The 144179-nt window shown below is 37.1% G+C and overlaps 2 protein-coding genes across 2 annotated transcripts; both read right to left on the reverse strand.

Moving 5' to 3' along the window:
* Positions 1-9385: 9385 nt before the first annotated feature.
* On the reverse strand, positions 9386-83800 carry COBLL1 (cordon-bleu WH2 repeat protein like 1; the record flags this gene model as incomplete). The annotated part of the gene is made up of 14 exons (XM_079539237.1): positions 9386-9472; positions 12471-12656; positions 14197-15815; positions 16395-16480; positions 19053-19311; positions 24439-24507; positions 25100-25241; positions 31268-31501; positions 31643-31740; positions 32586-32624; positions 33982-34210; positions 35247-35448; positions 41313-41492; positions 83616-83800. 14 exons carry the CDS (start codon positions 83798-83800, stop codon positions 9386-9388), a joined length of 3615 nt encoding a protein of 1204 aa, XP_079395363.1.
* Positions 83801-107598: 23798 nt separating this feature from the next.
* SLC38A11 (solute carrier family 38 member 11) lies at positions 107599-127951 on the reverse strand (the record flags this gene model as incomplete). Its single annotated transcript, XM_079539026.1, has 12 exons — positions 107599-107844; positions 110010-110141; positions 110765-110877; positions 111840-112001; positions 112369-112439; positions 118911-118990; positions 119530-119636; positions 121994-122059; positions 123401-123535; positions 124643-124717; positions 125137-125254; positions 127907-127951. 12 exons carry the CDS (start codon positions 127949-127951, stop codon positions 107599-107601), a joined length of 1350 nt encoding a protein of 449 aa, XP_079395152.1.
* Between the last annotated feature and the right edge of the window lie 16228 nt (positions 127952-144179).

The following is a 144179-nucleotide window of genomic DNA, read 5'->3' on the forward strand; positions in this document are numbered from 1 at the left end:
TTTTGGATCCTCACACTTTTGTAATGCTTTGGAAATGAGAAAAGATTAACTTTCTCTGCAGAGGCTGGTAATCAAAACAGTGGGAATACTTGTTTTTTTTTTCCTTGTCCTGCACAGGACACCATATATAAGCTCAGACAGATACTGAGAGAAAAGTTGAAAGACAGCATCTACATTTTCTGTACATTCCTTCCCTCTTTGTCTGCTGGTATGATCACACTCCCAAAGCTCTTGGTCTACCTTGCTGTACTCTATATGCAGACTGAGTAAGGGATGTACTAGAAGGGCCTCCCAAGAGGAGTGAACTCTGAGTCTGCTGAATGAAGGTGATATGCCACAGTAGTGGCAGTAGTCATATAGAACAACTGAGGTATTGCCATTATTTCCAGAGTTCAGAGAGTGAATACTTTTCCAGTGTCCAGTTGCTGCATAACTAAGGAAAAAGAAGTAATCTAACAGGTACTGTAATTTGTTTTCATACTGGGATTCCATTTTTCAGAGATAATAGAATATATCAAATTTTGACCCTTTGCAAACAGGCTTCAACAAATTAATTGTTGAGTAAAAAACTGAATTTAATATTTACAGTGTAATTTCTCACTGGAATGAAGACTCAATTAGAGTCTCAATGATTTACTAAAGACATTTTAAACATAATGTCCAAATAATGCTACATACATTAAACATGATGTAATTGAGTGAACCGCTAAGTGGCTCATCACTGTTGATTCATGTGGAAATCACGCAAATTTTACTGATCATTATGCATTCATTCAGTATTAATACAGATACCACATGTGCTTTCATAGTGATTCCATTGTTACTCAGCATTCATTAAGTTTTAATGTACCATTAAGAAGTTATCAAAAGACTCATCTAAAAATAACACCACAAAGGTAGTTCATTTAAAGACAGTTAAAGAAGCATAATTCACTTTAATATTGAAATACAAATAAAGTCAATAATGAATCAGCAGAAAAAAAATTTAGGCTGTTTAATTGCAAATAAGACCAGAAAAAATATTTGAAGTAAAAGCATTCTCCATGTTCCAGATTTCTGGACAGCTAGCAACATTTCTATGCAAAAGTGATCATGCAGATAAGTACATGGCCTTCCTTCAACTGATGCTGTACACTAACCTTCAGTATAGTCATTCACTACAGTGGAAATACTATTTTTAAAAAGAGAAGAGTACAAATTATGGCCAGATTACCTATCATATTCAGTTTGTTGGATGGGGAGCAAAAAGACGAGAAAACTAGAGCAATGTTAGTAGCTTGTGCAAAGCACCCTCTTTTTTTCATTTTTTGCCTGCTAGGCCTCACAATGTGCTTCTGCTAGCAAAATGTTTTTTCACAAGTGAACTCTAACATGTAAGCACAGGTCGGTCAGTCTCACCTCAGTGCTTGGCAAATTCATGGAGCAGACCCTCCTGAAAACTATATTAAGGCACATGAAAAACAAAGGTGATTGGTGACAGCCGACATGGCTTCACTAAGGGCGAATCACGCCTGACAAATTTAGTGACCTTCTGTAATGGCATTACAGGATTGGATAAGAGAAGATCAACTGATGCCATCCACCTGGAGTTGTGCAAAACATTCGACATATAAGCACATAACATCCTTTTCTTTAAAGGATTTCAGAAGGTGAATAATCACCTTCATGCAATTCCTGCATGAAATAGGGTCAACAGAAATTTCCATCAGAAAAATTGATTGAAAACTCTTATGTAAAGGTGGTACATATTAGTCGAAGGGATGCCCTTATTGTAAGTTGGAGCTAATGAACAACTATCACAGTAAACCCAGCAATGTACATACCATAACTTTAAGTTTTTAAATATTTTGTTCACTGGCTAGATGAAAAGACCATCTTTGAATCAGATGATCACAGCTGTGACTAAATACGACTTAGCAAGTTCCAGTTCAACTGGATACATAGCAATTTAGAATCATTACATGGAACTATCTCTCATAAACTGTTGATCTTGGAAGGAGACAAATGTATCCTACAAGTCACTCATTATAGAAAATAGCCTTCTTTCATTATTTGCCTTAGAAACACGCAATTGTTAGCTTCCCTCAAACAAGGAAAAGCCTCACCTAAAAACTGTGCTGTACATCCACGCCACAACAGAAACCATGATATGAGAAATCACCCTTGTGTAAAACCACTTATTGTACATGAAGACATGCATGGCACAGACTGAATTGGGACTGGTGATCAATGCCTCTTTCGGTAAAAGAATGAGAAAGGATAAAAGCTAGAAAGTGGAAGTTTACAACAAACAAACAAGACAATTCTCCAGTTAACATGTGGTTAAGGTAAGTCATTGCTCAAAGTTTACAAGAGTTGAAATAATGAATAACCAATTCTTGATCAAGAAAGCTTATTTAGGCCTATGAAGTACATAGAAGTAATTTTCACTGTGGAATTATCTGAGCTAAGAACTGTTGAGATCATAGCTAAAGTAATTATTCTTTGTGTGTGCCATAATCTTATGCTTTTCCCTAAGTATCAGTTTTGATCCTTGTGAAGAGCTAAGAAATAGGCTTTGCAAACATTCAGTTTGACCCATACAGCTTTTATTCTTTAAAGTTGAAGCAGTTTATTGCTCGAAGATAGCACTATTACCACCTGCTCTGGTGGAGCAACTTTTGTGTGTGAAACATGGTTATGTCATTCTAACCATACTTCTTTCTTTAAATAAAAAAAACAAAAACAAAAAACCATTAAACCAACACTATTTCTTTAATCTTGATTAGTTACATTATCTAAAGATCCTACAGTTCTTGTTCTATTCTCTTGCTTACCCAAATTGCTTAACACTTTCAGGTTATCAATCTGAAATATCTGCTTTTCATCAGGTTTTTCTTTGTTTGTTTGTTTTTCCTTTCTGAGACAGAACTGTTCCTGCTGGATTCAAGCTTGAGGTCTGCTATACTGCTTTCCCTCCTGATTAGTAGTGCTAATTAGCAGTGCCTACTGATTAGTAGGCAACTAACATTTCCCATCTTCACCAAATTCTGTTATTGAATGAATGTAGTAGTTTCTGCAGCCGGCAACAGCTCTTCCTGCCCAAATTTACTGTTGAAGAATTAACCTTATCAGTACTACAGCTTTTGAAAAGGGTTAACAGCACACCCATCCTTGAAGTGAGGCACCTGACCACGTAAGCGCTTGGATGTCCATTTTTCTCCCAGTCCTCTACAATTTAAAAGGAAGTAATTTGTGATCCACTTCTTCACCTTTGTTTTACCCTCTTTGCATCACACAGGCATTGGGAGTTTAGAACTGCAGCAGTTTAGCACGCTGTAGGGGCTTGCTTTGTATGTGAACATTATAAATGCAAGTGTACCCTGATGTGGTCCATATCTGTGTGTCTCAGTAAGTTTCAGATTCCAGAAAGCATTTAACTGACTTGCAGCATTTGAAGAAATTGAATAGTTTCTGCTGACCAGATCAATCATGTTTAGCCAAAGTGACCAAATGCATCTCTCTCTATATTTCTGTTTAGTTCAAACGTTTCATTTAGAAAATTGCCACTAATATTACAGAAGATGATTTTCACTTTCTGTTAAATCAGAGATAAATTTATTTCACAGTTGCTTAAGGATTTATGTTTTTGTTCTTACTTTACCTTTTCAGTGTAGCCATTGAGTCTTAGTTCTTGCTCAGGAGCATACATTAAAGTAGAAGAGAGGAAACATACAGGCAAACATACAACCAGCTGGGGGGAAACAACGTTGACTCCAATAGTAGCTTATTCATTATTTTTGTCAGTAGAAATATATCAACCATTAAGAAGTCTGCTAGTGGTTAATGTGCAGTAGCACTAGTACACTAAGTACACTAGCACTTGGCAAGTAGCCACCAGATTTGGCCAGATTTATACAACAATTTCTGCAGCTGCAGCTTCTGTGGTCTTAGATCTCCCCCTGCACTGAGATAGGCATCAATTCTTTACCCCGTGGATATTCAGTATTGCATAAGAAGGCCCATTATTTAAAATTCCCGTTCTTGTATTTTATCACATTTCAAAAGTAAGTTCTATGCACTCTGCTGTGTTACTGTGTTCTTACTGCTCTGGCTATGATGATATTAAATATTACAAGCTAAGCAAGGTCAGTCCAGCTTAGTACTCAGAGCAAAAGCTTCACGCAAGCATGTTTACCCTCTGTGTGATACAAGAGACACAAGCTTTGAAGACAAAAATAGGAGGTCTAAGAGGTCTATTCACATGATGTGACAATTTTAGTTATGCGGAGGTGAAAGCCTCAGCTCTCCAGAGAAACTGTATTCTAAATAATTGTATTTTCCATATCTTTCAACATTTGCAAAAGATTCATCTATGTCATTTTAGTGCCACAGTCTACACCCGAGAGATACGTACAAAACACTTATCTACAACCACATCTCAGTTTCAGTGTTTCAAACCAGTGGAATCCTTATCTGAAAGTAAAGGCTATCAGCCAGTAGGGTTCTTTAAAGCCCTCACATAGCCTATGTTCCATGTTTTCTCCTTTGGACCTCTGTATGAAATTATTTCAATTAGCAAAATTCTCTAATGAGCACATTGATGTAAAAAAAAAAAAATGCACTATTCTTTTTTCCATTCTCACCTATTAGAATTTAAATATTTGAATGCTACATGAAAGTAAGATACTATTTTAAACCACCAAACCTTATGCAGTAATATAACCTCATGCAGTAATCTCTGCATCAAGCTTATGATTTATGATCTTCACATATACAGTATAATGACTAATTCAAAGTTTTTTTGTGGGAAGTTGCTTTAATGGTTAATTTTTCTCTCTTGTTAGAAATGTTGACCTTCTTATGCGAGTCTTAGAGCTTCGACTCCCATTAGTGTCAGCAGCACACTAATTCATAAATCAGAGCAGGCTTAAATTTACACCTAAGAAATGAACAGAGACAGCTGTAAAGGAGTGATGACTCTAGTAAAAGAGAAACAGCTTAATATTTCAAGAATCACTGACCCAGTATAGACATCCTTAGGTGCTGTCCTAGTTCATTTAGCAAGAATGTCTAATCAAAGCCCCTGTGTACCTTAGGTGACATTATTTCATTAATTAATAATCTGATTAGTCCTCCTGACAGCATGCTGCGAGACATTCAGGGATCCTTCACACTCGAAGATGTGAAAATATCTTATCAATTGCACATTTGTTCAACAGTTAAGTTCAATATGAAATTCAGATATGAAGGAAATTTGCAGAGAATTGTAAAACGGCAATGCACCATTGCTTTGACATCATGTGAACACAGCAACAGTAAAAACAGAACCCCTTACACTGACAATTGCCCTATTTTTAAAGTTTAAATGGAAACCTTCTCATCTTTGAAGACTAAGGGAATACTTAATGAACATTTCTTAGCACACTACAAATTTTCATCTTCACAGTAAACTGAATTACAGAGACTTCTGCAGATTTATAGTTCACTTAACTCAGTGCAACTAGATACCACAGCTGCATAAAAATGCAGACAAATCAGATGGTTAAATTGATAAGTGTTTGATAGATATGTAAATACTTTTGAATATTCAGGTGATGATCTGTCTCCAGTTTTTGACACTAAATTACTAAGGGAATATAATATTTAATTCATACATGGCACACAGGTATACTATGAAGAATCATGCCAATGCAATGAAATTAAAATAATAGTTAAGGCTTTGCATTTTAGATATTTCAGTTTATTCTCTCCAAGGAGAAGGACCAAGGGAAAGGTCAATCAGCATGCTATGTTTTTCTGGAGGAGTTCAAACTGATCTTAAAGCTTCCCCTTCCTCATCAAGAACTCCGTTGCCTTTTTACTAACGCTTGGGTCACTAAAACTAGCAAAATCTCTTATATTTCCCAATTCAGTTATACGTAAGTTGCTCTTAAACGAACGCCTTAACTTACTTCCATGGAAACTACAACAGATACAAAAGCACAATAGCACTGCTTGATGGAGCAAATTCTCAGTTACAAAACATTACTTTTTAACATAATCACCACCATTAGTTATGCGTTTTCACCAGTGATGAACATCCATTGCCAAGCATGTGTGATCCCATGCCTCATGGTCCATATCCACATCATTTTAATGACTGATGGTATTCCTTTATCTTAGAGATCTTCATGCTATATGGTACCATATAGTATCAAATCACAAGTAGTGAGCAAAAACTAGGGCACTGATTACTAAATATATTTCCTAGAATAGCAGCATCCAGTGGTTTAACATCTTTCAGCTGCAAATATGAGAGCTCTTTTCTTGGCCTCAAGGCCTCTAGTCACCACTGATGATTTCCAAGTATTCTCTGGTGATGAATTAAACTCTCCCATCAAAACAGCTTCCCTTTTCCAGGTAGCTCTTAATTGTATTAATTAAAGCAGTTGTCTTGATTTTATTCCTCTGCAGAGTGAATAAAAGAATAAACTTTAATAACTAAAATATTTGTTTTAACTACTAGTTTTTCTCCCAGCCATCCATTATTTACAAAGCCTTAAAGGCAGAATCAGAGCAAGATCCTCTTGTGCTATACCAGTATCTGCTGTTTCGTGATGAAAGAAAACTATGTCTTTACTAGGGTCTGTTATTTTGTCTATTCAATTATACTGACATAATATTTACTGCAGAGTCCTTCATTTTCTTCCCCAAACATTTTGTTTACTGTTCAAAAGCAGCAAAAGGTATGAGAAATAGTTGCCTTGTGTTGGAAAACATCTCTAGTACCATTCCCCAAACTAAGTATTTTTGGGCCAAAACAAAAACATACAGATATTTTCCATGCACATAAGTCATCCACAACAAAAATCTACTTCTGCCAAGCTTAGGCTTGCTGTTGCTAGAAAAACTTGCTTTATTACTTAAGAAGATGTTTTCTTGTTTGAACAATTAACAAACACATCAAGTTAATCACCAAGAGTTTTAATAGAAGAGTTTAAGAAAAAAATGCATCTCTAGCAATATAATAGCAAAATATTAAAATCTCTTACACGTATGCTGGAAGAAGGGAGAAAGGGAAAGTTTTGCTAAGCAGTCTTGCCAGCTAGTAACAGAAAATCGTATTGACAAATTTCACAGTATTGCTGCATGTAGACATTTAAGCCAATTACCAAGCAAGTTCAGTTACACAGATGAGAAACCCTACAATTCAGGAAAGATGTTTTTAGTCTTAATCTCTATTACATACAAATTTGTTTGCCTTCAGGAGTTCACATCAAAGGGCAGCATAATTTTAACATGGAAGTGAGAAATACAACAGTAGTACAGTAGCCAAATGCAAATAAAAGAACAACAAAGCAAGGTTATTTAATCTTTCCCAAAACCCAGAATGTTTGGACTCCACACACTTGGTTGAAATAATGAACTATCATGTAGTCTACAGATGGAGATTACATTGTAGAAAATAAGATTTAGTCACCTCCAGCAAACAAAAGTTTGAGAGCAAGTATGTAACCCTCTCCCACCCAAGATACAAACAACTACTTTGCAGTGCAACCTCTCTGTGCCAGTTATAGATCAGCGTGTTGTACAGGAATGCTTAAAAAACGGAATTCAAATATCACAACAAACACAGATGCTTTGTAGATTGCTAGGAATGTGTTACCATCTTCAAGACTGTCCCTCAAGACAAAGAAATCTAGAAAGTACAACCGAGTTAGATGCTACAAAGCAATTACCTCTTCTATCTCAATAATTTCAAGTGAAAGACGAAGCGGTGTTTTACAGACAGATCCCAAAACAGGTCTTTTGAACTACCATGTAAGGTTTCTCCTTGGAATCAGCCCTTAACTGGAGGCAAGAACTGGGAGGAAAAGGAAGTGATGGCAAGCACTGACAGAGGACTAAGTTGTAGGTATGAAAATACAAGAGAACAGCAGCGAACACATGTTCATCAGTTCTCTTTATGAACTTTATTCACTAAAATCTTCGACGGGTTTCAGCATTAGGTTAACACTGTTTTACTTGTGATCAGTAATTGAGCCTGTATTAGAAAAGTAATGGGATTTCTGAGATTATTGCACAAAAACCTGGCAGCAAACCACCAACAACCTGTTGAAATGCACATACAGATCAGTTTCTGAAAATGAGTTATACAGTGACTCTAAAGTATAAAATAAATATGTTGTTAAAGAATAGAAACTAAATATAATTATTTTTATTTAAATCAAATCCAGCAAGAAAATATTTTAATATGGCAAATATCCCAGCTGCATATCCATAATCTAGCTATTTCATCATGAACGTGACCCAATACCCACTCTCCCAGAAAGTCTCATCTTGACAAGAAATGCAAAATAGATAAAATATAATAGGAAACATTTTCTTTTTATATATTTATATATATATATTCATTCCAATTTTGGTATTTAACGCTTAGTCTCTATAAATAGAAGCTCTCTGACACAAGAATGCTTTATAAGTGTATTATCATGCTGTTTTAAGATTAAAATATTTTATATGAACAAGTGCAAAGTTCATTCTTATTCAAATACCCAATTATACATTTTTAAAATTTCATTAAGTATCAAAATTGGAATTTGCATTTTATCCATAAGTGACTGTATACTGATGAACATTTAAAAATATATCTAGTTCACAAAAGGCGTTGTTCATCTGAGTGCTAGGGAAACAGTATATACAATTACTCAAAGAGAAGATTAGAAACATCATGTAGTGCTACTGTTAAGAAAACTTTAAGTAGTACAAAAATTGCCAATAATTTATGCCCTGATTTTTTTTTTCTTTTAATATATCCTACCAGGAAAAAATTCAAGGAGATTTAAAACCAAAATACTTATCCCAACTACATCAGCTGCAGGAACAAAATCTTTTTCTTTTTCTTTTTTTTTTCCTTTTTTTTTTTTTTTTTTTTTAAAGAGAAACAAGTGTCACATATAGTTTATCACATATAGTTTTCTACTAATTACAAATTTAATTTAACAAAGTAATATGGAGGCAGCATGTGGTAGATTTAAATTCATACAATCTGTTAAAGTAATATGCAACTGAAAATTAATGATCTAAAATCCTTAGATTGCTTTAAATCTGTAATTTCAGCATACTGCTACATTTGTTCTGTCTTGAAGGCTGAAATCAACAAATTTTTGACATTCATTCCCACATAAGCAGAGCTCATCTGCACCTTCTCTTAAACCTTTTTAGCAGCATAATCAGCTTTATATAGAGAAAATTATTACCATAATTTATATATTCTAATAATCTTTTCCAAGGCATCAAAGGAACCCAGTGTCATATTCCTATACCAACTGATAAAAATATACTAATCACTTTCAAAAACTGGTAGTTACTGTTAGGGTGGCCTATGAAGCAGCAGTAAAGTGCAAAATATTGGGTATAATATCTAGTGATTCGCTTTCGCTTCTGTGGAATACAAATGGTTACGCCTGGCTCTCCCATTGACAGATACAGCGTTTGATGGAGGACCAACCTGAATGGAGGGAAAAAAGAGAAAAAGGAAATATTAACCTAACTTTTAACATGCTTCTGTCTGGAGGGTGTTATAGGGTATTAATTGAAGAAAAGTGCGATACTGTTCCTTCAGTTAGTGCTCTTCTCACACAATGAACCACCTCCTACATCATCTCTGAACAAAGCACATATATGCTGCAGAAGTAGGATTAAATGTTTTTAAGTAATTTCAAACACTTCTGTCAAAAACTTCAGTGCATAACTATTAAAAACATGTAAGTTTTTGTCAATCTCCAGACCTGGTTGAAAAGAAATATATGAAAAAATCATTCAAAACAAATATTTTAAATAAAATATTGAATAGAACTGATTTTTAACAAAATCTGACAGTCATTTATGACATAGGTATGTTTCTTGGAGCAAACAACTTTAAGGATAGATAGCAAAGATCTGCTTTTCACTGTAGCTGCATAAACCAGTAACTCCAGTTGGAGTTAATGAGAGCCATGGGAGCAGCATACCACAGCACGGAATTTACTAAACAAAATGAAAACATTTTGAAGAGGAAAATAGTTAAAAAGAGACCTCAGTTGACCCATTTTAGGTTCGTAATTACTGAGGGTCCTATTCAACGTAAAAGGACAGAAACACAAAGGGCCACAGATCTTGGCGTTGCATACTGACAACTTATTAAGTAAAACAGAAAAAAGAGGATTTGGATAGTGGTGCCAGCTTCCCCCCCACTTTTTACTAAACGACTCCCTCATAGAGCTGAAAGAATAGAGAATATGTTGAGAGGTAAATACAGAAGCAGGCACCTGACAGATCTTTCCCCGCTTTTTTTTTTTGTTGCTTTCTACATTACAGCATGCTTTTATTCATGCTCACAGACTTTCATTCTAATTGGTTTTCCTGTCTTTACCCCCAGTCTCTACAGATGCTACATGGGGAAAGAACATCTCCCACTCACAGGAGAGTGAGAGAGGGACAGGGGAAAACAGTTTTTAGTCATCGCTTCGCTCTTCGTAATGCCATGCACACCTCTACGACTGGTAAGGACTATGTGGGTCAAAGATACACTGAAACATCTCTATTAGAAAATAATGAACAACCATATCACTTTTTTTTTGTCTTTGGTATGTTCGGTAACAACAGATTTCTTGAATTCTGAAAAGCACTTCACAAATTTATTTTTAAAATACTTGCGAGTTACTGTGTAGCCTGCAGATATTTCCCATAGAATCATAAAACAAAGTTATACACTATGCAAAATAAATAAAAGTATTATTCACAGTGTCATTGGAAAAAATACCTTAATAAAAATGCTTGAAAATATATGAGCTGCTCTGAAAGCAATGCCTCCTATTTTATTACACTGGCTCATAATATCAGAGGCAGATGTTGGTGGTACGGTTGAACCTTCCCACCTATCTTCTGTTACATTTTGTTGTCACGTGACAGATAGCAGCAGAGGGGCAGTCTGATCTGAAAGTGCACATGAAGCAGAGGTGTATCATTAAGATCTTCCTCGCAGAAAAAATGGCATCTATTGACATTCATCAACTTGCTGAACATTTATGGAGACCAACAGTGGATACGAGCACAGTGAGGTTGTGGGTACTGCATTTCAGCAAGTAGTGACAGTGGGTCTACTCCACTGGTGCAGATTATTACGAGCATAGCCTTATAGGTTCCTGTTCATTGCTATTGAAAACGTATAGCTGATGGTTGTACTTATGTTGAAAAATAGAGTTTTGTAGATGAGAATTTGTTCTATTAGATACTATTATTGTGTTCTTTGTATGTATTCTAGTTTCCATAGAAATAAATAGAAGGCATTACTTTCAGAGTGGCCTACATGTATTTGTGCAATCAAATAGGTATAGAAAAAAAAAAAATCAGATGGAACAGAGAGACATAACCTTTTAAGCTCCTCTGAACAATACAGTATTTGCTTCATCTGAACCTGTTTTTAAAGTGGCTTGTGGTTAGTGATATACAGAGGTTAGAAACAACACTCAGCGCATTATGTAGCATTCTTACTGACTACTAGTTAAGCATGCTTATCTAGTTGTGGACAAACTACGCATTTTTATAACCTTTGTAGGAAACAATTTTCCTATTCAGCATAGAAATACCAGGAAATCTGTGTCAGAGAGACTGTTGCAGTGCAATGCTGAATCAAAATCTCAGGTATTTAAAACAGGCGATTCTAATATCTACCCATCAACTGACATATTTTGATCATAGGGGAAATATAAATTTCAATTAACAATAATTTTAAAATACCCTCACATCCACTCACAACACTTCACTTGCTTTTATTCAAATTTCAAGTGGGAAAGGGAAGGAAAACAAAACCTACTGAGTTACTTAAGTTTCTGCAATGAGAAGTTATTCTTCAATACAGAATGCAAAATATTAATGCTGAGTCAAGAGAGTTTTGTGTGACACTATCATTAAATTGTCTGGTTACAAATCTAAAACAATAGATTTTTAAAGTCTGCACTATTTTACCCTGTGAGAGTGCATCTTAGGAGGCAGAAACCAAGCATCATTTTTTACCTGAGGGAGTGAAGGAAAACAGTCCTACCAGGACTATCGACAAAATATTGAGAAATCTCTTACTAATGATGCCAAGCAGGAGGCTTGAAATACATTTACTAAGAATTAGGGAACTGATAAAGTCTAATAACTAGAAAAAACAAATATTTGAAACTTCTATCTACCTGACTAGAAAAGACTGCAGCTAAGTTGAGTCTAGGATGAAGCTGCTTAGCATGTGCTTAAAATCATATATTTGTGCTATCTGAATATATGAACGTACAAAGCTGTGTATACATTCACCAGTTCATTCTGTAAAACTGAACTCTCCTCCCACCTCCCTTCCCATTAAGAGACCCCATTCATAGCACTTCATGTCCAAGCTAACTGCATTTGGTGTCAGGCATTAATATGGTAATTTTGAAGGATGCACCATGAGTTCATTGTTATGGATGCAATGATGGAAAACTCACCCTTTTCAATCTGGCAGCGGCTTCTCCAGAGCGGATTGCAGCCAGCAAGCTCTGGTGGATCTGTTCTGGGTCAGAGCGCTGGACTGGCATCGAGGTTTGTCTCATAATGACAGGGCGTGAGTGGTCAGCTGAAGCACCTGACTGTGCCTGAATCTGTTGCTCATTATTGCTCACTTTGCTGCTTTTCTAGAAACAGAGGAAGTGAGAAGGACAAAAACAAACAAACATCCTTTAATGTTCATTAGCTAATTAGCAGCAAGGAAAAAACTAAGTCAACTCACAGGAGGTCACATATCAAACTGTGCCACTATAATATTTGCTTTGTTCAAGATCTCAGGTATTAGCCACATTTCTACTATAGCTCTGGGAACAGATCTTCAATTTAGCAGCAACGAAAAAGATATAAGCCAAAAGGAACTTATGAAACTTATTAAAATGATGAAGTAATTCCTTCAAGATGAGCATGTGATACCACAAAGTGATATGATATGGAAAAAACATTCCAAAAGGAAAAATAAATATAAAAATAATAAATCAAGCACTCAAAAAACCCATGATTTTATAACTTGAAATTATATCTCAAGTAAATAGGATTCAATAATTCAATAATTCAAGCATTACAACTGGTTGAGATCCATTGGTTTTTTGTTGTGTTTTTTTGTTTGTTTGTTTTTTTTTGTTTTTTTTTTTTTTGTTTTTTTGTTGTTTTTTTTTTTCTCCTGATGACTTGACAGGCTTTTGTCACCACCTAAATTTAGGTCCCTTGACACCACACTATAGCATAATTAAGCACTGCTTGAAAATTGAAATTTCTAACAAAGATCAGTTATAAAGTATTCCCAGATAAGTGCCATAATCACCTCAACATTTATTTTACCAATGCATTTGTATGAAAAATCAAAATTTGACATAAAACATCCCAGAAGAAGCCACTCTGGAAAGTTTGTCAACGTGTTTTGAACTGCAAGCAGAGAGGAAGAAAAGCATTACTGTATTTTGAATCTACCAAACAAAGATTAGCCTCTAACTTCCATGCCTGAAGAAAATGGTCATTATAAAAACAGAGTTTTGAATAGTACTGCTTCTTGTCAGAATACTGCAGAACTGTACAGAATATGCAAGACAGCCAGCATCTACACATCACAGATTTATGGATGTGTCAAACTCCCAGAACAGCTCGAAATGGCTCTCTGAATTATGGTATATTTCCACCTACACATTTGCAACATTAATACCTTAGTTGATTTTTATGACTTTTTTTTTTTTATTTTTTAAAGTTTCTCTCACTCAGTTCTCTCACCTGGTTCAAGTGTTTCTGCCATGATCACTTGAACCAAAACTCATCACATTACTCAAAATTAAAGAAACCAATGTACCAAACCATAAAAAACACAAACCCTCTGAACATGAAAACAGGTATATACAGTATAAGTAAATGATTGTTTAATTCACTGCTCTTCCAAGTTTTAGATGCTAGTTATGGCAAGAAGTAATTATTTCTAGTACTCAAAATGAGACTGTTTTCATCTTAGCTAGCATTCCCTTTTTTCTAGTATTTCATTATAATGCTGTGCTACTCCCAGACACCAGAGGTTGTTCACACTGTATCAGTACAGCACTTTCTGATAAGCAAGCAGTTCAGAGATAAGCCAAAGTCTCTGCTCTGCTGAAGATGACATTACAGCGGATCACTGATAAATATATATATATTAGTAATAAAGTTTACCATATCCATTACACTATTCTGTGGCCCTCCCGTGATGCTGTGTAAGGAAGGGTTTTTCACTTGAGGCATGGAGGCAGCTGAGGAGAATTCAGCTGTAGAAGAGGCAGACGAGAGTTCAACAGGAAATTCTTCTCTTGGTGCCAGGCTAGACGTTGTACGCGTTTTATTGAATGACTGTGATCTTTTGACTGCTGAGGAGACAGCAAGTGCAAAAGGGGATGGCCTCGAACTGGAGTATGGCTTTGGAACTGCAAAAGTTCTTAGAGTTTTTAGGTTCAATGGTGCTGGCTGACAGGAGGGAAAACTGGGTGGTTTATTGTTTTTAACAGGAGAAGTGGAGGATTCAATTTTTTTCCCATCATCATCTTTTTCTTCATCTGCTGGAGAAGAGGAGCTACTTGTTGTATGTAATGAAGAAGTTTCATCAGGTGATGAGATATTTTTTTTCATCTCTGTATTTTTATCTTCACTTTGAATGGAATTAGGAGCACAAATGGTACTTCTGGCAATTGCAGATGACACATAATGACCTGAAACTCTGCGCTGCATCTGCAGATAAAAAGAACTAGGCTTAGTTGTAGGACTTAGTGCATTTGACTTCTCCTGAGTCTCAGAAGAAGCATTTGAATTACTTAAGCTTAGCATTAGTGGAACATGCTGTTTAGAAGACACTGTTTCTATTTGATTGACCTCAGTGGTAACCCTAGCTCCAGATGGCACCCCATGTTCAGATATGCTGTTCACTCTGTGCAGCAGATCATTTTTTGCAGCAGGTATATTTTGCAGACCAGTCTGCAAGTGACCTGTACTTTTTGGAAGATGAGGAATTTCAGTTTGCATGATGAATTCTTTGGCGTCTTCATACTTCAGAGAGTTTTTGGAAGCAGCTACCTCTTGATCCTTACAATCTCTAGCTTCTGATTCCCAGCTCTTCATTGTTTCCAAGGATTTTGGAGGAGGCACAATTTTGTAAGTAGTCATTCCAATTTTTGGTATGTAATCTCTTGTAATTTCATTAGCAGGCTTAGGTTTAGGTTTCATGTCTTGTCTATAAAGAGGGTAACCCCTTACAGGAGACCCATCTGGAGTTTTTATAATTGTTTCTGGCGAAGTAACATTACTGCCATTTGTACAAATATGAATTTCATCTTTCATGGGTATTGTTTTTTCATATGAAACTTCTTGTCTCTGAAGATTTTGTTCTGTTGAAGTTTCTTCATTCTTACATATTCCTTGCATCACCCGAAGACCAGGGTTGTTTGTGTCTGTATTGTGTTGAAGGACCATTCCTTTGAATGTGGATGATTCACAGTCTTGGGGGACAAACATTTCTTTCTGCGCAGTCCTTTCCAAATTGCTAACCAATGGACCTGTCTGAATTGCAACATCCTGAGTTTTTACGGTGTCCAGGTTGGTTTGACTTGCTTTCTGATCTTGCTTTCCTGGAATCAGTTGAGTGTAATTCCTATGACTTATGGCAATGTCATTTTTAGACACCTGGCAGTTTGATAGCCTGTCAACTTCAAGCTTGCTTTCTCTAAAATCTACTGCTTTAATTTCTGCTGTTTGCTCTTCTCCCCCTTCTTCATTTGTTGTAAGGAGTGTTCTATCACTGTGATCTTTAAAAGAAAGATTCCAGAAATTAATACAAATGCCAAGGTTTAACCATCCTACTTATATCACTAAGTTTCAAACATCCAACAAATTTAACTACAAGGACTAGCTCCTCACTACTATTATTATTTTCCTTAATACTTACTTTTAAAAACTATAGTTATATTTGCCTAATATTGCTGAATAATTCTCTTCTTACTCGGATACTCTTCCTTTATTATCAGCCTTCTGGTGTCATGCATGAATTACTACAAAAATCTACTATTGGATCATTTTAAAAAGTGCCAATAAATTTCGGTTGATTATAATAGGAACCAGTAAGGTGAACTCAAAGTCTATTCAGTATTAAGTTAGATGCAATTTTTATTTAGTTCCATCTTTTTGGCTTCCGTTACATGATTTTAATATCAAAAGTGTTTTGTTAACTTTACAACAACAACAAATGTGCTACCAGTTCTTATCACCTCATCTCAGATACACCAGAGATAGAGGAAGTACAAAGAAAATAATTTCATTATCACAATTCTTTAACTGTCTTAAAAGGAATAGAGTTTTCTTCAATAAAACAAGTGGGAACTACTCACCATAATTTTTATTTTGTTCCAAAATTCTAAGCTTCCTGTCTATCTCAACTGCAGCTTGGTCACTGCTTATCTGAGTCTGTAGTTCTCTGCAAAGCGTAACAGTACATTAAATATGTTGGTATCATTCATTTCAGTAAACAGAAAAGATGCAAGAGAACTGGCAATGTTCTCCAAACACAGATGGAGAAATCATTCTGCCAAACACTGGAGTACTAAACAGAATTATTTTTATTTTTTTAAGCGAGAGGAAATGCCGCTATGATATTTTACCAAAATGACATCAGCTCTTCACTCTGCCATGTATGCATAACATGATCAGTTTTCCTTTTCCTCGTTGTTTTGTTGTTTATTCGTTCACTCTGAACAAGCCCCATTCTAGTTAAAACTCAAGTTACAGTGAATCACTGAGGCAATGGCTTATCATTCCTTAACAACGTTTTTAGTGTGAAGTCTTATGACATCCTCCAACATTTACAACATATTTGATTTTTGTCTCCAGCATAATCTGCAGGGAGCTGCATGAGACACCAATTGCATATGAACTGTGCAGTACAGACTTTTTGAAATACTAATGAAAGATCATAGAATCATAGAATCATAGAATCACTAAGGTTGGAAAAGACCTAAAAGATCACCCAGTCCAACCGTTCACCTATTCCCAATAGCTCCTACTAAACCATGTCCCTCAACGCAACATCCAGTCTTTCCTTGAACACCCCCAGGGTCGGTGATTCCACCACCTCCCTGGGCAGAATGCTCAGATGCTCAGATGCTCTGTCCCTTTCAAGAAATATGCATAAAATATCTTACTTGCATACTAAACATTTTGCAAATGCATGCAATGTTTGTTGTATGATCAGAGGGGACAAAAGAACTGTGTAAGTGCTCAAAAAACATTCTTCTGTTTTCAGGAAATAATGAGTATTTGACTTCAAAAGTTAGGTGAAAAATGCCAGCACATTTAAAATTTCTCATTAAAAAAAAGTATCAGAACTTCAGACTTTTATCTCTGTGATACTTTTATTTTCTGTAGTAACTAATACTTCATCATGAAGATTCGAATTCATTTGCCACATCAAATGTATCATTAGGAATCACTGTCATTAAATGAAGCATCTGCTTTGAATCATTTCAAAAAATGAATTATCCATCCTCATGTTGCCTGTACAGTCCAAAACGTACTGTAAACGTCCAACAACAGCTAAACAGAAGCTTTCAAAATATGCTGGTAGAATGTTAAAGCTCAGTCCTGCCCTCTGTACTCTTGCCTATCTTCATTTCCTTGAACAGAGCTAAGGGACTGAATGACAACCATTTGCAACGGGCTGAACTGTTTAAAAACAAACCAAAAAGGAAAAAGGAAAAGAAAGTCACAAAATGTCAGAATATCAAAGTCACCTGACCTATCTTAAAACATCTGAATTAACAGATTTTCATAAACAAATGTCACAGAAACATTAGCTCTCATTCCCATCCCTGTGATATTTCATGAAGGAAAGGATTTCTGAACTTTGAAACTATGGTGCAGTGCATACTAGATGATACTTAACAGTATTATAGGCCACAAAAGGCTGTTACAAGTCAGGGGAGAGGAGTGAGAAAATATCCCCATGACATCTGTCCAAACTGGCACAGTAACACAGCTCAGATAATTTGCAAATAAGAGAGAACTTAAAATGACGCTTGGCTGAGGAGCCACCTCGTAGTTCCTCACTGAGCAGACACACACAAACAACTGGCACAGCACTCAGGACACAATACCACAGAATTTGCGAAGACCAACTTTGCTCTGCATTGACAGAAAGACCCTTGACATTCAATTCAAGGCTTTCTATATTATCTTCAAAGTTTCTAGCTACTATAGCATTCACACATTTTGGTTTCAGTATAATAATTGAAATAATTCTTGCAATTTAAATCGGGAACAGTAGCCAGTTCAGCTGCCCCAGGAAACACATAAATAGTGAATTACACTAACACAATGGGACTTCTTAGGACAATCAACACTGATTTGAACCAGGCACTAAATCATGTTGGGAACCTGCAAAGTAGAAAAGAGGTTTAATAAAAATGCTACAAGGCAAAGTTACAGCATCGCCAAAAGAAAAAAGGAGTGGTTAAGGAAAATAATGAATCAATTCTTATTTTTCCTGAGAGCAGATGAATCCAGACAAGAGGCTAACAGATGAAAAAAAAATAAATAAATAAACAAATACATAGAGCAAGATCACAGATGAGCAATAGATCACCGTAGCAAATATACCTGTTTTCCACCAACTATATGAATGAACTTTTAAATGATAATTAATCCACGTCATTCTACTCCACTCCATTCCCTTCCCCTCCACAGCAAAGTGCTCTAGTAATAATGCTAGATGTTTTAGAGATGGGTTCAGCTGTTCCAGAGTCAGGGTGTTTTAGTAGTAACGAGAAGACGGTCTAACCAGAATAGCCAGCAGAACATTTTGTGATTTATGTTGAAATGCTTCATGAATTACTGCATCCAGATATGTGCTACAACGAAAGCTAAGCATACTGAGTTCATTCCTTTCTCACAATTCTCTATTCTACGCTCCACAATGAAACAGTACCCTGCATTTTATTTGCCTCCCCCATTCCTTCTCCAATGCTCCTTTCTTTGTCACAAAGCGTACTTACTTGCCATCTGTGCTCATGTTTTCTTGTTTTTCTTCCTTGAAGCTTTGTGAGTTGTCTACAGAAACAGTGCCAGGAACAGGAACTGATGAAGCACGATCATTTCTTTCAGTTTCCAGTGGTACCTCTGTAGAGCTGAAGGCTGCAGTAGACTCTCCTGTCCTGAGAGCGGTATCTATACTTCCCTTTTCTTCTCCCTCTTGCACACACATCTCTTCCTTTTCATCAATTTCTTCCAGGCTGTATTCTGAGGTCCTTGCACCTAAACTCACAAAGAATAGGGAGAAAAAAAAAAAAAAAGAAAACACACCTTCAGTGTATAGATAAAAAAGGACTGTGAAGCCAGCTTAAGTAGTTTGATTTAGTAAAACGGGAGTTCTCTTAATATAGGGAAGATGGGGAGAAAAAAAAAAGGAAAATAAAAAGAATCCGTTTCAATTTCATGTTAGTTCTTTTTCAAATATCTCTTTTTGATGAAGATATGATTATTGTCATGCCACTGTCCATCTGTTTCTGCATCTGTAACTACTGCATAATGTTTTCCTTTGTTTAATTCAAGAACTGAATTAGTATGGATAAAAATATAGATAACAAATATCATGAAGACAGGCAGTTTATTTCACACAGATTTCTAACAGCTTTCGTTAGCTCTCCAATGAGGTTTAAAATAAATGGTTCCTTTTTATCAGATTAAGTATAGTAGAGAACTAAAAATCAACTTAGTCCATGTTTTGAACAAGCTTGTTCACCACTATCAAAATTTTCCCATAATCATCCCAAGGATATCAAAACACATTTAGATGAGTCTTGTGCACTGTCCTGTGCAAAACAAATAAATAAATAAAATTTACAAAATACATGGAAAAGCATTAATTCACAAAAATAATGGAATTTTCAGCTAGGCCATAATTTAAAAAGTTTAGTTACTGGTTTAGGACACACAGGACAATGCAACTGATGTTAGGCTAATAAATCTAGTATTTTTGATTTCCAGAGGGACTGTCTCCGGCTTTCCTTTCCTGCCAGGAATCTTCCTACACCAAGATGCTGATTCACATTTGTCAAGTATTAGTGGGTAGACCATACACCTAACCTCTCAGCTTTGCAACTCGCATTCTGCAAAACAAACAACATAACTACAATTTCATCTATATATGGCAATATGGTGACATGGAAAGCTACTGGAAATAACAGAGGCACATATAAGCAAAGCACTCTGATCTGAGCAGAGTATTCCTGTTAGCTTTGCATACATCAATACCTATTAGATAGAGGCCTAGCAGTGGGCTGAATCAGCAAGTTTCAAAGTGCAATCCTACTGCAAAAAAGGCTAAGATTAAAAACAAAATACTAGCTTAAAGCAAGCAATCCTGGAAATGGGCAGAACCCAAAGCATATTTCTTTAATAAAAAACATCTTAGATGAATTTTACTGTACAAAACATTATCCTTCAGCAGACCCAGTATTTCTACAGAAGTATCATTGAAGAAAGAAAATAAAAACAGAGAACTGTATGTGACTTGGAAAAAGTCTTCACTGAGAACAAAAACATTTCTTTTTCCAGCACAGTCATTAGCTAGAGTTCAGCAGTGGCATCACTGATCTCATCCACAGTTGCAGAGCAACTACTGAAGTCAAAAATTTTACTATTTAATTCTAGTTAGTTTTTCATAGTGCTCTCTTGTAAAAATGCTTTGCAGCTGCAGACTAAGCACTGTCACCAATGTCATGGAGCTGAGTGCAGAGGTAATCTAGATCTCCAAGGAAAGAGGAGCAAGATTGCAAAATGGTGCAGGTGAATCTCCTTTCACATTACTTAAGCACATGTGTTGATATCAAAGGGATTTCTTCAGACTTCACAACCAGTAAGGGCCTCTTCCTTCCTCCCTCACCCACAACTATTTGAAATCTAATTGTGGAACCTATTGTGGAATCTTGACTTATACAATAAAAGCACAGCCAGGATTTCTAACAAGACAAACAGAATAATTCTGGAGTTGCTATGACTTTATGCCTAATCAATGCAGTCATCTCTGTCATTCTTGCTCCGAAGAAGAATTATAAAGGTGAAGTTAACACGCTAAATTTCTATTCTTATACTGATGGGATGGGAACTTCGCTTGGCTGGGTAGGAGATCCTACCGATTTTCATCTTACATGAAAGTCCATCCCTTGCTGTGCTAGGATCACTTCCAAATCTAAACTACAAATGCATAATTCCAAACAATAACAAAAACCAATCCTACATACTTTTTTATGAAGTGCCCTTTGTACTGCATTGTCAGCAGAGTATCAGACTTGCTTAGTCTCGCTTAGTTTCATCTAGCAGTTTTAAGTCTGTAACTGTTGCTAGCAGATCTGGGCTGCCAGTGCTGCAGCAGAATGAAGTGTTTATATACCGAATTCATTCGCAACATATAACAGCCATCCTTTACTTACATCATGCAGATGAACAGTTTGGATTTTATGACTTGTTTCCAAATCTCTCTTTAGAGTTTTATATGCAGCATATCACTAAGAATTACTTCTGGCAACACCGGATACACATTGCACTCTTATTGCCTATGTATTCTCTATGTAAACATGTATATAACATAAACTGTACTTTTGTCTTGTGCAATTGATTCTCTATGAACATTAGTCACTGAGTTTTAAATAGTTCTAAAAGAACATTGTTAAAATCTACACAATGGCACTGTGAATACCTGATGACTGCATTACCAACTGCATGTATCCTTTAAGTCTGTAAGAATACAACAGATAACAGAATGACATTTCTCTCCGTGCCTTTTTACACTTGCAAATAACAGCCAGAAAGCGTGACTACATCATGTAAACCTGGCAGTGGTTTTGCTCAGCCCTATACTCCTTTGAAAAGTTTAAGAGAATCTGTAACCAAGAACATTATACCAAGAGATTTGTTTAATGGGAAATCATGTGAAAATCTTCAGCTTTTTTCTTTTTAAAAATTTAACCTTTTCCTTAGAAAAAAAGAAAAAAAAAAGCATTAATTAAGCTTTGGTAAGGGGAACAAAAAATATAACTGAGAACAAATTGTTCTTTATAATTCCAAATGTTCAAATTAATTCTCTTTAAATGTTTATTCCGTTAGATGTCTTCATACCAGTTTTGTCAAGGTGCAGTCTGCTTTCAAATGTTGCCTATTCTGAACTACACAGCAAAGTTTCCAATTAATGTACACAGCGCTGGTAGCCATGCAATACTACGACACCAAATAACCCTTACTGAACACTCATAATGGTTCTTTATAGGGCAGAAGGTAACTCTACTTTCATAACTTAAATTTCCTTACTTGCTAAAGGAGAAACGTGCAACATAACTGCTTTGAGAATGTTAGTCACAGCTGATCAAAAACTCAATGCTTCTGGACCCCTGACACTTCAAGTAGTATTAACAAGAACAGAGGAAACTACTGAGTTAATGTAATGCTAAAATTACATCCAATTTAACAATTGAAGAGATACTGACTATTCTATCTTATCTATATTAAAAAGTGCCCAAAATTGATAAATAATTTTCAGACTAGGATTAACTCAAGAGTTGCGAGATTAATTTGGCTGCAGGTGAATACTGGTTCTCACAGCATGTACTAAAAGGACCCTTTATAAAGAGGCCTCTAGACAGTTTCAGAGATGCCACCAGAGAGCAGTAGTATCCCATGAGGAAAAAAAAAAAAAAAAAAAAAGAAATGAGACAATGCAATGTAACCCATCTCTACATTAAAGAAAATGCATTGCACTAAGTCTTCGGCAGAGGATATTATAATACAAGACACCACAAACAGAACTAGAGAATGAAAAATGTCAGTAACTGTGGAAGTAAATCTCAAGCCTCACACAGACTGTTCTAAACCCAATAAGGATGATTATTTTTTTCCATTTCTTTCTATATTACACAATAAATATTTAATCACAAGAAATCAAATACCTCAAACACAGGTTACTAAGTCTACAGAAAAGTGATCAAGCTACTGCTAAGAAGCTCAAGACTGCTTATTTGTGCAGCACTTAAGATATTATACTTGTGGAAAATTAATAAATTCTATCTATTTATCTTAAAACAGAAACAAGCTCAAGAAAACAACAAAAAAGCTTAATATTAAATGATAACCTTGCTCTTCATGTTAGATCCATCCCATGTAGATGAATAAGGTTTTGAACACAGAAAACTAAGTACTAATAAATATTAAGAATGATTCACTAAGTTATAATTCACCACCTTTCTTCTGCTACAACTAAAAAAACAATACTCAACAATTTTCAAATTCAGATGCACAACAGAAGCTAATACTTTCTATTTATCAAGTATACACTTTATTCTTCGAAGTGTTTGCTTGCTATTGTTTCTATTAAATGTCACAAACGGAGACCAAATTTACTGATGACTGATCTTTCTATTTTTTTTTTTTCCCCTTCACCAGAGACCTAAGGAAGCAGATGACATTTTTTGTTCTTCTTTTGGTGCATTTATGTTTTGTTTTGTTTTTTTTTTTCCTTAACCACTCCAACCACCATTTTGACTGACAATTCCAATGAACTAGTTGGAAAGCTATTATACTTGAGTGCCTATCAACTAAAACAGAACCTCATACACTACTCATGTAGTTCCACATGCTTAGTGTTCATGTATTTCATCCTTAGTGAAATATACAGAAGACTAATTTTTCCAGATTGCACTGGCAGTGCTTATTCTAAATGCTTTACAAAATTGTAGAGGATCTAGAGGTCTCCCACCTTGTATCTGAACTGTACTTCCCAATAGCAGTACTTAGTAGTACAAACAAGAAAACCAAGACCTTACAGTAAAATACTGTTCAGCAGCCTAAGGAATTGTATTTTGAATAGCTATACTTATCATATTTTTCCACAGTACCCAACAAATGAAATAATTTATAAAGAACTATGTATACATACAGTCGATAGTTACATTTATAACTTATGCTTTCAAAGGCTGTTCAGATGCAAACCAAAAAACAAGCACAAATTTTCTCCTACCCCTAAGATTGTGCATGTTAAGGGCAGCACAACAGGATTCTGGAAACAAGACTGTGTTTTAGCTTTTGAACGTTTTGTTATGGGATATACAAAAGTCACCAAGATTCTAGCTTGTTCCTGCCTTGTCTTGTGGATAAAGAGGGGATGCTTAGTTTCTTAAATGTGAAGCATAGAAATCAATACAAAATTTACTGTATATCTTTGTTACAGAAAATCCTATTCATCTTTCAATTGAAAAGTTAACTGATTTGAAGCACTGAAGTTAGTATGTACTTATCTACATGTCTGTATCTACAGTATAGTAATTTATTATTATGACTTACAATGGTTTATTATGACATACATTTAACTGATACATTTGGAAAAAAGCCAACCTGTTTCAGACTGCGTTTCACCAGCTCTTCCTTCCACTTCAGTAGGGACTGATTCTATTGACTCTGTTACTGAAAAAGTAAAATACAACACGTCAGGTAACAAGTATCGTCTCTCCACTTCTATGTTAAACTAATATCTTACAGACTGCTGAGTACTTCAAGAAATGCACCTTCTCTTAAGTAACCAGGGCTTGTTATCATATTTCCCAGGTTTTTTAATATTAAACCTTATGTATTTTTGAACCTCAGAAAGTTGACTTCCTGATCAAATGAAAGAATTATAAAAGTCAAGAACAAAATTTTTCCTTCTTGGGCCATTTCCTATTAATTAGGCCCCTCTATTAATCCCTCTCTGATGCAGAGAAGCAAATCTTCTCTCCTCATATGTGTAACACAAAAACAATTGCTATAGTTAAGCTAACAATAACTAATTGGGTGAGCGTGCATATTTTATACTAATCTGTATGCCCTAAAACTTGTGTTTTTCACACTACATCAGTCAATGTCATAAAGTAGCATTACTATTTCCCTAAAATTCAAAGATCTTTAACACTCATATTTTTACTTAAAGTTCTTATCTTATTGGGCAGTATTTCTTTAATATTTAGCCAAATTGCCATGCCTTCTGTTGCCTCCTAATTAAAGAGTATAAAAAGATTACCAGTCTCATTACTGCTTTCACTTTGATCTTCCGGTGTTCTGGAGGGTGGTGAGGGTGCTTTGCGCTTCATCCTCCGTAGAGAGTTCACAGAAGCTGTGTCACTGAGCGGCAGAGAACCTTTTCTTACTAATCCCGAAGGGGCCTATGAAGGTAGACATGGTGGAAAATGATTATTAGTAATGAAAGACAGAAAAATAGCTCTTGTCATTATTCTCCGGAAGTATTTTTAATATATATTTGGACAAGAGAGAGTGTCCACCTATTACCAAACATATGATGGTTTCTCACTTTTTTACTTCAATTTAAAAATAAAATAATGAACTAAAACAGTACTTTCTAGAGAAACTGAATATATACATAGAGATGCAAGACAGCAGAAAAACAGTCAGTTATTATGTATAACATAAAAGATAATTTTTTTCCCTTTATAACCTACTAAGGCCATTCTACAAAACTCAAACAAACCTCATAAGTAGGTGAAGTAATTATGAAAGAACGCTTCCTTCAGCTAGACACAACAGAAATTACACAGTGTTTTCTTCCCTGTTCCTTCAACAGCATACTTAATTATGTATGTACTTAACTAGACATGTAACTAATAGGATTTTGTTACTCTACTTGAAATACTTGAACTTTTGTAGAAATTTCTCTAATGCTATCTTTCAGAAGTTATATTGGAAAGCACAACTGTCTCATCTATTTATGTTAAATTGCAGTAAATCACAATAAAAACAATTATACTAACCACCAATGTTCAACTGTAATAATCCCCTCATATTATCATAGCAGAAGACGGAGTTCTTAATTTACAAATAATCAAAAGCATTAAAAAAGAAATCAACGAAGATTACTTATGGGGTACCTATTGAGGCTTCTGTTTGTATGCTCCAACAGTCCAATTGATCTTTAAATTGTTATCTAAATACACTCCAATTCCAAAAGACAGCAGCTGTAAATCTGCCCGCCACTTTTAACTGCAGTTTGCCTCATGCTGAAGAAAACTTCACTTTTATTTAGTTTCTCATTCACCATTCCCAAACAGTTCTACAGGAGATTAAATTAATAGTATTCAGCATCTGAATTTTTGCAGGATGGAATGTCAAATTTAATATTACTTCCACAAACAAGGTTTTATTATTATTAAACCATCTCCCGTCTTGCCATTGGGTTGGTTCTGTTTCTTTCCTTGTGGTATCTACTCTCCAGGTTGAAGCCCCTCTGCTCCGTTCAGAGGTCTGCACCCTCAGCTGCTTTGCACAGCCTCCCTTCAGCTGCTGACTCAGCTGGCATGGAGCTCTATGCTCATTCACTCAGTAAAACAGATGTCACCAGTGTTCCACCTGCATAAGAAAGGGTGTATGTGTAGGGGGGAGAATAATGTTCTCAGTATAAGAGCACAAATGCTCCTAAAAGATTTTTATAAGCCTCTCTACTGCCCTTTGCATTCAAAGAAATAAACGGTTTGCAAAGAGATTTCGATAAAGTACCAAATGTTCCAGTTACGGTTCAAGTGCTGAACAGATTTTCTAAGGAATTATTCAACATATGAATATTAAGAGCTTTTAAACCCTAACAAAAACTGTAATGTGAAAACAGTACTTTAAACAGATGGAAAAAAATAATGGTATTGAGATATATTTGACAAAGTTTTAGAATGTACATCTGGGTGTTCATTTGTCATACCAGCTAAAGCCAGTGCTTTATCAGCTGAACTTTAATTGAAATTTAGGTTAGCATCCCTGAAGTAATTAAAGGAGAAACAGAAGTGAACACTTTTGTCTTAACTTCCACAACAAGAAGAACATTTCTACTTTCCACACTGTACACCTTCCTCATTCTGGAGAAAACAAGCATGGATATGAAAAGTTTTAGCCTCAAATGTATGTAGAGGCATTTGGCACCAAATCCCACACCAGCTTAAGCCAACACTTACAGAGAACATTGTTTCCCATGTTCCAGCCTCTCTAGGCTATGGCAGACATGGTGCTGACCCTTTCTAACATTTTAAAAAAAGCAAAAGAAAGCCAAATAAAATAGTTTGCAGCTGTGATAGAAGAAAAACGCTAAGTACAGGGGAAAAAAATAGAGTGGAGCATTTTCAGTGTGTTTAAAAGCATACCATGCAAAAACTGTCACTATGTATGTATTTTCGTATTACCAGCACCCCTCTTGTTCCAAGGTTAAGTATGTTTAGAAGAGGCCATACAGGGGAAGAACATGTCAGAATATATTAGGAAAAATACAGTAGACAGTGTTCTGCACAAAAACCCAACGTTACTCATCGCTTGCATGATTTGTCTGAATCATACACCTTTTCCCTAGCTCTAAAACTCGCTAGTACAAGAGGTAGACAAAACATAAGGGGGACAAAGTCAGGTATTTATATAGAAGACATAGGTGATGCAGTATCCACATCAATTCCAAATCATTTCAAAATGGTATCAGATGGTCTTCAGGCAAACTTAAGCAAAAGATAACAGGGCAGCTCAGAGCACTGCCATCCCACAGTGAGCACTGGCTCTACTGAAGTACTCCTAACGCTCATGGTGCTTGCCGTGTCCTTGTTTTACTGAGCTTCTGATCTAACTTCTGAAGTATGGAACTCATCCTCCTTAGCAATCTTCCAAGTTGTTCCATGACAGTGACTAATAAACCTCTTCAGGAACACTTTATGCTTTAGTTGCTTTCTAACCCCTTTATTTTACTCCACCAACTCCTCCTTTCCTTTCTTTTCTAACAGGGAGACTGGAGATTTCAATTTCTTTGGGATTTACAGTTGAGTAAATAAAAGCTAGCTGTATTTCTACAGTTGTGATGTTCTATCAATCATTTCAAACCGTACATGTTTTGACTAAAAACATTCATCCCTATCCAAGCATAGCTTATGTATACTTCTTTACAGTAACTGGAAACAGTGTAAGATGACAAATACTCACGAAAAAGAAATACAAATATATCACTATTTACTTTCTATAAATAAAGCATTTGGAGGAAAAATAGCAACTTAAAAGAAATGCTTTTCTTTTAAAAAATAGCTATTACTAGAATACTGCGTCCACTTCTATGAATACAAAAGATAGACAGACTGCATATATGTTTAAACGAGCTAGCTCTAAACATATTTCTGGCAAGAGCCACCTTGCCCAAAATTAGAACCAGTATATAAGGGAGAGGTTTTCCATTTTGATTTAACATTGGAATTACTGGACAAAAATACATATTTAAGCTGTACTAGTCATCTTCTGCAACTTGCAAAGAATGAACAACTCATGCTACCCTAAATTGTAGAATCTACAGCCTTACAGCCATCATACTAATTTCTCACCTAAAAGTAAGAAAACATCTTCAAAAACTACTTTGGTAAACATTCTGAAACTGAGGCAGGAAAAAAAAAAAATCTTATTTTCATATCAGAGTGCAACTGTTCACGTAAAGAGAAAGCAGTTTCTTTTTTTAAGAGAAGCAAAGAAGGTGAAGGAAGTAAACATTAAAACCCTTTTTTTTTTTTTTTTTTATCATGAGAAATTGGACTACAATACACTGTGAATATGCAGAAAGACAACAGTGAGAACACCATTCCCTTAAAGTTGGCTCGTTTCACCGCTGTCTAATGCTACTACTTCGGCATGTTGCTATCAAGACCAGGCAAACAGTTTATCAAGATAAAACTGATGTTTCAATCTGCCTTCTTGGATGTGACCCATTGTTCCACAGCTGCTATGAGGGCATTTCTGCTAGGAAAATGTTGCCTGTGCAGTCCATTCTTCTTTGGCACAAACAGAAGGAAGTCAGAAAGCACTAAATCTGGACTATGTGGCAGGTACAGTAGGACAGTCCAGCCAAGACTGACAATATGTTCCATGGTCTTCAAACTGGTACGAGGCCTGTTATTGTTTTGCAAGAGAAAGGTTGTTGTCTTCTGTGGCCTGACTATGGAAGTTCAAGCCTTCAGCTTAGTTAGCATCATGATGCAGAGGTCAGAGTTGAGAGTTTGTCTGAGATGCAGGAAATCTGGAAGAATCACACCTTACCAATCCCAAAGCACATCACCTTACCCACTGAGGGCTGCATCTTGAACTTTTTATTCAACAGGAAATTCACACATTGCCAATTTGTGGACTGCTGTTTTAACTCTGGCTCATATTGGTGTTACCACATCTCAGCAAAGGTTAACAATGCAATCCAGGGAACTATCACATTCAGCTTCATATTGGTTCAGTAGGTCCTGACAGACTTGCAGATGGTATTCTTTCTCTTCTGCCAGGAGCATCTGTGGGACCCACCTGGTGCAATCTTTGCAATATTCCAGCATTGTCATTGTTGTTTCCAATTGCACTGAAGTTGATATTCAGTTCCATAAACAGTTCCTTGGTCACAGTCCACCAATTTTCATTGATGAGCATATCAAGATGCTCTTCATTTCATGGTGTGACAGCTGCGCATGGCTGCCAAAACATGGGTTGCCTTTATCATCACAATTCCCACTGCTGAAATGTACCACCCATCACCTCACTGTGCTCACATCCACTGTCTGGTCTACATAAATGTACAGCAAGAGAAAATGACTGCCAATGTGTGCAATTTTTTCCCCTCATGGAGGAATTATATGACACACCTTTGCTTCATATGCACTTCCATATCAGATGCTATTCTGCCAAATTGCCCCTCTGCTGCCATTTGTTGCATAGCCACAAAATGTTATGGAACAGCAACAGAAAGATTCAGTTTCTACTGCCATAACACCAACACCCACCTCTGAGGTTGCTGATCAACATAATAAAATAGGAAGCACTACTTTAGGAGCAGCTCTTACAGATAGCAAAAAGAAATCTTACATGAATTAATAAAATTCAAACTACAGCAAATCTTCACATACACGTAGGTCCCAAGCTTTGCAATACACAATAAAAACAGTGTAATAACAAATCAGAATTAAAAAGGAGTCATTTCAAAGGAATCTTTTTCATGAGTTATTCAATTTCTGTCAAATCACTTTAGATTAATAAAAAAATGTCAGTATGAAATAATAAATCCAAGTTATTTCATGGAGTGACAGATTCAAAACCAACAGAATTTTTTTTTTCCCCCAAAGTTCCTTTTATTAGAATACAAAAAGAAACAGTTGTCTCTTAATGTTAAAACTTTTCAGCAAGATAGAATACGCAAATTCAGAATGTATGTTAAACAGTGCTCTCTTGTGGTCCTGTGCAACAGTAAACAATCAAATCAGCATATAAACAAAGTCACAGCTTGAAATTTCTTTCTTTTCCTTCCAAGTGTAATAAACAATAAATCCCTCAGACTTGCATTTCATTTAGTTCTATAATTTATCTTTCTAGCATGCAGATAAACTCATTTACTGAAGACCATCTTTAGATTCTGGTTTTAAAGAAAAAAAAAGAAACAAGAAAAAAAAAGATTATTCTCAATTTAAAATGATAATTTTAGTCTTGAGCTTTAACTGGAATTCCTAACTGGCAATAGAGGTAATATCTTGACATTGCATAATGTCTAATTTTTTCCCCAAATTCTATTGGCTAAATTTCTGCAGTGAAATGAGTATATGGGTAACTTAATATATATCCAGCACTTCATGGCTTCAATTAAATGTATTCCCATTTCACTAAAATAAAACTTTTACTTGCTGGAAGCACAAGATTCTTAAGAGTCCTTCCCAAGATTTTCACCTTTTTCAACCTTTTTCAAGTAGCATGATGAACAAACTACTCTTTATCATATATAATTGAAACATTAACAATGACAGGAAAAGAAATCGATTACAAAACATGCTAAAATGAGACCACATAAAACAAAAAAAAAAAAAAAAAAGAGAGAATATCTGTGTAAACTTTATGTAAAAAAATATACATATATTATTCATCCAGAAGAGCAAGAAAGTCCTCACAGCTTATGCAGCTGTGATATAAAAAGTTTATTTTGCTTTTTCAAAATAGATCAGCTACTTTGGACATATGGCAAGGAGACCAGAAGAAACACATCTTCCAATTTCTGCAGTTATTTTCAAACTAAAGTTTTCAAAAGCAAATACTACAGCTTTATTTTTCGTTAATTTCAAGCATTAATTTCAAGGCAGATATATAACAAGATTATTGATGTTATCAGCTCTAAACTTCTTGTTTTAGAAGAAGTGAAAGAAACGCTACTAACCTGCTCATTTCTGTCAAGGCTGTTAGATTTCACAGTACCAGCTTCTGTCCTGACTTCTGCAAGTTCCTGGGGGGCACTCTGAGAATTTGGTATAGGTGGTAGAGGAGCTCTCCGTTTCTTCGGCATTTCAGATGGCAGAGTGTTGGAATCATACTGCTTGCTAACACTGCTAGATCTTGTGGTAAATGTTGGCCTTGGCTTGCTTATTAATGGAGTTGTTGGGGCACTGGCAGTCTTGGGATTTGGGTGGAAAAAAAAAAATATATATATATATATATATATGTTACTTAAACTTTCTGGAGAACATTCAACAGTATTGATGGATCACTATGAATATGTTTATAGCTTTGTATAAGCAGAACTTTTATATCTTACTTGTTCTCTTTTTTTCTTGCTTCGTTGAAAAAAGCTGAAAAACCCTTTGTTTTCTTTCTCTTTTAAAACATCTGAGTTTTCAGACACATGATAGGAGTCTAAAATAGGAGACAAGAGTTCTAGATGTTATTTATTGCAGAGATTATTTTTCCTGCATTCCTACTTCTTCTCTGCCTGTCATAAACCTTCTGGTGTAATATACAAAGCTCACCACAAATCACTTATACTAATAGTTTTACTAAAAGCTGCAAAATGAACATGTTTCTTACCATCAGTGTTCTTATCCTTTCTCAGAGCTCAGAATAGATGAGTTTCAGCTGCTATTAATACCTCCAGAACTTACCCCAGCCCATCCCACTCGTCAAATGCTACAGCTCATATGAAAAGGCTATGGGAGGGAAAAGAGCATCAGCTCTCCCCAGGTCACAGTTCCTAACAGCTTAAATACAGAGCGTGGTGTGAAGCAAGGCAGGACAGGTACAGGCCTCCACTTGGCATACACCACCGAAAGACCAGGTAGGTGCTGCGCATCTAACAGGAATGGCAGTCATGGTAAAGATAATCAAATCTTGCTTTATGTGCCCTTATTCACATCGACATTTTGTAAATATAGAGGTTGTCTTTCTGTAATTTTTACTAGATTTTATTTCGATAAGGAAATCCCACTGAATGCAAGTGCAGTAACAAACAGAAGGCAGTAGCAATACACCACAGGGTAGGATGAATGCAAGCACGAGTATAAATTTTGAAGCAATCTAAGTAAAATCATACAAAAATACTTTATACATAGTTGGGTATATACACTTGTACTTTTTTTTTAATATGCATTTATGATAGGTCAGAGATGATTGCTGAAGTCACAGTTAAGCAGATATTATTACAGGAAAGAATGATAACGTCATGTAAGTTATACAGTTTTACAGCCTATTTCAGTAAGGCCTACCTTTCAAGGATGGCAAGTTTAAGTCAACTGGTGATGTGGCTACAAGACAGACAAAAAAGAAAGACAGAAAATACCCAGTGGAATGAAGGATGCAGTTTTAAGTTACAAACACAGAAAACCAAGCTGAATCTTATGTTAGGAAAAATAACTGAAGAAAATAATGCATATATTTATCACTCAATGCAACGTAAAATTTAACAGCAAGTCTGAAGGCATACAATGCAGACTGCAATGCAGACTGCATGGAGAGCAATGAATATAATGAAAATATAGTCTGAGTAAAACATGATTTAAATTGTCATATAAAGGCACACCTCACCATTTACTTTCATTAAAAAAGTGAAAAATTCAGAGCTTTTAAGTTGTATGCGAAATGGAAATGCTAAACTACTTAGTATTGAATGAGTTGTAGAATGTCTGAACTTCCTAGTGGGACACTGTCTTGTGGGAATTGTGTCCCCCCCCCCGCATTCTCTCCTAAGGATTTTTGGCTGTTACTTCATTCAAATGACACACAGTTTATACCACAAAGGCAGCACTGCCAGTCTGTAGAAGAAAGTGGTAGTCAGATGACAAAGAAGATAATTCACTATAGGTGCACGCAGTTCAAACAACACATTTAAACAGTAGGTTTTGTTGGTATTTTTTGTTTTTGTTTTTTCCCTGTGACAAAAAAAATATTCCGGTTTTCTCCATGGAAAAGGGGCCTAATTTCCAAATCTGACATTCTCCTGCAGTTCAAGATAACTGGTCTTTGGGAAGTATTTTTAATCATGGTAAAATAAAGATAGTCTTACAGCTATAGTGAAAACCAGAAATAGAATGGAAATAGAATGTGTACACAAATATAGGCAAGTTAGTTAATACTGTTCCTGTTGGACCATAATTAAAAAGATAATTATTGTTCCTTCATGACCTACACAAGAAATTACCAAACAATACTCAAATTACACTGAAAAGCATTATCACAGTATTCTAATATTTCAAAATTATAGAACAAAGCTATGTTTCTATAATACTTCTGTTCTCAGCTTATTACAATCCTACACATTCTCTATAAGCTAAGGGAAATTCAGCATTACTGGTATGTTTTGAGAAAAGGCAGGGGAAAGAAAGGGATTTTTTTTTAAAGGATGCTTTGTACTTGACAACCTATGCTCTTTTCTTGGGATAAGTAAAGGTACAGTTGTCCCAGTTTCAATTTTGTGGCATATCAATTAAGCACATACTGAATTGTGAGAGACTAATTTCTTCATGAGTTGCTTTCCTTCTTTTTTAAAAATAAAATAAATAAATAAAACCAAGCCAAACCCACTCACACCAAAGCAAATGTTAAGGAAATATTATCTAATTATCTTTTCAATAATAACAAGTTATCAAAGATATCTTTTCTTACCTCGACTGATATCCATGGCATATAATTCTCTTAGTCCAAGATCATTAAGAGATTTTGTCACATCAAGTACTTCTTGAGACTGATAATTCTTCAGTAAAACAGTGTTTGAAGGATCAAATTCACATTTACTACAGATAATTGGTATGAGTTCTTGAAGAGGTGAATATGGACTAACTCTTACTACCGTCTTCTGTGTCTTCTTGTAGTTTATCACTACTCTTACTGTTTGCTGAAGAGAAAAGAGTTCCAATAAATATCCTACACAAATTTTGAAACAACCAGCATTTTCATAACAGTCTTACAGTAATCATCAGAATTATTATTAGGCCAGATTCAATGTTATATATTCAGTAACAACACAAGAGAAACTAAGAAATCTTTTGTAATTCCTTTTTTACCCAATGAAAGGACACTTGAAATAGCCTGCTCCTTTAGCATCTGTCATTTGTCTGTCCAGCAGGGAACACACATGGACTAGGACAGCATACCATCACACTAGATAGCTAGAGAAGACAGCAAATGAGCACCGAGAACCTGCACAACGTGTGTGCACAGAACCAAGTTAAAAGGGCAGCTGAAGAGGATCACGACCTCATGTAAGTGCTTTAGATAGATTAAAACAAAAATAGAAAACCCACCAAAAAAATCAACAACAACAAAAATCACGGTATTCTTCTATAGTGACAGAGAAGGACAGACAGACTTAGGCAACTCCCAGAAAGTGCTTTAGCGCTTCTAAAAGCCCCTGATTTCTTGAGGGTATATATTAACAACAACAACAACAAAAAAGCAAAATTATTAGAAACATGTAACATGTTCTATGTAGCATGTAACAAAGGAAAATGAATGTCTATTCACAAGGTTGTATGGGTACTATATTTTTTTTATGTCCATAATCTTGTACACAACATGACAGAAGTTACAAGTTTTTGATTTTCAATTTGCAGAAGGATGTATTCAGCCACACTCCATCTTCAAAAATGTTCAGATGCACACTAAGGCCACTAAGACATAGGATCTCAAATAATATTGTGATGTTTCTTTCCTTTGGCAGCAAAGATGCTTGACAGAACAAATTAAGATATATTTTTACTTTAGGAGGTCATCAATAGTACATTGACAAGATTTTCACAGGGGTGCATAGTGAGAGGATGAGAAATAACAGGAAAATGTGAAACAAGAGGCTGATCTATCAGCTTAAGTTGTTGAATACAATATACAATAGTAATTCTAGTTTCTCAGTACGCTATAATTTTAGTCCTCACCTCTGGTATCACTGGAGCAGGTTTCTTCTTATCCACTTGTTTTGGTTTCAGAATCACCTTTTCCACTTCAAGCATTCCCACTGGTGTATTAGGTTTGAATTTAATCTGGCTGTTTTCTGCTGATATCAACTCTATTGTGTAACTTGAGGGGTTTAAATGATACTGTGCACAGAGAAAGATCAGCAAGTCCATCATGGGCTTCCTGTCAAATGCAAATCAAACAGCTACAACAGATGATAATTAAGCAGGCTATTAAACAAAGTATGATGCTAAGCATTTATCCTTCCATGACTAAATAGTTACTGTCAGGCACTGATTTTAAATATCTTCAATTACAACAACAAAATTAAAAACAAAAATGAATTTTTTTAAAAATCACTAAAATGAAACAGGTTATATAGAAGTATAGCAAGAGCTAGAGCAAAGGGGAGCATTTTTGCTTATCTAAAGTGATGCTTTCCTGAGACCAGCATGGAGATGCGGATTAGCCACCTCATCTGACCATTAGTGGGAACTGCAGTAGTTGTGATGAATGCCCTTCTATTCAGTAAATAATATTCTTCCACAGCTTAAAATTTTTATATCTACTCTGAGGTTACAAGAGACATGAATTTACAGAAATTCTCAGCACGAGCCATGCAGAAGAAGCAGGTGAGATGAAGTTTGAGGAAGTCACCTTTCAAGGATTTAGGGTTTGCAAAACAAGAGCCATGCAGATGAAGGTGAAGAAGCTAAATCACAGTACAGTAGTTGAATCTCATTTTCGTTGATAAAATCTGTGAGATGCAACAGATGTCCTTTTCACAGGGAACCAAGTCCAGGCGCATTTGACATACATGATCGCTATCAGTATGCCCTTTGCTCTTAGTGAGCAGTGGGGAAAAAAAAAAAAAAAAAAAAAAATCACAAAACATATTAAGATAGTCTGAACATTCCCAGTTGCTACTGGAATGAATTTATTGAAGTTGTACTTCAAACGGAAGTATAACAGAAAGATTAAATGCACTGAAGATAAGGAGAGTATGCCAACTTTGCACACTACTGCCAACTGAATACAGTTATAGAATTACCAGGTCACTGGAGCATGAGTCCTAATTTTTGGCACTGCATAATCATTTGTAAGGAGTATTTCATGTGGACATCCTCCACATTTCCCAGTTATAATTACAAACAGGGGAATATATCACCTACTTTGTCTCACAAGGATATTATGAAAATAATATAGAAGTTTGAAGCAATCAAACGATACATTGGAAAGAATGCTGAAGTGTCTAAGTGAAAATTAATGCAAGACTTGGCTAGCATGTGTTTATCAAAAATCTTAAATTCTAGATGTAATCTTATAACAGATGGAAGTCTTCTGGTAGCATAACAGAATGTGGAAATAGATATCTGAACAGTCATCAAGCTAAGCAGAATCCTAGACGACAAAGATTATGAATATATTTATACATTAAGTATGAATTTTAACAGACTTTTTATACAATCCAGTTCTGAAAAAAGAATTAAGAATGACTGAAGCTTAAAAATCTTTGCAGCATTATTTTTTCCCCTTTAATAAACCCTACAATTTAACTCCTATTTTCATCTCTTCTTAAAGAATAATCCTGTGCCTCCCCCTAAGCAGACTGTCTTCTAAATTCTAGTGGCTCAGTTGGACTCCCTGGTGCACACACAACTTCTTCCAGTTACTTCTTTTTCAAGAGAAAGCTTCTGCCTAGTTAAGTGGTAGAAGAGATTCCTTGCCTCAGGAGAAAAAGGCAGGTGGCATAACAAAGCCAAAATACATGGAGAAATACTTCCCCCATAAAGTGACAGAAAACAGCTAACAAATAGTCTGAAAAGATATAAAGAATGTAATTAACTCCCACGTCTTCATCTAGATGATGTATATCAGCCTAAAAGTACCATGAGAAATGCAGTGAAAACTAAATGAAAAACAAACAATGACGACAAGAAACTGTTTTTTCATTTAATAAAAAGAAAGACTTTATTTCAGTTCTTCATTTATATATCACAGCTTGGTTCAGTCACAAGGAAGAAGGACTATTCCATTTCTCTTACTTCTAACCCTTAACAAAACAACTGCATCCATCTCACTCCCTTTCATTAGAGAAGATAAGGAGCTAGAAATGCACATTTCACTGGGGGTGGGCTGGTGTGGGAGGAGGCAGCCAGAGAAAGCACCACAGAGAAGTCACCACTAGAAGTACTGTCTGCCTTCTGGTTAGCAGGCTATCCAAGAAGTTTACCTTTTCTCCCAGCAGGAGCAACATAGGAACGCTGAAGATGAGCAGGATAGGAATTCATAGGCAAAGGTCACAGAGAGCCCTTCAGTGGAAACACACCAAGGTGAAGGGGGCAAGCCCTCACCTTAACCAGTCACAAACAGTGGCAGGCAGTAAGCAAGAAACACAGCTGCCCATAAACAGAGAAGTACATGCAAATTAGTACATAAGGGCAATGTTTCCCTGTAAATTTGCTTTCCACTTCCAAAAACAACTTGCGTGACTAAAGGATGTCAGACTTTAAGTCTCCCCACTCTGCTGGAGGCCAAGATGCCAGCCACGAGCGCTTTACATTTCCTTAGAATGATACAAAAAGCAAATTTTCGTAATCACATTCTCCAAAACTCATAAAACTACTTTTTGTTAAACTCTTCCAAGAACGAAGGTACAGAAGTACATGTAATACAGTAAATTTAACAGCTTTCAAATGAGTAAAACTAAGAGGAGCCTAGCAGCAATTTTGGAGTATAATATCTGCTGGTGTTTATTAATCTCATTTCAGTAAAGTTATTATTTGCAATTACTTTAAACTCATTACATTACTTAGTTTTCTGGAAATCTCTCATCACAAGTGTTCTTGCACTCCTCCATTCCTTATCTGTTTTCCTCTGGTTATTCCCATATGACTATATGATAGCAAGAACTGGCTAATAGTTGTCCCATTTATGATGAGCTTCCATCTAGAATACATCAAACTATGTTATGTTTATAGCAAGTTGAGTTCAAAACCAGCCATTAAAGATATCACTTCAAATACTGGATCAAGTGTTTCAAGAAAATATCCATCAAGTTTCTACATTCTGCCTTTTTTTTTTTTTTTTTTTAAATTATGTATTCCTACCTAATCAAGTTTTAGAGGCAAGGTCTTCCCATCATGAGTATAATGAGAAACACCACCAAATAGACAAAACTCAGTTAATAGCCACCATAAAGATTACTAGGTGGGCAGGAAGATGAACAAAAATAAAAATACATACGTACATAAAATAAACCTACACGCAGGCAATTAGGCTTCCTATAAACCTCTGATTACTTAAGTATGTAGCTCCCTGGCTAAAGTGCTCATTAATGCTACTCTCTAAAAAGAAAAAGGCATTTGTTTTGACAGAGAACTACAAAAAACACCAAACCCTCCAGAATGTGTTACTAACAAATGTAAGTACAATAGATTTTGGAAAGTAGGGCAACACCACAAAGCTTGCTATTCACCATACAGAGTAAACCAACAGTTCTCTAAGCAAACCCTAATGACTGAAAATACTCAAGAACGGATCAAATGGAAACTCAAAAGGCTGTAAAGAAACGAAGTTAGCCAAGCTAAGGTCTGAAATGTGTCTGAAATTAAAGCCATAAAAATGCAGCCCAGGAAAATAATTCAATGCACAAATTCCAAATAAATCAACTGTAAGATAGTTTACTAGCACATACAATTGAAACTAATTATTTCAATTAGAAAAATCTTTCTCAAACTACATTTCTTCACTATGGGAATACAAGACAATCAAGTCACTAAGTAAGGAAATTTGTCAAATTATTTTTCTTCTTCTTTGGCTGCAAACAGTTCTTGAATTCTGTGCTCTATTCAGAACTAATGAGAAGACTCAAAAAATGTCACAATGAAAAACATTTCAAAAACAAATCATGAAAAAAATTTGAAGCTTTGTTAATTCCTTTCTTTGAATCACGTGCCTTCCCCCATCATCACTGCTCCTATCGTGACTTTTTAAAAAATAAATAAATAAGTACTTGCTCAGAACACCATGAGAAATCCTTCAATTCTGAATGGATGAACTGAATCATTATCACCAATGACTACAAAATACAGACTGGTGTCTAGGCTTACGTGAAGGAATCCACACAAGAAACCCTATGCCAGAAGTTTCAAAATGAGCAACGAGCGGTTATTACAGCCCTCCTTTCTGTTCTCAGTCTCTCAGTTTTTTGCTTTAGTTGTCGTTAAACAACTCAAGGATCCTTAACTATGCTCTCTTGAAATCTTTTCCTCTGAAACCGATTTAGATACTACAGATCCATTTTGATCAGCCACTGCATACCACTCACAAAGGATATTTACCTATACAACATCTTGTTCCTGCTATCCACTACTCCAAGGCAGGGAACAAACCACCCAATTTCACCTGAGAACAGTGGAGATGTTTCTTGCAGCACATGATTGCACAAATCCCCATTTCTCTTTTTCCCCGAATATGAGATATAAAAAGGTATTTCCACCTCTAAAGCTTTAAAAATGCCCACCTCTGGATACCAGCAAGACAAATCAGCAGATTATGTCATTTTCAGTGCCGTCGTGCTTATCTGTCCACAAAATACAATCTTCTAGACAATGCAAAGCTGAAAGAAAAGATGCTTTGAAGCACAGGTCCTGGATAGTATTTCCCTTTACTGTGAATGAGCCTGGGAGCACTAATGCAGGTTATTTGTCAGGGTACCATTTAAGGAATTGACACAAAGACTCTCAGTTGAAAAAGAAAAAAGTACTAACCAAGGGATATTAAAACTGATTGGGAAATGTCTGTACTTCCTGAACACTATCTATATGCAATGAAGTCTGACTGAGTGAGGAAATAAGCAATTTTCTGGCACTTTGTTCTGGGGAAAGCTAGATACAGCAGGTGTGGTACTCAGAAGCATGGACAGAAGGAGTGAAGAAAAGGGGGAGAACTGCTTGACAGTGAGCATATGGAATCTTATCTTTAAGAAATTTAGAAAATAGAGGAAAGAACCACATTTATAGACAGAAATATTCCTTGCTGTAAACTTACTAGCAGAACACTGTAAAGTATCACAGTAGTAACGAATTATTTTAGAACATCTGTTTTTAAGAAATATAATATTTTCAAGAAATATGAATTAACTTATGCTGAAAAACTAGATGTATGGAGAAAAAAATAATAATGATCCATACAAATTAATTCATTGCAGCTCTGATGTGTGATACCTAAAAAATGACTTCATCAGCTCTAGCAAATGACAAGGCATGCAAACAGACTTAAGCCACTACAGTCAGTATCTCTGATTATAACGTGAGGTCGGCGTAGCTACGTGTTTATGTTACTCAGCACAGACTGGCATTCCAACTGCTCTGATCTACAGAAGGGTTTGCATAGGATCTTCTCAGTAAGAACAGAATGTTAATTATCTCAGTGGGTTAAGTCCCAGGATTTATGATTTCAACTCACCAATCAATTTCTGATCTAAAAGTGACTTGGGAGTTACATGCACAATCCATTTCATCAACTAACAGACTGAAATATTTATTCCAAATTAAAACCAGGTTCAGCAAAACATATTTGATTTATTAAAAAAAAAAAAAGTTACCAAAGCTATAACTAGAAGCTTTCTTTGAAGCTTTATATATTTTGTGTGAAATGATGATTTTTAGGACTACTAGTAGGCAATAAGTAGAAGTGCTGAACACATGACTTTGCAGCTTAGTAGGAAGCAGAAAAGTCTAACAAAGAAAAAGCATATGTGAAAATTCAGTGTACCGCACAAACAGCATTTTTCTAGAGATCTGCAGTGATGAGAAAGAACTACAGGTGTATCTTTGCATCCTTATAGGTGCCATACAGACCTTCTGCTTCAAAAAACAGTCTTCCTAAAAGGTAAGTAAAGTATATGTTTTCAAATTTACTCAAAAACACCCAGTCTTATAAAACTTGTATATTTTACAGAGTGAGTTATGCCTGGATAAAGGTTGAAATAAACTTCAGTAGGAAAGGAAAATTAAACAGAAATGTCATTCCATGTAACATACCTCCCATTAACCGTAGTGTATTTGATCACATCTCCTGGCAGGACCACTGACAGTTCAATGTCTTTATCAATTACATTCTCTTTCTGTTCCATGATGATGTTGGCTGATTCTGTGTCATCAAATGGACAATCAGTGACCGTTCTGGCTTCAGATGGAGGAGGAGGTGCTTTAGCTTTTCTTCTGAAATAAATGGATACAAGGTAAAGTCAAATATTTGATTCCAGGCCTGCAAACTATCAAGTTTTGAGACAGGAATGAATCATGAACTTAATTCTTTTCACTCATGGCATTAAATCAATATGTGTAAGGAAAGAATGAGAGAATATTTTGCACTTACAGTCAGTTGTGACCAAAGATAAATAACCAAACTAAAATATCTATCTTGTCAAATAAAAATGGATTTGTTTTTGGTATGGTAAGTTTAAATACAAATGTCCAATAATGCGAGTCCAAAACTAAAAGCTTTTGTTAATATTTAAAATATACACTCAAAAATAAATGAATTACTTTTCTTCTCCCTTGAGATAGAAAAAGCCAAGACCTTATTTGAGTGTTCTCCAAACAGACTTACTAGATTGGTGTAAGCAGAAATACTGAACTACACTGCACGCAGCTAAATTGCGCTGTATGTTTAATCTGTTGGATAGACAGGCATGGCAAAAATCATACTTTTCCCCACCAATTTATTCTTTTAATTATTAAAACCTATTAAATAAATTCTAGCTACTCTACTCTATTTGGTTCTACATAGTAATAAAATAGCAGTATTATTGATCTTTCCTGACATTTCAGTCACAAAATGTTTCCACGTTTTCCTGCCACCTCTGTTGATTTCCTATATTTATTCTCTCACTTTTCTTCCCAGTCTTATTTCGCATGCATACACAAAAACCTTTGCAAAACATAAAAAAAAATCTAAAATGGTCCAAAAGGAACATTTTCTACATCTCAATTTGTTTATGCTATGCTATAAATTCTGTTATTTCCTACAACAAATAGTAGAACGTTCCCTTCAAAGTACTTTACATTTCACCAATATAATCACGAGGAAAAGATACTATTATTAAGAATTTCATCATTAGAAGAAAAAAGCCCTATATGGACATGCACTGTCTCACGAGAATTTATTTCTTAAAAAGAAAAAGACTGGAAGGAAGCCACACTCACTAAAAGTTAAACTACAAACATATATATGAGCACGCTATTCATTCCAAAATTATGATTGCAGTTTAGATCTCAGTGTTGTACCAAACTTTGTTTACATTAACAACAAAAACATTGACTTTTGGACTTATCCCACAGAAGTAACATAAAACACGTAGCACAGAATTAGAAACATATTTTTTGGCAAAACAAATTTTAAAGTCACTTACAGTGAAGAACAAACAAGGTCCAAAACAACAATGCAAAAGATGACTGTGTAACGAGGGTTCACATGACTGAGCTGTTTCTGAAAGTACTTGGAGTTTTGAACTTCAGAACTCTGTGCTGAATAATTAACTATTCACAGCCTCTCCCAGCTCATCAGAACTCCTAAATGTCCAAACACACCCAATGAACATTCATCATCAACATTTGTGTCTCCTCTCTGTTCATATTTCAAATTAGCTTTGTTGCACACCTCTCTCCACATAAGACTCATGACATGTGGCGTCAGCTGCACATTTAGCTCCAGTCTCTACAACAGTGTGTTATAAATCAAGCTGTTCTTTACTCCTCCTCTTTGTTTGTTTGTTCTGTATAACCTTAGCTTTCATCTAACTGCCAAAAACAACATAATTACAACTATTAAAAAAACAAAAACAAAAAGCCCTTATAACATGTTACTTAAAAAAAAAAAAAAAAAAAAAAAAGAAAGAAAAAAGAAATCTATGCCCAAAGCAAAGCAATATGCCTTTCCCCTTCTGTACTCATCTTCAACATCTTTAGGCAACTTCAGGTTATTTATCACAAATGAACTCAGAATTCAATCCCTGAAGACTACATGCCATTGTTCACAAATGCTAGTGGACTCTATTTTCCATTAAGCAGACAAATGCTATTTCATTGCTGGAACTCCACTACTGCTACAGATCATGCTCAACCCAAAACAAACTCATCAATAAGTGTGCACCCTCCATTAGTAAAATGCAGGCTTATTTATAGTGTTCAGCTTACACTACAGAGAGCTAGAACTAGAAAAAAGGAGACAAAATTTGTGTGCAACAGTTGGAAGATGATGGGAGACACACTCATGAAGAACATAAGCACATGATGTGGGGTTAGGCAGTGTAGTGAGGTCGACTTTCCATTTACCCCAACAAAGAACAGCAAACCTCTCTTATCTACAACAGATCTTTGTGGATTTTTATGGCTAGTCACGTTTACGTTTCCCAATCCACTCAAAGGAGGAGAAACCTCCAAGTGTATGTTCTCAGAAGATATACTGAGTTTTATTAAGTGTCTTACTAAACAACAGATTTCCCCATACTCTCATTTTCTGTTTCCAGATGTCACAGGGACTTTTTTCTTCATTTTTTACCTATTCTTTCATGTCTTATACTCCCCCCAAAAGAGTTGCATTTGGTCTTTCAAGGTTTGTTTGTTTGTTTTGGAGACGTGCATTCACATGATCCCTGAGTTGCTATTTGGTAATGCAAACAACATCAGATGTTACTACATCTGTAGGTGCAGAGCAAAAGCAGCAAGTGACAGGGTGGTGAGAATCCACTTGCAGCAGTACTTTCCACAGAATCACAGAATCACAGAATTGTAGGGGTTGGAAGGGACCTCCAGAGATCATCGAGTCCAACCCCCCTGCCAAAGCAGGTTCCCTACAGCAGGTCGCACAGGTAGGCATCCAGGCAGGTCTTGAACATCTCCAGAGAAGGAGACTCCACCACCTCCCTGGGCAGCCTGTTCCAGTGCTCCGTCACCTCACTGTAAAGAAGTTCTTGCGCACGTTTGTGTGGAACTTCCTATGCTGCAGTTTCCAGCCGTTTCCCCTTGTCCTGTCTCCACTCAAAACAGTCAAAACCACTGAAAACAGTCTGGCCTCGCCATTCTGCCCCCCACACCTTAGATACTTATAGACCTGGATCAGGTCCCCTCTCAGTCTTCTTTTCTCAAGACTGAACAGACCCAGTTCACTCAGCCTTTCCTCATAGGGGAGATGCTCCAGGCCCTTCACCATCTTCGTGGCCCTCCGCTGGACTCTCCAAGAGATCCTTGTCTTTTTTGTACTGGGGAGCCCAGAACTGGACGCAGTACTCCAGATGAGGCCTCACCAGGGCAGAGTAGAGGGGGAGGATCACCTCCTTTGACCTGCTGGCCACGCTCTTTTTAATGCACCCCAGTAAGCCATTGGCCTTTTTGGCTACAAGGGCACACTGCTGGCTCATGGCCAACCTGTCATCCACCAGGACACCCAGGTCCCTTTCCGCAGAGCTCCCCTCCAGCAGGTCATCCCCCAACCTGTACTGGTGCATGGAATTATTCCTCCCCAGATGCAAGACTCTACACTTGCTTTTGTTAAACCTCATCCAGTTTTTTTCTGCCCTTTTAACCTTTTAACCTGCAAGCCCTCCCCTCCTCTTTTGCAGTGTAGTCAGCAAGAAGTTGCTACAGGCACTTTCTCTCAGGCACCCTGAGGAACCAAACACCAAAAATCACAAAACCAGCATTATCCAAATAACTCCAAGTTGGTGGAATCATTTTCAAATTCTTATCCATCATAAAAATCAACCAAGCAAATGCCTGGTTTTCTCTCATCTCTTCATCTCTGCCAGAAGGCTGCTAGCATTTTTAATGATTTTGCTAAAAACACAGAATGGTTAAGGCAGTTTCTTCTCTGAATGTTAAGTAAGGTAAAATGCAATTATAACAAGGAGGAATAAATACCAATCATATAAAAATAAACATTTGGAAGTCAGAAAAAGGTGCTCCATATACGGTCCCATTCACAGCACCTTTCATGTTCAGATGGCTTCCAGATGTGCTGGGAGCTAAGCAGACCTATTCTAATCTAATTTGCAGAGTAAATATTAGAAGTTAGAACAACCCAAAACATTATTTTATTGGCTACTACAGAATTAAGGGAGAGCTGTGGGAAGAATCAATATACACCTGATTTAGCCACAGCATACAAACATGAGTTAAAATAGAAACTTAAATCAAGTAAGGACAAAGTTTAATTAAAACTCCCCTGGAAACTGCGCAGCAGCGTCCCACACAAGGTGGGTGCTCCCTGCTTCCTTGCCCCCCAGCTGCCTGACTGCTCTGCACAGACACAGAGATGCCAGCCCACACCAAGGGATGTGCTTCCCCAGTTTACCATGGGATAAACAACTCCAGCCATCCACTAATCTGTGACATGAGTGTCATCCATTTAATCATATGAAGTAGAAAAAAAACCACTTTCTTTCCTAATTCTTCCCAGCCCCAGAAAAGGCAGCTAGAGGATGTTAAAGAATTCTTCCAGCTAAAATACAGATATATTTCACCATTTTGTTAAGTAAAAGCAGTACAGCTGTTCAAATCAAATGCAAGGCCATAAAGACAACATTTTAAGCGCTTCAGGTCCCACTTTTACAAAATTAAGTTCCGTTGCTGTATATCAACATGCTTCCTGCTTGCAGAAAAATAATAAAAAAACTAATAGTGCCAATGATTTCAATGTGTGAAAGCCCTTTTTGAAATCAAAGTCTGGGTACAATAAATAAAACTATATTTATTTGATGTTAAACTGGAAAAAAATATAAAGAAGTTTCAGAAAAATCCCATTAGAAATCAACAAGCAGTGTATTTTATAACTAAAGTATCTTGCACCAGTAACTGGCAAAAGGTCTTTTAAAACAATGAGAAATACTTGAACTTACAGTGACCTGGATATTTCAGTTACTGCCAGCACTTCCTCTTGATAAGGATCACTTTCCCCAAAAACTGGAGAAAAGAGGAAATCTATCTGCTACATTTGTACACAAGCAAAGGCAACAGCATAAACAATCCACCTCTTCAATCCCTGATCTCAAAGAGTATTAATGTTTACAGCACTTAACTTCCAGTCTCGAGCAAATTACTAAGATACCGCACAGAGGCACCTTCATAGCCCTTTTAGTGACATTATTTTGGCTCTAACCTCAGTAGGACCAGCTCTCAAGTTTTCTATTGAAATCACTTAAGCGATCACACAGGAAAAGACATAAGGGATATCAACTGAAATTGAGTCAACTCTGAGGTACTGAAAAAATTCACTAAATCTAGAGGAATAAAAGCTTTCTGCTGTACGAGAGATGGATTTAAGTTTGTTAAACAAACTAAGTTTGCACTGCGACACTAAAAACACCCAATTATACGAAGGAGAGATTATTTCAAACTTCACTAAATGCCAAAACTAGTAGAACTTTTTTTTCCCCCACTCAAAGTCAGAAAAGCACTGAGATCACCTCCAGAAAGGAAACAGGCCATTTAGTAAAGCTTCTTCTAGATCTTTTCTTGTCTTTGACTTCTCATTCAAAGCAGTTATCACAATTATTACAACAATGCTGCTCCACTGCTACGTAGCCGAGGCAGACAGTGGAAATCTTGCACATCATCTGTTCAGTGAAAGAATAGTTAACAAGAGTTCAGGCTTACCTCAGTGTTTTTCACTTACAATGATGCATCAGTTCTGGGCAATATACAGGCTAAATATTTAAGCCACAAATATCCTCTACAAGCATTCCCACTTCAATACTTATCTTTAATACTCACAGATTTGTCATGTACAATAAGTAAGAAAGCACCAACTTTCCTGCTGTTTATTCATTATCCCCAGAGAGGTAAGTGATTTCACAGCACCAGTGCTGCATATCTTCAAGATCAGATGCTACTTGAAAGGAAAATGCTCCGTGACAACCACCACATTACTGCCCGATTCTGGTAGCTATAGGCTTTCCAAGGTAAGTCACTCAAAAAAACAAAACAAAACAAAAAAAACAACCACTGAACAGAAGCCTTTATATCTCTTATGAAAATCACAACTATATATTTCGGATGTCAGCCCCTTTTAAAAAAAAAAAAAATCTAAGTATTTCATAAGACATAAATTGGTTGGAAAGCTGGAGCTCCCAGTTGAGGACTTGATAATTACATAATCAAAGATATGAAAAATGGAATAATATACAATAGCATCATTTTCATCTGCAGTGTAATTACAGATGGTTTCTTTTCCTTACTGAAACACAGTTGAATTTTCATCTGCACTGTTCTTCATCTGAATGCTAACAATGGCACTGACATACCTACCCCATGTACAACACTTTTCTTCAGAGTACATTTTGTTACAGTAGTTACAGAGATGCTGTTTATCCGCTCTGCATAATCTTGTGATAGACCAAAATGAAAACACTTAAGTAGGACCGTTTCTTTTTCCACCCTTAGCACCACTAGCAGAGCAGAACAGCATGTGTGTGAGCATAGGATTCACCTTCTATGCATTTTTCTATCTCTGATCTGATACCTGGCATCTGTGCATTCAAAGCAAAAAATTTCTTCCAGACATCCTATCGTATGAGCTTCTGTTATCCTGTGCACTATTAGTAAAGGACACAGAAAGCGTGAGTCTCCATATATCTGTTCATCAGTATGAGGAACCATTGCATAACATCGACTACAGTCAGAGCCTAATGATATTACACAGACATACAACAGCGTATGTGCTTGGGTTATTGCACATAAACATCTTAATATTTTGCAATGCTTGATGAGTCCACCTTCCAGCACATACTTAAAATTGTATTTATTTCATACCACAACAGAAGACCTTTGTTGTGTTTTTTTTTTTTGCTTTTGTTTGTTTGTTTGTTTTCCATTTTCAGAGACTTATCTTTCTTATCTTAGATTCACTCATTCCTATCCTTGTTTTTTTCCAGTCCAAGTTTCAAGTTGACAGAGAAAAAAGGACTGGAAGTTCTTTACTTCAGTTAATTGGAGCTCTCCTCAAAAACAAACACCTCCACCACCAAATTCCAACCATTCTCAAAAGCAGATTTTTAATTTGATTTCTAAGGTTCTAGAGATTCCTTCCTCTCCCTCCAGTGGCCATTATGCTCAGAAAATAGAAATGAAACCATCGTATGTAACCATTTACACTACATTCTAACCATCTTTCACTGTTGCTTGCTGCATCCTACCCCTATGCACACACATTTCCAACTAGTTACTTGAAAAAAATGTAGAATTACTTCAGTAATTTAAAGTTTCAGTACAAGAAACAAAAAGTTATGCTATACATATACATGTATTAAAACTTTCTCTGCAGTGTTTTGTTTTTGTGGTTCAGGTTTCTGCAAAAAAAATTGCAGTACTACAGTATTATTATATTTATTCTTAAAATTAAGCAGCTAGCTGCTCTGCCAGCATCGTGACATCTATATAATGTGCCAATCAGCGTAGATACTAGGCTTTCATCTCTAGATCAATAACACTGTTTGATACACAGTCTGTATATTTATTTCCACTATGAAAGCATCAGCTGGATGTTAAGATGAAGGTATGGATCAATGAGAGGCAAGCATGGTTCATTCTTGGGAGGTTATCCTTTCAAGCCAGACTTATGGTATGTGTAGAGCAAAAGGAAAGAAGTGTTTGTTGTATTTGCTCCACAAATAAATGTGAACTTTCAGGCTCTAAACTCATACACTTCCCTGTTTGGGAAGATTCTGAAGTTACATTGTTTAGTTACTGTACCTACCAGGCACTTCAATAGCTACACGAAAGAAAAAAAAAAAAAGTACAGAAATACATTTTAACTCCAATTTCCAGTTGGAGAAATAACCATGAAAATCTTGTAACTCTTTGAGACAGTGAAGTATTACACAGTGCAGTTTCTATATATATTTATAAGTGGGAAAGAAGATAAATATTGCAAATTAATCCCAGTGCTTAAAAAAATATTACAAAAGAAAAAGACACTAGAAAGAAAGGACCAAGTAAAGGGTTCTCCTAAAAGGAAAACGCTTTGTGCAACCAATACACTGATATGTCAGTAGTGATACTACAAGTGATACAATTAACAAGTTGATCTTAGATCATCTCTACGAGTTTACTCAGTGAGAATCCAGCAATCCTCTCTTATTTGTGTCTACATTTAGGAGACACAAACAAAAAACACCCAACGACAAAAAAACACCCCATTTCTCTTCCCATAAATAAAAAGGATCAAGAATAAGCCATCCCAGGAATTAAGATGTGTTTTTAAAGCTCTCAGTAGAGAAAAAACTTTTCCTAGTCAATGGAATGTGTTGAATCCGTCCTTAACTGTCCTCAGAGTTCTAAAGAAAAGATTTTTTTTTTTTTTTTTTTTTAGAAGAGTTTTATCCTAGAGGGAAGTAAATCACTGGACTGGGACCGTAACCATGACAGTAAGATGAAAGCTTCATGGAATCTTTCGGCAACTGGTTCACACTGAAAGCAAGAAAGCAGCAAGTGAATCCTTCAGTTCCCTCCAGGCCATTTAGAATAGATATTCACTCGACTGTCTGTCCCCATGGCAGTGGCAATCTTGAAAAGCATGTTTGTAATGGTGGCCCTCCTAGCATTAAAGGGACACCAACTCCAACTTCAACGTAACTAACTCAAACACAAGTTTAAAACTTTTCTGGAAAAAAAAAAAAAAAAAAAGGATTTTTGTTCATCACTCTTACAAATGAAATAATAACTATGAATACAGTGACCTTTTCAAGGTCACTTAAAACAAAAGAAAGACTGCCCAGCCTTTGCATACAGATAACCATCAAATCTGTGTTGCTTTACACTGCTCAGTGAAAAACAGTGAGCTCCTTTTTAGGTGTAAGAATTGTCCTGCTGCTAGAAGACAGCCAAGAGCTTGCAGTGCTATCAGGCAACAGAGGGTAAAATAATAACAACAACAATTATGCTGTAAATTAGCATAAATGTTATTATTAAGGAATTAGAAAAATACATTCTTATACAAGTAAATCCTTTCTATCACAACCTGTTGTGCCAAAAGCAGTATTACTTCTTAAAAGGAGAAAATTAAAAAGAAGAGTTGTGGAGGAAAATTAGTTCCAACAACATTACTTTTAAGGAGGTTCAGATCTTGGACTTGTGAAGTATATAATGCTAACACAAAATACAAATTTGGCAAGCAGTGTGTAACATGTCGCTGTAATAAGCAGATACTTATTCCCACTCGCAACTTTTTCACAAATTATTGAAAGTGAAAATAAAGTTCGGTTTGCTATCAAAAGAGAAGTGAAACAACCTGAACAGCATTCAAAACTAAAAAAACTTCATATGACTCATTTGGTCTTTATTATATTTACAGTTATGAAAGCAATCTGACAAAGGAAGGAGCAGGGAAGAGAAAGCAGTAAATTTGTAACAGTGATTGAGTAATATATAACTGGCTGAATAAACAGGAAAAGAAAACAAAGAGCAGCTTGATCTGAAAGGGGGAGCTTAACCTTTGATACACTAGTAAATCTAACAAGTATTTAAAACTCAAGCAAACATATGTCAGCTCCACTAGGAACAAACTCAAATCTTTTTTCAAGAACTTCTGTAGAAGCACACGCGTACAGATATTCTTTTCCTCTGACCAGCAAGAGAAGTTCAATTAGGGGCTCTCAAATAGAGAAAAACCTAAATCTGCCCTCCTGGCTGTTATCTACTAGCCATGAAAGCAGGTATAGCAGCACATCTTTCAAAGCCTGCAGATGAAACGCTTGGCTCTGCTCACAGGTTTTTTAGCTGCTGTTCTGAACATCAATGGAGCAAAGAACTGCCAATTTATCTGAGCTTTTCTTCTGCGGCTTTTCTCTGCTGTTCAAAATTGTGTTTTAGAAGTAACACTGGAGGCAGGCACTGGATGGATTTAGAGGCTGGGCAAGGCAAGAAGAAAAAGCCACCCAGTACCACAGCAGCCAGGAAAGAAACTAACACAAATTCTACTCCTTTCCTCCCATACACACAGCCCTCAACACAGCTGTTGAAATAGGTGCAGGTGGGCAACACAGAAAAAAAAAAAAAAAATGCAGGTCAGGTGCTAGGAAGCTCTGCAGTAACAACAGAAAAGCAAAGCTTTACCCCCTGCTGCCTTCAGCTGCAGCCTCCCAGTCTCCCAGCTGCAGATCCACTACAGGAAGAACGGAGTCAAGCACATGATGTGACTTTGAAAAGAACTGACCTGATTTCTGGTTGTCAGGCAGCTCTTTGGAACAAGCCAAGATTTCTCCCTGGCAGAAAGCTCTTCGGCTACCAGCAGCCTTCTCTTAGCAGCTGGGCCATTTAGGCATCTATAATTTGGTAAAACTCCAGAGTGTTCTGTACATTTGCATAACCAAGAAATAGAAGAGTTATTAAATGGGAGAAGAGACATGATATCGAGCATTGGAAGGCATTGAGAAGGCAGGAAAGCTTTCAATCCTAAGGCAGAAGCTTTAAAAAAAAAAAAAATACACAAGTTACATAGATGTCATGGGATGTGAAAAGAGAAGCAAGAAAGAGCTACCATGCATGAGAACCATGTACTACTTGCACAGAACCATGTAAGCAAATGAGGCATGTTATTTATTACAGAAAAGAAAATGAAAGAGGAAAAAGTTAAGTTCAGGCTAGGAAACTGTACCAAAATAAGTGTTAGCTTTACTAAATCCCATGAAAAGAATCCCCACACTTTCATTTTTCAACTTAGTTACCATCCTGAAAACTAGGGTGTAATAAAAAAAAAAAAAAAAAAGATTCTCCCCACCTTGTATGTCACTCAAACATTGTGGCAAACACTCCTACACTCGTTGCAAAACTAAGAACAAATGCCATGAGTGCCCATCTCCTGCTCATCTCTCAGAGCACAGCAGCAAAGTCCCTACCCTTTGGAGCAGGGTAGCCCCCCTGCCACCCTTAAGCACAGCGCTGCTGCCTCAGCCCAAATCCGATGTGCAGGGAGCTGGGTGGTGGAAGCACAGCAGAAATGCTGCCCCAGCTCTCTTCCTAGCATCACCCTGGCAGCAGTTTTCATTCCCACCTTTGCTACCACTAGCTGTGGGAACCTCCTTCCCCTTCATCCCTTTTAACTTGAGCTCCCCCCAGGCTGGCAATTCAGCGCCCCAAAGAAACACTACAACATCCTCCCCCCCAAACTCATCCTCTTCTACATGTGAGAGTTGCTGTTAGCCCCCTTCTTCATTTTCATCTGTGGACTCAAAATCCCCCAAATCAATTCTTACTGCAACCTTGCAGCAGGCACAGAACACAACATTTCTGCAAAGCAATCTGACTCCTTGCACCATGGTGGGTGACATCAAAGCTGCTTTGGATGCCCCAGCACTCCATTAGTAAAAGTCTTTGCAAAGAGTACAGACATTCAGCCTTAACTACACAGTAGGGAAAATTTTGTTCTTAGTAACTTCTTTAACAACTATCAGCAGCAGCGGCCTCCTCTACGGAATGTAAAGAAACTTTCCTATGTTACATAGATGAGTAACTTGCTCTGACTGCTGGGATACAACACTATTCACTCCCTTGCCCTTTTCAGCTTTTCCAAACTCACTGCTGAGTTTTGAACATTACAATTCAGCACAAGAAGCGTACCAACTTCTACATGAAGCTCAGCTGAAGGTTTTTTCTCAAATTCTTTTTTTTTCTTGTTGTAAACAAAATATATCTTGGCATTGTGCAGTTAGAGTCTATTTAGGTATTATCAAAATGCTTTAATGCTCTGTGATAAATAAAAGTGCTATGTAATACTAAATGAACACACATTCTTATCTTGCTATAAGAAACAAAAAGGCATTGACTTCTACAAGTTGTTAACAATTGCATCTCTTCCAAACAAAACTTCAGATCAACATTAGATGGACAATGAAAATCAATCAAAGGCAGAAAAGCCGTGATGTATCCACGTCATACAACATTCTTCATTTAACACAATCTAATTTGAACTTCTGGGTGGCCACCTGAAACTTAAAATAACAGACGAAACTCTTCTATACCCAAAAGTGCAGCACTGAAATTCTAGCAGTCCATCCACTTGGATATACTGACAGGTCTTTATTCACCCTTGTCTTCCAGCCAGGAAGAGGATAAAAAGCTTTTTGTATCTTGGACTGGAAGAATTACACAATTCCTCTGAATGCAGCACTACAGACTTTAATTCTTTCCTTTTACAGGTCTGTATTTGGATTCTGACAACTTAACTACTACCTTATCCGTGAATCTGCCTTCCCCGCAAAAGCATAGACTTAAACATTGCTAGAGATGCATAATTATGGTAAATATTTTTCCTCACAACGGGAGTTCAGGCAAGTTAATCCAAACAAGCCAGGAAATGCTGTGTAAATACCAATAATTTCATTCTTAGTCTTGCAAAATATTTGTCAGCAAACATTTCCAGAATTCCAACCTACTCCAACCAGAACTGTGCTGCATGTCAAAGTTTTACCTGCATATATCTAACACAATAGCTGCTAGACTGACATTCCCCAGTAAGGTAATAAAAGTACCACCTGGAAGCCATTCTGGTGACCATTTAAGCAAGAGGAGGGGGCAGGAGAACAGCTAAAATTGGTTAAGCTACTTTTCTGCCTACCTCTAAGAGAAGTCAGGTTTCTCTTCTCCATTAAAATCAAGTGAATTCCTTTCAACAGCATATGTAGGTAGAAGGGCTGGATCAAGCATGTGCATGGCAAGCATGCTGTCACTCCTTTCTTTTACCACTGACATCATTAAGCCTACCTATTTATAATCCCACCACCTGACCAAACAGCCTACACAGTACATCTGAGATTTGTATGGTCATTAATCCTGACACGTCTACTTCAGCCAATTCAAAGGAGTACTAAGTAGCTTTGTTGTGTCTTTATGATACCGTAAAAAGAATCCTATCCTGTTTTCTGTGCTCCTTTTCTTTCTACAAGAAAACCTTAATAGGAAACCTTTGAATTAGGACTCTTCCCTCTTTCTTACTTTTTTTTTTATCCTTCCCCATTTTTCCATCTGTAAGATATCCAACTAAACAGTTCAGATAAGCAGATTTTGGTGACTAGATAAATGCTTGGACTGCAGAGGAAAATAACTCTAAATCAAGCTAATTTGATCATCAGTACTGCCTATGAAATGACTGACACACTAATCAGTATCACAAACAGAAGTACAACAATTATGTTGCCTTGGAAGAAAACAAACTTTACAGTGTTTGAAGTAGGACAATAAAAGAAGCATGACACCATTATCAAGAAAAAAACAGAAATTGCTTCAAAAGCAATTCTCAGTTCATTCATTTCTTCTCAAAGTATACAGAAGCGTGAAAACTGCTTACAATTCAATCTGTCCAGGTGATGGGAAGGAATGCAGCCAAACTCTTTTGGGCAAGGACTAATACCAGCTGTATCATCCTGCAGGTTCCTATCATTAGTAGATGCTGCTTCTAGATCCATATTAGGCCACAGGGCATTTCGCAGAGGTCTGTGTGCCGCTTCGGAGAGAGGGCAGCATCTGCGAGTCCCTGTGCACAGCGCCAAACACTGATAGCTCCTTAGCTGGCTTCTCTCAGCCAAGAAGTCTTGCTACAAGTGGCCACTCAGCACCACCTCAGACAGAACAGAACTCTAAATCAGTTTTACCTAACATGCAAGGTTAAATGAAACAAACCTTCACAACAGTGCTCAGTGGGCATCCACATAACCATCAGGCTGGAACTAAACTTTGAATGTTAAGGACACTACGAGGAAAAAGCCTTAAAACAAGCTTAGTAATTTGAAAAGCTGAGGTCAACAGGGTCACAGATCCAGGCAGCATTGCAGGACTTAAGACAACCAGTAGTAAAATTTTCAGTGCAAACAAACAGGCTATCAGTGCAGTCTTTAAGACACCAATATATTCCATGTGGCCAGCTTGTCCTATGTGGCAGAAAACAACTGGAAATTCTGCTTGGAATCATTCATTTACATCCCGCTCTATTGGTTGCACCTACAGGTGTTCAATTAATATTCATATTAATGTCCAGTTCTCTCCTATCTGAAGTATCAAGTTTGATCTACTGTTTACTTACTTAAATTCCCTTCTTGCAGTTTTCAAAATGCCTCTAGTGTTTTTTTGTTTTGTTTTTAATGAGTTCCTAGAATATGTACAAAAATATTGAGAATTTTTAAAGACCTGGCCAAAAGAGTTTAGACTGGGTATTACAAAATAAAATCTAAGGGAGGGCAATTAAAATATTTTCTTAGAACTTCTTCAGAATTTTCAAATTCTTTTTATTTTTCCCATAAAACAATCTACTTCAACTACTCATCTTGGCATTGCTGCATTGGAAAAGATGCCCTAAAAAGGAAACATCAACTACTCTCAGCAGCAAAAGGGAATACATGTGAACATTCATAAACATAGAACTTCTTGTGCCTGTAGACTTTAAGAGAAAGCAGCAATCTATATTGCTAAATACAAGAACACTACAGCGCTAGATACAAAAGTTTCTGAAGAAGTCCCTTTCATTTGTCTAGGGTAGATTTTCAGGGGCTGTTTCCTACTCCCTAACCCACAGAATTCTGTGGGTTCACAGTTCACAGTTTCTGAGATATGAAGATATGAAGACTTGCACATACCAGCAAGTGAAGTAAAACTAACTTCCCAGCACTTATCTTTTCAGATCTCTAGTTAATCACAGACAAGAAAATCTGAAGATAACCAGAATACTGAGCATTTCTGTACTGAGGAAAAAGAGGAAAACAAACAACACCATCCCAAAAAGAGCCTAACGGTTATCAGAACACAATGGATCTGTACCATTTATTGGCATTTGGAGAAGTTGTCCAGAATGATGTTTTTTTTTTTTTTTTTTTTTTTTTTTTTTAAATCCAGTAGGGAAACGACTGAGGTTCAAAGAGCTTCCAACTCCCCACTGTCTCTATTGTTATAAACAAAAGACTTTAAAACAATCTGATATTTCATCTAATCCTGAAATAGTTATGATTATTTTTTAAAAATAATATTTGTGAGATCCTAAAGCCTGAAAGTAGCAAGAATAGCAGGAAACCTGGATTACCTAGCTAAGAATAAAAATCCTTCCAGGTTACATTCCTGCTTTATTAAGTACTCTGTTTCTTCAGTTGCTTTGTACCTACTGAGATGACATCTCATATGTCATGGATCAGCACAGACAAGTCTCCAGGGAAAGGCAAACGGTTTTGTTCTATCAAAAAGAACTGGAGGGGAGGCTTCCAAATGGTTTGGAACCAGACCAAGAATTTTTCTTAGGCAAGTTACACATCAACAAGGAAAGTTGCTTAAGCATTCAAAATTGAGGGGGACTTAATTATTTTTCCGTTATTTAACATTTGGCCTAAAGATTTTGTGCAATACCATTAGACAATTTCTATTGCATGTTCTCCCTTCACTTACTTGGAATAATTAGAAAACAACAGATCAGTACAAGCACAAGCAGTAAATGTAAGGACACGAGCAGAGAGATCAGATCATGATGTCTCATATGAACACCATATACTTCCTTCAACCATACCCAATGATTGTCTCTGAACCTACTCCAGTTCCATTATATCCTTCTGGAGAAGACAGAGACCAGAACTGTTCATCATATTGCCTTTAGAGATTTAGAAAGTGCCAGAATCACGTCTTCTCTTTTCATTTCTTTACCAATTTACACAACAAATAGATTCCTACTGAATTTAAATCTGAAGTGAACTTCACCCCATTTCATTATCCAGTCACTTGTTTTGTAAAATTCTTCTAAGTTTTCACAGTCACCTCTGCTCTAATTACCATGAATAACAGATTTTTGCTGTCACCAAACTGCCAGGTCAATATTCAGCCTCTTTGCTGGTTTATTAATACACCAAACTAAAAATTCTATCAGAGAGGCCTGTGGAACTCCTATTTTTGTGCAAATTAGTAGGTGGCCATGCAAAGCTCACCATCATATGCCATACTTGTTTAGTTTTCTTAAAATGCTCTTGGTTTGAGACTAGCAGAATCTTTCTCTAAGACCAGAAAAAACTCTCAGCTGCTTTCCCCTCAGCCATTTATTTGGTCAGCATAGCAAGTAAGTTTTTCCTATAGCATTAAATAAGACATTTACACTGTAGGTATATTGCTACACAGGGAGTTCCTTGTTTTATTTCAACTGTGCTTGCTGCATCAGAGTCTGCAGAGAAACACATTTTGCTAATTTAACTTGAACACTAAGCTAGTGCTTACAAGCTCTCACCACAGCTGAGCAAATTAAGGACAAAATAAGAATGCTTGCTAAAAAACAAACAAAACAAACAAACAAACAAACAACCTTATTCCAAGGTCGAAAGGGCTCTATTTTAGGCTACCTGCCCATCCCATGAGTTACCTGCCACAACATGACTTCCCTTAAACTGCAGCGTGACTCTTCCACCTCTCTATCTCAATAAACCTTTTATCCTCATTTTCACACCAATTACAGTTCTGTCTACTCAGCAAGAAGGCAACATGCAGCAAATATTCAGAGTATTTCAGACCTTGCTGAGTAACATTTCATCTCAATCATTATGGATACGGCTCATTAATCCACTGCTGTTTTTAGTATTTTCTTCTGTGCCAGTTTTCTTCCCAAGAGGACATTTTCTTTTTCCAGAACCACAAATCAAGGGAGTTGGGAAACTCTGCATGGATTAAACTCTATAGAGGAACATAAAATAATGGAGAAAGGAAGAAAAAACAAAACAAAAACAAACCATGAAAGAAAAGCATAAAAGCATTAAGATTAAAAGTCACAACAGAAACCTGCACAATAGTGAAATGCTTCAAGTCATGCTTGCTGTTCAGAGAAAGAGGGGATACTAGTAAACATTATCCAGAAAAAAATATTTACTTAAAAACAAAAGGAACAGCAAATTGCAAGGGAATCGTCAGCTTTTAGTTTGAGGGATACACATGTGCTTCAGGGAAAAGACACCAAAGTTGAGGGGTCAACTGCCCCAAAACTCCAAGAAATCAGTTCTTCCCCTCAGAACACTGAAGTTATACCCTAGAAGTAAACTTGTACTCCTGTGATGGTGGTAACATCAGGGCACAGTGATTGCTACCAATAAGATACATAAGAGGCAACCTGAGTTGCAAACTGGAAGAGTTTTCTAATATTTTTTGTGTTGATTTATGCAATAGAATATGGGTAGGTAACAGATGGTATATTATGTTTTTCCTGTTTTGACACAATGTAAAAACATGCCACAGATGGCTGTAATGTAATTCTCATTAACACACTTATATTTTCACAGTTTGGTATAGCAATAATGAAACTTTGAGGTCTGGAATTTCCTGTTGGTTAATTAGTGGTTAGGTTAATAGCTCGGGGAAGCACGCAACCCAAAAAGTTTCCTTATTGTTTAATCATATAATTACTATATTCATATTTCTGGGAAAGCTCTCAAGAGATTTCATGTCACAGTGAAGCTACCTTTACAACCCTCCCTCTGTTTGTGAAACAACTGCATTATTTTACACAGCAGTGTGTGTAGGCAGGAGAGCAATGAACAGCTCTAATTCAGCTCCTCTGGGAAGTTCCAGCAATGCTTTTTATTTTAGAGATACCAACACATACTTAAAGAATTCTTTAAACGCACATTAAATCAAACGCTAGGGAAAAACCAGGATCAACACTTCTTGGTCTGTTACTGGTATGTTGCAATAAAATCACTAATTAATTATCAAGTAATTCTGTGGTTGTTTTTGAAATCCCCATTTATAACCCCTCGCAGAAGCTTGGAGCATGACATGCACAGCTGTATAACAACATCCCATTACGTTTGGGATCTAGAAAGAGGAAAGGAACAATTCACCACAGATCTCCTACTCGGCCTATTGCCATGAGAAAAGCTGTTGCTTTGACACAAACACTGCAAACTTCAACAGGTTAGCAGTTCAACTAGCAATGTAGGATTCACAGCAATCCATAGGCCAATGAGCCTCCATCATGGTCCTCATACTGCAGAGTGACAGCAAGGATGAAAGTCCAACCCATGCCAGCTCCTCTTCCCCTGGGTAGCACCAGAGGATCCCCAGCAGATAACCCATATCCACACATGCGTTAAAGCACAGTGAAACTGATGCCTAGGCAGAACTAGTTCCCAAAAAGTTACTGAATGGGGCAGCTGAAAAAAGGAAAAAAAAATCTACCCAGAGAAACTAGAGCAAGTCATATACTTAGTTGTGAGGTAAAGAGCAATGGGAACTGTACCACTTTTTAAAATGGTAAGGATTCCAGAGAGCCTAGCCACTATCAAGCTATCATGAAAAAATACAATGTGAAAAACACAACTCATGACTTGGGCTACAGAGTTAAAGAAAGCCAAAAGCTGCAAGGCAAAAAGTACCTTTTAAGCTCCCAAGCTCACTTATGACAGAGAACAGCAGAGAAAGAGAATCTGGATCTTCTAACAAATGCCTTTTTCTTTAAAGGTCAATACAGAGATATTTTGTCAGATTCTGGAGCCCTCCCATTCCTTCACACTTTATTTAGACAACATTAAGAAGAACTGAAACAACATTGTTTTCCTTAACTAACAGAAGCAGGGCATGCACACAAAGCCTTTATGGAGCACTAAATGTCACTATGGGATTCACCGATCACATGTATTCAAACACAAACAATTGAAAAAAGATCTCAATGTTTTTGGAGATCTGAAAAGTACAGCTCCCAGCAGAGTCCCTTTGTTTCCTTAAATCACTGCCAGGGGTCTAGGAAGTTAATGAAAAACTGACAGGCAAAATGAAGATCCCACAGACATTTTTTCTTTTGGAAAATCCCATGCTTTAACGCTTTAATTCAGAAATATTTCAGATCTAGTTACACATAAAAGTTTCCATAATCACATCCATTTCTTGACAGAATATGCTGTACTTTGCCAGATTTTTTCAGGGCACCATTACTATATAGAATTTAGAGGGAGCCTATGCGTACATACGATACACTGCTTTACATGTTTTCTGCTATACACATAGACACAGCAACCACTCCCTCAGTTGTTCAGACAGCATATTCCATGGGTTATCTCAATCTTTGGAGCTCATATGCTAATTGGGTGATAAATGACATTAAATATATGCACAGTCAAAGTCTATGATGCAAGTCCCACATAATTTCTTAAAGTTCAGTAAGAATGAAATGATGGAAAAATACCACCTAGCTGTACTGGGATCTGTACTAAAATAAGTAAGGAAAAACCCTCCCTCTGTTTAACAATGACAGCAAGTAATTTAGGTAAGAGTTTGTTTTCCAGGAGCTTATACTGGTGTACAGAAGGATGCTCATTCCAAAGGGACAAGCAGCTGTGTGAGCCACAAAAACTCAGGACAGCAAACATGGCACATTGGGAAACAATATGCCCCAGGTTCACTGCTATGTGTAAGACAGGAATGAGGAAGAAAAGCAGTGTTGTCTCTTACTTAACATGCACACACACAGACTCCTTGATTCAGATAAGCACCTATCTGCTATCAGTATCACTGTCAACTTAACTGGGAGTATACCATACCCCTGCAATGGGAAGCAAAGCATATCTGGAGATTCTCCTCCACACTTCAAAGAAGATATTTCAAAATCAACAAAAAGAGTTGAAAATACTTCCAATATGCAGCCGAATTCTAGACACAGCACAAACAGTATGGTAACCTCAACAAACTACTTGAACATATCTTTAAAGAGATTGAAGGTAACAGGTAAGCATCTTTATAAGCTTACGTTTGATTTTGCCTACTTGAAATCATAATTTTATGGCAATATTCTGAAGAATAGTGCTGCCATCATACTTGAGCTTTATTACACATGTAAAACATTAGCAAATTATTTTTAGTAAGCCAGCACTACTATCCTGTCAAGAGTAAACATAGAAAAAAATGTATTCTGCAAGCTGAAGTGGCACTGGCAAAGACAGACAGAGCTCACACTTTACCATACACCCTCCTAGTATGTTGCTATGTCCACCTGAATGCAGAAGCCTTCCTCGTGCTACCTCAGCAAGAGCTCACAGATGCCATGAAGCTGTGACAAGACAAGCCAGGTATTGCAGAGGTGTACGCATGGGTGCACAGCTCATCGCAGCGCTGTGCTGCCTGTCTCATCTGTGAAGCTGTGTGGGACAAACACTACACCAAATTCTGCCTGGTGAAACATACCAGGTTCTTATAAGCTTTTTACATAGCAGGGCCATCAGCTCAATTTTTTGCCTACTCAGAAAAGATTTTTAAAAGAGAAAGCAAGTAATCAAACACATCACTCCTTAAGTTAAAACTGTAATCTTTTTCTGGTTCAGGGAATGCAGTGAGATTTTTTTGCTAGCCAAAATTTCTAATGCAGAAGTGATTCAAGCCTAGACCTGCAATACACAAGAAGGCATGTGCACGTGTACCTTTCAGTATTCTGGTTTACGTTTTAGGGAAGAATAATCAGAATTGTCCATGACTTACATTTGAGTCATTCAACAAACATTCACTGAATAAAGAACAAGATATTATGTACAAAGAAGTTGTTCTCACGTTGCAACTTCCTGTGACCTGAGTGAATTCTTCAGTACCTTCTGCAATAACTACCTTAAATCACAGACTCTCTACCTTACACAACCCACTACTGCAGAAACCTGTGTGGTACAAAGACCAAACAAGCCTCCTAAATAAAAATGAAGAATCAAAGACCTGCACTGCTTTCCCTCAGGCACACTTCAAACTTTGGTTGTTACTGCCCAGAAAGTCAGGCTTACAAACAGACACATTCAACCACAAGTATTAAAGTACTCAAAGTAGCTTAAAGAAAAGTACAGTCTTAACTGCTTCCCTTCAAACGTTTTGCTTCAGTGAATAAGCATAGAATAGTGAGAACTCCAGCATTCTGCTTACATATACAGTGCATTTATATTAAATGTAATAAAAATGAAATGGGTTATTGTCAAACAAAGGAACTCTTCTGCCAATGCTGGAAAAAAAACTGAAATTTTAGCTCTCCCCATTTATAGCAGCAGTGCCACAGAACAAGCAGCACAATGTAGATGTATGGACTGCAGCATCAACTCTTTCCACCTCTGGCTTTAAGACTGTACAAGAACTCTGGCTCCACATCCATGTTTCTCTGTCCTCACTTCCTAAGAAAAACACACAACTCAGAAGAAACTTAGCTTTCCAGAAAAAAAAAATCAACTGCCGTAATAAGGACAAATTCGAAGATAAGCATTGCTTATCAAAGAATGCATGCACAGATTAGATATACAGATTGGTACCTACCTGCGGCACTTTCCTGCTAAGGAAGAGCACAGAGCTGTGCTGACGGCACTGAAGCCCAGCAGCAGGCTGGCAGGCAGGGAGACTCTGCCAGCCCAGGCAGGGTTTGCACTCGGCCCCACACCCCCACAGAGCCAGGTGGGCAGTGAGTGCTCAATAAAGGGGAGGAAACTGTGGCAGCCAGATCAGGCCTGGGCAATGCTAATATGGAAAGCCCCACAGAACTAAAGGGCAGGACAATAAAAGCCTCAGATGGTATCCCAGTGTATGGTTACCATAGCTCATTTCATTAAAAAAAAACTACTTTTGTAGCAAGAAAAATACTGAAAGCACATTCAAAGCATTGCAACAGCAATTCTTACAGAATAAAGGTAAAAGTTTTTAACACTCAAAAGTTTGGGTTGAGCAGCTGTGCTTGCACAGCCATCTGCAGGTCAGCTCCTGTGTCCAGAGACAGGCAGTGAGACACAATGCTGCACCTGCAGAACTGCTGCTGCATTAAGGGCAGTGCTGGCACTGCTGCCTAGAAGTGACAAACCAACCTGGTCCCTGCCCTGCCTGACAGGCTGAGTGACACACAGGAAAACACAGGGAAAACCCTGCCTTTCAACTTGAGATTCTGATAAGACAAAGCAGGCTATGAGGAATAAAACTGGTTCTGCACTGTAAGGCAGGCTAGGCCGGTAAAGCACTGAAAAGTTCCTTCTCAAATGCTTGCCTGCTATGAAACACCCTCAGCCTTGCACTGAAAATCACAGTGTTTAACCTGCAGGTACTTATCCTTGCTAAGATTTGGACCCTTGAAAATGCTGTAAGGCAAAGTACAACCACTGGTCACAGCATCACTGCTCTTAAGTAGAAAGTTCTCACTCATTCTCCAGTTAAAGTCCATAGAATCCATAAAGTCTATCAAGACCACAGAGGACTTAAATGCAAAATATGAGGGCTTCTCCAAAAGTAGTGTCTCCTATTTTACCACGTTGGACTGCAGCCTCAGGGGCTGGCAATACAGGCTGAACCTTCTCACCAACATTCTGTTCCATGTTGTTGCCATCTGACAGATGGCAGCAACAGGGCTGTCTGACACAACAGCATATGACACAGAAGTGCAAATGAAACAAAGGTGCGGAATTGAATTCCTTCACGCAGAAAAAAATGGCATCCACAGACATACATTGACAACTGCTGAGTGTTTATGGAGATGCAGCAGCGGATGTGAGTACAGCGAGGCAGTGAGTGCTGCATTTCAGCAGAGATGGCAGCAACAGTGGGTGACCTCTGCTGGTGCAGATTCTTACAAGATGCAGGCTCTTGTTCATCACTGGCAAAAGTGCACAAATAATGACAGCAATTATGTTGAAAAATTGTATCTCGTAGCTGAGAATTTGCTCTAACAGATAGTGTTATGTATTTCCATGGGAACAACAGGTACGCAGGAAGTATTACTTTCAGAGGGACCTACATAAGAAACCTAGACAAGTGAGTTATAAGAAGGAACTGTCTTCCCCCATAACTGACTACATACCTAAACCATACGCATATGTTGCGCTGATAAAATATGGAACCACTTAACATGCTCCTAAGTTACAGCTGTGAAAGGATGCACTTCTTTCCCTTCCCTGCTCCAGTTTGATCTTTCCTTTCCAACAATCTAAACTAGCACCGCTTGTTGATTTAATGCAGCAGATGAATGAACTGCCCAGAAATCCTCCTTCTATTCTTTCCCCTAGGCGAGTTCAGAAGGGACACATCGCTGCTGCCTCACACAAGTCATGCCAGGAGCGCGCTGCGTCCTCCCAGCTGGAGCGGGTCTGCGGCCAGCAGGACAGGCACTGCAGCACTTCTCCTATAAACCCTTCTCCTTGTGGTGGATGAGCAGAAACTGGTTAGTTTCATAGAAGCCATGACAGAAAGAGCCACAGGGTGGCACTGCAGGTAGGCTCCGTTTTGAAACGGTTTTCGGTTGTTTTTTGTTTTTTTTTAGTTTTCCAAGCAAACTGGCACATATCTTACTTCATCTGTATGAAAAAGTAAGCAGACTCGTCAGTATTTTTTCTTTATATCGTTCAGCTATCCCTAGCACTTAAATCATATCTTAAAAGAGACAGTCTACTGCAAATATATCAAGGTATCTTATAAATATATTAAATGGTATTTCAGAGCATAAAACAAAAACAATGACATTCTAAAGACTCTAAGAATTGGCAAGCATTTTTTATTTACTAGTTCATTTTAAATAACTAACAAATTCACAACACACATGCATTTTCATACAGATGTTATAACATTCTCTTCAAATTTTGTCTTCTAAATCAATACTGAGATTGCAAAAATCTTTGAAGAGTGCTCTCTGAAGCATTAGGTAGGACAGCATTACCTTCTGAGAAAGTGAATAAAAGTCTATGAAAAGAGGTCTTAACACTGCATTCATTACTATCACTTCCTTTTAAGACACTTTTCTTCTCATGTATAAAGTAATCAAAAACCTTTAATGCAAAACATAAGACGTAGGAGAGCAGTATTATGAAGCTGGACTTACAAGTCTATCTTTCCTGCTGTGTTGTTTTTCCTTCCCCAATTTCAAACTCCTGCCATTTCAGTTAAAAGCCAAAACCAGTTGGTTACAAGGAAAGCTATTTCTGTTCATGCAGTGAATAAACTGATATTCAAAGGAGATTTGGAGGTCAGCCAGGATTGCAGTAGTTTCTTTCCATTTTTAAACAAAAGGCTTCTTCAAATTATAAACCTGATATTCCTGTAGATTCAAAGCTAACAGATAGCATAAGACCATGCACTACCATGAGTCACCTGAAGACCTAGACCATTTTAAGTTCTCAGTTTTAGAGCATTATCAGCAACAATTAGTATTCATTGTCAGTGCTTCTAGTAATAATAATAAAAAGTTGTGCTTCAACTCAGTTACATTATTTCAGGAACTAGAATGCAACTCATCTGCTGTCATTTTTCTTATCCCAGAGGGCAAGAATTCTAGAGAAAAAAAATAGTTATTCCCTTGGGCAGAAACTGAAGAGAAGATTAGTAAGTATTTCAACTGCCAAGTAGCAGTATGCCATTCTTTCTGCTACAAGCTTGCTCCTTGTATTTCTTCAACCATTTGTATATGGAAATTGTCGCTGCTAGATATCATGGCATTAATTTATTGGCACATAAATGTGTCACCATACCAGTGACTTCAGTGAGATCCAAATCAAAATCATCTCCTGCCTTACCCAATATGTTATGTAATAGTATTGATTTCCAAGGTTATATAAATTTTATTCAAGCACATTATTTACCCATTGTGGTGACACATATACTAAAGCATTCTACATTTTGATCAGTGATCTCAGGACATGTGCCTAACAACTACTAAATTAGCAAGAGAGATAACATGGTAAAACATGCTGCATTTGGTACCAAAGCCTCAGTTCTAGGAATTGGTACTTCTTAAAATCATGTATTTAATAGAGTTAGGACAAAAAAAAAAAAAAAAAAAAAACACACACACACAGTCAAAGGAAAATATCTTTTGCTCGTTATTTGATCAGCTTGGGGATGGAGAGTCCTGAGTGTTACATCTTACTTATATACTTTAACTTTAGGGTAGTTGGGTTTGTGATGAAGTGTCTGCCTACACAAAACAAGAAGAAAAAAAAAAAAAATCAAGTATTTCAATTTTATCTCACAAAAATCAATTGCTAAAGACAGAATTCAGCCACTCCTAGCACTGTCTCATCCACACAAGAAAAAAATCTGTTTCTAATATCTCAGCTATCCAAAGTTAGAGTATCTCATATGAACTTATTTATGCAGATGCCTAAGAAGTTCCGTATGTTTTCAACAGTCTAGAACAAAAGAATTTATTCAAGAACAAAAAGAATTCAAATGGCTGCACAGTTTTTGTCACTGTAACACAAAGCATTTATATGCAGCTCTTAACAAAGAGCTGCTTTATCACACAGAACTTCACACTTTTCCTCAAAAGCGCAATCAGTACGTAGCCCGAATTTGTACACAACCCACAGGAATTTAGATATATGAAAACACATTTTACAAGGCAAAACAAAACCCACACACAACTGTTCCCATCCAGCACTGAGACACGTTCTTGCATTCCCATGGAAAGTCAGAAGTGAAAAGGGCACAGCCACATATTCCTTTGAGGCCTTGCACAACTGAACCACTGGACAACGGACAAGTTCTGGTCCCCCATCAGTAGTGCAGACACACAGACCATGGGAACTCATTTTCTATGGGTCACTTGGATACACAGCTGTGTATGTCATTTGTTTTCAGACCAAAAATGTCTTCTTTTAGGGGAACCACAGATTACTGCAAGATTAAAAAAAGACAAAAATATCTGTATTACTATGTGTGGTATGGCTGACAGTTAAGCTAAAAACATTCAAAGCTACTATTTCACTGAACAGTGCAGGAGCACAAATTCTGCAAAATTAAAAACAGTTCAAAGATATCTTTGCTGCATATCAAAGACTATTAGTAACAGATCACCCTCAGGAAGAGTCCAAGAACTATGCTCAGAAGCCCCATCACACATTGATGATTTTATCTGTCTTCTTGCTGACAAATGACTAAAGTTTGTGTTACAGTTCCACATTTTTTCTAGGGTAAGTAAATTTATTCTATCATCTACTCAAAAGAGAGATGAGTAACAGCTATCAAGATTATGTAACAGATCAAGAAGCTATTTCCATTCCTGGATTTCTACTGTTGCCAGTTTTAAAATATAGCCTGCATACATAAAAACCTAGGGAGTCAACGTACATGAAAAAACAGATGTAATCATGTAACTGCAACTATGAGAATACACAAGTGGTTTGCGTTGAAAGTGATGGGACAGCCACAAATTATGTTTGACAGACAAAGTTAATCGAGTATTGATTCAGACATACAGATCGGGATCAGAAAAATAAACTGCAGCTTTTTTGTCCCTTAAGATATGTAGAGAGGCTAAAGCAAGCTGTGAGAAACTGCTAGGAGACACCTAAAGTCACCTGTTAAATTAAGCACTATGGTTCACAGACACAGAAGCAGACTATGATTCTTGTTGCTCTGTCTTCATCCCCCTCCTCTACAGTTTATCACATTCTCACCATCTTCTGTTTCTAAGGATCAGCAACTGGCTACCAAACCTTACTGGTTCCAACTCCTAATCACTCTGTGAGCTGCTAAACCATGCCTCTGAGCTATTCAGTGCACACCAATGGCCTGGCTGAATCTATTTTCTAAAAAATAAAAATAAAGTAAAGCAATTAATCAACATGGCTAAATACCTGCTCATAACAAACTTCACACCAGTCCTCTACTTCTGTGTGTGTAGTCACATGTCTTCTCAAGCTCAACATCACATTTAAGCTCATAATACTATTTTCTGCCTGTTTGGAGATGTGGAACAACAGGGTTGAACAAGGATACATCTGTCACAGAAACACTGCAGTCTGTGCCAAACATTTTTTAGACTATACGTTTAAGTGCAATTCAGCAGTCTTTAAAAATGTACCATTAGCTTTCTGTGGCCACATGTGGCTAATGAGTATTCCAGGTGGCTGTCATAGGAACATAACAATGAGGTAGGCTTCTGAGAACATTATAAGGCAAATTTCACTGTTAGGACTAGTCATAATTTATCTTCTTATTTTTCCATTTTTCAGCCCAAATTCAGCCCCTCCATGTCATATTCTACTTTTTTAAAATTACAATAAGAGGAAAGGCAACTGTTCCAACGTCATAATGGGCAGATCTGCCACAAAAACAGTAGCTAGATGTTCCCTACATCCCATACTTCTTACACAGCTGAGCTAGAAATGAAGGAGAACACAAACTGAGACTAAAAAGAACAGACCTTGGGGTCCCATCGTGTTTCACCATGTAGATCTCTCTGAAAAATATCAACATTTTATAGCTAAATTCCAGTCTGAAACTCTCCCTTTTGGACATTCAGGAGATATAAATCACCTTCCTATTTTGGAAACCTCAAATATGACAGTACTACGTTTAAATCAGATATTACTAATTCTTTTTCTTTGTTTTACAAGAAAAATTGTAACATACCACAACATGAAGAGACAAAACAGATCTCAGAGTTATCACCTTTATTTCACTGGATTTAGTGTACATAACCTCAGTGGCTGTGCCTCTTCTACAGTATTCTTTAATGTTTTAAAATAAAACTTTTGAGATTCACCACATACAGTCTGCATTTCAAATACCTACCCTGCACCCATTATCCTTCTGCTACTATATGTTTTGGGACAGGGATTTGCACTGAAGAAGCCATAAACTGTTATTTAATGCCAGAACAGGATACACAGTTCGAAAAAAATGAATGGTGAGGGAAAAAAAAGAAAAAAAAAAAAGGACTCCTTTAATGCTACACTCTAGAAGAGATGAAAATGTTCTTTATGGAACACACTGTTGGACTGTGCAATAACGGCTGCCACGCTCAAAAACAACAACAAAAAAACACTTTAAAATAAAATAAGATTATGAACAAACAGTTGGGATCCAAATTTTAGACAAAACAAATCAGTCAAATTGAAGAGAACGTCCACTACGGCTTTAAATTACAAGAGTGACTTCCGAAATCGGGAACTAAAATAAATACAAAAACTGGAATCTATCAGCAAAGACTTCCCACCCCGCATCCCCCAACAATTCACAGTATGCATCTTTTACAGCAAACCACCTGTGACACCACGTGCACACTGCAGCATAACAACACTGAGTGCATGCAAAACCAACTGACTCATAATCAGACACAATGTTCATGCACAGATTACTAAATGTATCAATGCTGTGGAACCATGAAATAACTTCTGACCCATCATCAGAGAAATTCCCGTCCTTAAAGACTTTCAAAATGTGATTGAATAAGGTCCTGATCATCTTAACGTTTTTCTTTGAGCCACAGCTGACATGAGGTGACCCCACACAGCTCCCTCTAGCCTAACTCCTGACTCTGTAACGCTGCACTAATAAAGACAGACTCTAACCCATCCCTTCTGCTATCCACAGCTCAGCTAACCTCTGATTAATTTGTTCCAAATAAAGGAGAAAACAATTTGCATTTGCTGAAAACAGAAAAAGACATTACAGCTAAATTCTTGAATCCTGAGTAAGTCTACTAATCTAGATCAGTGCTTGCAGCATTTTTTAATTCGTAGATTCCTAAAAAGGTCTTTCAATCAGCAGATGCTAGCTTTGCAACCAATACAAACCAGCTGGAATAGGCATGTTCTCTAGCTGTTTTGTAAAAGCTCGTGGGCCACAAGCTGGTTTGGAAGCTGCTGACATAACCTTATGGCACAGTAAGGAAGGTGATAATAAAATCATTCACTCTACTTTCAGCCTTTTCATACAAGCAGCAATTCCTATTATTAAGGGGAGGTGGGCATGTTTTATGCATTTTGGTCATGTGTTTACTGACTGATGTCCAAGCTCCATGGAGCACAGACTTTCACTTTTTGTTCTTAAAGATTTCACCTAAATACCAGAAGACTTTCACTGCAGCTAAGTGGAAGTAAGGAATCAGAAGCTTGTGTTTTATTCAGCAAACAAGTTTCAAATTTCCCCAAAGTGCTATGTAGGACGTATCATACTTACTCACCTCTGCTTATGAAGCAAAAGCTGAAAAGCCACTTGAGCAATCCCCCTGCACTTCCTACTATCTCAGTATTGCACAAACTGCAGCAAGCATCCTTACACCAGAAGACCATTTGGAAACAGAAGCTGAGGTTTATCAATCAGGACTACGAACTGCAAACATACAGTGCAAATATTCCACATTAAATGCAATTAGCCAAAACAGGTCAGATGAAAATGGCACAGGCCAGGGTTAGCATACCTTCCATAAAACAAATCTGAACTTTTTCTGAGGACAAAGCTAACATTTACCAAGTGAAACTAGAAACAAGTGAAACTTGACCATTTTAATTAAAAGCCTCTGACAAAGCACCAGAGATGTGATGAAAAACATGTTCCTTACATTGTTTTTTTAAATCTTTATTTATTTTTATTACTATTACTAAGGCTCTTCAGAAGTGAAAACGGAAGCTTGATTAGTAAAAGAATTCATCAGAATTTATCAGCTTCCAGTACAAAATTCCTGCTTGATTTAATTCCCAGGATATCAGTTATTTTTCTGTTAATTGTAAGGTCAGAGAGGACCCTATTTAAGCAATAAGCAGCAGGAACTAAACAAACAGAAGACCGGATCTGTAATTGAAATGTGTTTCCTGGAGGAAAGGAGTAAATCAGTGCAGATAATGTACTACAGAAGAAAGGAGAAAAAAAAGCAAAAAGTCACATGTTCCAAAACAATCTGTTCAAAAAACTTCTCACTAGAACATAAGTAGCTCTACAAAATTAGTGCCCCATTAAGGAATTTACATACTTAGCAAGGTTTAAGTTACTAATCAAAAGCAACAGCTATTTGCTTTGTGGACAAAGAGTTGTGATACACAACTGAAGTTACAAAACAACCTGCACAGCCACTTCTGTCTGTGTGAGTGCACATCTGAGACAAGAACTCCAGAACACAACCTCATTCAACAGCCAGTTTAAAAAAAATAATTCTGGCAGTATAGTAAAGAGGCATTCAGAGAACTGGAACAGTTCAAATAATTTTTAATGCTTTTGAAATCCACCAGTTACAAGGTCACATTCAGTGTTATTTCATGGCACACCTCCTGATACCAGGTTTCTGGCCTGTGGATGAGCATCATGTGTTTATATGAACAGCTGGAATTTGACATTTGTCTTTAATGAACATAGGATATGACTACTAAAAACTGTATGTATTTTCCAAAAATCACTGGTCTCTCCTAAATCACTGCTCATCCTCATTTGATCATTGAAACATTAAGGATGGAAAAGAGCAGCAAGACTGCCAGCCTAACACCACCATGCCCACTAAAACATCTCCCCAGGTGTCACATACACCCTCCTTGAAAACCTCCAGGGACAGTGACCTCACTGCCTTCCTGGGCAGCCCGTTCCAATACTTCACGCTTTCTGATTTGAAATTTTTCCGAATATTCAACATAAGTCTCCCCTGGCACAACTTAAGGCCACTACCTCTTGTCCTATCACGGTTACCTGGGAAAAAGAAGCCAGCCCTCACCTCACCAACACCTCATTTTAGGCAGTTGTGGAGAGCAACAAGGTCTCCCCTGAGCCTTTTCTTCTACAGACTGACTAATCCTAGCTCCCTCAGCTGCTCCTCCTAAGGCGTGTTCCAAGTGGTTGATAAACCCCCGCTAAAGACACCAAGACATCTAACAACTGACCAACAAATATTTTCAAATAAATTAATTTCTAACCCCAGAAAAGGTTGCCCCTCCACAAATTAGGCAGAAGTAACTGTACAAAAAAGACATCATCTCCATACGCAGCCAATTCCAGATGACGTGGCAGAGCAACACAGCTGGAACTGGCAGGACTTAACAGGCACCGGGGAACAATCCACATCCCCGTTACTAAACCACCCTTGGCCTGAATATGGGAAAGGAATTTTCTATTTCTATAATCTAAGGAGCCATAAAGAGATAAAAATAACCACTTTGTTTGTCCTATTGAATAGGGGATTAAAATAACTGGCAACATTTTAAGTCATGCACCAGAGGTAGATTCACCAGGTCACAATTGGAAAAGGAGAACTGCCAGGCCTTGATAAGCATGGCAATTACAGTTCTTTTATATACAGAACCACTCCAAGGGAGAGCAGCTTCCTTACACAGCAATAACAGCATATCCTTTGATTTATACAGTAGTCCTCCAGCAATACAACCAACATCCTGTTTTCATCTTAAAGTACAGCTGGGTAGGTTGCCTACAGGCTTTATTTATCAGAGCTCTTCTAACCAAGTCCATTCTCATTATGAGAAACAGCACCATCCAGTTCAGCAAGCATTTCTTATCTTCCCAACTCTTTCCTTTTAAAAATTCTGATGTGGTATCTACATTTAGGTACTACATTGATCTGATATAATGAGAGCTTTGAAATAACATTTATAAACTACAGTAAAAATGCTCCCCCCACCTGGAAAGTCATGTAAAAACACCCAAGAAAATTCAGAGGAAAAGGAGTTTGTGGCTTTCAGAGGAAAGATCAGAAATACTGATTGAATGACCTAAGCTGTAAGATTTCATAAAGCCCTCAAAGCACAGATTTCCAAGATCAGGAATTACTTTTGTGAATCCTCCCCAAATTTAGAAATTTTCTCCAAATAACAGAGAATCTCAGTAAAATGCCTAAAAACATAATATTTCTATTAGATACCTCTCTGACTACTTTAAATATTTAATAGTTCTGCATCCTGTGTTACCACAAGTGAGAATTCTGCCACAAAATCACTTTTCCACACTGTTACCCATGAAGGAACTAGCCAAGAAGCATTTTGTGTATGATTTACATTCATACTCCGTGCCCATGCAATAACTCATGAACATTCCACTTGCATGCTGTCACCTTTTAGAAAGAGAAGTATTGAGAATGCTTAACTGTTCACTAGTGCACTTGCTCAAAACAGTTTTAGAAGTTTTTCACTTGTTGAATGTTATTCACAAAAATCTAATACAACGAGGAATGTGTCTCTAGTTATAGCAACATTTTATATTGATTTACATTCAAAGGGTAAGCAGCATACCAACAGAGCATCAGTGGAAACATAAATGCTTTATCAATAGGGCAAGGTTCTCATTTAGAAAGTAATAACCCTGATTCAAGTGAACAAGAGAACTTAGAACTCGTTTGCACTAGTCAGAAAAAGGGGATGGTGTGGGGATAAAGACGGAAGACAGCCAGAAGTACCACCAGCAGAGCTACAGCAGTAGAAACTTCAGTGTCCAGAAGGTGCGTAGATCTGAACACCACCCACACCACAGCTTCTGCTATTGTCCTTAATAGTGTAAGTTAGGCCAGGGACAAGCTGCAGGTAATTCATTTGCTAAAATCTCACTAAGACTTGTCCCAGTTCCCTCAAATCTACTATTGTAAACCAATGCTTCAGAGTCTGATCAAAAGGAATGCAAGTCTTGTTTTAAGATACTGAAAATAGCTGCTCATTAGCTTCTCTCTCAGCTTAATACTGCTATCTATGTAGATGACAGGAGAATGAGACACCAACAAGAGAGCTAAATTCACCTGAGAACTCTGTTCACCCTCACTCTACGAACTAGAACTCCATGTGCCAATGGCCCCAAACCCATTGACCTCTCCCAGTTGCCATGTTTTCTCTCCCAATAAAAAGGGTTGAGTTTCAAACACCACTCAAAGACATCTGTAGAAACAGCTCTAGCTTCCTATCATGCAAGAGTTCCAGGTTGCTTCAGAACAACAACCAGAGAGCCATTAGCCATACCTAAAACAAAAACAGTCACAATTTTTCACATTTTTTTACATGGATTTGAGGTCACTGCCATACTGCAGCTACTGTAAAGAAGAAAGCCTCTCTTTAGGGCCAGAACTTCAAAGCTTACCCTTCAAAAACATCATCAAATTAAAAAGAATATCCTGAAGTGAACACAAGTAAGAGAAAAGAACAGAAAGCAATAAAAACCTCGCCAAACTTTAAAAAAAGACTTGTGTAATCATAAAAAGCTGGTTGCCAACATCTAAGTGAAGAAAAAGACTTAAAGAATCTACAATAAACTTATTACTCCACCAACTCAAGAGCAGCAGTAAATCTGCACAGCTCAGAACAAGACACAAACTCCTTTCCACCTAGGTTGTCCACATAAGACACAGTGAGGTATTCAACTACTATCAAAAGAGAGTAAGAAAAGTCCTTAGCCTGTAACAGATCTCTGAATCCTTAGAGTTGAAAGGAACATCCGAAGGCCATCTAGTCCAACTCCTGTGAAACGAACAGGGAGCAATCAGTCTCTCATAAAGAGCCATAAAACCATTCCTTTCTTGTTGTAATTTAAATGTTTAACTCAAAACATTCGTCAATCAAAGCCACAGATGAATGCAGTGAAGATATGACTTGCTGGTACAGCCCCGTTAGTTCAAGGATGTGATTCGCATCTGCTGACATCTCATGTTACTGTCAGAAGGGTGGAGCTTAAGGACTAAACTTTTACAATTCCTGCTAAAGTTTTGACATATTTCAGCTCTCCCTTCCAATCCTTAGTAAAGTATCTTTGCAAACAAACTGGAGCTCTTTCTACCGCACTGAGCACCTATTCACACAATTCCACAGACTGACTAAAGACAACTCAGTATACAACCAAGATGTGAATCTTGATCTGAGAGGATGTGGGAAAGGCCAGTAATTGTAGAGTTGTCCAAATCTCATTGGCTTTTATCGCATTTTTACGTGACTTCTAAAAACTCAACATTATTGTTTCTAATCTTGGACCCCTTGTTTACATATAAGAGAAGAATTCTTTAGATATTTAACTATTCTTTCTTTCTGAGACTGGTGCTGGCACCGACACTGTACACTTCTCAGTTAATTAGGGTAGGATTTTTGAAGGGTATTTCTATCTGAAGTTCTTCCAAGAACCTCTGACAAGCCTTTGTTTACAAAATAAACAGTTCACTGGGCGCTTCATTTCTTACTACAGATTTGTGCACCATGAGCAGGAAGAGGCAGCATCAGCTGGTCAAAGAACAGAGATTTAACTCAGGAAATGCGAAGGTTACACAGTCAGGGTATCTGCTATGAAAGGCCCACTAGGCCTGTAGGCACACATCTGATGGACAAGGCCCAGCAGTTAGCAGTCACTAACCGGCAAGACAATGGCACAGCTGAATTCACACAGGGCTGCACACAGGCTGAAGGCCTCATTAGCAATCCAAATCCTGAACCAGGTCTGAACTCAGTATTGCTCCAGTGAGGGAGCAATAGTGATGTCCCTCACTCTCAAGTTTAAAACATCAAGCATATCCAACTTAAAGGGCAAGTTAATCTATAACCAGTGCTCACAGCATGCCATCCTCTGCCAAAGGCAGGATCAACACGGCAGGCTGGATTTTACCCACGAAGGTGAAGACTTTAAGAGAGTTTTGAGATTTCAACATGCCGACCCTGCTGTCCCCACAAGGAGGACAAGCCACACAACAGCAGTGACCACAAACTGACAATCAAAACATCTAAAAAAAGTAATTAGATGAAGTAATATTAGAAGTATTAGTCATTACCTTTTGTCTTCATATTACACAACTGTAAACACAAAGCAGAACTTATTTTCATATTTCTTTTAGAAGACTTCCTAACCAGCTCCTATTACACCCTATGCAAGCAAATAAGCCCATAAAATGGTTATGATCTCCTCTGCTCACTCTAGACTTTTACAGGCCTGCATTTCATTTTTAGCTATCAAAATACAAATAACCACTGCCAACATGATTACAGCAGTCTTACAAGGTTAAATCAGTAACAGAAACATGACCAAGTTTCTCAAATAAGAAGTGCCTTACTACAGTAAAGATACAAGACAAAAATGTGGGGTTTTTTTTTGCCTTCTTTTTAACGTAACCTCACGTCTTATAGAAATGCTTTAAACAAGGAGAAGGAGAATGTATTTTGTCTCAAATGAAATTTCTAGCTTTAGTACTAAACACGTTAATCACTAACATCCAAACTCTATATACAAACAACAGAAGCTTGAAAACAAATAGTTTTTTTTCTTGTCCTAATGCTTCTATTAACTCATACAGAATAAGGTTATGGTGTTATAAACTAAACTGGGGCCACAATTACAGTCATACTTTACTTTTCTCAAAGCTGAGATCTAAAAATACACCTGATTATCTTTTGGAGCTCACAGATGTTGTACTAGTGTGACATTTCTCATCTCCTCTGCAGAGGGGGCACAGCTCCTATGGACATGCCATGGATCTTGCCATGAAATTGCTCAAGTTACCAAATGTTTGGTGTTTTTTTGTTTTGGTTTGGTTGTTGTTTTTTTTTTTTTTGTTCGTTTTTAAACTCCATCCTTCATCAAAACTTGTACAAAATACTGGTTGGTTGGCATTGCATAGGATGAAATTACAGCATTTACATCCTATGTCACTATTTCCAAACATTCTCAATTCTAAATAAAAACTTATTCCGGATTAAATTGCCAGCAAGCAGATTTAAAAAGCAAACAAGAACAACAACAAGCGCCTTGCAAACCCACTGGCTAGCAGGCTTTATGTATGGGAACTACTGAACCCAGAAAAATTTTTCTGTGAGTACATGGAAAAAAGAAAAGAACAATGACAAGAAAACCATTCTTAAGCAGTATCTTAAAGACCACCACCAGAAAAAAAGAAAAAAAGCACAAGAATTTATTTGTCTGAATATTTCTAAAAGTACTGAGATGAAGTCATTTAATAATGTAAAGGTTTCATTCAACTTTCACAGTTCATTGCACTTCCCTCCTCTCCCTTTATTCATGTGAAACTTATAGATGAAGAGGCATTACAGCAGTGTATTTTGGGAGGAAGACTGGAAAGTTTGCAAGTGTTTGGGCAGCGGAAATATGAGAACGGTCAAAAAAAGATGCTTAGAATCAAGACAGATTCCAGCAGTTCAGACAGTGATGTCAGATCCTTATTACTTTTCCAAAATACACTGCTTCAGATTCTCTCCATCTCCCTTGCCATTAACAGTCAGCTCTGAAAGACTGCTTTTATAACACTGATTTTCCACCTTGCTATTCTATGGAAGTGAACAAGCATTACCTTGTGTGCTGAGACTATCCTCACTATACCAAAGGGGAGGCAAGCAGAGGAGATATGATTGTTCTCCTTCCGTGTAGAGCAAAAAACCAAAAGTTATTTTAATTACAAAATCCTCTGACTACTGTACATATCATTTGGAAGAAAATATTCTTTCTACTCTCCCCCGAAAAAGGAAAAAAAAAACACCAAAAAAAATAAACAAAAAAGACAACAACTTAAGGAGTTGCAGGAATACAGATACACCTTCCAGGTAAAAAATGCTTTCAACACTGTTGTCACAAGACCTTGTAAACAGATAGCTCAGCAGATTATCTTCTACTTGCATTATAGCATCCGACTGTTCTGCCCTCCAGTTTGGCAGCAAACAGGGGACTAGGTTCTACAAAGGTCAAGAGCAATGCAATGATACTTAAACATTTGACAACATTACAAATGACAAGAACTCAACTTATTGTATTTTTCCCTAGTGTACTTCTAATTATCTCATTACCTACACATTGAAAATATCTGCACATTAATAACTTGCAAGCAAGCATTCATCACCCTTTTGGAACAAGCTCTCTGATGCTATATGAGCCAAAGCAGGTAACAGCCCACAAGACCAAAGTACAACATCCATGTACAGCTCAACCAGATTCCACAGCAGATCATTACGTGACAATGAAGAACAGCATGCTGCCATGCTTGGAGAGGTCTAGGGAAAGGACACCATCAAACTGGTGAGAACCCGATATCAGTATTTAACTACACAGCCTTATGGAACAGCTGAAAGAGATACTGAAGCCTTCCAGTAGATAAAAGCATAAAAATTAGCTGCTATATAACCACATACAGAGCTTTAGTCTTTGGAAGATGATCTATCTAAAGGTCTGAAATGAAAGCAGCTAAAATACCCAAGAGGAGAATTAATGCCCAAGAAATCAAAGCAAATTAAAATAAGATTTCTAAAACCAACAGAGAAATTCTTTTTAGGAATACGAATGTGAAAAGGGACTTGATTCTGAAGACAAACACACAGGTTTCTAATTTTGTTATTTTGCAGTGGAGTGATATTTAGAATTAAGACATCACTTTATAGTGACAATAGGGGAGATGCAGGGCAAAGAACAAAACGCATGATCATCGGTATTTGAGAGAAAGTCAAACTCTCACACAGAAATTATTTACATTATTTGGCGAGCTGGAAAGGTTCACTTAGATATATTTAAAATGTATACATATTTAGATACATAAATTTACACAAAATCAAATTACATTTTCTAAACCAAGTGGTTATACTTACAGAACAGAGAGAAATAATAACGTTCAAATAAATATGCAGGAAAAATTGTTAAGGTGCAGCTAAGAGAGTACACTTTGGAAGCTATTTCTCCAATTTAAATCTTTGATGAATTAATGCTCCCAACAACAAAACTGATGCTTTCTCGCAGGAAAAAGCTCATGCCTAGCCAAAAATATTTATGTGTTCTATTTTCTTTAACCAAAAATAGCAATCCTGACAGCTCTAGTCTTGCAGAACAGTTGACATATACAGAAGCTCCCCAGGGAGACATTTCATTCATAGGTTAGGGATGCATCTTTTACCCACACTCATCTTTTTGATCCTTTACAATCACTGAAAGATGCACAAAAATGGGAGTGCCCTTTCTGAACTTCGTAATCTCCAAGCAAATGAAAAACAAATCCAGGAACTCTTAGTTTGGTAAAGATTCCTATGGGATTGCACTCATAATGCAGAAAAAATATGTTTCCTTAACTATGAAAAAAAAGCACATTTCTACACTTAACCATCACCATGCAGATTTTAAGTTAGAATGCCCCTACTTGAACTCAAAGTAGTAAAAGTTTACTTTCATACAAAGAGTTGCACTTTTAATTATGAAACCATATTTAGGAGAGTATTCAAGTGAAATCTCAAATTTTTAATTGCCTGTTACAAGTCAAAGCAGCGTTGCTTTTTCCCCTGCTGAGCTCCCCATTGACACATGCTGCAGTTTCCCTTTCATTGTGCTAATGCTGGGCATAGCCACAGAATTCTACAGGAGTCTAGGAGAAAACAGCTTCTTGTCATCCTTGAATGCTTTGACGTCAACTCACTGAGTTGCAGAGCAGAGTACAGCAGCAGCAAATGCTCCTGCAATGAGCAGCTCTTTCTCAAGCAGCCTGCAGCCATGTGAGCATGAAGCCAAAGCAGCAGGTCAGCTGCTAGGGAGCTAGGGAGAACCAGGTGAGAAGGAAGAAAAGACCTGTTTTAACTTGCAAGCAGCCATGAAGAAGAACACTCTGCGTTCCTCGCTCTCTTAATGGAGTGGATACAACTCACACTGGCTTGTAAATTTCAAGGGAAAAAAAAAAAAAAAAAAAAAAAAAAATCAGAACTATTTAGCTGAGCAGGTGCTAAGAGCTGCTTGGATAATTTGGGATCTGCCACTCTCCAGCATGCACAAGGCTACAACAGCAGCAGCTGGAAACGACAGCGGCCACGCTGTAACTTGCTGTAACACTGAGAAAACTTCCACACTACAGTCAAAAAACAGAAGCAGTGCTGGGCTTCCTGAAGGGAGGCCTATTTAGATGTTAGTAGATTAAAGGAGAAACCATTTGTTTGTAAGTCTGAAACATTCCTGGTGACTCAATTTACCTGTCAGATGACAGGATGACTATAAAGGTCTCCTCTGGGATCTAAGCCTTTGGATCCTTACAATGGGCCCTTTTCTTCTTCCACCCAACACAGATGCTACTACTCAAAATAAACAGTGATCTTCAGGTCTACATGAACACTGTAGTCTCTTATAAAGTTAACAAAAGCATCCAGTAACAACAGAAAAGAAGAACTTCACATAAGATAACATTGAAACAAACCCATATTCTGGTCCAAAACACCTTTTTTCTCACATGCCTTTGAACTAATGACTAGCTCTCCTTTTTGGAAGGTAGCATCATGCTAGACAAAGCTTAGAAATAGTTGCTGATTTCTCTTTTGTATACTACCCTCCCACACAAATTTTCACTCTAGCATCCTCATTCCTTAGCCCCCTAACGTTTCCTTGATCTCATTCCCACAGCAACATACTCCAACAGGGAATGTAACTGCTACATACTCAGCTATGACTTCAGACTCAATGTTTGAATATCCAAACCAGCCACTAAATACAACAACATTCAATTCAAAGCACCACTGTGTCATGCAGCTATTCGAAGTTGCCTTGGCTAAGGCAGACACATTAAAATGAACAACAAAATCACCCTGAGAAGTGTTCCATATACATTCCAAATTCAGATGACAAACAACACCCTGGAACAGGAACATTCAAGTGGCTCCTGATTGGGATCCACCCACAAAGTGGTTAACTCCCTGCTTTAAACACTCAGCAAATGCTATGGGCACAAGTTCTCAAAGTTCTTTCCATTTCGTTATTTTTCTAATTAGTTCTTCTTCATCGGGTCATGGGAACAAGAAAAAATGAGCTATTTATCTTGAATTCTTGAGCATAAGAGATAGAGTACTTTTAAGATCGGATGGCCCACTGCACGCAGGCCAACGTACATTCTGATTCTAGAGACTGCTATCGAAAGCACAAAGGTATTGTGTTTATCCACAAGTATCTATACATGATAAAGTAGTAAGCACATCATTAGCGACAGCCAATTAACTGGAAGTAAAAATGCAGTTCCAGGCCTAACCCACATTTCACCAACCGGCAAACTTGCATTCTCCACTTTCCCCTCCAACCTGCTGCTATGGCGTGGCAGCTGACCACCTGCCCTGCTGTCAGCACTGCCCTTTCACACCACAGAGGACCTGCATTCGTACTGCAACTAATCTGTGGCCAGGCTGGGAACTGGCTCAGCTGACAAGTTGAAAGAGAGGGAGAGAGCTCAAACCAGCACTTTAAGCTTGATGCCAGACATTTTTCAACACTGAACCACAGCTGATGTCTCTGGAGATCTGTAATCTGATTGAAATTATTTGATAAAAAGAACTCAATGGTTGTATTGAGGCAAAGACACACAACAGATAAGTTAAATTTCTTGTTCTTTCTGTAAATACCACATCTATTTCTCAAAGGCAGCTCTAACCAACTGAAAAGATTTTTGTCTTGCTCCTCTTATTAACTTCAGTATGTCCACCAGGCCAAGCTGCCAGGGAATGGAGCATAACAACACCAGAGGAGGTTCTGAAGCACCCAGGCACTGCCCCATCCTGCACTGACCTCTCTGCCTTCAGCCCTGGAGAAAAGCTGTAGCCCCCAGCTGTGTGCTCATGAGATACAGAAATAAAGATAGAAAGTTTTTTATTGCTTTGCTAAGCCAGAACAGAAGCTGCTTTCTGAAAGTAAACATACGTATGATTAAAGGGAACAAATTAAATAATAAAATTATCATAAACCGATTAGAACTGAATTAAAAGGCATACCTCAATGTCATTCTGATATTTGAAAGAAAATAAATCTTCAGTTTACTGAAATTCAAATTTGCTCCAGTAGTTTCACAGCACATTTACTGGCAATACTTTACAGTAAAAGTCTCTGTCAAGTAGTGAAATCCCCTTGTTAACATAAAAATTTATTTACACCAGAGGTTCAGCACTGCTCTTGTAATAGTAGGAAAACTGTGGTCAAGATGCTGGATACCACCCACCGTCAATTTTTTTTTTTTATTACTTTCAAGTATTAAGACACACATTTTCCTATCATCCCGTAGCACAGTGACAACACAAAACCAATTCAGCTCTGAACAGGAGCTCTCTGTGTCACTGGCCTGGCAGGAGTGCGCTGCCAGGAGTGCTCCTCAGACGCAAGGCAAGATGGATGAGCTATAAAACTATTAAAAGTATGTCTGGCTCATCCCAGCAGAATAAGAAAATTCCATACAGAAGAGCCACAACATAACATGGAAGACAAAATTATACAGAAATTGCAAGGCTAACTAAATAGCAACACATGAAAACTCACAGCACAGCGTGGCCACATCTACGCCCCCCTGGCAGTATGCATCAGTCCTACCAAGCTGTGCAGTTACCACAGATTACACCTCCCAGCTTCAAAGAACACATTTGCCGGTAACAGATTCCAGTTGTGTTTTACCAACATTCCCCACCTGGTCAGGCAGGATAGGAGGAGTCACAACGCCATGCCACAGCGTTCAGTCATGTGTTTGAACAATATTGCCATTTCAAAAACACAATGTTCCCTCTAATCTCACCCAGCAAAGACGACTACAGCACTGCTGACTGCTCTAACGCAAGTCTGGGGACCCTCGTCAGTAACTGGGGGGGAGCTGCTGGTACACACAGATTTTTTTTCCCCAAATCCAGCATTTGGATGAGCAAAGGAGACTATCTTCAGGAAGTAATTAAGACTGGCAAGGTTGAAATCTTGTTGTAACAAGTAAGGAATGATAAGTCGATTTTCCAAACACTAAATTATGTGGGAACAGCTGATAAAAAGCCTGAAAATACACCTGCAGGGCAAATGAAAACAAGCATTGCTGTTAGCTACAAAACTGAGATGCGAACGCTGACGGGTGCCTGAAGCCACATGAAGGGAACACACGAGCCCTCCTGACTCAGGGAGGCCGAGCAGCAACACAGCACAGTCGGCAGCACTAGGGCAGGCCGCAGGTCTGTGGGATCTGCTGGTGTGGCCTTCACTTGTTTTTGTGTTCCAGCCCCAAGGAGAACAGAGGACCTTGAAGGCACATTGGTTTAGTGCCTTCCTAACCCGTTATCATGCTCCATCCCCGCACATTCAGTTCTTTCAACTGAACCCATGTACAGAAGACTTAGAAATGCAGTAATTATCTATACTTAACTATACCTTCTACACTGCCTGGAGCTGTCAGCTCCACTTCTGTGTGGCCATGCATTAACGTGGGACTGCCGTAAGGACCAAGCTGAAGAAGCACCTCGTTAGTTCTCCACGTTCGCTCCACCATCCATCATTCACACTGATTTGATCACTGCTTCAAGTACCACCACCAGCTCTGAGAGCTTATAGCGCAACCAGTTAGCCAACTAACACGAAAGCTCCCAGAAAGCCTCGGCTAAAACACAAACGCCCTAAAGCCAGCCGCAGGGCGCCTGCCAGCCCCGCCACGGGGTGAGGGCCCTCCGTGGCACACCCGAGCCCTCCTGCCGCCCCGTCCCCACCTCGCTACACGGAGATACAAAGCATCTCTTGAGAGTTCCATCTTCCGGCGGGCTGTAAGCGACTGATAGCCCGCCGGGTAGGGCTGGCGCCAGCAACCAAGCACGCCTGCCCCCGCTTCTCCCCGTACACACGCTGCGCGTTTACCTCTCAGACTCCCACCGAAGCGCTACGCCGTGCTCCGTTCTCCCACACCACCGCGGCTTCTGCACGGACAGCGGCGGTTACAGAAGGAGCCGTCCCGAGGAGCCGCTCCCCACACCGCAATGCCGCCCGGCAGGTACTCCGCGGACGACGGGCGCGCCCTGGGCGAGGCGTGAGGGCTCGCGACGCCCTCGGCCCCTCTGCCCGCAGCCCGTTCCCGGCTCAGACGGCGCCCGAGTGCCGTCGAGGAACGGAGGACCGCGCGCCATGCCCCCCTTCCCGCCCCTCCCGCAGCCGTTTAACGGTCACCGCTCCATCTGCCGGCTCCACACGGCGCCGCCGCCCGAACGCGTGGAAGGAGCCCGCGCCGTTGGGACCCGCACCGCGCTCCCTACGCGCTCCGCTCATGCCCCCCGTCCCCCCCCGCTCCGAGCGATGCGCCGCGCTTACCCGGAGGACGGCAGGACGGCCGTCTGCGGAGAACAGCCAGCCATGCTTGCGGGACCCGCCTCACCTGCGCGGGGTGGGCTGCGGAAAGCGGCCCCGATCCGCCTCACCCCCGAGCGCGGGCATCCGGCTGCCTGTGCCGGGGCGGCCGCTCTCCAAACCACACCTCGAGCGGAGAAACGGGGAATGAAAACGAAAAAAAAACCAAACCACGCGCACACACACACAAAAAAAAACAACTTGGTGGCGAGAAACTTGAAACGCTGAACCCCCGCCCGCGCAGACACAGAGTCTCGCTGTTCCCGTCCCGACTCCTCCCTCCGCGGCCCGCCTCCACCCACCGGCTCCAGCCCGACGCCCGCCCGGTGCGGGACGAGCTCTCTCGGCCGCGGCCGTCAGGGCCCGCGGGGGCAGGGCCGCTCCTCTCGGCTGGAATTTTCCTCTCCCCGAGCAAACCGTCCCGGCCGCCGCCTCGGGCTCAGCCCTTCCCCATTCCTGCCAGCAGGGCGCGGGGCGAAGCGCCTCCAGGTGCGGACAGCCCGCGGCAGCCTGGCTGCGAGAACCGCCAGCTGTGCCGGTGTCACACCGGGTGAGCAGGAGGTGCCGGCACAGAAAACACGCAGCTCTTCTGCCCGGTAATATTTCGGCTACTGCTAAGCACAAGTAGAAAAACAGCTAGTAACAAAGTGTTTATATATTTATTTTCCTCCCTGGGGGAAGAATTAGAGCACTGCATTGAGGTATATCTGCCCTTTTTCACAGTAGTTCTAGGATTAAATATGTTGGGGAAAACTACTGTAGTAGCCCCTTGTATGTGAATACTGTGCATGATCTGTGCATTGTTTAGTATAATAGTCATCCCTCTCTACTCTGCCCTGCCGAGGCCATCTGGAGTACTCTGTCTAGTACTGGGCTCAGTATTATTCAGAGCATCCAGACCTTAAAGCTGGGTTCAAGAAAAATGGGGAACTGCTGCAGAGTCCAGCAGCAGGCCACGAAGATGATAAGAAGCCTGGGGCATCTTCTGTATGAGGAAAGGCTGAGAGATCTGGGACTATTCAACCTGGAGAAGACTGAGAGGGGATCTTATCAACATTTACAAGTATCTCACTGGAGGGAGTCAAGTGGATGGAGCCAGGCTCTTTTCAGTGGTGTGCAGCAACAGAACAAGGGGCAAGTTCCATAAAACAAGCAAAAAATTAGTCACTTTACTGTGCCTATTACAGAGCACTGGAACAGGCTGCTCAGACCTGTTGTGAAGTCTCCTTCTCTAGACATACTCAAAACCTGCCCAGGCACTTTTCTGCCCAACCTACTGTAGCGAACCTGCTTTAGTGGGGCAGTTGAACTCAATGATCTCTGGAGGTCCTTCCCAACACCTGTGATTGCATGATTCTACAATTCTATGATGGTAACAAAGTCTGTCTTCTTCATCTACGCCACTCTCACTTGCTCTGTGCTTCATCAATAAAGATTTTATTTTGCTACTGCTTTCTGTTTCTTCAATGAGATTAAATAACCCCGAAGCTTTGACAAACTCGAGAGGTTGATCACAGCCTGAATAACCACATGCCATTATCAGGCACACCCTATGAGCCTGCCTCAGTTTCAAAACCCAAAAAAAAGCACCGATGAGTCAAGGTGGATTTTCCATAGCTTTCAGAGTTCAACAAACTTACCAGAAGAATCTAAAGAACAATCTCAGTAAAGACCTTACATACACCTCTGATCCTTTTTGTCTTTTGATCGTCCACCCTCTTTTCTCAAATTGTTCAGCCACTCTCTAGGATGAAGGCTGAAAAGTAATCCCTCTGGATATTGACAGTTCCTGCAGTAAGGGTGGGTAACTTTTTATTATTCAGAGCATAGCCTTAAAGCATTAAGTTAGTTTATGATTCTAATCAGGTACTTTTGGGGCAAAACGTTTAAGTGATCCCTTCTCCTAGATGCTCAAACTTCCACATTGCAAAGGTATGAGATAACTCAACACTATCGTGCTGCTATTTGAACTGAAGACCATTATATCTGATTATACATTAGTTAAAATAATTATGTAAGTTGGTGTAATGCTGTTATCTCTTCTAGTACACTTTACTGGACCATCAACTGATAAGAAACTGCTTTACTGTTCTCTTTAACATTTCATTTGAAAACAACTATATACTATACAGCCTATTTCTATGGGTAAGTACTAATCCAGAATAAAGATTGCAATTAATTGAATAGATCACATGGGCTAATAATAGAAACAAAACCAGGGAGAAAAGAGACTGTCAATATGAGAGAAATAAAGTAAAAATAGAAAACATTGCTACCAACTGAGATTTTCAATGAAGAGTGGGGATTTATCTAAAAAAGCAGTTCAGTCAGTAACGCTAATCTCATTTCAGGGGAGAGGTTATGCTTATCTTCTTACACTAGCACTTCTCTTGTTCAAACCTCAGTTGTCAACTAAGCAAGCCTGAAATGCTGATTACTAGGAACACCACAGGCACTAAACTCAAGTGCACACAGGCTGTGTTCTGCAGTAACAGCTTTATGGTGACTAGACTTAAAACAGTCGCTTTTCTGAGACACTGAAGGTAACATTTGTCCTAGGGATTTTCAAAACCAAAATCTGGACTGATGTGACATTTTTTTGTTTGTTTGTTTTAACAATAGAAAATCAGTTCTGTGTTTGTACTTCTAAAAAAGTTGATGAACAAACTCTATTTCTATTTTTCTAATATTTTTATATTAGAAAAAAATTAGTTTATTATTATTAGAAAATAGTTTATTATTATTTAGTTTATTATTATTAGAAAATATATTAGTTTTTATAATATTCACAAGTTTGTCCTGAACTCAAAAAAAAACCAGTGCTCACACAAAGCAAATGTAACTCTCATACACAATAAACAGAAGACTGCAACAAAGGATACCAAATAAGTGGGTTATTAATGCACTATACGTCTCCCCAGTTGAACATTTTAAATGAAAAAAGTAATATTTGAAGAAAAATTCAGCAGCTTTTTCAACCTAATCTGAGAACAGAACATTGTGGAGGTTAACAGTGTGGCAGGTTATTAACTGCACAGTTGCAATAATGTCATCCTTTGTCTATGGATTGAGGTAGAACAGTCACTTAACTGGAAGCATTAACCCACGTGGCAAGCTGCCAGTCACTGTGCTCAATGCATGTACTTGGTGCCACCGTATACTTCAACACAAATGTTTGCAGAGCATTACCCATTTCTGATTACTGTTAGCATAACCTTCAACTAGTGGGGACTGTTCTTCCCAATGGCTAGCTGAAGGAGAATTTGTACCACAGGTAAGGACATGGAGTTCCAGGAAACTACTAAGTATGGGTTTTTCATACAAGAAAATTATTGAAAACAACGTCCTGTCTGTTCTGAAAAAGCAGTAATATCCCATGGCATTTTTGTAACAGCTGGTGGTTGTCCTAGATGTCTTTGGGAAAACTACCACACCTCCATCCACACGGTGGCTGCTATTCCCTGTTCAAAAGGTTGCCAGAATTGCAGAATACAAATATTTTGGGATAAAAGATGCTACAGAAATGTAATACACTATGTAATTTTCAAACAGTTTATTATTTATTATTGCTTATGGCAAAAGTTACTGAAAGCACTAAATAGACCACAAGAGTCATACGTTTTCCCTGCTATAAAGCTCTGCTTGCAAGGTCTGTTTTAATTTATTCATAACAGCAGCATATTACTGGCATTGTGTGATTGAAGGATAAAATTGAATGTTCACTTGTTGCAGTTCTGTAGATAGAAAACTACACTGTATCATACAGTCATCATTTTGCATAATATTGTGCAGTATAGGTGTGGAATAAACTATGGAATTGTTTTCCTTGTGAAGCTAATTTTATGATGCATAATTAAATAAGTTAGAAAGTTGGGCTGATTTATTCTGCTGTTATTCCAGACATGATAAAATCATTTTTTTCCACTAAAGTATAACAATAAATCAGGAAGTTATTCTCTGACTCCTGCTTTTGCTTAAATGAAACCAAATCTGCATGTAATTCTCTTTTTACAGGACAATCAGTTTGCATTGCATCCTGTTGAACAGTTGCCTTTTCTGCGTTTGCATTCCAGCATGTGGGTGAGGTTTTAGGGAGCATGCACACACATGCCTATAGCCACTGATCGTACTGCTGTAGGCACAGGGACAGGTTTTTGCACCCACCTTCATTATGGAATACTGTACGCAGCTAATCTATATCTATACAACAGTATAACAAAAATTTTGGTAACATCTTTTTTTTCCAAGGAGTTCTGAAAGCATTTCTAAATAATAACTTCTTACTATCATAAAGAAGTTAAAACCATTACATCTAGTTCTCATATTAAATAACCTCAGTGCCTGGAGACTAAGCAATTTGCCAAAATCCCAGCTAGTTAACAGCACAATTGGGAATAGCACAATTTTGTATTGCAACTAGATCTAGATGCATTCTCTATTTTCATCAGATAATCTTAAAAAAAGTGGATTATAATAATTAATGGCATCTGCCTGGGTATGTTTTTAAGTATACGAAAAATTGATTTTAAGATGAACAGGTTCAAAGTTTGCAGAGATTCACCAAGTCAGTCAGACATACATTTGATAAAGATATCCTATGTAATATGCTGATGGATTTCTGTTCACTTTATGGTATGACTACTGATTTTATTTTATTATTTTAATTGCAGTAGGACATGTAAAGGATTTAACTCAACAAGATTACACAGGTAGTATAATTTAGTCTTTGTTTTTAATATTATGTTTCAGTAATTTATATTTGCAATATCTATGCTGGCTATCTACACAAAAACAAATTTCACCCTCAGAGAAGGAAACAGATCACGTTATTCTAAATTGTGCGCAATGCAATTGCCTGTGTATGTCGGCCTGACAGATGAACTTGTCTAACACTAAGACTACAAAAAAGCACCTGCATACTATCAGGTAAGTCATTTTGGCTCTTTATAGAGAGTTATAATAGTAAACTCAGGATCAGATCCAAGAAATTTTCTTCTTTCTTCAATACACTCCAAAATACATTTTGCTCCTGTAAGTGTACATTACAACCATTTATTTTCTTAGAGGTGCATTACCCTGTTGAGGCATATTTAAGATTAACACAATATACTACAATTAATTCCCATTGCTACCATTATGGTTTCACTCTGCTACTATTTTATTTTTGCTTTTGGATCATCACAATGAATATTCTACCACATTACATATCATGATTACTAAGTCATTTTGCTGTTGAACTGTGTTTCTGAGAATGCATTAAATAAGAATTAGTGAGGTGGAATAAATTTGTACTTAAGTAATATGAGAAAGTTTCAAATGATGTGAAGTATTTGGTGATTTGAGATACAGAATCACGTATACCCTGCAGTAGCCTGTTGCAATGTTATTCTTTAAAAGATCTTTGTTTAATGCTTTCAAATAACGTTAACCAGAATAGTTGCAACGAAGGACAAAATAAGAGTGAATTAAAATGCCAGTCTTAATGCTAGTTCAGAAGAAACTACAAATTCGCTAAATGGCAATCATCATAAATTTACAGTATGGATTTTCATATATAACTAAAAAAGTAAAAGTCTTCAACAGTGAAGTCTGCCAAGTCTAAACAATACAAAATATTTAACAAGAAAAGTGTTTTTGGAAAAAAAAAAATACATTAAAAGATCAAATGATTTGTAATGTATTAGCTTACCTCAATATACCACAAAATAACACCATAAGTGTTAGTAGTATAATAGTAGCTTAATCTTTTTCTATGGGAAAAATTCACTTAGATTCCAGAGATTTGGGAAATGCACGAAAACTATGTAGTAGTAATAAGCTACAAGTAGTGAAATTATCTTAGGCCCTCAAAGCTATACTGCTGTGTTTGCATCATATCATGGAAGCAACGTACTAGGACAGAAGCAGTATGCTGTCCAAATCTCTCTCTCAGAGCTCTAGGGAGGTCAGTTAAACAGTAATTGTGGGTAATTCTACAAACTTCATGCCTTCTGGAGGCACTGCATACATTTTGCTAGAATCCAGTGCTCTACATTTTGATGCCTTTGAAGCAACTTTGACGGAGTTAAAAAGCCAACTCATCGAGATGTTATGAAAGGTGTGTTATGACTAGACAAATTAATAAACAGGGAGGAGAGAAGGAAGAGATGCTCCCTCCTTGGAACGCAAACAGGAGTAGTCATGCTGCTGTGTGCACTGTGCTTACTGAAATACATGCTAGGGAAAACTGCTGCTGGAACAGACCCCAGCAGAACTCCAAGAAGAAACCTATTTTAATGTCTTCTAAAACAAGATGGCACTGGGATGCTCAGCACAGACAAAACTAAGATAACTCCAGCCATCTATGCAGATACATTGAATTCTAGAGACTTGAAGAACTCTGCTGTAAATAGTGCTCACCTCTCCTTCAGATGGAGACAGTTTCAAGTACACCTTGCTTCACTAAGTTCTACTGAAGTCAAACTGTAGACATACATGCCATTGTGATAATTCCCATAAAAGTATGTTACCTGACATGCTAGTTCTTTAGAAACAAGAACAAACTCAGATAGAGCTGCAGGCTGCTCAGTTATGGCTTAATGTCTCATATTTGCCTCAAAAGGGGAATTGAAACACTGGTTGCAGAAATTCCTCGAGGTCTTCAGCTGACTATTACTGATCTGTGTTGAGAATTAGCATAAATAATTTCAAGTCATTTCAGCTTCCCTGCTTCGACGTTCTTTCTTTTCTACAGACTGCCAATGCCTTCCTACAGAATTACTTAATTAGTGAGCATCTGCCAGTAGTCAACACAGCCTGTGCAGACATGTCAGAGACAGACTGAAGGTAGCGGTCTCTGATGAGATTCATACAGCTAGCTACTCATGTTCAGAGCCAGGTTTCCTGGAGAATGTCAAAGCCAAATTCTTTATCTCTACTGCTATCTTAGCAGTAGCAAAGGGACAGAGCTCAAGGATAGCACAAGTATCTTTTCTGGCGTGTATGTGCCAGTATTCATAGCAAGTAAATACCATAAAGAAGGTTGTTACACAGCAAAGGGTCTCACGCATAAGTCCATGGTGATGTAGACCAGAAAAACTATTTGTACGAGAGCTTTGTGCAAATTGCAGTGTTTGAGAAATGCACAGAACATCTACTAGTACCAGTTTTCCTAATTTTTAATTGAGGTATTATGTCCATGTATTAGGGAAAGCATTCTTCTGGCATCAAACTTGCTGTTAGTCCATTCTTTCCTCCTTGCAAAATTTCTATACTAATGTCACTACTTACAATCCACTAAGCATGGCACAACTTGGACAGTTTTATTCATATCTTGAGAGAAAAGAGAAAAAAAGACTAAAAAATGCTTGGTTGTGTACTGTGGCACAAAAACAAATTTAATAAGGCAGAGAATTCTCACGTGCTAATTACGGTATTACCTATAGTGGCTTATATTGCTTTTTACTGTACATTTACATCAATTAATTCACCCTAGTCAAGTACCATGTACTAATCAGAAACAAACTCTGCATGAAATTATCCACATATTTTCATTAAAAATGCAGTAAAACTTTAAAGAAGGAACAAGTAAGGCTAGAGCTTGAAGCATTGCACAACAAACCAACAGAAATGCCCTTTGCTCAACCTGACTTGAGTATTAGACTAGATTTAGAAGACTGCGCAATGTTTTCTGCACAATTAAAAGATCTGAAGAATCAGCTTTTATAAAGCTAGCTCATTTAAGATATAATTATTTTTAATCTTTTCATTCAGAATAAAGAAATAAAAAAAAACACAGCTGTATAGAGCAAAAAGAACATGTCAGTCTCACTCCATGTAGCTCCATTGCCACAGGTTTCTGTCAGGAGATGTGCAATTTCCATTGCTGTTACATACTGGAGCCTCAGGCCACTCAGCTGCCTATAAGAGCATTATAGCTATTTCTGTCTTTGTGGAATGGGGCCAAAGCTTTTCCCAGGAATAAAGGATATAAAATGAAGAATGATGTTTTTATCTTCATTATTTCTTCTTGAAGGCGGCCAAGCTGATGGAAGGCAAATTCATCAAGGATTGACAAACACCAAGTGCTCAGGAAGCTCCTGAACTACAGACTGCAGCACAGTTGAACATTTGTGGAAGTTACATGTGCTTTTACTTCATCTATAGTTCTCTCTCAATGTCCGTTTTTGGTCTGTCTTAGAGACAGGATACCAAGTTAGGTAAGACCTTTGGTCTGACCTAGAAAGTTAAGTCCTTAAGTTCTGAGATTCATTTAGATATTTGAATGTCTGACTTTAATAGAGAAATGTCTAATTTTTAATAAAAGTGAAGGTGTATTATAGACATCTGTGGTTTCTTTGAACCTACTCTAATTATTACTTCAAGATTTTGCCATCAGTCTTATTTTTTCCATTGTAGTGCACCACACCTCTCATTCATTAGGCATCCAGTGAGCTGGCAAAGGTAGTTTGGCAGTGCTAGAAGGTAAATTACAGCTTTGCTGAATGTCTTGCTTGAATGTTGACTTCAGAAGCACCATGGAAAGTGGTCATGCAGAATGGCTTCACTAACATGCCCAAGGCCAGTGCATGTGAAAGTGATGGTGTAAGGACAGGAGATGTTTTATTTCTTCTAACAGCCCAGTAAATGCCAGGCTGGACCTTACAAGTAAGCTCATTATAGTCAGATCCAAGTTCTCTGGCTTCATTCCAGGCTAAAATTCACAAAGACAAATATATATGCTAATTAAAAGCATGAGAGTCTATTTAGGCCAAACAGTTAAAGAAAAAAGAATCAGAGTTGAGCTGCCCAGGTACGGGAGCAAGCAAGGGGGGGAAAAGTCATCCTAAATTTTTGTACACTTTTTATTTTGCTACTTGTGAAAATACATTTGAGAAAGTACAGACTCTGGTCAACATGGTATCAATTTGGGTTAAGTCCCACAGCCATTTTTCAAGTGAGCTAAGTCTTGACTTTGCAAACAGAGCCCTGCAGCATAACCTGTTTTAAGAAATTCAAGATGCACTTTAGAAAATCCTTGGCTGAAGGTCAGAAAATTTTTGAAACATTTAAAGCGAACAGAAAAGCACAGGGAAATAAAGCTGTGTGACAGCTCAGGAGATAGATTCCTGCAAAGGAAATTGTTTTAAAAAGTAGATTGTGATTATCAGCATTAAAAAGAAACATTATATTTTTCAGTATAAGATAAAAAGACTAAGATGAGGAAAAAGAGAATCAAGGAGTAGAAGAGTCCAGCAAGGTCAGAGCACATCTAGTTGTGTCTCAGTGTACTGGACGTTCTGTGACAAGAAAAAATAATGATCTTGTGCAGGTCGCACTGGTCTGAAGGTTAACCTTGCATTGTGAGGATTTAAACCTCAAGTCACTCAATTTTGTCCAGATCTGTTTGACTGTTAAGCTAGATGTACAGCTATGCGTCATAATTTCTAGCAAATAAACTATTTGTTTTTTTTTAAACTTTCTCAAGCCATTTTTTTTTTTCAAGTCACACATCACTGATAAATACACAGAATGCAGGAAGTTCAGTAAGAATTTTGCAACTATTTCATTCTTAGTCAAGAGTCTGAGAGCTTAAATTAAATACTAGTACTCCTCAAGGTGCAGACGCCCACATCTTCGATTAATTTAAGACTGAATCAGGAAATTGGTTTGTTACTTTCTGTGTGAAGAGAACAGAAGCAGAGTGATACAGCTCCCCCAGGCAGCTACCATTCTAATGTAAACCTGAAAGGTCATGAATCTGAATTAGATCTTTTCAACTGAAATAGCAGAAACTAAATTTCTAATCACCTAAACTCATTAATTCAGCATTAATGGGTTGAAATTACAGAATGCAAAGTAAAAATAACTTTGCATGTTTTTCAATAACATGTTTCAGTTCTTCATTATAAAAATTATATTTGTGGCTCAAAGAGCAAACAGTAGTTTAAAGATTTAAATGGCTGATAGTTAGCCTGAATAACATATCTACTCAGTTTATATAATGTTTATGAATTTCAAATGAGACTAACCTACATGCTCTGTGGAGTACAAAGCAAACAAAAGCAAATGTGATGTATATTACAAGAGTCAAAGAATCTCAAAAAATTGTGCTATTTTTCCAGTAAAACTTAACATAATTTACAGAAGATGTAGTATTTCTTAAATCCTTCTGTACAACAGTTTACTCAGCGTTTATCCAGCAAATCTGCCATTCCAGACTTCTCTCTAGGTTGCACCAGATATTAGAGAGTATTGTGCACTAAGAAATGCCATAGAAGACAGCAATCTGATTAGAACTGTAGCATTTCATTTTCAGCCCATTTCAGTTACAGGTTAACATAATTTTTAGAAGGAGAAAATTAGTGGTTTGTAAAAGCAAGGTACAAATAAAAGGCATACTGGCAATTACAGGAAAACTTTAGGAGCTGATTGTAGTATGTGTTTTAGATTTTGCATACAGCTTATCATTTTTACATGAAAAGTCTCATCAAGACCAAATACATATTCCAGAAATCATTGATAGCTTTACCTTGCCCCTTGAAACAAACAAACAAACAAAAAAAAAGTGCCACCGAACAGCGATCTCATTCATTTTTAAGTGCCAGCTCAACATCTGTTAAGTCTGGCCAGAACATAACATAGTAAGCATAATAAACAATATGGGACCTATTCGAATTTTAACTTTTTTTTTTTTTTTTTTAAATGATGGGGAGTAAAGGAAGGGGGCCTTTTCCTACTTCTTAGAAATTTCGTTCTTGTCTGCTTCAGGATCTACCTCAATAGCAGGCCCTGCATGAATAATACTCATGTTTAATCTGCAGTACATGAAACAGAAAAAAAAGAGGAATAATACGATGGTTAGAATTCCCTGCCAAATCTAGAACAAACAAGTTCCAACACCTCCAACCCCCCCAACTCTACCCAGAGGCATACAAAAGTCAGGTAACTAACGCAACTTAATCTCTGTAACAACATCTGATCTCTCAGACCTACCGGGATTTTTTGCATTCCCATGCTTAGATACACGTATGCAACATTTTAAGTCTAATTACAGGAATGTGGCAGAGCCCACTGTAAGGAAGGGGGATGCGACAGAATGACATCTGTTAACCAGCAAGAAAAACTTCCCTGAATTCCCTGCACCTGGCAGTCATTGTAACTCCATTCACTATTCAAAAATTGTTAAGGCTCAAACTCTCTTACTGGAAGTGTGAATAAGGAGAAAGGCCCCTGTATATAAAATATGATGGAGAGCAGCAAGTCTTAGCACACCATCTGCAGTGACTGCACTCAAATATTTATTATGCACAGCTCCACTAAGGAATAATCAATAAGCTTTGCCAGAGAGCTGATGAGAGTTCAGAGGAGAAAGCTGTGTCAAGCAGCCTGTGACAGTATAAAGAGACTACAGAAATATATGCATCCAAGGGGGAGAGCTGTCAGGCACTTAGAAGTTAGCATTCAGTCACTCTCAGTTTCATGAATTCGTGCTGGATTATTACATGAAAGGTAACCGAGCCTTTAGGAGAATAATTATGCAGAGAGCTATAACCCCACTTGCAGTCCTAGTGATAGCATGCTCTGCAATACAGGTGCAGCTGCTGCCATGGATGACCTCTCTGACAAGCACCTTATCCTCACCCTAGTGTTCTGGATTCTCAGTGATATACATCACAGTTACTTTGACTTAATGAATGGTGACTTCCTCAGAATATTATCTTCTGGCTTGTTATGAGTGAATGCCCAAGGGTGAATTGATTAAGATCAAAAAGAAGCAAAAAAAATTCTCTTTCCTCTGTTTCTTAAGGCTTCAATTCCAACTATTCTGCTAATTTTCTAACAGTGATTTCCACCCCAGACAGCTAAAGATCAACAACTATCTTGCAGAAAGGATCTCAAGTGTTCTGTGATCCAGTTTGTCCTTGCAGACTAAAACTGCACTGCCACTGTTTGTTCAGCAGTTGCCATTGTGTGATACAATGGGCCTAGATTACCATTTATCAGACCTGTTCTTCCAGCTATTCTACATTCCTCGCCTTCTCCATTTCCAGGATGGGGAGATCCTTCCTGAGCCTCCCAAAGACGCATGCTCTCCTTTCAAGGAAACAACATTCTCTTTAATAATTAATTTAAAAATGAAACAAATGCTTTAAAAAATATTTTGATTAATCATCTTGATATGACAACCTCTTTCCTCTAAAGCTTCATGATTGTGATAATGTAAATGTCTTCCTATGCTCTAGCTTGATTCTTGATTCAGGAAGTCTTTTCCAAAATTTTCCTATTTGCAACTCCTGTTGCTGTCTGCATGCTCAATGCAAGCTCAGTGGAACAGCTTTATTTATTGAAAAGGAGTTTAAAAGCTTGGCACTGCGCATAAGCAATGATATTGTAAAAATATTGCAATGCAAAAAAAAAAACTTTTTAATTAAACTGAAAAGAAAGTTCAGTACACAAAATGGCTTTTTGATCAGGAAAATATCTGGCCATCTCTTATAACTTTTCTTACAAGCATGTTTTTCAGACTTCATTATATACCCAGCTATAGGCTTTTTTTAGGTCTTTACAGAAGGCAGGTGTGTTCAGTAAACTAAGAACAATCATAATGCTCATTCATTCACCTTTAACTGAAATAACCATAAATAATGCCTTGAATTCACTGTCAACAGGAGAGGAATGATGTACCGAATAGTATGAATGCCCTCTACTGGTAGAACGAGAAACCTCTATAATTCCAGGATTTGAGTTTGTCTATTCATTAAGTAGGTACTAAAAGTTAGTCTATATTGGTCCTCATAAGATCACACTGACATTATCTGAAAATTCTAAGTGATGCAGTGGAATCTGCCGATATTGTTGACAGTTCAAAACCTATCACAGACCTCCCCCCATTTTAGGAGGCAGGCTTACAGAGGCCTGTTCTGAGCCTCCTGCTGACTGTCCACCCTACATGGTCAGAAGTTTCAGAGTCTGACAGAATGATCTCTTACTGCCCACAGAAAAAACAGCAGTCAGCAACTACAGCCTGCCTGAACTCTGTGACACTCAGCCCCATGAGCGTCTTCATAGCATATCTGTTCTGGTTTTCCATCTGGCCAAGTGTACTGGGGATGAGATCAACAAAAACATAAAGATATGCGCTCAGTTTCAGGGAAGAATGATCTCACCCCACAGCCAAAGCTGAATGCAAATAAAGCTAATTGAAGACTTCTGCATTCAGAGCATGAAACAAGGCTTTAAAACAGTCTTTTCTGGAATAAGAGGGCTGACAGACACTAAATGAAATGCGGTAAATATCATATGCAACAGGAGCAACAAAGCAACAAAAGGACTGAAAGTCAGTAAAAAGCAATCATAGCAACATAACAAAGACAAAACTACAGTCTTGCTTAATATTAGTCACCTATATCCTTATTATTTCCAAAAAAACATGCCCAGAACATCCTGAGCTGCGGTAGATGAACTCTAACAAATGGCACTGAATTCAGCTTGCACATGAGCTGCAGTTCTAACTTCATATGCAGTACAGAATGCAGCTACTGCTGCATAGAGAGATGGCTTGTTTACATTTTTCCTTAACTGCCATACAAGTTCAGGTTCTATATGCAGACCACAGAATCAAAATATCATTACAACACTTGCCTGTTCACCAAAAACATGAGCAAATGGCTTCATTTCTATATTTGAGAAAGCAAAGAGACACATTCTATATCTAGGAGCCAAAGCTACCAGCAAAATAACAACTGAGAAACACAAAATTTTGAACAGTTCTGAGTTCAAAGAGATGTCACAGCATACACAGCTTCCAAACCAGATTATTGTGACACTGACAGTTTCAAAAATACCTTTCTTTTTCTGTTCATGCATACAACACAAATGGAAATCAGTCAGTCTCCATATGGCTTTCGACCTGCCTACCATTCTCAGTCTATCAAAACTCCTGTGCCATATTTATAGTCCCTTAAGATCACAGTTTTGCATTAAATCCTAGTGTACATTTCTATACTTTATGCCTTTTGTCAGGGAAATCAGCAACCTCAGTGATGCAGAACACAAAAACTAAGGAGACTCTTCTCATGGATGCTGCAGATAAACCACCTTTGGAGGGCTACAGAAAAATTACAATAGCTGCAATGAGCAGAACTTTTTTTTTTTAAGCCCTATATTATTGCCATTTTTTCTACATGCAACTTAACAGAGACTAAATAGATCTTCAGTATTCTTCCCTCACTTGCATTGAAAAATTAAAAGTAATTCCACCTATTTCACTATTGTAATACTGTAATGCAATAGAAAACACAGCAATGATAGCAGAGTTGCAAAGTTCCAGGCTGCAGCAAGTGAGTATATGCCTAAGCGCAGCAGCTGTGGACACAGAAATAAAGGAAAAAAATCTGCTTACCCTTGGAAGCCCTTGGAAGGCCTCAGGAAGGCAGAGATCTCCAGCAAGGTACTCTTACCTCCACTGCCAACCCTTAAATGAGGTCTGGGAAGGGGTTTATCCTGGCTCCACCCTTTCTGGCCACTCAGAGGGATTCCATGCACCTGAGCTCCCCTAGTTTGGCCCTGCCTTCCCACCAGATGCTCAATCACATTTCAAGCTGTGACTTAGCATTTCCACTACAATTATGTTGGCCTACAGCATCAGAAACAGATGGTGGTATGGCAGTAGAGGTTGAACCTCCCCACCAATATTCCATTACCTTTTGTTGCTGCATGACAGATAGCAGCACAGAGCAGCATAACAAAATAGCATCTGACATGGAAGTGTGGATGAAGCAAAGGTGTGTCAATGAATTCCTTCATGTGGAGAAAAATGGCACCTACTGACATTTGTTAATGCCTACCAAGCATTTACAGAAACACAACAGTGGATGTGAACACAATGAGACAATGGGTGGTACATTTCAGCAGTGGTGACAACGATGTGAAAGATAAGCCATGTTCTAGACAGCCATGTACAGCTGTCACACCACAAACTGAAGAGCATCTTGATCAAATCAACATGCATCAGTGGATTATAATCAGGGAACTGTGTATGGAGCTCAATATCAGCTTCAATGCTGATACATAATGGTGGCAACATAGGAATACAGCAAAGTTTGCATCACACGAGTCCCACAAAGAACACAAGAACAGAAAGAACCCCGCACGCAAGTCTGTCAGCACCTCTGGAACCAATGAGTCTGAAGGTGACAATTTCCTGGATCATATCATTACAGGAGATGAGATTCAGTGTCATCTCTATAAGCCTGAGCCAAAACAACAGCCCAGAGAGTGGCAAAATGTGAATGTCTCATTGAAGAAAAAAACCTCAAGACACAGCCCTCAGTGGGTAAAGTGATATGTATCTTTTGGGATAGGAAAGGGGTGATCCTGTTGGATTTCATGAAACATGGACCACCAGATCGCAATGCTGACTAAACTGAAGGCTAAAACTTTCAGAGTCAGGCCAAAGAAAAATACAGCTTTTCTTCTGTAAAACAATAACACTAGGCCCCTCATCAGTTTGAAGACCATGAAGCTCAATGCCAGTCTTTGCTTGACTGTCCTACCATACCCACCGAGTAATCCAGACTTGCCTCCTTCTGACTTCCATCTGTTTGGGCCAATGAAAGACTATGTGAGAAGTATATTTCTAGCAATGATGCCAGAGCCGCTGTGAAAGAGCAGGCCACCTCTGCTGGTGTAGAGGCTCTTGTACATTGCTGATAAAAATATCAGCTAACAGTAGTGACTATGTTGAAAAATAGTGCTTTGTAGCTGAGAATTTGTTCTATCAAGAAGTATTATTGTGCTCTTTGTATCTGTTGTAGTTTCCATAGAAATAAGTGGGAGGCACTACTTTCAGAGCAACTAAGTACAATAGGCTTAGCAGCAGGAAACAAAGACTGATATTTGTTATATTTGCATTCTGTGTGTTTCCTGTTTCTAAATTGCTATTTCTTGTTTCTAAGGAATGCTTTTGTGTGTGCTCAGAAATTGAGTTCTGCATTTGTCTCCACTGATAAGCCATCTAAGTGCTGCACATACCCCTGTCCTACCAAGAACCAGGTTAATTCATCCTTCACAAAAAATGACAGCACCAGTTTACAATTTATCACATTTTTGATCCCAAGTGAAATTTCTCTTCTTTCCAGTACAGCTGCCTAAAGGCAGTTACTGCCAACATTAAACATTTATGAAACAGCTTCATTAACATGCCAATACATTTAATTATGGAACTGACTATACTGCTTGTTTGGCGTTTACCAAAACATCCAAGCTAGGTTCATTTTCACACTCTGTTGCATAAACTGAAGTGAATATTTATCAAGGTGTCTGTGAGTGAAATATCCAAGATGACAGGGACTGTAAAGCTGACAGCTTTCAAAGTACCTGGGCATATCATTTACAGCATCTAGAATACAGCATGTCAACAGGTTGTCACAGCCTTAGACTGGAAGTTAACAGGATGGCAGAGCATGTTAAGTTTGCTTTGTTTGTGAATATGAAATTAACACTGAATTTTCTGTTTTGAAGAATGTCTAATAGTTGATGTATTGTGTAGAATCTTCTAAAGCTTTTAAATTACTTTTAATGTTACTGATATTTTTGCAGCTTAATTTCAATCCAGAGATTTTTGTTATTTTCCTGAAATTCAAAGTCTACAGCTTCAATCACCTCTTCAAATATCATTACAGTTACTTTACAATCAACAAGGCAGATCATCTTAGTCTGATTATAAAATAGTGGAGTTTCAAGTCAAAACTTGTAACACATGAACTGAGATTAATTAAATCCAATAATTATTACTAGAAGTAAAAACAGTAAGAATTCAGAAAACAGTTTTCAGGAAGTGGTGGATACTCTGTTTGTCCATCCTTATTCACATTCCCAATTAATTTCTTCATAGAACAAAAAAGAACAGAAAATAAATTGAAAATCACAACTCAGTTATGCTGCAATTAATTTTTGAGCACCACCTGCTGGTCTCCTTCTAAAACAACTACCAGATTCCCCAACTGCCAGTAACTGCTAGATAAATGCCCAATGTCTATTAACTTATCACTTACTATATTACACTATTTATTAAAAGTTCCTATACATCATCAAAATATTAGAGAAAATAATTCATGTAATAATTCAAAGAATTCATCTAGTAACAGAGGATTTCATGAGATATGTTGGAAAGTTTAAAATAGCTGATGTTGCCAATATACTTTGTAAGACTGTAAGTTAACAGTGATGTTTTTAAGTTGAAAAGGTTTATAAAATAGAGTGAAAATTAAAGCAACTTGGACAGTTTTTTTTTTGTCTTAATGTACCATGTCATTCCTACCACAACTCTTGTCAGCAAGAACAGAAGAAGTATCACTGCCATTTTATATTTATTGCAGATTCTCAGATTCTGATGGAAAGAGTTTTAGAGAAATCTACAAAAACAGAACCCTTAGTCTCAAATGTATCAATTAAGATTACTTCCTACTCACCCCATGCTTCTATCAGTGAAAAGATATGGTACCACCTGCTTTCCTTGTCTTCCTCATGGCTCCATTCCAGATGTAGGCAGGCCTAGCATTTCTTCCAGGACATGACAACAGGGTCTGATGTTAGGAGCCTACATAGTGACAAGGCTAAGCATTAGAAAATCTGTAGCCTTATTCTCTTCTTCATCTCCCAAGAACTCTAAATAAATATTTGTTTCATTTTGCTCTTCCAAAAATATTTTGCAAGATAAGAAACTACTCTCACTTTCTGTTAAAGACACAAGTTTGAGTCATCCCGCAACAAGTGAACCTTCCTGTTTCTTTCCCACTCTGCTAATAAAAGAAGTTCAATGTCATCCACACATATAATGAACTAAAATACTTTAAAAATACCAATTACTTTAAATAAAAATTAGTTTTACTACCGCAGTGGAGCTACAGCCTCCAAGAAATAGGCATAAAATGGTAGCTGTTAATACACTGAGCAGTTATCTAAATTTGTATTGAATTATTGAACTGTCAGTTATTGATTCATTCCCATTTTAAAATTGCTTTGTCTACTGCTCAAAATACTGTAGTCAGGCAGGATATACTTTGTATATCTTTTAATAGAAAAAGATAACTTTTTCTATTTTATATAACTTTTGATGTGTGGCAAGAGACTTCTGTCAAAATAAAGTCTGGATTCCTGCTCTGTCAACAAACAAACATGTCTATTTTGTTCATATTGAAATGCTTACATTTTCTGCATTTTTGTTAACCAAGTATGTTCAGGACTGAGACTTTGGAGTCCTATGGAAAGTCCAAATAAAAGGGCTCATTGAATACTACCATTCAGGAATATTTCAGAATGGAATTCTGCTTAAAACTTCAAGAAGCACTAAGAATTCAGAAAGAACAACAACAACAAAAACAACTTATTCATTAGGATCAAGATGGTTCTAAGCAGCAAAAGGGCAATGAATTCTTAATACTTATCAGTAATGTGTGGGAATCCCAGGGGCACTGTCACAGTTGTATTTACAGTGATACTGATAGTACAGCTAGTCCAGAAGTAAAAATCCTGAAATAACATACAAAGAAATGTTTCTGCAATTCCTTTAAAAGTCCACTTAAGTCACTGCAGCATCAAAAAGCAGCAGTTTAAAGGTTTGGCTTATACTTTTTTTCCTAAAAGAATAAGTATTCTACAAGGAAAATATGTAAACAAACAAGTTTTTGTCTCTCACTGTTGAGAAGTTTACTGGATCCTTCAATACCACAGTTGGCCTATTTGCCAGTTTAGTTCTCTTTTCATCTTCTCATGCCAATAACTTCCTGCTCTGAGTTTATCTTAATACTCCTCACAGACTTGTATCAGTCATGCGATACTCTGTCTACTGCCTACTGGCATCTTGACATGAAGGATTTGCTTCATAATTCTTTAATGGCATGATCATGACACATTTTACTTATTACAGGAAAGGACTAGAAGCTGCTACACAATTCCCTAAATCTAATCATAAGCAAAAATTACTTATAATACATTCTTATTTCAGCAATTAAAAATATAGTCCAGTGAAATATACTTTACATAGGTGTAACACTGGTGTTATATACTGTGTTCCAAGAGCTCTCAGCTTAGATCTAACTATAGCACAACAAGAACAATGTTGGGGTTTTTTTTTGACTCTTACGTTGGAAGCATTAACCACAACTGGGAGCATTTGCAAATTTTCAGTGAAGTTCCTTCCTCAGTTCCAGGAGTCTCCTCTGATGTCTTAACTAAACTTTCAGGATGTTTAACTTGTTGCATCCTGCTTTAATTCCAAGGTATAAAGCCTTCTGGAAAGCTCCAAAACGTCTTAGTCTTTCAAGAAATAAAAATTTACAAGCCGATGTCTATATGAAGAAATGCATCCTATAAAAATAAGGTAGGAACACACTACATACAATTTATTACACAATACAGCATGGAACAAAGGTCAGGGAATATTTCTAGCTAAGTCTTCTCTAATACGTGTACAGTTCTTTAATGGAGTTTGGTATATTAGAGGAAATTGTAATTGTATCTATTAATGAAATCTTGCACTTTAAGTGCTCATATCAATGTCTGTGTTCAGTTGGGGTTTAACAACAAGGGAGATGCCAAAGTCAAGTTCTCTTGTACTGTCTGCTTTTCCCTGACATTTTAACCAGTTCTTGCAGTGAACTTCAAAGCAGTCACAACTATCTCAAACCAACTCCAAAAGCATGAATGTTTACAGCAAGCAGACTTGCATCTTTATAACTGGTATTCTCAGACAGTAACAATATGATATTGATCAGACATTTTTAGAAAGCATATAGCAATATCAGTTCTTAATTTAAAATAACAAGCTTCCTGTGCAAGTTCCCATATTTTGCACATGCAAAAGGAATGAGGTAGGGCCTCTTGTCCAGTTTCACGAGTAATTACTCTGAAGTATAATGGTATGGGTATTTGATCCATACCAGAACCTACTATTTATAAACAAACTTGAACACAGATGTCCATGGCATAGCCTCCATAACAACCAAAACAGATTGAGACCAAAGCATTTCATATAGCATAAAGTCAGAAGCTATCCCACTGAGGTCATTAGCTGAATGTAAATTATAATTACAATACAGCATTGAATGATGAACTAGAAAACTTTATTTCCTTCATTAGCCTTAATTATGTTCTAAAAAAAATCCAAATAAACATTGCAACAGGACAGAACTGAAGAACTGCTTCTTAAAATTAGAACTCCATGTAAGAAAACCAGTATAAAAATACAAACCTTCTGTGCACTGTTTTTCTCCACAATAGGAGATTTTTCCCATAGCAGGAAGGAGGGAATGTTGGCAGTCTTATGTTTTGTACACACAATACATTTTTTCTACCATTTGTGTGTCTTTTTTCCCCTACTAGCGCTAGTGCTTATACCAGACTCCTATTAAATCCTCACACTACATTTTCATTTGCTATTCTCAGAAATACTGAAGAGTTAAATCCTTTCCCTGCCAGATCTGATTAATACATGTGTTCAGATATAAAAATTCCATCAAATAACGTATAGGATAATGTCCATTTAGCAAACCCATGCCATTTTACCCGCTCCACAGAAAACCTTGAGGAGGTTGGCAAATTCAGTCTCTAGAGAGACCCTGGTGATATATGGAGTTTGCCCACCTACCAAAGTAAAAATACTTCACAAATGTCTTGAATTGAGAAGCATACTGCTCTAGAAAGTTAAAGAACTGTCTGCTAAGCTCCTACAGGATTGCCAATTTTACATCTGGTGTCAGGAAATGCTTTCTCAGCTGCAAAGAAGGAATTCAGTAGAAACAGTGAGTCATGCTACCAGCTTTTGATGTGAAAACCCTGCCAGGGAATGCTTATGGAACACTACTGTTCTCCCTCAGTCTGGGCTCCATGAAGTTTCACTGCAGAGTTTGGAATTGCTACCAACACTCCTTCCTATTCAGTGAAAAAGGCTGTCCAGTAGGACAACATGGGTAGTAATTATCTTGCCTTCATTCTCAATGAGCTTCATTAAAGCTAGCAGCTTATAAAATTGCTGTTTTGCCTTAGTTGCTTGGTTGCTTTTTGCTTTTAAAAAAAGTTAAGTACATTCATTACTAATTCTTTATTGTGGTTGTACTTTTTTGGTGCTATATTTCCTCTTTTTAGGTTAAATATTTTCTGCTGCATCAGGACTTCTACGCTGTAATACTTAGGAGTTTGGATTTTAATTTTTAAATATATATAAAACATATGTTTATGCATTGCCTTTAATGATAGCTAGTTACAACTTCATTTTGGGGAGTTTTATTTGTTTAAAAAAACCAATATTTTTATTACAAGTTTTATTATGACAATAGAAAGGTGATTCTTTCTGTATTCAGAAAGCATACAGCAGGTTATTATTTGCAGTTTCAATAAAAGTTATACTAATAATACTGGGAAGGAGGGAACGATAGCTTCTAAAAAGCCATTTGCTAAACTGCAGTTAACTAACTTCAGGCAACTACAGTTAACGATCTCCCTTTCTACAGTACGCTAATAGATGAAAGAACCCCACCTTCCCCTGGCAAGTTCACAACTGAAAACCAATAAGATGATAATTATATGGTGAAATGGATGCAATTAGTTTTTGCAAAACAATCTTTTAAGAGGAAAAGGAGCTTTACCAGCAACACATTTAACTGATGAACTTTACCTTACTTTTTAGCACTTCATAATTTGAAAAGCATATGAATCAAATCTACATTTCTAAAGTAGTAAGGCACAGAAAGATTTCACCCTTCATAAAAGAGAAGTAAATGTGATTCAATATCAAGACAGTAGAATCTTTAAGTTGAACAGGCAATGTACATCCTACTGATTAATTCCCTTGAGCCTGATTCTCAGAAGCAAGGATTACTTTAAACAGATAACATACTTCAAGCAAAAGGAATGTAGAAATAATTAGAAAAACACAAAAGCTCACGAGTCTTCTGATTCTGAAGTCTTCAGCAGCTGTCATGAAGTAATAGTAATTTTGAATTCCATTCTCCACGTGCAGAAGGAGGGAATATATTCAGTGACCACTCAACTAAGTGAAATGAGCTATATTGGCTGCATCTAAACTGGAGAAAAATATTCTGTCAATAGTAACAAGTGCCTGGCAGTTGAAGTATACCTCAAAGCTGATTCTAGTTAGGGAAATTTATAGTGTTTACTCCCAGTTCTCTCAGACAGCTTTATAACTTAGAGGGAAAAAAATAAAAACCAAATCTACCCTCCCAAAGACTCTCAACCTCCTAAATAACATCTCTCCCCACAAAATAAATAAACAAACAAACAAAGCAACAGTATTTAAAATATTTACTTTAAATAAAAAAACAGTACTATACTAGCATATTATGAAAGTATTATCACCATCTTTCTTGATCCTTGCTTAAAAATTGAATTAGCAAAAACGATTTGAATGAAATAGCTTTGTCAAGCAGGACAAACAGACAGAAAACATTACCATTTAGCTGTATAAAAGCCTGAGTAACATTGCACATCCAATTGTTGAAGTCTGGTTAGCAAAAGGAATACCAATAACCTAGATAAATTAAAAGTTGCCAATGCAAAATACATAGCTTGACTTGATACAAAGCATTTCTGAAAGTCCAGCATTTATAGGTAGGATAGGACAATCCTTCAGATTGTTACCAGTAATAAATTACTCATTCTATAGGGGTGTGTGTATTTATACCGCTGTCTAACATTAACAAATCCTTAACATTAAATGAATTTTGGAGAACAAGACAAAAAAAAAAAAAACACAGCAAAATGTAACAAACCACGACCAAATCTGAGATAGACTACTATATATTGAAATGAATCATATGCTGGGTACGTATCAATTCTTCAGACCAGTTTCAGAAATAAGTTATAAACAAGAATCAAGATGTGGTTGTTACACACTTTTTCTCTACCTCAGAATTTTTACAAAGGATGTTTACCTGACTCTTAAAATTCACCGATGTAGATTGGCTCATGCAAAACCTTTTAATCAGAACATGAATTGTACAAGTTACAGTTGGTATCTATCAGCTACAGTTCAATTAGAATACAAAATCACCCTTGACTGAAGCACCAGTACAAGGTATGCTTTCAGTTCTAAAGAACACCTACTGTAAAATAAGACAGAATTAATAGATGTTTTTCATTTTGACAGCACAAGTTGAATACATGAGAGACCTACATATTTTCTCTCAGAATGGCAAAAAACCTCCGTACTATAGTGTATTAATGAATATACAATTATTATAAAATTAATAAAAATAATTAAAGCAATGAAAAATAGGAGATGTCTACATTTCTCTACATTTTACCTAGTTTTTAAGCTGTATTGGTGACTTACGAACAAAAAACACAGCCTTTTTGATTGGTTTGTCAGTTATACAAGTAATGTCCACAGCAAAGCACCTCTGAGAGTTTCTGTTTCAGAAGTTAAAAGTTTTACCTGAAACAGGATGGCAGTATAAAAATCAAGTAGGTAAATATAGTTATGTGCACATTAAAACAAAAATCTTTGTTCCAGGTAAGTTTAAACTGGAGCATATGGCTTGCTGGAAGATGCCCCAATCTAGTTCAGAGATCAGAGCATTACCTATGGGGGAAGCGTACTGTTGTGAGAAGAAACATTACTAGCAAAGCAGTAGAACATTTCTTTTCCATGGCTACATTCCTGGGGATGCAAGATAGTCAAAACAAACCCAGCTGTCATCACTAGCACACCGACAGCAAGGATCAGGCAGGAGATGAGATTATCTGAATGGTTCCATCGCTCTTCAGACAGCCTTAGATAACACGCTGTTGGGATGATAAAAACAAGTGGGGCAGCACTCAGAACTCCCTGCACATGGGAAACAACAATAAGAAAACTCTAATAAGCATGTATACTTAGAACCTGAAGAACAAGAACCTGAAATGGTAAATAGCTGTTATAGATTGATGCAGCAGTAAAGCTGAAGAATAGAGGCCTTTTCCAGCATTGCTAAATAGAAAACTTCCTTTTCCAATTCACAAATAGTTTGTAAAAGACTATCTGTGTTTTGGTGATACAGAGTAGTTTATGTTTGAAAAACTTCCACTAGATCATTAGATATGATTAGCAGAAGTTTCTAAGAAGCTAGCTTCAGAAGGTCCAAACATAATAGTTCTTCAGTGTGATAACTGACATAAAATATTTAAGATCATTTCACCTGGGAGTCTAGATCTTCCATTTCTTCGAAGGCAACAGCATGTAGCATGTCAAAGAATTGTGATAAATTTTATGACTTGATTTACAGCAACTTCTCTACGAAAGCTATGCTCCCTTACAGAGTAAACATCCCTTACTAAAAATTCAGCTTCTCTTTAATTTTTACGCATATAAATATAGATTAAAAGCAAATTATCAAAAACTATAGTAGAGACAATGTTGATTAATACTTGAGCAGCAAGCCAATAAATCATTTTATGCACAAATTTTGAACATCTGTCACAAACTTTAAGAAAGCTTTTTGCTTTAACTAAATTATGGTGAGGTAGCAATTCAACATACAGAATACCTTTGCCGCACTGTACACTCTTCTGTGCATCTTTATGACAGAACCTGTTAAGAGTGATCAGTTATAAGATGCTAAGTCTGTAGACACTTGACTGCCTCATGACTGAATGTTTTCCCTGGAGAACTGACAGCAGACAAACATGCAAGCTTGTGCTTTGTTTTAAAAGCAGAAAACAGCGAAAAGGTAAGCAGTCAAAAGTGGCAGTAAATGCCATCTCCAGTGAAGAACCAGAAAGCAGTCCTACTATAGGACCAAAAGTCTGCTGAGATCAGTTCTCCTTCATATACAAAAACCTCATTCATTAATATTAAACTTAGTCTGTTCTGCCAGCAGCAAACAAGACCCCAAACATTCTTTGTAAGCACAGTTACATCCCAGAAATACATGTACCTCTAATGTCAACTTGTCTCAAGATATGAGCTACCCACTCAAAAGCCTAGCTAACAACTTCTGTTTGAATCCAAACAGAACTTGGCTTGACTGTTCACTAAATGCTTAGGCCTCTTTGGGTAAACATACTGCATTGATGGAATATTTACTTTTGAGAATTACTTTAAAATAATTCAAATAGGAATTGAATATTTATTGATGCTAAAAAAAACTCATTTACTGTTCTCTAATTTAAATGTACTCTTAAAACATATAAAAACTTAATACACACACATATAGAAATAAGATGTGCACACAGTTGAGGTTCATTTTACTAGGATTCAGATATTTGATCCAAATCAGCTTGTATACATGCACAAATACAGATAATTTTATTAGTGTGTATATGCACACACAAATCAATTTCATTCACTTGTGATATAAAAAACAGGAAAAAAAAAAGGTAGAAAAGAAATTACTATGTCACGAGTGAGGACCACTGCTTATTTTCAGATAGTTATAATTTGGAAAGGGTTAGCTGAGAAGAAACTGTGTAGGTAAGCATTTAAAAAAGGAGGGCAACTGGATAGTTCATCTGAATATCCAGACCAGCAGTATAAAATTAGTCTAAGCATGCTCCGCAATATCATTGCTAAAGAATCACTCACTACCTCTCAGTGAGCAGATAAACTGCACTGTAGATTAGAACAGTGTAAATGTACTTCAATGCATCATGTAGCATAAAAAATAACCCCCCACATACAGTTTGGTAAACAAAGCAGTTCTCATAAAATCAGGTTATGATATTCATGCACAAAATCATTCAGTTTTGCTCCCTGCTAAACCCAGCAGGTAAAATTTCCAAGTTGCTATGAATTCCTAAAAAAAAGCCATCCAACCACTTGAAGTTTTCTCCCTAAACATTCTCTCTAATTTAATTACATTGCATAATTCCCTTTTCTTCTGAAATTAATATAAACAATTTTAACATTTCTAACTGAATGCATAAGACTTCTGCTAAAGCTACAGACATATCAGAACTCTGCTTTTTTTTTTTTTTAATGATTTATTAAATAGAAGAGTACACAGATTCACTTACATTGAGCTCTAAAACTATTCCAAGGCAATCATACACTAATGATACACCAGTCACCACAGCAATGATCATTACTGTCACAACAATATGGAAAACCGTTGAGAGGCCCCCGTGGAAAAATACATTGGCAATCACCTGAAACAGAATCACAACTTTAAACCTTGATTTTGCTCTCTATTTAAACAAATAGCTTATAACAAATCTTCTAATGTTAAGAAACAAAGAATGGCTAAGAATATACTGATTGAACCTTACCTTTGTTGCTCCAAGAAAACATCATCTGCTTCCAAAAGTAACTCATAACAAATATTAACAAAAATCACAGAACACTTCCCAGGCTGGCTTAGTACAACTTCAGGATTCATTTTCCTTTCATTTGGATGTTACAGAATAAGCCCAGTTTCTATTGTTCATTGAACAAATGGATTTCCTCAACAGAAATACTTTAATCAGGCAGAACTGAGGGGCATAACAAATATAGCTATTCAGCATAATATCAACAGTAGCACTTACACCAATCCTGGAATTCCATGCAGCCCTTATAGCTATTAGTATTATTATATCATTATATTATTATAATATTATATATTATTATATTGCCAGAATCTAAACAGTACATGTACCATCATATTCAGAACAGCATGCAGCAGAACAAGATATGTTGATAACCATTACACATCAACCATTGACTTCAGCAACAAATGAGAACACTAGTAACATATCAACATTGTTTAAGGGAGAACGTAACACATGCTTACCTCTCTAGTGACAAAACATTCTAGAGGGAAGGTCAGAATTACAGTAACTCCATAACAAAACCTTCCAAACGTAGCAAGGTTGTCATCTCTACAGTAGTTTTCAAATATATCTCCTGAGGTATAGCAAAACATCAATTAGATTGAACTCGCCTCATTTGCTTATTTGTAAACTGAAGAATAAGTTAATAGAATCACTGGAGTAATCGAGACTTCCTAATCCCCTTTCCTCTTACATCAAGAAATTTTAATATATACATATCAGAGTGCCATCTGTCACCTTCCCCTTAGTATCAGTTTTGTTTGAAATGTTGGTGCTTACCTTGGTAGGAAATAGAAAAAGCTTACATGTGACAAGTTTTAATTTAAAAGCTTCCATTTAAAAATGTAAGTCACAGAATAATAACAATTACACAAGGAGACCAGACTCTGTGTAACAGCATTTCCCTTACAGTGTCTAATCATAGCTGGTGAGCTGCAGTGAAGAATTTCAAATATTCTGAGCCTGAATGCCCATTATAAATATATGGATTATTAACCAGAACATCTTTTTACATCTAACAACAAGAACATTGATAAAGAATTCAAATCACATATTGCTTAGTGGCTATAACAATGAATCTGGAATAACAATCCACAAGACTTAAGAAAGACTGCCAGACCACAATAAGAAAGGATGTAGTACATTGTCTATCTGGCTATTATACTGTTCTACCATTTATTACTTTCAGGATCACAATGGCAAAGAAGGAATAAAGTGTGCTTTGGAGAAAAACATCTGAAAGATTTTGACAGGAGATGCAGAAGGGAAGGCAATGTTTAGTCCTCATTTAGAGGTGGAAACACTCAAAGGGTATTTTCACCAATGAGGCTTTCACTTGGAATCTGACACCTACTACCATCTATCCAGCATCTTTGTACCCTGCCATGGTTGATGGGTAACTATGAAAACAGTTGTCCTAACTATTTAGGGCCATAATGGGTGCAAGAACACCAAAATCATACAAAGCTGTTAACAACAGGACCTGAAATTAAGGACTGCAAGAAAGCATGAAGGTTGAGGAATTGAGCAGTTTACCTTCTGTGTATCCTGTAAAAGTCACGTATCCACATGCAGCAAACAGTACACTGATAACAACAGCAAGTAAAACAGACACATGTGTGATTCGAGACCAGCTGTTTAATGTGGGTTCTTTCAGAGAGCCATATATTAAAAAGCTGTTATGGTGGCAGATGAATGCTGAAATACACATAATAGTTGAAGGAAATGAATGAATTCATGTGTGTACATATAAAATAAATTGAAGTGTGTACTCTCTCCAAGGTAGGAGAGTAGACAGAAGTTTGATATTACTCATTACTGAGCACAAACATTAAACCTACAATGAATGGAACTTCTATCTACTTGATGAAGGTTTATAGTCATCTTGAGATTACTTCGATTGCATTGCCCTAAAATGCCATAGTGTTTCTTCCCCTCTTCCCCATGAGTATAAAAAAACATCCCAAAACTTAAAAAAAAAAAAAACCCACAAATTCTAGGTTCAAAAATATCCAAGTCATTTCTTAACGTTGATCTGAAGACTGAAAATACAAAAATGACTTACCAAAAGACATCACCCCAATGGCCTGTATTGCATTTGATTTTGCAAATATCCATGCATTTTCTGATTTGGGTCTAAAACAGAAATTGTTAGTTATATTATGCTCTTTTCAACCATCGGTTACTAAAAATAATTTTGAACACTATGCTGTAACACAGAATTCCTACCTGAATTAGGCCACAGTGTTCATCAATAATAAGTTGAAACCAAAGAGATGCCTTTTTCACCTCTTGTTTTGAGAAAACTATTCTAGGAACTAATTCTTACAGCTAAAACTGTTTCAGCAACCAGTTATGTAAATAAATTATTCAAGTCATCATTTATCAAGAAACAGTAAACGAGAAGATAAATGCTGTTACAAGCTTTGGATGAGGTCTTCTCAATCCAAAGCCTCCGACTATTTGAAGGCATTTTATTCTTCTGAGTTTACACATGTAATGCACTGTTTCTAGAGACTTATTTGTAGACCACATAGCAAGTGAGGCAGTTTGTCTTCATTTACACCTTTTTCAACTGTTCCTCATCTTGAAGGAAGCTAGTTCCTAAATTAATGATAAAAGTTGAAGAAAATATACAGAGATGTTGATAACCAGGCAAGAACGCATTATCTTCCACGTCTCTAAGATAGATGCCCAATTTTGGACCTTAGAGAAGGACTATAGAAATCTGTAAGCAATCTTCATTAAAATCCATTTGATATATGAAGAATATATAAAATATATATATATATAAAATATATAAAGAATCCCTAAAGAATCCTAAAGAATCAAAATGAAGGGAAACATCCTTTCCCAAACTTGCAATTTTCTAAAAAATATAACTGGAATTCACAAGTTCAGCCTTTTTTTTTTTTTAAATGCTAAAGCATAGACAAAGCATGAGTACAGAAAAGCTTGCCCTTAACAAGTGTACTGCTGCTAGCTTTGATTGCTCCATTTTTATTTACATTTTTTATTTAGTTCTACAAAGGTAACATTGGCAGCTTTGCCTCTCCCTCTACCTGATAAGTGGGTGATTTTGATAGCATAGCATAATCCACTACAGCTAAGTTTCACTGCTAGCAAATTTTTAAACCAAATTAAAGAAAAAAGTTCTGTTGCCGCTAGTTTCTGTTTTGAGTACTCATTATTTCTTACTTAAATAGTCAAGTCTTCCTTTTCCATATTAAACACCTGATTTCTAGTATCCAGTGCACGTTCAGCTTAGGCTTAAAACAGCTTTTAAACTACAGATGCTAACCTTAAGAAGAGAACCTGAGCACCAATATCAAGCTTGTTTTTTTTGAGCTTGGATGCTGTATATATTTGACTAGCATGCAGTTTCTGATCTTAAGCACTTGAATACAGCCCTCCTAAAACATACTTCAGCACGTAGATGTAATCAAATCTAAGGATTAAATAAATACTGTGTATTTATCTTGTGAAGCAGACATTCTGATCAAACATAACTGCTGTTGCTCCTTATATATTAGCTGTCTTTAATTTGATACCAGTGATTTCAAACCACTAGAGATGTCTGTGAATAGTTCATATTTACAATTATTAATGCCTTTTTCAGGAAAATATTCACATTTGATTCAAGAAGCAGTAACAGTATCAAATATAGACTACAGAAAATAACATTACAACTATTCAATTCCATCACCACTAGAGGTCAGCTTTGATATCAAATATACAGAATGGAAATCTGTTGTATCCTTTGATGATACAATTTTTGAAAGTCAACTTAGTGCTTTTCTATTCACAATCAGTATTTAGATTATCTAATGCCCAACACAGAAAAAAATATTTCTAAAACAAACAGAAATAAAGAATGCACGTATATTAAACACTGCTCTATTAGACAATCACAACAATTCCACACATTTTTCTCTGTGAAAATAGCACACCCTATGAAACTATCCAGCCATATCAAATTCCTACAAATATGGACTTGAAAAATGGAATTAGAAAGTATATGAATTTTATTTGAAACATTGTTAATGAAGTAGTCAAATAATTTAAAAACAGTCAAAATGTATCAGGAACTAACTTCCCCACTGCAGTGTTAGCTCATGCACTGGCAATACACAGATTGAAACACTGCTTGGTTTTTCTGAATGAATGGCAAAACAGACAATGAGGACTACTTGGAGGTGGGGAGGGAGTCCAAAAGAACAAATCCTGTCCACATCCACAATTTTAACAGTCAGCAAATGCCATGTCATAGCAAGCACATTGTTACAGATGACACATGCAACAGTACACAGCTCAGCATTTCTTACAGTAAGTTACGTAATCCTCCATATATTTTCAAAGACATTCTCAAACCTTGGGAATAGGCAGATCTGACACAGGTGTGCTATGTAAACTAACAAGTGAAAGGAACACATGAATACTCACTATTTCCAGATTCCAATTAAACTTCATGTAATATATTTGCATAACAGAATTTCATCTAATACATGCTTTTAGGTGAAAACCAAATGATTTCACAAGGACTTGAGAAATACATGATAAAAAGATTCAGTAGTGAGTATCATGGTCTAGGAACAAGTACGCTAGCCACACGCAGTCTAAGGAAAGCATACATAAATTTATGTGAACATGTAGGTAGGTGCATACACAGGCTGACAAAGTATACCAGAATACCAGGTAACACTTTACCTGCTTGACTCTCAAACCTGCTGCTACTTCTAGAGACACTTTTGCTTTGTTTTGACAAGGATCTTTGTTCTGACCCAACCTGATCTACTTCATTGTTATTGGAACTGTGAGTGAAAGATTTCATCTTCTGCTCTCACAAGAACAGCAGTAGCTGTGAACACCCACAAATGATAAAAAGTAAAACCAGCTTATTTCTCCACTTTCAGATTATAAAAACATAAACTATGCATGATAAAGGTTTTTCCTCATGCTAGAGAAGAAGCAGAACTCAGACAAAACACAGAAAGTTAATATTCGTGATGCTAAATGCATTTAGAGAAAGCTGTACTATCTATAATATATAGAAGTTACAATGCAGCATTAATGCTTGATAGACGATGTAACTGTGATTGTTAAACAGCACAGACAAGGTAAAGCAATATATCAGCCCTACTTAGAGCTACTTAAATCTCCATTTTTCCTTAATGAAGAAAGGGTCTGTAAATACAAGCTTGAGTCTTACTGTTTTGAATTTCACCACAATAAAGTTTGTCTTCATTTACCGTTGGCTTAAATATAAAGAATCAACTTTCTACTTTCAAGTTATTTTTCTGAGCAGTTACTGTGATCAGCTGCCAGTTGATTAATTCTCACATTCTATTTATGTGTAGCAATTTTCAAATTTTTTTTTTCCTGTATATTTTTGTATAACACAGATACTGGCATCATGACATTCTTCCCAAAAGAAGATCAAATTAAAGTGATCCACCTTTATAAGATACTTAAAGTATTGCTGTATATTTGCAGTATTAAGTTATCTGAAAGCAGTGTGAGATAACTCTAATCCACTGGCTTTGATCACAGCAGATAATTTCTTAGCTGCATCAGGTGGAAATAGAGCAAAGAATGGGTCATCTAAATGCACTTTTTATCCAACATCTTAAACTACTGAGAATAAGAGCAGCAGATTTTATTCGCAGGAACATTACATCCTTCAGACAACAATAAGAGAATAGCCAATCCTAATCAAAAGTAAAAAAAAAACAAACCTCAGCTTCATATTTGTCATAAGAGGAAATAAATTAAATCAAGTAATCCCTCAACAGAAATACAGGTCTTCTCTGCCCCAAGTAACAAGAAATGAAAACTCATCATGTTCCCAATCGACTCTCCCCATTCCCAAAGCGACTAAAATATAAAACAAAATGCAACACTCCTAGGCCACATAAGTGCTGTTTTCAGCCTACGGTTTCAAACACATGAAATCATTGCAAACGATAATTCTACAATAAACTTCATGAACAGAGTAAAAGAAAGCAAAAACTGCCAGCTCATAATACCGCAGAGAAGTGTTTGATATTTACCCTAGATTGACAACTCAAGGATATTCACCTCAAGTCATTTCACAAAACAGAAAATATCAAACCACATAAACAGGAGCTTTACAATCCCCAAAGAACACAGCTGAAAGGGGACTCGAGACACTTTGGATGTAAGATACATCAAACATTAGAAGTGAGACTATGATGCCTCTGCTTTATTTACAGAGAACTTAAGGTAGCAATTTTGAAGAGGTATAAGAAAAGAAACAGTACTGGAACTGTGTTGAATTTATAGAAAGAATTACCACAGGGAAACAAGTTACAGCTTATTATAGGAGTTTAAGCATTAGGAAAGGAAGGAATAGTTTGCTGTCCACATTCACTATGGTTAGATTGAGAGACAGTGAACGTGGAATGTAGCAGGAGAAACACAGTTAGGAGAACTTCCTAAATGAAGCTAGTTAAGAACAGGACTGGAAAAAAAAATCAAGAATAAGCTGAACAATACCTGTCAGCTGTAATAGATCTACAGTCAATTCTGCCCTGTTACAACAGCAGAGATTAAATATCCTTTCCCAGCTCCATCAAGACTTGCTATAGTTGGGCAAGTTATTTTCCTGTATGAGGATCTTGGGTGGTATCATAACCATATTTTAAGAAAATCTCAAAACTCCTCTTTTATTGAGAAGGACTCAAGTAAATGCATTACTTGTTTTATTTGCTGAAATACAAGATTGTGCACATTAAAACATGTAAAGTGTGTTCTTTATTATGACTATAAAAATGAGAGAGCAAACTGCTGACAAAATATTAGAATAGGTCTTTAATAATTCAAGTATATATTAAGTAAACTGTAAAAGAAAGGTGGAATGATTATGAGGTAAAAAAGTGACTAACAGTTTATTAATGTGTTAGATGAACTTATGAAAATAAGTAGCATAATAGGAAAACAAGCATGAAGGCAGAAGGAAAAGTCACTAAAGAATGAAGTGGTAAGACTTCAAGAACTACTCAAAAAGCAACACAACTTATTTTAAGAGACAATAAAGCCATGTACTTCATATATTTTGATGCACAACCGCTGTTGAGAAAAAGCGTTACCGTAGTAACAAAGTGAGAAGTAGCTTCTATATATAAACTTCTTCCTTTTTCAAAAGGGAATTTTGAGATTTCCCTTCCAAATACACTTTTAACACAGTAAGAAAAACAAGTCACTTAAGGAAAAATGAGGGCAAGGAGAAGAACACAGGTAGAAATCCCATGCTATTTCAAGTTCTTTATTTCTGTGGATGACACTACTTCCCTGGCACAACTTTGTAAATTACTACTTTAGTTATGTTGGAATCACAGAAGGGCCTGGGTTAAAAAGGACCACAATGATCATCTAGTCTCAACCCTATGTCCACAGTTGTCAACCACCAGACCAGGCTGCCCAGAGCCACATCGAACCTGGCTTTGAGTGCCTCCAGGGATGGAGCATCCACAACCTCCTCGGGCAACCTGATCCAGTGTGTCACCTCCCTGAGTGAAAAACTTCCTCCTAACGTCTAACTTAAACCTTGCCATCTTAGTTTAAAACTCTTTCCCTTTGTCCTATCACTATCAACCCATATAGACTCTTGTAACCCCTCCTGCTTATACACTCCCTTCAAATATTAGAAGGCCACAGTGAGGTCTCCCCAGAGCCTTCTCTTGCCAGCATTAAAACACAAGTGTCCTACAATTAGCTCTTGTGCATTTTTTCTGACTGCTGTGATATATTTGTGTGCCAATGTTTAAATAATCACAATGGAAGAATCCACTCCTTCCAGAAACATTAAAAACACTTTATTAATTTCCAATAAATAAAAAAGCACATTCAGAAACTGTTTGCCATCTTTATTACCTTCACATTCAAAGGATAAGGAACAAGGGATAAATCAGACCATCTAGGCCAATAATGAAAGTTACTAGATTAATAACACTTTTTTACACTATAATTATAGAAATATTGCCACAGCACAGTCACGAGTGTATTTACGTAGAGCATTCCAATATCCAACATGAAACACTACTTTCAGAGCACAAATGCTGGAAAACACTTTTGCCTGGTCGTATGTTTTCTCAAATGACAGAAAGTCATTCAACTTCTGTTATTGTATTGTTCACTTATTTTCCTTATTTCAATTTTTTGAAATAAGGAATTTCAAATTTTATTATGAAATCATTAACAGTAACGAAAAAATACTACTAAGATGCTATCTGTTTTGGATTCCTGATATTGGCCAGCTGACAGTAATGGACAAATAGACAAATTCTCAAATGACAGGCAATCTCACACTGAAGAACTAGCTGCTATTACAGGGCTCACCAACATTTTCCAATTCATCTGTCGGGCTTTTTTTGAGACTTTGTAACTTTGCATATAATGCAATGGAAGGAAGAAAAAATGAATTCAAATTTTAGTAGTTCATTTTTTATTACTATCAGTAGAAATTGACTTCTTTAAATATATGTTCCTACCAAAACAACCACATTCAAAACTATAGACAAAATAAGAATGATGCAACTGATTATATATCCCAAAAATTTGCTTTCTAGCAAGGGTAAGAATACTTACACCTGTGGATTCAGCGTTACTGTCCTCACCATCACAATAACCAGGATGACAACAGTTAAAAGCAGAGAAACAAGAGATACCTGTAAAACACACAAATTCAGTCAGTAAACTGCTGAAAAGATCTATTCTAAGCAGTGCAATTTTTAGAAAGACTTATTAACCAGCTACATTTCTAATTATCACATCAAATATTTATATTTATAATCGTGTGGCTTGTCCTACACCATCATCACCTTTTCATTTGTTATTCTCGTTAGATAAGTGACAAATTGCAATTTAACAGTAAATTGCAGTTTAACAGTAAGATATATTTCCATTTAAATATTTGTCATCAGTAGTGCTCAGTATTTCAAGACCTGACTTGCAACACATACTGCTCTAAAAAAATAATAAAATATCTGCATCTACTAACAGCAGATGGGAAAAACTAGCCATTCATGTAGAGACCAAAGTTCTGTTTATACTTCTTTAAGTTGTCTGGTATTTCCTGGGTCAGAAAATGGTCGGAACTTCAAAAATATTTAAATTTGTTGCATCTAGTTGGATGCAATTCAATTCAAATACCTTGAGTTATGCATGACTGGCACTTATTTTCTAATGGCATATAAAAAAAGTTTACCTTTCCCAATTTTGCTATGTCACGATACAAAGATAAAGGCAAGGTAAAGATGATAGTGGTAAAAAGAATTATGAAGCGACGATCAACAAGCACATTTTCTGATCCAACTGAAACAAAGAAGCAAGTAAGTTACTTCTCTAAGAGGCTGACATGAAAAATATATTAGTCACACTCAGAAGTCTAACAACTACAAACTTCAATGCTAACCACATTTCAAGATAAATAACAGTGAAATAAAGTCTAAGTATTAACAGGGATGCTATACAGAGCACATGCACAATCAGAATATTTCTGCAAATTTAACCAACAGTTCATCCTACATGCAAGTGTAATGCTCTAATCGGATAATAACAGCAGGGTGGCAAAGTCCTTGCCTGCAGCAAAGAACAAGACCAAATACAGCAGCCATGGATACAGAAATGAAGAAAAAGAGCTGCTTACCTTCAGAAGGCCTCAGGAACACAGGAATATCCAGAAAGAGATGACCTCAACTCCACTGCCTACCCTTAAATGATCCTACTCCACACCTTCCAGTCACTCAGAGGCACTGCACACACCTGAGCTGCCCTGGGTTGGCCCTGTCTTCCCACCAGGTGCTCAATCACTGTTTCAAGCTATGACTAAGTATTTCCACTACATTTATGCACATATCCAACTCTGGAACTGTGGCATTTGTACATAGAGATTACTACTAATCCCTTCCATCATAACTGGATCAATGTTGGCAGACTGTAAGTAAAACTAACATTTCTTCCTGGATATACTGCTTAGGATTTTTTTTACAGTGCTGAGATCAATTGTTGTGCAGCAAAAGAGCAGCAAACTCTCAAAAAACAGCTGCAAAAAAGTTCATTTGGGAGGAAGGTTCATCTTAGAATCTCTTTTCTTAAAGTCACCTGCTCTTCACTAGAAAAACAGAGATTATCACATGAGGGCAAAAAAGAAAAATGGTATAACAACCCTCGCAATGAGGGAAGTTTTGTTTTTTTTTTCCCCCCTACAACTGGTGCTGTGTTTTTGGTTTTTGTTTTTTTTTTGTTTGTTTGTTTTTGTTTTTCCCCCCCCAAGACAACACCAAATTAAAAACGAAACATCTCGGGTTTAATCAGATTGCCACAAACCACAATTTTGAACCTGCATGCTACAAAATTTCGACTGGAAGTTGAGTAGCAATTGACAAGAGAAATGCATAGTTCAAATGTACAGCTCCCTGATGCTTTGGGAGATTATAATGCCTTTTCCTCGTCTTCTTAAATAAGCATTTTACCAGCCAGGTGAAAAGATATGCGTTCCTTCCATTTAAAAAAGTCACGCTGTATATGAATTATTAGATTTTCACTGTCTTTATCAAGCTGAACAAAGCATAACAGCTAAAACCATATCCTACACCTTGCAGACTTTACCTTCTTTAAATTACAGTCTTCCTAGTGAAATCAAGTAGTTCATACAAACACTAATTTGCACTTCACTGCATATGTGCTGTTTTGAGTTTAGTTTGCCAGTGAAATATACCTGAACTTAGTTAGCTTTCTGCTGAAAGAGATAAGTGCCTACAAATTACTCGATTCCACTCTGAAAACTTACAATCAGAGAAGGATAAGAAGCGTGTGAATGAAGACCTCAAAATGTTTTTACACTATCTGCAGCAATTGGATGGATGAATACAATGGGAAAGGCATTACAACAGAAGTGCAATAACAGAAGGACCAACACGATAGAAAGGCGGCTATAAAGAAGGGAAAGAAGAGTGCTCACCCGTATCAGAAGATTCCAGGTTTGCAGAAGAAAGCTTCACCAAGGAGGGATCTCCAGAAAGAGATCCTTCCCCAGTGGCAGTAAGCCCTTAAATGAGGTTTGAGAGGTGCAGCCAGGCTCCACCCCTTCTGGTAGCACACATGAATTGCCTTCACCTGTGCTCCCAAGGCTGACCAGCTTCAATCAGCAGTTCAGGCCATGACTCAACAGTTCTCATATGCTATCCAAGCGACCATCTGCAGTTATATATGCAGTTTATGACCAACCATACAGGCATGCTTAAATGTGCATTAAATCCATTATATTGTATGCAAGTCATCCAGAATTATTCACTAAATGCAGTGTTAGTATTTATATATTTATTATAGCAAACATCAAAAAATATGACAAAATATATTCTGTTATCATATCAGTGGGGAAGAATATTTGCTTCATATCTCATTAAATATTGCGGCCTCTTCACTAACACCGAGTACAATGATAACCAAGGATTAGGATTTGCAATTTTGCGATTTAAAAAAAAAAACAAAAACACTTGTACAAACAGGCTTCAAGTTCATAACTTAATTAACATTTCAGAATAATTCAGACACAAAGTAACAGACAGATTACTACTTAAGTTTGCTACGGTACAATAAGCCTTAAATAAGTATGCTACATTCCTACCTAATAATTTTTTTCCATTCTGAAATTTTAAAACACATCTTACCTCCAGGAATTCTCAAGAACACTTTAGTTAAAGTGTCTCCAGTTATTATGTTGTAACTAATCATAGCTTAAAGAAAATTTTAAAAATGGTTAGTACAAATCAAATATAGATTATTTGATAAACCATTAAATAGATGTATTGTGTGGACTTCAGGCTGGCATGCTACAATCCCCCTTGTACGAATTCTAGTTAACACCAACTTTTAAGATTAAGGCTGAAGACAAAAAAAAAAACAAAAACAAAACAAAACAAAAAAGCTAACAATTGCCTTTCTTCATTTCAAGCAGGTACAACCTAGAAAGAATCTAATCTGATAAGCAAGGCCACTGTGCTATTACCATATAAACTTAATACAGATGTGAGATAAAAAAAAGGCTTTAAAATTGCTTTCTTCATTTCCAACTTCAATTCTTTGTCAGTTGATATTTAAGCTTCTGTTTCAATTTAGTAATGGTTTTGTATTAACATAATAAATCAGTCCTGCAATAAAATGAACAGGGTTTCCTAGTTCATATCGGGAGTTTGTGAAATATTTCAGCCTGAAGAAATGATGAAGATAACATATATGGATTTCCATTACTTTTTCTCATGAATAAGAACTGTGATTGTAATGTATTCTGCACAGAAAGTATGTGTGCATACACACACACACACGCACATATACTAATGTGGATAATGACCTTAACTAACACATAAACATTCACTGCTGTGAAATGATAAGTTATTAACACTATGTATGTAAATAAATTCAAGCACGTTTTGTAACTAGTTTCATGGTGAGGACTGAGGTCTTTACAATTATTTCCCATATTCTCTGTGATGTAGTAATTACACTCTTAAGTCAACCATAATGGATCAGGATTTTCAGACATAATTCGCTATTTCAGTTTAAGGGATGAACCTTGATAAAATAATTAACAGGTACCTGCAACACTGCTGCCTGCAGTAACTCCAACCTGACTCCCTTAACTATCTCAGCTACCTAAAATGACTTCAGAATAATTATTCCTAAAGGACATATTTTGCTCTGGGACTCCTCAGTCACCAAATTCAGTCTCTTATTATCTCATATCATTATCACCACCTCATGCAGTCCTATGTGTGCTGCACTGTTTTTCTGGAAGCCTGCTCTTTCCTATTCTCATAGCTACTTCTGTTGTTGATTTTTAAGTGTGTGAATTTTTGTGTTATCACACTTCAACTCATTTTTATTATTCTGGTTCTCAAATTCAGTGAATTCTTCCTCAGTCATTCTTCAGCATTCTACAGTTATTTATATATTAAGAAAATAGGTGCATATAGTATACTTTTTAGAGTTCTTGAAATTTATCAAGTAAAAGAATAAGATAATGTGAAAAAACCTTACTATTTATAAAGCTCAGATATCTGTATTTTATGTCATCTTACCAATAAATGGATATAAAAACTGAAGAGTTGAAAGAATTAGATAACCTAAAAAACCATATGTTTTTCTGACCAGTTCTTGATAGGTGTTGGTACTGGAGAGATTTCCTCCTTTGATCAGTAATATAATGGAATAATCTGTTAAAATATAAAATTATTGTTAAACACTAGCAATTAATTAATAAAATGCTAGCAACTAGAATTTAGTTAAGACTCTTTTTCACTCTTTAAAAAAACAGGTCTGTAAAAATGAAAAACAGCAGCATTAGAAGACTGGGGAGGAGAATGGTAAGGGAAGTCACAGTAAGAAAACAGAAATCTCATCATTTTTTTAGGTAACCAACATGGATAAAAAATCAAATACGTAAGATTCAATGAACAAGGGAAAAGATTACTAACTAGATGAAACATTTCATTATATTCAGGTAGAGTAAAACACGACCAATGCCTGTGTCAAATCATTTATCTTGAAAACCAGAGACTGAGCCACTCTTGTATGAAGAAGTGCTTTGACAGAGAGCTAATGTCATAGGTGGAATGCTCCAAGACAGAACCTCATCCTTTTATGAAGAACAGTATGGAATGTGCTGTTCTTGCATGCTATGCTTTAGTATTTGAGTACCATGTAATTTTTCAGTCCGGATTACTTATACCACAGAATTTACTACATTGGATAGATGTCTTGACAGACAGGGCTAGACCTTGTTTATTCTTTCTCTAGTTTTCACTTAGCTTGTAATTCAGTATCAGTGCTTGTAATATCAGTATCAGTGCTTACTATCTTCTGTAAAGGTGACTTCTTTTTGAAGGTAAATCCATGATTATTTTTTTTTAAAGGATCACAATCAAAATATTCAAAATCATAGTTACTCTGGAAGATTTTAATTCTGCAGTACACTTGAGTGATATACAACCCACTCAATGATCATTGTCTAAATTAGAATAAAAACAGTAGACTAAAATAGGTAATTATAACACACAAATGAGATCTATTCTTCCAAATGTCATCTTGACCTAGTCTAAGAAATTAGGCTTCACCAAATAAAAGGTACACAAAAAGCAGCTTTATATGCTGTACAGAGTAATTCTCTACTTTTACTAATCGGCTCAGGGGATTAGTGAGGTGAAAATAATTCCCCATTTTTACTAAGTCATAAACACAACTGTTTAAGCTAACATGTTCAAAATCATCTAAACTTTGCAAAAAAAATTTTCACTTTATAACACAAACTGCTTTTACAATACCTGTGATATAGGCAACCCCAAACAGAAGTAGTACTCCTAAAGGAAAACCAGCTTCTTTCATTGAATAGGGAAGTCCTGTAAAAAAAAAAAAAAAAAAAAAAACTAAGAAATTACAGAAGAACTTTTACAAATATTTATTTATAATGACAAAAATAAAGAAATATTTGGATTAAAAAATAAACTGCTTTCAATCTCCCAGATTGGACCAGAAAGAGTTAATAACTTCAGAAAAGGTTAAGACAAAGGGCCACCTCTGTGTGAGAAGCACACAGAAACCAGTACTTTCTGGTCATTACAGAACAAAAGGCTGTAGGGTATTTATTCAGACCTGATCTCAGCTGACAAAATTGGATTTTCATATAATAAGAGAATAAAAGTAGAAAAAAAATTCTTCAGCAAAAACAGCAAAAAATGGAAGGACAGCACTTTTCTCAACACTGGATAGTCATGTACACAAACAAGGCTGAACACATGCTAGTGAAAAGTACACATACCTATAATACCTGATCCTATGATGGAGTTGATAATGTTAAATCCAGCTGATGCCAGATCACCATTTCTTCCTTTATTCCTGGGCTTACTAACCAGGGCTGTATGGTCATCTGTTTCTATCTGTTTCAGGAAGACAAGGACGAGATTAAAAATAGGTGATAACATGGGTTTTACATATATTTTAAAAGGTTGCTTCAAACCAGAAAAAAAGAGTTACTTTCATTGACACAGATCTGTAGAGGTATTTTGATAATTACATTTATTTTTTCCAGTGAGAAATCAAAGGGGTGCAAAGCATCTAATTCCTTCATAAGCCTGAGCCATAATCTTCCGTAATTAATTTTTCTCTGAAAAAATATAAGTAGAGGAACAAAAATCTATAAAAACTCAGAGTTAGGCTGTTAAGGAGCTTTATAGTCATGTTCAAAAGGCAGAAATACTAATCAAGTATTTTGGAAAATATTTTGATTAATCTTATGGCTCAGTAAAAATAGCCCCCCTGAATCACGGGAATTAAATCCATCTCAAAAGTTACTTGTGAAGTATGTCAACATATTAAGGTGTTCTAATTCAAAGTTTTCTCTGTTTTTTTCAATATTTCTGTGTCTTTCAGTAGTTTATTTTATCATCAAAAGTAAATGACACCATAGGATTGGGTAGCCCCAAAGGTTTCTGAGGGAAGGTCTGATACAAAGCAAAATTTAAGGTGCGCGTTTGTAGCAGCTCCAGCAACTGAAGAACTTATCTTCAAAAAGAATCTCTGCATGAGCATGTAGTAGTCCTCTTTGCTAGAGGACATCCTAGCTTTGCTCTTTATAATGCCAATATTTTAAAAGAAACCATGTAATTAAAAAAGGAACATGCATTTAACAGAGAAAATGCCTTTTGATTTTTCTACAAAAGCAAAACATTGTACACTTGCCATGAAAATAAAACCATTATTTCATGGATGCAAGAGCCTATTTAACACGTATAGCTTCTAGTACAAACTCAACAGCTACTTATTTAATTGAATACTTTAACCCTTAAGCAGTAATAACATTAGAATAGTAATGCTGTCTTAGATTAAAGGCCAGTATTGTCTGGTACATCATTTTTAGCAGTAGCCAATGGAAGGTTCATTGGAAGATTACCTCGTCCTAGCTTTTAACATCTTGCATACCTTGGTACATCTTGGCTTATTCTTGTTAACTTCCTTAAGCAATTATTCCTTGAACGTGCCCTTTTAAGAAGCTCTGCATATTCTCTAGCCTCTGCAATGTCCTGTGGCAAAAAGTTCCACACCTTAATTATGCACTACATGAAACTTTTTTTTTGGTGAATTTGCCATTAAACATTCCTGATGGTTTCTCCAACAAACTTGCATCACCACAGAGAAAACCACCATAATTTCCTACTTATTCTCTCCATATCACACCTAGTTTTACAGGTGTAGTGGAAATACTAAGTCACAACCTGAAACAGTGATTGAGCACCTGGTGGGAAGGCACGGTCAACGCAGGGGAGCTCAGGTGCATGCAATGCCCCTCAGCAACCAGAAGGGGTGAAGGCAGGCTCCACCCCTTTCCAGTCCTCATTTAAGAGTTGGCAGTGAAGGTAAGTGAATCTTGCTAGAGATTCTTACCTGCTTGAGGCCTCCTGAAGGTAAGCAGATTTTCCCCATTTTGTTTTTGTATCTACGGCTGCTGCATTTGGACTTGTTTGGTTTTTTTTGTTATAGCATGGGGTTATGACGCCTTGTTATCGTTGCTAAACTTTCTATTACATTTACAGCATTACAAAAGGTAGGATTCTTCCCCTGTGGAGTTCATTCTAGACTTATGAGTAGGCTATGTGATCTGATACATGCAGCCATGCAGCAGGAGTATTCCTTGAACTTTAATGATTTCTGCTATCTACAGTATAGCTCATAAAGAACTCTGCTAAACTAGAACAGCCTACTTCCCTATTTTGAGTAATTACTGGAATAAGAACACAGTGCTTTCTGTACAGCTCAAAAGCCTTATAGCCCTTAAAACTACCACAGCAACAGGCTCTTGGTGTGGCTCTTAGGAACTGTGAGACCAGCTGTGTGCCACCAAACAGCTGGGCTTGCCCACAGTCATACTGATAGAATCAAAGAATCACGGAATTGTTAAGGGTGGAAAAGATCACTAAGGCTATCTCATCCAACCTATCTGCACCAAGCCCACTGACCACATCCCTCAGTACCACATTTCCATGGTTTCAGAACATTTTCAGGGACAGTGACTCCACCGTCTTCCTAGGCGGTCTGTGCCAGAGCATTACAATTCTTTCTGAGAATAACTTTTTCCCTGGTGTAACTTAAAGCTCTCCCCTCATCCTATTGCTGTTGTATGGGAGAAGAGGCTGACCACACCTTGCCACAACCTCCTTTCAGGGATTGCAGAGATCAGCGAGGTCTGCCCTGAGCCTCTTCTCCTAATGGAACAATCCTAGCATACATTGATCATGATAGACCCACCAGGACTCAAAGTACCTGAATTCTAGCATCCAAGTGAGAGCCAATTTTGGCTGTGTCAAGCAGTCATAGAAATATATATAGGCTCACCAGTTTACTTTATTCTTATTCTGCTGGGTACCTACAGCTCGATTCTTTTTCATTGAGTTAAAGAGAAACTCAGAGATAACAAAAGCTAGGGCTGCTGCCAGTCTCACAAAGCCCGACGAGAGCCCAGTCCGCAGCAAAAACCATCGCCCCTTAAGCTCCGCAGCCCCCTACAAGAAGCCGCTAAGCGCCGCCGATCTCACCTGCGGAGCCCCGGCCGGTGGCTGCTCGATCCCGCCACGTTCCATGGCCACGTGCCGCTCCCCTCGCGCCTCCGAACCCTCACGTACCCCTGAGGAGAAGCGGAGAAGCGCGGGGCAGCTCTCGCGCTCCTCCCGGGGCAGCCTCCATGTGGGCGGCGCGGGCTCCTCTCTGGCGGGGGGGAGGCACGGCGGTCGGCCGCCTCCCGCCTTTCCACGCGCAGCCGGCCGGTCACGCTCCACATTGCCCGCCTGCACCGGGGCCGTGCCCGTATGCAGAGCCGTTACTGCATTCTTTTTTTCCCTCGGTCAGATTGAGCTACTTGAAAAGAGGTAAAATTACCGTGCCGATGTTTGGAATCCTTAGTTACCGCAGTTATCTTCAGCTGAGAGATCGCACTGAGAGATACTTTGTAAACATACACTTTGCGTGCATTTTCCTGTATCTTAAGCAAAACTGTGAACTAATGGCAAGAAGTGATTGCAGACAGCCATTAACTTCATGAAGAACTACTGTAGGCAAAACTTAGGGTCCATGTAGCTCCAAAACAACATTGAGAGCTTTCTCCAAAGACTGGAGGGACAAGTCAGTGGAGCTTGAACATGAGATTTTTAAACAAGATTAAATTATTAAAGAAAAAAAAAAAAAAACAGAATTATGAAACATGCACTAAATGGCAAAAGAAAACAAAGCATGGTAATTTGCTTTATGAGTCTTAGCTCTTATGTTTGACAATATTTTGCTAGGTTTGCAATGGTTAAAGGAGCCAGTATGCTGTGCATCAATAACTTTGTCCTTAAAGATCTATGATGCATGTGATTTAATATGAAGAGCAAAGTGCACATGAAGAGCATATATGATACATTTATTATGTAGCTTAAGCACATGAGCTTCAGCTCCTTCAAAAAGAATTCTGTAATCAGCTCCATGACAAGTTTGCAGTCTGACATGTATTGTGGTGTGACCAGTCAGGTGATGTGAGTCAGCAGAGAAAATTTGAGAGGCCTCAAGTATAATGAAAAGTCCCTGTGATTCAGTAGCAACGGTAGGTTTTTTCAATTTCCTTTAGAATTCTGTGTAAAAACAAGTAGTAAAGTTGTTTGAAGGTAGAGTGTAATAAAACCTTATAAATATGGAGGGGTTGGGGAGGGAAACAGCAATCATGATAAAAAAGGGTCTTTTTGTTTTTAGTGGAGAGTGTTTTTGGAAGTTTTCCTTAGTAGGACTCTTCCCATTTGGAAGATGATGCAGAGACAATGCCTCCAACTGAATTTTCATAGAGTGAATGGAAAGGATCAGCAATAAGAATTTAAGATAATCAGATGTATTCATCTTGGAATCCTGAGTTAATTTGTATCCCAGGAACAGTAATTGCTAAGCTTTTGCTTAACAGGGACAAAGTGATGTTGGAAAATAGCCAAGGTAACATTAGTACTCTAGGAAATCATGCAGGAAACTACATAACCAATAGGCCTGACATATTCATTGAGCAAAATAGTAGAAACTGCAGTAAATAATAAAATACAGTGCCTTTGAGCTGTGTTGGCAGAGTTTTGTGGAGCAGCCTGCACTGCTATAACAGTTGTTTGATAATGGCTACTGCTAAATTGCTGAATGCCAATAAGAATGGTCATTCATAAGCACTAAATGTATTAAAGCAAACAAGACATTAATAAACAGTGAACTCAGTACTGTTAAGTTGTTGGTACGCTCCAAGGATGTGTTCCAGGTCATCTGAAAACATAAAAGATGAGAGAACTTAAATACAAAGCTGGCATAGAAAAAGAAAGGCCATGTGATATGAATTTACAAACATGAAAGAATTCATTGGCTGTTATCTCTTGGTTTAAATGAATGACTAAATTAGAAGAAAAGGAGCATTTTTTTGTAAGGGATGATGTAATCACGTGACACCTTAATGTCAAATTCATTAATCTTTCCTGAAAAGGTCAGTAATCTTTTAATTTTCAGTAGTATCTTTCTCTATGAGGCAAACATAGTAAGAAGAGCTGCTGTTCTCAATACTGAATTAATTTAGATGTAAGATACCCGGTAGCATGCTACAAGTTGTTATGGACCACTTCTTAAGAAAGATGTTGCTGATAAGTGAGGTGTTGTAATGTGTTTAAGCACAGTGGAATGAAAACTGTCCCTCTTAATTGACACCCCTGCAAGGACAGTCAAGATATATTAGGGAATGTAACCTCCTTGTCTTGCAGTTGTAAGCAGTCTGCTAGCCCTGCCTGTTTGATTAGCCTAAACACCTGGTGTAAACCATGTTACTGGACTGCTTCAGTGTAGGCTAAATAAAGACATGGGTACTGGACTACAGCCCTGGGTTATTAAGTAGGCAGACATATCTTTGTTCTCCCTTGGAGTCTCTGGCTTCTAGTATTTGCTGTCTTTCCCTTATTCAGAATTTTGCAGATATTTCTGTTATACCCATTTTTCATTACTTGCTCTTATTTTACTGTAACTTCTTAATGTTGGGGATGTTCTGTTGTTAGGTGATAGAGATTGCGTGTTGTTGGTGATGTTTAAAGGAATTGTAATATGCAGTGTATATCATAGTTTGGTTACTGGTTGTGAAATAATGGATCAGTAGGTGTTGCCATGAGATTTGAACTCTGTGCTCTTCAGGCTTTTTATTTCAGTTACTCCTCTGTTAAATAAACAAGGATAAGCATTTAGTGAACCTACTCCTGATTTATGGTATCTTTCACCGCCAGCCACGTGATTATTTTAATTGAAAGAAACTTAGAGCTGTTTTAGTGTACATTAAATTTGAAATCCTGACTATAGGATTATAGACGTAAAAACAACACTACTGTATTTTAGATGTCATAGTTATACCTATATTCTTACAAGTGGGAGACCTGGAGGGAGGAAAGTAAGGTATGAGTGACTGAAAGTGTGCCAGCCCTCAGCCAGCCTAAAGGATTTCAGTTTTCAGAAGAGTAGAGGGCAAGGGCAAAGATATATGTTTTGCTGGCATGCATTTTTGTGTTTTTGTTAAATGTTTTAAGTTTCTCTGCTATGTGCATAGCTGATTTATACTGAGTACAACCGTATTATGGCTACCAGTTAGTTAGCTTAATTGCTCAGTTCCCTTTCTGAGCTGTAGTGGAAGTTCATGCAAGTGTTGGTATTCTGCTGGATGTTAGTTGTTCACCAATCACATGATGTGTAGTACTGCAGCTTTCATTATTGTATTTCTCCAGTGCCTTAGCAGATCCTGTATAGAAGTAAAATCTGTTTTGAGTGGTATTCATTGGCTTTTATTTTCAAAGTATTGAAATTACTGTCACTGTATTAATTTGTTACTAGCTCCTGCTGTTTCAGCCCTACCTTCCTGTGCTCTAATCCTTCAGTGTCTTCAGAACAAATACAAAGTGATGACATTATTTGCTTTTTAGGGATTCTCTTGTGTTTTCTGAAATAGATAATGAACTGAATATATACTTAATATAGGGTAATGTATACTTTATGTACACTTAAATACTAATGCCTTCAATATGATCAATTGTGGCCTCTTTTGGGAAAATGAAGCTTACCTAGTATTTTTCTTCTAGATAAGAAACTTTGGTTAAACTCAATCTCAACCTACTTATGTAAATTGAATACAGAGCATTCAATTATACAAGTATCATAGTACATTTTTCTTTTATTGATTTACATTGATACTGCATTTCTAATATGCAATACTAATTATTTGCTAATGTTTTTAATTCCTCTTTGCAGAAATAAGTGTTTTTCTCATGGTGATATACTCCTTGAACTCCTTTCTGAGCTGTGTTATAAGGCAGCTCATGCAGCAGGGATTTAAGAGCACAGATTTTTTGGGGACTTGAAATTGTGCATTACTGCTATCCATTAGGTGTCTGCAAATTTTCTTTGAAAGACTATTGCTGACAAACAAAACCTCTGATATCAAAATGTCAGCAGTTAGTAACGACGTGCTTTATCCTTCAGGCACCAGGGGGCAATATTTGACTTCTTTTAGTTGGGTACTGCAAAGTGTTGGCAATCCTCAATAGGCCTGTGTGTGGTGTCTGGTATGTGCTGTAATCTGTCAGGGTTGTCTTTTACTTCAGTTAGCATATATACAGGCCCTAGAGTAAGAGGTGTATGTGTTTTTTTTAATAAGCACTATTACAATTGTAAATAAATGGTGAGAACAGCCCTTGAACTCAGAATCTGTGGGTTTTTGTGATACCTTCAAGAGAATTTGTCTAAGATAGAAAATATAAAATACAGTGATTCTGTTCCAGCTGTTTTTCTCAATAATGACTGACATAACTTGACATAAAATGATCATAAGTCTTAGTAACTTGGCATGCCTTAGAGTGCTTTCTCCAGTTTTGAATCTTAATCATCTACAATCTCATGTTTTTCTTTGTTTCTGTGCAGAGTAAGGAGATAAGGTGGTACAAATCTGATGAAGAAAGCTGGTGTTTGAGTCGAGCCATGTGAGTATCTATGCTGCAAAAATTATAATTGCAACACAGATTATAGCTGATGATTACTGAGTTATTAAAAATTTTGTTTGCTGTAATGACGGAACTTTGACCATGGTGAATTCAACAGTATAACTCTTAAATGCTCTGTGATATTTTATGAGTATAGCATGAGAATTCACAGTTATATACATTAGAAAGATGTAATCAAGTATCTTATGATGATTCTTGTTGTTGCTTGTATGTCTGATGGAATTTTTTTGTATCTATAAGGTCCCCTGTTAGGTTTTGCAATAATGCAGACTTGGGGGGACTTTAATCAGTGGAAAGATGGATGTGCTTTAAGAGGGAGTAGGAGAACAGTCAGGTTTTCTTTTCTTCTTTTTTTTTTTTTTTTTTTTTCAAAATGACTAGCAAGGGGAAGAAGGAAAAGAAGAAAAAAGTAGAAATGGATTGTGGGAAGTAATGATTTTAAAATGGTAGGATGAAAAAAAGTAGGAGGCAATTGGACTTGTCAAATGTCTTGCTAATGACTTCTCTGAAAATTAGTTTCTCTTTTGATAGTGTTAGCAGCATTTCAGATTTTTCTTTCAGAAGTATTTTCCTGATTTGCCACTCATAAAATTATATGTTCGTTAGGTGACTAAGTGCTTCCAATCATGATTCAATTTGTAATCATATCTGATTGCTTATTTTAACATTCAATGAATGCACTTTGTGAAAGGCAACCAAAAAGTTTTTGGTAATGTCTCTTATTTTAGAGTGAGATCAAAGAGCTGCATGCAAATGATTTCTTTATTCTTTCCATTATTATAAATAAAGAGAAGAAAAAGGAATTGTAAGATTTTTGATCTTATTTTCCTCTTTAGATAAGTTTCCAAATTTGTGTTGTCAATTTTAACTTCAGTGAAATATTAGAGTTCTAAAGAGTCTATTCTATTCTCTATTTTAGAACTCTATTTTAGAGTTCTAAAGAGGCTATTGTATACAATCCAAAAACTTGATAGAGCAGTAGTTAGTCAAACATAATCCTGCCACTATGCCTAGGCTCTGTATACTGCAATACGGAAACTTTTCTGTTATAGTGCCTTACAAACCTCTCTGCATAAATTACAGGGGGCATCAGTGAACCTTTAGTGTTGTCTCTTGCTTCAGAATAACCTGCTGTCAATTAATTCAGTCTAGGAGTGAATTAAATTTTGTGGTGGTTAATATTTAATATTTCTCACATCAATTTGTTAATATTTGACAAAATCAATCCCAACCCATGAGCGGGTCTCTTTGCCTTCAGGGGTAGTGTGATGAATAAGATAAAAAAATTAGTATTACATTTAATTAACCTCATGCAGAAAAATGCTTAGTAGTATCTTCCAAAACATTTTTAAAAAATTGGGAGCAAGATAGATTGTATTTTCAGAAAGGTATTTCTCATTTTAACATAAACTTCCTTTATGATGTTGAACATGCAGTACACTTTCCTCTATGTATGAATTCCCTACTCCTAAAACGATGAAAATGGTACTTCTCATCTTATAGGAAGTTCCATTACTTTTTTCCTTGGATACTAGAGTGATGGATACTATAGAAATTACTACAGGAAAGCAACAACAATCTGTTAGACTTTATCTCTTTCAAATCCAAATGAAGTTATTGTAAGTAGAAAATTAAAGAATAAATTCACTTGCATCAGGCAGCTGAATTTATTTCAATTTTGATCTGCTCGGAGTGACTTATATAGGAAGAAATGGGAGAAGTTCAATTTGTTAACTGCATGGAGCCTGCATGAAGTTGCTAAAAAGGAAAGCTATGTAGGAAGAGCCTATAATTTTAATTCCTATCTTTAGACTTGGATTAATGCCTGGAATAGTGACAAATACAACGTCACTGGGAAAGACTAAGAATCATCTCCATTGGTAATAAGAGCTAACTGAAGGAAAGGATAGCTGCATACAATTGAACTGTTTCCTAATAAAAAACAATCTTTTTTATTTTCAGTACAGGTAAATGGAAAGAGACTTCTTTGACGCTCAAGTAGCAATTTTTGGGGGAATGTTGATAATTGTGTATGTGCACACAAATATATGTATAATATATGTGCACATGTAAATATATCCATGATATATTTCCATACATGAACCTAACTATGGTCATTAGACAAATTCAGGTGAAAATATTAATATCTCCCTTGAAATCTGAAACATGCTTTCTGTAGGGAAGTTATTAACAGAGGCAGTTTAAGAGCTTGGAATGAAAGATATGTGCTTTACGTGAAAGTCTTTTTGGTAGAAGTAGAGGCAGCTTGCATCACCTAATTTGTCACCTCTATCATTTAAAATTTATTTTCACAGTATGTGCAGATGCTCTGGTTTAATCATCAAACTTTCTGCATGCTTTAGTCCAATACTGCTGCAATAATCATCCCTTTAGAAGCTTGTGTTTTTTTACCTTCTCATCCACAAGAAACACTGCCTTAACTGCTACCTCATTTCTGCCTGCCTTCCTCTGAAGGAACTGTGAGTTTTTGCTGATGGGTATGCGTTTGAAAAATAAACATTTTCCATATCAAGGTGTATGGGAACTGCTGAATCATAGCCTCAACCTCAAATCAACCACCTGAGGCAAGCAATGAGTCAGCTGTGGGAGCACAGGTGAAGGCAACTCAGCTGCCCTACTGGAAGGGATGGAGCCTGGCTGCACCTCTCCTAGATCCCATTGAAGTGCTGACTGCCACGGAGGAAGGATGTCTTTTTGGAGATCCCTCCTCTGGAGTTTTGCAGTGAGCCCAGGATGCGGGTAGAGAATTCTATTCTCTTTTTGTTATTATAATCTGCTTTGCCAAACTTTTTTTTTTTCCACAATTATAACATCTTTATATTCGTTGATTATACACAAGGTAAAAGGAAATGTGGTTGTGTCATATTAAAGGAACAGGTTACCTTGTACTAGATCAGAATCGCTCCTTGTGCAAGTTAATAATATCCTTGGAAAAGTGGGTAATAGATTTTTCTGGTTGTCTTCATAGCTGGAGAGAATAATAGTGATTCCAGTTCTTACCTCCTTTATTCCAAATTTGAATAATTTCTCTCTGCTTTTGAGTTGAACTATTTGTAATGGCAAGATGTGATGGCTCTGACTATCTTCTAAAAGCCTCTAGGAAAGTGAGGCTCTGGAAGAATGATGAAAGAAGGGCCAAATGTGTGAGAAATTGTCTTATTTTGTCATGAGTAACTGGATAAATGATTCTTTCAAGGCTCTGTAAACTCCATTTTATATGTATGTAAAAAAAGAAGGTCATGCCAGCTATGTCTATGCATGGAACAAGGTGTTGAGTGGCAGTGCATGAAGAAAATCTTCCCATATCCACTGAAGTTTTAGTTGTCTTAAAGTGTTTGTTTGTTGTTTGATGTGGAGTTTGAGGGTTGTAGGTTTTTCTTTCTTTATAGCACTGTAGAAGTATGGTCAGCTTTAGATGAATATAGAATTGTAAGCAGTTCACTGCTAATATTGTCTAGAAACAACAACCAAAGAAACCCCCAAAACAGCAAGAAAACTTCCAGAAAGAAGACATGAGACATGAATAGTAGACATACACTCATACTGTGTAGAGAATTTGCTTATACAATTTATCTTTTTGCTCAGTATTTTCTAACCTAATGACTTCCCTCATTTCTGGAAGTGGTTCTCTGTGTTAGGAAAGGTTAAACAATAGTGTATGAAGGGTGTATCCAGCTTGGGTCTATGCTGAAAGATCAGTTGGCTTTGCCTGAATTCAGTTTGTGTTCAGTATGACAGAAGGTGATCTTCTAATGCACCTTCCATTATCATGTGGAGGTATGTGAATACAAGCATTTAACTAAAACTAGATACCCTATATTTTCAAATACTCGCATATCCTGCACCTGACTTTTTAATAGTGATGAAATTTGATAGCAAATGTAATTGATTTGTTAGTCACTATAAATTTTTCTTACCCCCTCTATTACATATAAAGAGGCAGTATTATAGGCAACATCAGGTTTACATGTGTATACTTTAGGAGATGCATATTAAATCACTGTTAATAGGTATCTGGCTTAGTACTAACTGGTAGAGGTCTACTTCCAGGCTGAAAGGTTGTGATAACTCAAACTAATATTTCTAGGGGTGCAAAGACATGTTTTAAATAATAAATTGTATGAAATATCTTGTTCAAGCCTGTTGCTGACACATATTATTTAACAACAGCAGGAGTGTTTGCAAGCAGGAGTAGGAATGTGATGATACAGCCGAGCAAAATACAATTCTAGTTATTATGTGGGATTGCTAAGGATATAAAACTATCACTGATACTTCATTTTAGGAGTTCAGAGAATGCACTGTGACTAATTATTGATACAAAGTGGGGGGGAAAATGCTGTTAGGGAACAGAAGGTAAAATCATTTCACTACATGCAGCAATTACCTTGCACAAGCTGTACAGCCTTGAAGTAGGGTGGGTGGAGGTGCAGCTGAGTGGGAAGCAGTAAGACGGATTGGGATAACATGATTTGTGTGAGAAGGACAATCCTGTAAATTTTAACCTTAGAAATTTAACACTGGCTGGGCTTTGAATTTCCAGATGTTTCCTGCTTACTGATAATAAAATTAGAAATATTTGTATAATCCAGCTGATGGCCAGCATATTTCTAGTACAGTTTACATGACTTGATTCAGAAGTGTGCTGATGTGGTCACAGTCACTGCAGACAGGATGAACTTAGATCTTCTTAAAACCAAGGAACACACCTTGCTGTGAAGGAGCTGCGTACCTTAATTCCTGTTGCAGCCAAGGGGTGGAAATACATGAGTTATAGTAGATTACTTCTGTTTTAAAAAATCAAACTTATTTTTTTATAGTTGCCCAATTATTATTACTGAGCCATTAGATGATATTGAAAGCCAGGCTGACTTATTTGTCTCTTGTCAGTTTTATATAGCTAGTATTTACTCATCATGATTTACAGCAGCTGTTCAGAAGAGAACAGTTGCAATTCTGTTAAATCCAGCATTCTTGTTGCATCCTCCAAGAGCAGCAGATGAAGGCCAGGGGGCTCTTTCCCATGAGTGTAGCTGCTATGTCACTCCTTTCCCATCGTGCATATGGAAGAAAAGACCTATTACTGAAGTCATCTTGAGCTACTGCATTACCATGCTAGCTCACAAGAGTGCAGTGTAGGGGCAGGCAGAAAGGATGTCGCAGTCAAGAATTAAAGCATAACTGATATAGTAAGTCTAATTTTAGGTGTAATGGTTCTGTCTGTTTCCTCACAAATGAGACAGACTAAAAAATGATCTCAGTAGGTATCATACATGAGCAGTGTTTTTTTTATAGTGTTGTTTTATCTGTCTATAATACTTGTAGATTATTTGTATATATTTGCATATATTAAAAAAAAGCCCTTTCCCCTTTTCTCAAATTGTAAAATATTTCACTTAAATTTCCATTCCTGTCATGTTTGGGTGTGTTAATACTTTTCACAGTATCACATTTAATAACATAGGAAAATATTTTACTGAAGATGAGCATAATCTACAAAAGGAATGTCTAGCATGCTAAATTCTAAAAACACTTTATTGAAGACTTTGTTTTAAATAACTCTTTCTGAGAATTGCTCTTCATTTAAAATGACAGCAGCTTTTGTACATGCAGCATTTTAGAGGTGTTAAATCCATTTAATGAAGTACTGCAACACATCTAGTACGTACACAGCTATAAATACTCTGAGTGGGTAGTGAAGATCACCCGGCTAGATACATGTGCAAAATGCATGCCGCAGTATTGATCAAATCGCTTAACTGCTATAAATAGCTTCAGGCAAGGAATCAATGTAGACAATTTGTGTCTTTTATTCTTACTCTGCTGACTGTGTTCTTTAGATTCAACTATACAGAGTTCTCTGTGCCATGAGCTAGATGAAGGCAAAGAAGGACCTTGTGAGTAGTTCATCCTTTGTGCCAGAACTTGGCTCAGATGCTGACCTAACGTAATCCAGTTTCTGAGCCTGATCCTTCCTAAGATGCCAGACAGTGCTTACAAGGCATGGAGGAATTTAAAATCTCTTTTACAAGGTTGTTTCCTGGTTTGTTACATTTCTCCCTTACATCTCCATTTTGAAGGGTCGTTGGGTGTTGTTGGTCACTGTTTTTAATTTTTTTCTTTTCCTAAATGAGCTTACATTTTTATCTGTTCAGTCTAAAGGGCCTATGATAGAGTTGAAACTCCAGTGACGTAGGCCTTGATGGTGCTGGAAATTAACTATAACGTGGGGTTATGAATAGGAAGTCTCACAGCAAGCATTCTGTAACCTGTTCAGGCAAAATTCAGGCATGTTGCCTCACATGCTTTTCTGCCAGTTCTAAGTGGAAAAAAGTGGTTTAGGATGAAATTTAAGAACAGTGTTGCTTTCAGAAGGAAATGGCCTTACAATTTTGGCTACCTGTTGTGATCCTAAAGCCAGAAAGAAAATCTAGTTTAATCTCAGATAATACAAGGCTAACAATAGTAAAAGCGATGTTTTAGCCTTTATATACTGCCTAACAATTAGTGAGATGTTTGTTTTCAAACACCTTCACTTTACTGTACATCTTCATGGAGACCTAGTTCTGTCAAAAAGGAAGTGATAAAATATGCATAGTATTGTTAGTGGTACAAAGATAATAGACTATAAAAACATCCATAGAAATTACTGCCACAAATTGAGGACACAGTACTTAAACCTGTCTTTAGGCAGTCAGTTTTGACTACATACACACTTAGGCTTTGTACTACTCAGACTTCTCTACCTTTTGCTGCAGACATATCTTTTGACAGCAGATGGTCAAATAGAAAAACTACATTCAAGTTTTTTTTATTGACAGGATATGTATTAATATTTACAACATTTCTGAACCAAGGAAAAATTTTAAAAAATGTGTCTGCAGCAAATAAACCAAAGTTTTCTGTTAATTGCTGTCACAGCAAAAAATCCACTTGAAGTCAAATAACAGGAGTTATGTCTTAGATCAGTTCTGTATCCAGTACTATTTAACCTCTTCTCTCATTTCCTGAGTGATGGGACAGAGTGCACTGCCTGCAAAATTGTGTACAGTACAGCAATGAGTAGAGTAACAAACATACCAAGTGTCTGTGCTGTAGCACAACTGGAGAGGAGGACAAGCTGGAGAGTCAGGCAAAGGAGGAACTTAATGATGTTCACCAAGGGGCAATGCCAAATCCTGCTGATGTATGCTGTGGACCAGCCAGCTGAAATGCAGATCTCCAGAGAAGGCAATTGGGGTTCTGGTGTGTAACTGCTAACCAGGAGCTGACAATGCACTCTCACAGCAAAGAAGGCCCACAGCATGCGGGCCTGCATCACGAAAGCTCTGTTGACAGGCCAAGGTAGTTGACCTTCCCTAGACTTGGCACTAGTGAGGTCACTTCTGGAGTACCATGTTGGAGCTCCTTAGTACCAGAAAGATATGGAGTTACTGCGAGTGAATCTGGAGAAGGACTGCGAAGGTGGTCAAGGGATAGAAGCAGGAGGGGAGGCTGAGAGCTTTCAATTTGAAGAAGAGAGCTCTTATCAATATGTATAAATATCTAGAGGGAGAGCATGAAGAAGAGTGGCTATGTTAATAGCGCTGGGACAGGTACAAAATGAAACTCTGGAAGAGGTTTCCCAGTGGGGTTGTGGAGTCTCCATTTGCAAATACAAAGAAGAGTGGTCTGCAGTGAACTCTAGGCAATGTTGCTTGATTAAGGAGTTGGACTGGGTGCCCTCAAGATGACCTTTCCAATCTAAACAGTCCTGAAATTCTGCAATTCTATTTCTCTTCAGATACTGTAGTTGGGGAGAGGGAGAAGCCACTGGATGTGTGTACAAAAATCTCGGGCAATTGTGCTTAATGAGATTGTAATATGAAAGTAAGCATCAATGGAATACATCACTAAGATAATCTCTTTACTTTGGAGTAGATGTGTTCTCATATTTCATCACCAACTTCTTAATCTGGGGGTTCTGACAGATTCTCCTATTGTGACTTCATTGCTCCATAAAGATTTGTGAAAGCATTTCTGCACTGTCACCTTACATGGGTTCTGTTTGTCAGCAGCTGATGGAATGTGTGGGACACTTCATCTGGTACTGAGATGCAACTGTAAAAAGGAATATTGAGTAGCCCAAGAAAATGTTAGCACAACATAATTTTCACTTAATATAGAAGCACTTGCAGACAATCAGATTTTTCAATTTTCAGCACTGAAATTCCAAACTGTAGATCCTAGAATATTCCTTTTTCAGAATTTAAAAGCCTTTTCTGATAGAGATAGGTTAAAAGCTTAAGATTTTCAAAAAATATTTATTTTTCACTAGCACCAATGCACTGAGGAGATGTGATGGTATGTGGGGAAAAAAGATCAGGAACCTGATTGTTATAATTATGTTATTAAACTTTTTTGTCAGGGCTTTCTGCCTAGCTGTAAGCATGTATGAAGTGTCAGTTTTCTGCTATAGTAGACAGAAATTTTCTGCACTTGTAATCCACTGCCAGTGGTGCAGCTACTGGCAGTAGATAATGTTTTAAGCATTTGCATCACTGAGCACATTTTACAAGCATTTTGAGCTACCCTGCCATGCATTCGAAGGAAACATTGTCTCTTTGACCACAAATTGAATTTACTAGCAGGGCTCCATTTTATAAAACACAAAAAGATGCTTGTTTTTTTTACCGAATTTAGTTTTGAGTTCTAAATTTGTGTTTTTCTTGAGGTAAGCTGAAAGGCATTGTAAGCTAGGAAAATCCTTTTTGATTTCCTGTCAAAAACGAGGTGAAATATGAGAGTCAAATAGGAGATTACGGTGGTAGGGAAGAGTGACAGAAAATTGGTTTTGAAGTAAAAACTGCGACATGCAGGTCTAGAAGCTGACTTGTTCTCAGATGCATTTGCAAACTAACTTATAGGGCAGAGACGTGTCCACCTATTCTGTATGTTTCCAGTTGCCTGCATAGCTTGTTGTAGACTCGTCTTTACTCTGAGGGTTACCGTTCTGCTCAATTCTAGTTTCTAAGTTTGTGGGAAGTTATTAGCAAGTCCTTCAGAGACTAAGAGTTTAGTAGTCTGTAGATCCTGAATTAATCCTGGAGGTCCTTTCCAGCCTTTACAATCTGTGATTCTGTAATTTCATGCTTGTAATTTTGAATAACACAGAGTTGCCCTAATTTCACATCTTTAAATGAAACTGTTTTGTACTTAGTAAGATTTCATTCACCTAGTTGACCTTTCAGTAATAATTATGTCCTATTTCAGCACAGTTAATGCTGTGATGTGTAGTGTATGAATTCTTCAGTTTCACCAAAAATTGTCTGTGTATTCAGATATCTATGGTAGAACACAAACCTAGAAGTGGATGGGAATCAAAATGTCCAGGTAGCAACAGAATCTGAGAGAGAAGAGGGGTGCTGGGGTTCCATGTCAGGTGTCTCTGTGGGAGACCAACAGTCATGAGGCTTGACAGTGGTGGAAGTTGTATATGGCAGGCATTTTAAATTTAAGTCATGAACTCAGTTTTGATTCTTCGACAGTAATTTCAAGGTTTGTATTTCTTTTGCAAGATAAGTTTGCCTACTGCCATACTTTTTTCTTAATTATCAAGAACAAATCTTTTATCTGTCCTACTAGATGTTGCATCATAGTATGTAGTGAAGTTTTGGTGGATTCGGTGATTCAAACAATGCATTTTTCTACCATTAAGGGTGTCAAGTTACAAATAGATTGGGAAAGACAGTTCAAGGATCTCTCAAAGAGATGCAGATTGTGAAGTGCTTCAGCAGAGTAAGGTGTTTTGTTTACTTTTCAAAGGATATAGAAAACTTTCTTCTGCAGACTTTTTTTTTCCTGTGGAGACTGATATGCATAAAAAATGTTCAAATGTTGGTTGTATGTGCAAGTGAGTAGAATGGAGGGAAAAGTGCTGTGGGCCTGCTCAGTCCTGTCTGACAAGCAGTCAAAGTTTCATAAGTGACTGTTACTCATCTTAGAATTGAGCTCACTTAAATACATTGAGTGTCTTGTGAACCTATTTACAGTGCGTAAGCAGCCTTCAGGAAACAGGATTTAAATATAATAGGAATGAAACTCTGGTATCAGCGTAGCTTTGTTCAATTTGCTGCAACAGAATAACAAACCAGAAAGGTAAGGGCATACCAGAACAACACAAATGATAAGAACTTTTCAACATTTAATTCTGTGAAAATATATTCATATGAATCATCAGAATTATTCACAATTCACACGTTTTCCCTAATCCTAAAGCACAAATTCAGCATCATTCTCACCAGTAATAACTTGCTGATAGGAATTATTTCCAATTTCTATAATTATTTTTGAAGTTTTTCTTAGAAACTTTAGAACTTATTAATATGATTTAAATAATTACTAATTGGGAGATATTTGAGATCTATCACATTTTAAATATTTCTTTTGCAACTTCCAGTTTTTGAACTGGGAAAAAACTCTGTTCAGAGCATCATGTAAAAGCACAAATGTTGATACAGTAACAAGCTACTTAGAGTCTATTTGGACTCCAGTGGAAAATAGAATATTTTGTTTCTGCTTACATAGCTTTTTCTATGTCATGTTGATTGCTGGTACCACTGAAACTCAAAATACTAGAATTTTCATTGATTTCATTGTATTTATTCAGCAAAAATGTTATATGAATGAGTACCTTGGAAGTTGAGGAATACAGCCAAATAACTACTCACCCTTATAGATACTTAACATTTATTTCTACATGTAAATTTTCTGGCTTTGTCTATTTAACACTGTGCAGCACATTAACATAGAAGATTAAAACAGTGTGAGCTGTTTCTGAGAGAAGCCCAAAAGCAGTGTTCAGATTAGAGATAAAAAGAAAATATGACAATCAGAATTCAAGGGCCAAGAAAAGAGAGAATCCAGAGCTTAATATTCAGTTGATTTTTTTATCTTTATAGTTTGTCCTAATCTAGAAACTGTACAATCATGGTGCAAAGTTTTTTCTTGAATATTCAAAATGTAGGAATATTTTAATGACACTTTAGTAAGGAGAGACTGAATGAGGAGCTTCTGTTTGTGTCACAAACTCCCAACACCACTACACTATTTAAGGGTACATTTCTTGGTGATTCCTGCCTTAGATCACTGGTGGCTCACTTTTATTCTACTAACTCTGTATCTAGTCTTGTCCTTCTCCCTCTATCCATGTCCTATAGGGCTTGGTAGGTTCCACTTCTGCAGGAAGATTTATTTGTGCAATGTTATATGTAAGAATGTTTTGTCTTGTACAGTTGATCAGCCTCAAGATTAAGTTGTTTAAAGTTTATGGAGCTGCTAAGTGTAATTAAAATTTATAATACATCCTTCCTTATAGCTAGATAGAACTTCTAGGTCTGAAATTTGTTCCTGAAGTTTTACTCAGTTCTTTGTAACATTTACATTTACATTTTCTTTTGGCAATTGACTTATTCTTATTGAATGTAACAAATTGTCAGTGGAAGTTATAAGAATTAGGTCTGATTTACTGAAGGAGCAGTATCTGTTTATATCCTCCTAAGTATTTTTTCAGGACCTTTAAAGTAATCGTTGCAAAATCTTTTGCTTTCAATAATAAACATCTGTATGTAAAACTAAAATTGTATCACTTGACTCGTGTGATTTCTTTCTTTCTCATGGCCTTCTATTTTTCTTTTGGTTAAACTGAATTTAGTAATGTAGTTTTTATAACATGTTTTAACTTATTTTATCCTAAAAATTAAATTACTAGCAAAGTTGACTCCAT

This window comes from Tetrao urogallus, assembly GCF_951394365.1.
Source record: "Tetrao urogallus genome assembly, chromosome: 8".
Lineage (NCBI taxonomy): Eukaryota > Metazoa > Chordata > Aves > Galliformes > Phasianidae > Tetrao > Tetrao urogallus.